Source organism: Pecten maximus, chromosome 3 (assembly GCF_902652985.1).
Source record: "Pecten maximus chromosome 3, xPecMax1.1, whole genome shotgun sequence".
Classification (NCBI taxonomy): Eukaryota; Metazoa; Mollusca; class Bivalvia; order Pectinida; family Pectinidae; genus Pecten; species Pecten maximus.
In genome coordinates, this window is record NC_047017.1 from 28,846,612 (window position 1) to 28,990,790 (window position 144,179).

The following is a 144,179-nucleotide window of genomic DNA, read 5'->3' on the forward strand; positions in this document are numbered from 1 at the left end:
AACATGGGGTGTTATATCAAGGTTTCACTGTACATAAACAAGGGGCGTTATAATGATTTCATTGTATATAAACAAGGGGTGTTATAATGATTTCATTGTATATAAACAAGGGGTGTTATAATGATTTTTTTTACTGTATATAAACAAGGGGTGTTATAATGATTTCACTGTACATAAACAAAGGGTGTTATAATTAATTTTTACTGTACATAAACATAGGGTGTTATATCAAGGTTTCACTGTACATAAAATGGACATGTTGACATAGCACTTTCAGATACCTTCTGTATAACAATATAATAGCATCTAAAAACAGAACCAATCTTCATCACAGTTTAAACACTGCTCCCAGTCACTTAACATTAAAGGATACATGTCATTTTCACATACAGAATATACACTGTAGCAAAAACCTGTACATTTTCCCAAGGAAAATGCCCAATACAACATGATAATGTCCTATGATAAAATTATACCATAAATTATGATCTACGTTGATCAGTTTTAAAGACAGAAAAGTCTGTACAGTTACTGTATTTATCAAACAATAAGCCCATGTTTAGCATAGCATCCACATATATCTATTGCTGTTCAATAAAGTTAACAACAAATTCTATAAGCTTTTCTTCTTTGGGGGGGGGGGGGGGGCGCTGGGATCAGGCTGTAATGTTGCTTGTGATGTGGAGATCTATACAAAATATAAGATTTAAGTATGAATCTTTTGTGAATATCATGTTAGTGATCTGTGAATGGATTGGCTGATCACACTATGGGCTAAAGACAAACAAAACTTTTTATTACCTGACGATATTAATATATACCAATATAACACACTACAATTTGTATTTATATTTTGGTCCTTGTAGAATTTTAGTAAAGATGTGATATATATATATATATATATGTATAATTTATATGAAATGAAAATGTATATTGTTGTAGATATATCTTTATATATATAAATACAAATGGATAATTTGGTTTGTGAAAATTACTATATTAAGTTATATTCAGTATATGAGTCTAATAAATATCATCAATTTAAATCTTCAACATGAGGAGTAATGAAAATACATGTAAATGTACGGTATGAAAAATACATATACAAGGCACATTTACATAATTACCATTCAATATAATGTAAATATGACTGGGTTCCCTACTGAATCAGTAGGGGATGTCTGTTATAAAGCTGCAGTAATATTTGTGGATTAAGGTACTCTTTGTCCATCCAGCCTAGGACCTTCAGCATTCCTTATTTTCCAACATCCCAATACCACAAACTGGTACATCCTGCCTTTGAATTTCAGTATTCCTCATGGCCCTAAACCTGTCACAAACACCTGTTAATTTTAGCGCCAGGCCAAACATATTGCTCACAAATTTCTGAAATAAGTATTTTTAAGAAACTTTCTTTTGAATTTAATCTGCAAACCATATTTGGGCTGTATTTCAACCTTTTTCTTGCTAATTTGCAAATTTGCTATGAGGTAACATATGCCCAGGGATATGAAAATGTAGCACACACAACGAGATGACACTTAGAATATCACTGTAGCACACATGCTTGTGACATGTCTCCATGTCTCCCTGCTGCTTTGGCAAAACAAATTGCCTGCATCCATTCATTCTGAGTGTTTTCATTATCAGCATGAATATAAAATGTTCGCTTAATGTCTTTGGATTTTATTCGGAATGCAAAATTTTTCTTGTCTAAATTGGTCTCCGAGATTTCTGAATTGGTCAGTGGTATTTTCTTAGATGTTTGCTGAAAAGAAAGAAAACATATAATTCAATTAAAAGGTTCCTTGTCGTAAATGGATTGCAATATAGCCTAATTATATTACTACTAAGCATATATATAGCATATGTTCATAGTGAGGCTCTTTGAATGATAAATATATGTGACAAGGCATAATCAGATGATCACAGTATTTCAAACTTTAAAAATTACCAACTATTTTTCAATAGTCTAAATAATTTGAATGTGCTACATTTTTTTACATTGACTTATAATGCCACTGTGAAATTAAGTTGTATGTCAAGTAAAAGTATTACACATTTACACGAGCTCTGTTCAGGTAGAGATATGGTTTCATTTTAGATCAGCATCTTTCTCTAATAAACTTATATGTATCCATCGATCATGTAGTGTGTCAGAACATTAATATTATCACACAGCAGGTTGGGGAAAACCACCAACTTGCTTATTACACACACCTTTTGAATTGAGGCATAGCTTTGTTACTAAATATAGCAGAAATAACTTAAAACTTAATTTTTTAAATGTTTTGTACAAGTCGCATTTTTTTTCATCATGTAAGACATCATACTCAATGAGTCATGGGAAATAAAATCAAAATTATTTCCACATTTGGAAAGTATCAAAAAATTATGCAATACTTCCGGTAAAGTAACATATAGATTACGTTTTTAACTTTTTAGTAAACATCATTTAGTAAAATATTATTTACTTTGTCGTAAACTAATGTGTCTTCAAATAATATAAGTTATTTTGGCTATTTTTAGTAACAAATACTACTTTTAGTAACAAGTTGGCGGTTTCCCAACCCTGTACTGCTGTAGTGTATAGATATTAGGCATGTATGTGGAAATCGTGTTCTTGTTACCATTAATATATCGCTGTTATATTCTAAAAAATGTATGAATAGATATGGCCACTTAATGCGAGTCCCTCGTCGAGCTACAACTACATAATCGTATGTCTGAGCTACCAATGTAACAACTTTATGTTATTGCAAAATAAGCTGTCAAACCTCGGGTGTGTCCCCGTACAAAAGTTCAGTATTTTTAAGCAAAAACCACTGCTTCTTCCATTTCTTCGACATTTTCGATCGCTTCATTAACCATCCTTTCAGTTCTATATGTGTTACGCTGTCATCGTTGTGGCTACTGGTGGTATTCAAACTGTTTGTCCGACTATCAGAGGACTCCGAGGAAGCCATTTCTACCGTCGTCAAATTTTGTTTTGCCGTAAAGCGGCCGGGATGTTTGTCGCTACAATCAGTAATACAATATATTTATTGGATTTTATACATTTATATCACACTATACTAAATAAATAGATATGAACCAGTAAGATGCATTTCTTCTATTAAAAAAATATCTAAAGCGAAAATTCTTTGTACGACATTAAATATAGGTGATGTCACGTGATTGACTAAGTGAGGCGATTTGGGAAAATAAAGTTCCGTTGAGTTGCTGGATTGTGTGTGATCATATATAGCACCTGCTGTCCACGTAATCTATCGGATGGACAGTTACACATATCATCAGTCCGCTAACAGACACAACACGTCTCAGTGATGCTGGCAAGTTAAACTCTACCGGTATTGGCCAAGCTGTACTTTATTTCCGAGGCAGCAGATTCGTTTACCCCGGAAGCTTACAGAATATATTTTGATGTCATCCTGAAGTGGGGACATCGCATAGTTGGAGAGAGAGAATATCGAACACATGGCAAGATGGAAGACGGGAGGAAAAGTTTGACTTTCCAAATGCAAATTGGTCTTACTCGAGACCAAATAAATGTGGATGGGGAATTGACTTTAGCGAGCTTGAAAGACATCGCATGTTCATTTGTGGATAGAAAGGTAAGATGTGTATTGTGATCATTGTCAGTGTGTTGGGGACAGCGGAAGTGTATCATCTTGGCCTACTTAATTTGTTAATCGTGAGACACACCCTCCACCCAAACAATACCTCTCGGGTCAGGTGTTGACTTAATCATCAGGTCCTTGCTATTTTTGAATTTCAATTCAATGAGATCGTGAATTTTGAACGTTGTTGTCATGATGACCTAATAATAAACCATGGCCAGTCCCAAAAGATACTTCTACTGTAAGGTTTGATTGTGAAATTACCATTAAGAGCTGTACGTGTGTTAAAAATCATACTTTGTAGCACTGTATGGTCTTTGATTAGATGATAGTACGCTGCAATGATTTAGACTGAATACCTTCTCTAAATGTTAGTTGATTTGATACATAAAAGTACTTTACCGATGCATGGGGAAAAAGTATTTTGTAGATATTCTGGTCTTTTTTCTTTTTATTTCGTGTGTCATTACTCCAGCAAACTTAAGATAGGCATCATGTAACCTCTAACTTTGCATGTCAACTTCAAACTGTGCTGATTGTCAAATTTTCAAAGTTTTGATATTTAAATGTTGTCATGTTATAACATCAAATTTTCAAAGTTTTGATATTTAAATGTTAAATGGTGTCATGTTATTACCTCTTTTTCGTGAATTCATTAAATCACATATAAAGCAATAAAAGACAAAATCATAATTATTCAAGGAAATACTATTTTCTTCAAACTTTTATTTTTGTTCCACTTGGTACACACAGTCTGAGTGAGACATACATCATATTGTTAACGACAATACCGCCATGTTTGAAAAAGCGATGAAATGATGTAGCAAAATGTTTTGAGGCAAATTATTATTAACTTGAAATTGGTGTGAATTATTGATTGAACTATTTAGATAGGATATATATAGAATACCCAAACTGTAAGTACACACCGTTGCCATTAAGTTTAGAGTTATAAATACTGATATTATTGTTATCTTTCTTTCCACCTTGAAATTTGGGTGAAACTTACTCAGCATCAAATAGGGTTAAACAAAAATTAATTTGCCAGAGACCTTGAGCTAGTTGTGTGTCATTTGATGTTTCTGTTTTCAATGAATTCAAACCACTCAAAGGTTTCTGACTGTCTATAAACCTGTTTTGTTTACTTTTGGTTACTGTTTTGGTTGATAGACTGAGTAAAGTGAGTACATGAGTCTCGATCATCTCCTGCTGTCAGATTCTCCTGTTCTTCTCAGTATTTTCTGTGACAAACAAAATGGCAAAGTAATTTTTACAGTGAACATTTTAGCATGATGCTTTACTTTCTCTTCATGAGGAATCTTTTTAAGTTAAGGGTACCCAGTAGAGATCACCCAAGCAAAGTCCCCCAAAATCTGTTAGAAATCATAAAATGGCATATGACAATGACAAGATTTTATTCTCATAAACATATAAAGTGTAGAGAATTACAAATACATACTTACAAAATTGTACAGGACATATATATATATATATAGTAATAATAATAAAAAAAAAAAAAAAAACAATAAAAAAACACAAACCAGAAATTCACACTAGCGCTTTCAACATGCTTTGAGAGCAAGCTCTTCAGGTGTAATGAAAGGATTTATTGTAAAAACAGTTGTTTTCCATTACATAATTTCTAATTGTGTATCTTTTTTATTTTGACGTCATCAATTTTGTATTTATGTGTACTTTTGATCATTGTCTTTTATGACGTCATCAATCTATGTTGTTTTGACGTAACCATGACACACAGTGATGACGTCACAAATGAATCCTTTCATTACACCTGAAGAGTTTGCTCTCAAAGCATGTTGAAAGCGCTAGTGTGAATTTCTGGTTTGTGTTTTTTTATTATTATTACTATGTATACCCATCACAAGGACATTATATATTTTTAATTATATATATATATATATATATATGTGATATACCGTATTTGACCTAATAAGGGCGCCCCTACCTTTTTTCAAGGAAATGAATATTTGACTGAGTGTCAAAATGGTGTTCAAAAGTAATAATTCATGTGAAATGTTTTGCTACTTTATGTGTTCAATTTTCTTCAGCAAATTAAGTAACTGGAAGACGGTTTTTCGCCACATTTTGTCTATTCCTACAGATGACATGTCAGTGCAAAGAGCACCTGAAACTAAACACACATACAAATAATAACTTACCATCTTTATTTGAAGATAAAGTAAAAGACTTCATTCTTGTTGATAAATAACTTTTGTTCAGAACAGAAAGCTAGTAAAAGACATTGTAAATCAATTATTAGGTCAAAGAAAACGATGTCTGATATGACCTGGGAAATCACCTGTGTCTATAAATAGAACACAAAAGATCTTGAGTTGCATTTGAATATCAATGATGGAACACACATTCTCTGGTCTAAAGATCAGCTGGCATGGTTTACAAGTTTACAGGAATATTCAAGTGATGTTTAAGCTTAATATATGATATATAATGAATAGATATCTTCATCTGGAATATTTTTCTGACTGCATATTTTACTCTTTCCACAGCCTTGGGTATTCTGCTATTTATAAGGTATAGTCTGTCTCATAAAACTTCAGAATAACTAATCTTAATAAGGGCGCCCCCACTGTCAATTACCCGCGCCCTGCGCCCTTATTAGGTCAAATACGGTAATACATGGATGTCCATGAGAAGATTCTCTAATATAATATATAAGGTGGCAGTGATACCAGGGTTACATTATAACATATCATTAATGCTGCTATCTTATAAACAAAAATATCAATATAGATGGAAAAACATGATTTCATTAAACAAAGTATATGGATATCATGATCATATGTGCATCTCAGGGCCCTTAGAATATGTTTTTGACTCCCCAAAATGAGATCATTTCTGACTCTTGAGATTAAAAAGACATATGCCTATATATAGCTACTTGACTACATTTAATTTTGATCATTCATATTTCTGAGAAAATGTGATTTGACTTCTGAAATGTCATTGATCGAGTCAAGAGTCTAGATCATCACGGTATGATATATACATGAAAGTGTAATGTAAAATATACCCTATTGTTAATCATCAGAAGTTGTTCATGATACATTCATTCTCATGATCAGGGGAAGTATTGATAGGAGCCTTTTACTCTCAAACTCTTAACCACCACGTCCTCAAGCCAGTCTGATCCTTTACTACTTCCTCGTCAGGGCTCAAAGTGCATATTTTTACCAGATGGCCTGTTTGGCTACCAAGTCATAAAATCTGGGCGCCAATTGGAAAAGTCAGTCGCCTGGCCATGTTGTCTTTTTTTAAATCTTTAAATTTTTTAGTTCAGTATAACATCTCTGTAACTTTTTCGATTGTGAACATCATTTTAGCATTGATTGCAACTTTAACATTAACCCTTGAAAGATCAACCATGCACTCATGTAGATTACCTTTTAGGTCAATAAATGGTCGCCAATGGTGAATTCATAGACGCCATGACCACTAAAATTGGTGCTACCTTAAGCTTGAGCCCTGCACATGCTTGTATATTACATCATATACATGTATACATGTGATATTTCCACTAGCACTATGAAAGAGCATTTGTCTGCTTATAAAATTATAAATTACTTACGGTAAGTAGTATTTGCTTAGAATTGAGAAAATTTGATATTTTCTCTCTTCATTTTGGGAAAAAACACACATTTTTTGTTTGAGGAAATTGTACAAACCAGTCTATATTGTCATCTGTGAATAACTATAGTGGTAAAAATATCACTGATGTGTGTATCAAATTATATTTAATGAATATAATAGGACTGATTTGTCTTTTTCAAGAATATTTAATTAGCAAAGCTTCTCAAAAAAAAAGGCTGTGAATAGTGTTTCCAAAACTTTTGTCAAAATATCTAATACAGAATCTATTGAAACTGTTTCATAGTCATTAATATAATTTATAATGGAAGTGGGCCAGCTGAATTATACAATGTATGTACATTAATTAGTACAATATATCAGGCAGGTTTACAGCAGAACATGTCTGACAGAAATAGAGAAATGAATTTTTGATGGGATTGACTAGTACTGTTGTGATCAGTAGAAGTTGTACGGTATACATCATACCTATCATTTTATAGCCCTGGGCAAATCGGTCTGCAGGTTTTATAATCTTGCAAGGACATTTAGTCCTGACCACAAACCTAGAAATATACATTGTATAATATACTTGTACGCATCATAATGAATATTTTCATCAATACTGATCATGATCAATGTAAAAAAAAAGTTTTAATGGTTATATAGATTTGTAAGAAGTTTATCATGAATTACGTATATAATTTGTGCATATATACAGATCCATGTACATCTACTCTAGATCTACACAGTTGTTGTAATTGGGGTACCAGGAATGGTTGACAGAACATTAGTGTGATTGATTTATAGTTTTAACACCAAATCTGTGTCCATTTCTAGTTTTACCACCAAATCTGTGTCCATTTCTAGTTTGGGTATATCTGCCATTCTACACCAGTGGGCAGGGAAGATTACATGATGTATATACAGAATGCTGTTTTATGAAAAGTACAGAGTATTATCTGTTATATATACCTACGAAGGAATAATGAATATACATTTGGGGTCAAACTTAGCAACCTCTGATGCTCTTCTACTTAATTTAATAAAAGTGCCATACCATGCACGCATGGTACTGATAATATTTATGTATTGTACTGTATACGTACAGTGTATTTATGTTTTTTTAGTACAGTGTACATGTATTGTATAAATTTATGTATTGTATATATGTGGTACAGTGTATCATATATATTTATGCTATCTACGGTACAGTACTAGTGTAATGTATTTATGTATGGTACGGTAGAGTGTGTTGTATTTATGTATTGTATGATATGTATACAGTTTATAATGTATTTATATGTATGGTACGGTATACGTAGAGTGTGTTGTATTGTATGATACAGTGTAATGTATTTATGTATTGTACTGTACATGTATCATATTTATGTATTGTACTGTATATATATATGTATGGTGTATATCATATTTATGTTTTATACTGTACATGTATGTATGGTGTATCATATATATGTATGTACATACAGTGTATTGTATTTATGTATCTTACGCTACTGTATATTGTTTATTCGTCACATACTAAAGTGTTTATTGATTATATCATTACATCTCTATAATCACATCAATATCATTTTTTCCTTCTTCAATATGATCATCTAAGTGGAACAACATGATTAACACTTGCTATTTGACCTACGAAAAAAAATTAGATTATACTGGATAATCAGTATTATTTATTTTTTGTGCGTCAGTGATGCATGGTGATGTGATGATCATCAGGTAGTTAACAATACATATACCGGTAGTAGTAGTTGACCAGAACACCTGGGGCTACAGTAGAGGGTTGTGTAATGTCAGGTAACTATATACTATATGTACATAATTCCATCATATATACATTAATTTGTATTTACACTTACCCTGTGGCTATCTGCAGGGTCCAGGTAATTTTCATTTAGGACATATATGGACATGTCCCCATGCAATGATGCATATGCCAGTCCACTCCTGTGGGACGTACCATAGGCCTAATTCCATTTTACTTCCCTATAATAGCTAGTAGTTGAGGTTTAACTTGCATGAAATGATCTTGCTATTGAATAAATATGCAGAGAGACTATATACTATAACCTTTCAGAAAGGAGATTGCTTTTCTACTACCCTTCAGAAATAACAAAAAAAAAAATTAAAGCAGTATTCATTTGGAGGGGAAAAAATCCACAATGAACGCCAGGATTTGGCATGTTCTGATTATAAAAGACAACATTTAGCCTGTGAAATCTTCTGAGGTTTTGGGGAAGGGTAGAAAATTCCTCGTGCCATAAATCATGAAATGTTGATCCTTGGGGTTCAGGCTTTTTTTACAGTTTTCAAACCGAAGCTTAATATTTTTTTATAAGAATCCTGTAGAGTAGAATGGGATGTTTTTTCCTTTATATGGATCGGAGACAATTTCACCATGACGCCTCTACGATACTATACTTCTGTGTTCAATCCAATATGGCTGACTTCAAAACATTCGCTTCTAACACGCACTCAGAAATAGATCTACATATAAGTCTGCGATTACTTAAATGTGTAAAATATATTTCGTAGAATGCAACGTTAACATCGTTATCAACATAGTGTCTGTGTAGTTCAGAAATTAAGAGAAATAAATCAATCAAAAACGGCATTCTAGATGATACATTGTATTATTGCAGATTCTGAGGAGTAATATAGTTAGGCTACGTATATGGGAGATATATATTCTGTAGGCTTACAATTACATGTAAGTGCCATTTGTGGTCAGGGTGACTGGTCATGATCGATGTTACCACTAATCTCAAAATACGTACTAAAGGTATCGTTTTCCTTTGACAAAAACGGCCAATAAATCAAACACAAATAATAATTTTTGTTATGTGCATAGGGTTGCACAATTTTGGCATGGCATTGACAATCAAAGTGACAGCTAGGTAACTGTGGCAATATTCAGAAAATATCCACATTTCTACGTATACAGTCCTTCAGATTGACGGGGCACCTGCACCGATCCCGCACAATTTGTTTAAATGACACATGACTGTGTTTTTACATAGTCCCGCCAATTCAATGCTAATATATCCTAAAACAAAAGTAGTTCAGTCCACAAGTTTGGTCCCCATAATTGCGTAAGATCATACAACTGAAAGCACATGTTATGAAAATGACAGTGGAATGACATAATTGTTATAAAAAAAGAGAAGAATTGGTAAGTTGATTCTTTGAATTTAAGAATTATCATGTGCATATTGCTGTTCAATATGTAGACATCAACTGGAATGGTTATTTGTGTTATAGATTTGTTTTGAGTAGAGACGAAGGAATTCCCTTGTCATTTAATGTATAAGATGATGTCTGCATTCTTGCAGATTGAAAGATGGAGCCCCCAGGAGGATAAGATAGAATCTATACCCCGGGATACCCTGTACTCTATTTTGGGTGATTATAAGGAGATGGGCAATAAATGTGGCAGAAATATTGGAATAGTACTCTCTGGGTGTGAGAATGTGAAACGGGGAAATTATAGAATATGTCCTTAATAGGGTAGGTAAGATGAAGATAACAGGTTACCCTCGTAAATTGGACCGAGATGGGGAATACTGGAATATTTTCGCTTGCTTGCATTTGAGGCAAAGATGAAATCTGGAATACGTGTTTGCCATTCCGCTTTTATTATGTGATGGGCAATTGCAACACATGGTAGGAAATTCTTATGTCAAATTTAGTTGTCGTCGTGTTATTGGCAACTTCTTCACTCAAGATTGACTATCTTCCAGAGGGTGTCGTCAAAGATGCTTTTAATCTGAAACCAAGAAAATTGAGTAACCTGTAATTACGGATGAGGACAAATGAAATGAGAGTACATGTTGTGGTACAGTATATGGCCAGAACTGGGGAAGACAAACTTCTACAATTTACTGATGCTGTAGTGAAGTACAGTTGTCATAGTGATATAGTCAATGTCAAACCATTTGTCAGACTCTGGCTCGCATACCTAAGGATAATTTGTCACCTGAGGATTAAATGGTTGTGGTACTGGTTATGTGTTAACATCGTCATCATCATGCTAAGCCTGCAGTATACAGTACTGTATGATATATTATAGTGTCAGCAACGGGAACCTGATCTGTCATCACAGCTTATATCATTATATTAGTAGTTACTTACCAGAAATATAGAAATGTTAAATAGCAATCAATCAGAAAGCTGGAATTGAAAAATACATTGTCCATGATATTAATATTGACATCATAATTGTTTATAAGAACAATGGGTATGCCATAAACAGAAGAATTTTTGACATAGGAAATTGATAGGGAATGTGAATTTCTATGCCCTACCACAAAGCCATTTTTGGTCTGTTGATCACAAATGGTTATGAATTAAGTTCTGCAGTGTCTACCATGCAGTCATTAAAAGTGGTAGGATGCTGATGTTTTGCATGAAAGTTCGATTTTCAGTTTTCACATCATTGCTGTACATGTTCAATTAAATTGGTTATTTTTCTTTGAAATATATGTTGACATATTTATGTTACACATTCCATCAAGCTGGACATGCTTGTCTATTTCAGACTGTAACATTGAACTCTTTTCCTCACTTGTCATTTGGACTAGTGAACACAGAATGTTAATATAGTTCGACTAATTTTACAAGTCCAAATTTATAAATAGACCACTAAAACCCAGAACCAAGTCTAATTAATGTAGACTGCTAAAACCCAGAACCAAGTCTATTAGACTACTAAAACCCGGAACCAAGTCTATTAGACTGCTAAAACCCGGAACCAAGTCTATTAGACTATGAAAACCCAGAAACAAGCTTAAGTCTATTAGACTACTAAAACCCGGAACCAAGTCTATTAGACTGCTTAAACCCGGAACCAAGTCTATTAGACTACTAAAACCCAGAAACAAGTCTATTAGACTACTAAAACCCAGAAACAAGCTTAAGTCTATTAGACTACTAAAACCCGGAACCAAGTCTATTAGACTGCTAAAACCTGGAACCAAGTCTATTAGACTACAAAAACCCAAAACCAAGTCTATTAGACTACTAAAACCCAGAATCAAGTCTGTCAGACTACTAAAACCCAGAACCAAGTCTATTAGACTACTAAAACTGGAACCAAGTCTTGCTCATCAAAATGCTTCAATTTGAATCTTTCGAGGAATTCCTTCATTTCATTTCAACAAGTTTTATTGCACATTTGACAAATGGTACAATAGGATTCGACAACAGGCAAGCCTATTTAAGTCTTTTTCTATATATGAATCTGGTGAATCTTGGAACAATATTGGCACAAATATATACATATCAAGATATAAGTTACACACATTTACACTCACCATTCATTTTTACATACAGTATACTTGCCTCAATACTTCACAACGTTCATTCAGATTATAACACTCGCTCTAATTAACATTCACATTCCAAGCATAAAAATGCTGATTCAGCTTAAAAAAAATGTTCAGGAACAATGATGAGGGTACTTTAATAGAAATTGGGGTTATATCAGATTTTAATTAAATCTAATGGTAGATAAAATGTAATTATGTATGAACTTTGGTTAAGATATATTCATTTTACCAGAGTTATAATTGTAAGTAGTTCTACATTTGAATATACAATCTAGTCAGAAATATCATTTAAGTAGTGTCTATAGGCAGTACAAAGGGGACATGAAGATAAATAATGTTTAGCATTTCCATAGGGCATCCTACAGGAACAAGCTGGATCTAGGATTAGATGATCATTATATTTATCACTATTCAAATCACTGGCATTGTTAATTGACATAATAATATACCTTATATTTAACTTTCTGGGATTACAGGTAATAAAAAGTTCAGTGATATTTCTTGAAGGTATATGAATGCCTTATTTTATGATGGCATTTACATTGTGCAAACTGCAAATAATAATTTCTCCATTATTTTGGAGGAAAATTGCCACTATATATAGTCTTATCAGACTTGGTTAGATGTTTTCAGTATGTACTGACTATTAGTCCAGACTTCAGTTTACTAGTCCTGGCCATCGGCTAGTGCCCAACATCGCAGACTGCTATAATATATCTGTAGGGATATCTGTAGGGATCGAAGACTCCTAATTTCAGATCCTAAAATTAATCTTGAATTATCAGTAAAAACTTTCATTAATTATTCATTAAAATGAATCATATAATCAAGTCCAGTAGAAAGAGCAACTTTTATGTTCTATAATGTATTATCTTTTCAAGAGGCGATCAATAAATGTTGCTTTTAGGGATTTGAAATTTTGAACATTTATATTTCACGGATTCAGTGGAAATTCAAATAATTGAATTTGGCAAGTATTTATGACTGTGTGGAGGCCAGTATATACATGTTTATTTATTTACATGATTATTTTAGTTTTGAATGATCAGAATTATTAACTGTATATGTTGCTTATAATTACATGTTCTACAGCCTGTAACCCCAAATAATGTGAGTTTTATCTGCTTACCTCAATGTTAATGTGCTCTTATATATAATTATGGTTTGATGCTGCACCTTGTGTTTGTATATGTCCACACTATTCCAAGTGACACAATTCATTGTCTGCATCACACATTAATGGATTCTTTTGCATTTTGATAGCTCGCATGTGATAATTGTGTATTACTTTATGATCAATGCATATGTATTTGGCACTTCAATTGAACTCTCTACATGTACAAATCATCTTTGAATGACACTCTATTTGTGACTGCATGGCCATTATACAGATGAATTTTGAGTCGAGTGTGGTCATTCATTTATGATATATATATACAGTCAAACTCTCTGGTAACTCAAATTTATAGTGAGCATTCAGTTCTTATAAAGATAAACATATAATATATCAATAATGATCAAATATTTTATTAAAGTGTCATAATTTATATCAATTCACAATAATTTTAAACATTAGTTACTTCATGATACCTACATATACATTTAAAGAATTAATATCCGGCCAATCATATCGATGTTGACCTACAAAATGTACCATTAAACTATCGTACTAAAAACCAGCATATACATAATTATAATTAAGGTTTGTACCTATCTGGATCCTCATTTTGACTTATATCATAATCTTACTTTCAAACAAGCACCTGTCCTGAAAATATTGAAACTAAAACTGTACACTTCATATATACCTTACCTCTGTATGTTATTTTTTGGGAGAGGAGTTAGCAGTACTATACAGAGATGTACCACGATGTGGTGTATAATTGTAGGTAATTGTTCTGACGGCCTGTCAAAATTACGTGTAATCATTTACATATGTGTGCTGCTGTTATAAGAATTGGTTATTATTTTTACTTTGTTATTTTTGAAAAGAAATCATCACTTTCTATATATAAGCCTGTGGATAATGCACACAACTTCTTGTGTACTCTCTGATAAGTACCAGCCCAGCTGCAGGTTCTCATTGCCAACCCAGAAATGCATGCACGCGCACACATTCTGTACTCTACTCCATTACTACAATGTAAATCTTAAAAAAAAAAGTTAAAAAATTCATGAAAGGTGAAATTGCAGATTTGAGAAAATGGTAGGATGAATAAGATACTTGCTGAATATCATGTAGATTTGGTATATTGAAAGAATGAAATCATAACAACCGGACATAAAATTAATAATCTAGCTATATGTATATACAATGCAGATTTAACGAAAAATGGATGATTTTAACTGGGGATGAAAAAAAGAGATCTTGCCATATATTGGATGAATTTAACTGGCATTGAAAATAGAGATCTAATATAACTATATGTAGATAATGCAGGAAAAATACATTGGAAGGACGAAATGAGCTGGAATTGAAAATAGAGGGATCTAGCTACATTGATGATTCCATTTACACTGCAAACAGTACCAACTCCATTATGGGTAATACACCCCCAAATCATCACGGAAAGTTTCCGGTGTGACCGCGGACAGATGCAGGCTGGCCGGTATGCCTCGTCTTTTCGCCTCCATATAAAAATTCTGTTGTCGTTGCCGATCACGATTTGACTTTCATCAGAAAAAATAACATCTTTCCAATAGTTTTCTACAGTCAGATTTCTTTTCTCAAAACAAAATGACACACGTTTTCTCAGATTGACTTCACGAACAACCATAGTTTTCTTCACTACCCTTCTACGGTATTCCTGATTTTTTAAATTCCGGTCAATTGTTTTACTACTAACCTGTACATCATTTACAATGTTCCTGTAGTCATTTAATTCGGCTGTTACTTCATCCAACGATTTTCTCCTATTTCCACGAACAACTTTCAAGAGCTTTCTCTGGTCGCGATCTGTCAAATATGGCGTCCTTCCACATCGATGTGTATTTTCAGTGTTTCCTCGTCTCACATATCGCTTCCAAATATCAGAAACTGTAGATTTTGGTATTTCTAACCTATCTGCAACAATTGTTTGTTTTATCCCACCTTCTATCATCGCTACCACCGCTTTTCTTAAGCCTGATGTCAATTCTTTACCACGACGACCCATGTTACTTCCGTGAATTCCTGCGATTCCGTCAGCAGACGACGCAATTTATTTTTACCGCCACAACATTCCGCGTGACGTCATCTTTCTTTCCGATGACGTATAGTATTACGCGAACCAAGCCTCCAAACTGGATTTATCCTTATTTTTATGCGCCGCGCGAAATTGAGCGGTAAATATTACGACGCGTTTGTCCGAATACTTCTGTCCGGTCTCTGTATATAGCTATACATGTAGACTTTAAAAAATACGATTGAAGGAAGGATATAAATTAAGATACTGAGTTATGTAAAATTAGTCATCACAGTAGATTAAATAAGATTTAAAACAGAGGGAGATAATTTTAACTGGAGATGAAAGCAGTGATTGTGTGAAAGCAGCGCTGTAATGATATGGCTATTAGATTTGTTTGATATGATTTGATAAATTAATCAATATCAATATCTGCCATCCATCAACACATCCTTTGCAGTCAAAGATAAATGTTTGTCAGCTAGCTATATAGAAAATCCAGTTTTATGAAGGACAGCTAAGTAAAAAGATGCAGTATGTAGCGCTACAGACTTCTGTCAGATTAAAGTGATCCTTATGATATATAACTTGTCAAATTTGGGCAAATCAGGCTTAAAAATTACCAGTTACACTAAATTATAACTTATGTATATCCCATTAGTCATTGGGATAGATTAAGTTTGATGTGTTTTTTTGTGAAGGTAGTGCCCTTTTCATTTGAGAAATAATAGATATAAATTAGATGTACAATTTAGGCCCAATTATTTTTTTCTAGCTAGTTCATTAAACTTGAGTGTGTATGATTTAAAACCAACATAAATTTTTACCAAGCATGAAGTTTCTTAAGCCTGGCAAATCAAGGAGATTTCAAGGCAATGCAAAGTTAACAGGTACCAATTACATTCATATCAGCGTATATAAGAACACTGGCTAATTGTACCATTATCCCTCAAAAACTCAATATTTAAATGTATCTTAAAGTTTTTATGTCTTTCAAAGACAATGCTAAATAAAAGATAAAATAAAAAAATCAGCTGTGACCATATTTCATTAAATTCGCAATCCTTACTCTGACAATTGTTGATGTGATTTAATTTTCCTATGTAAATTCAAGTGCTGTGTATAAGTAGCTACATAACAGCAGAGCTGTGCACAAGAATAGTCTGCAATCATACGTAAATTCTAGACTAGTTCATAACTCCACATAAATCATAATGTTCTATAAAAAGTGTTTTGTTACTGTATGATATTTCCTGTTATGTAAATGGCTGTTTGGCCTTCACCACTATGGTTTATTTATTTGCCAGTTCCCTGAGCATGGTTTTTATGGCCTGGTGGACAAGATTCTTCTCTTCCGCCATGATGTCAGTAGCGCCAATGTTCTCCAGATGATCAACTCTCCAGCCGATGTAAAGGAAGGATGCTTGGTGGAAGTCGTTTTGTCTGGTAGGTGTATATCTCGTAAACATTGACCATTACCCGAGTAAACATACACTGTTGCACACAGTAAAAAGAACACTAGTCACCCCAAGTTAACTGATACTATTTCTGCATCCCCCAACCCCAGTAAACAAACACTATTACCCCGAGTTAACATACACTGTTACCCCCAGTAAACATATACTGTTACCTCCAGTAAACATACACTGTTACCCCCAGTAAACAAACACTGTTACCCCCAGTTAACATACAATGTTACCCCCAGTAAACATACACTGTTACCCCCAGTAAACCTACAATGTTACCCCCAGTAAACATATACTGTTACCCCCAGTAAACCTACAATGTTACCCCCAGTAAACATACACTGTTACCCCCAATAAACATACAGTTTCCCCCAGTAAACATACACTGTTACCCCCAGTAAACATATACTATTACCCCCAGTTAACATACAATGTTACCCCCAGTAAACATACACTGTTACCCCCAGTTAACATACTCTATTACCCCCAGTTGACATACACTGTTACCCCCAGTAAACATACACTTTTACCTCCAGTAAACATACACTGTTACCCCCAATAAACATACACTGTTACCTCCAGTAAACATACACTATTACCCCCAGTAAACATACACTGTTACCCCCGGTTAACATACACTATTACCCCCAGTTAACATACACTATTACCCCAGTTAACACACACTATTACCCCCAGTTAACATACACTATTACCCCAGTAAACATACACTGTTACCCCCAGTTAACATATACTATTACCCCCAGTAAACATACACTATTACCCCCAGTAAACATACACTATTACCCCCAGTAAACATACACTTTTACCTCCAGTAAACACACACTATTACCCCCAGTTAACATATACTATTACCCCCAGTAATCATGCACTGTTACCCCCAATAAACATGCACTGTTACCTCCAGTAAACATACACTGTTACCTCCAGTAAACATACACTGTTACCCCCAGTTAACATACACTATTACCCCAGTAAACATACACTGTTACCCCCAGTTAACATATACTATTACCCCCAGTTAACAAACACTATTACCCCCAGTAAACATACACTATTACCCCCAGTAAACATATACTGTTACCCCCAGTAAACTTACACGGTTACCCCCAGTTAACATACACTATTACCCCCAGTTAACATACACTATTACCCCCAGTTAACATACACTGTTACCCCCAGTAAACATACACTTTTACCCCTAGTAAACATACACTGTTACCCCCAGTTAACATACACTGTTACCCCCAGTTAACATACAATGTTACCCCCAGTTAACATATACTTTTACCCCCAGTTAACATACACTGTTACCCCCAGTTAACATACACTGTTACCCCCAGTTAACATACACTGTTACCCCCAGTTAACATACACTGTTACCCCCAGTAAACATATACTATTACCCCCAGTTAACATACAATGTTACCCCCAGTAAACATACACTGTTACCCCCAGTTAACATACTCTATTACCCCCAGTTGACATACACTGTTACCCCCAGTAAACATACACTTTTACCTCCAGTAAACACACACTATTACCCCCAGTTAACATATACTATTACCCCCAGTAATCATGCACTGTTACCTCCAGTAAACATACACTGTTACCCCAATAAACATACACTGTTACCTCCAGTAAACATACACTATTACCCCCAGTAAACATACACTGTTACCCCCGGTTAACATACACTATTACCCCCAGTTAACATACACTATTACCCCAGTTAACACACACTATTACCCCCAGTTAACATACACTATTACCCCAGTAAACATACACTGTTACCCCCAGTTAACATATACTATTACCCCCAGTTAACATATACTATTACCCCCAGTAAACATACACTATTACCCCCAGTAAACATACACTATTACCCCCAGTTAACATACACTATTACCCCCAGTTAACATATACTATTACCCCCAGTTAACATACACTATTTACCCCAGTAAACATACACTGTCACCCCCAGTTAACATATACTGTTACCCCCAGTTAACATAAACTATTACTCCCAGTTAACATACACTGTTACCCCCAGTTAACATATCCCATTACCCCCAGTTAACATACACTATTTACCCCAGTAAACATACACTGTTACCCCCAGTTAACATATACTATTACCCCCAGTTAACATACACTATTACTCCCAGTTAACATACACTGTTACCCCCAGTTAACATATCCCATTACCCCCAGTTAACATACACTATTACCCCCAGTAAACATACACTATTACCCCCAGTAAACATACACTATTACCCCCAGTTAACATATACTATTACCCCCAGTTAACATACACTATTTACCCCAGTAAACATACACTGTTACCCCCAGTTAACATATACTATTACCCCCAGTTAACATACACTATTACTCCCAGTTAACATACACTGTTACCCCCAGTTAACATATCCCATTACCCCCAGTTAACATACACTGTTACCCCCAGTTAACATATACTATTACCCCCAGTTAACATATACTATTACCCCCAGTAAACATACACTATTACCCCCAGTAAACATACACTATTACCCCCAGTTAACATACACTATTACCCCCAGTTAACATACACTATTTACCCCAGTAAACATACACTGTCACCCCCAGTTAACATATACTGTTACCCCCAGTTAACATACACTATTACTCCCAGTTAACATACACTGTTACCTCCAGTAAACATACACTATTACCCCCAGTAACATACACTGTTACCCCCGGTTAACATACACTATTACCCCCAGTAAACATACACTGTTACCCCCGGTTAACATACACTATTACCCCCAGTTAACATACACTATTACCCCAGTTAACACACACTATTACCCCCAGTTAACATACACTATTACCCCAGTAAACATACACTGTTACCCCCAGTTAACATATACTATTACCCCCAGTTAACATATACTATTACCCCCAGTTAACATACACTATTACCCCCAGTTAACATATACTATTACCCCCAGTTAACATACACTATTTACCCCCAGTAAACATACACTGTCACCCCCAGTTAACATATACTGTTACCCCCAGTTAACATACACTATTACTCCCAGTTAACATACACTGTTACCCCCAGTTAACATATCCCATTACCCCCAGTTAACATACACTATTACCCCCAGTAAACATACACTGTTACCCCCAGTTAACATACACTGTTACCCCCAGTAAACATACACTATTACCCCCAGTTAACATACACTGTTACCCCCAGTAAACATACACTGTTACCCCCAGTAAACATACACTATTACCCCCAGTTAACATACACTATTACCCCCAGTAAACATACACTGTTACCCCCAGTTAACATACACTATTACCCCCAGTAAACATACACTGTTACCCCCAGTTAACATACACTATTACCCCCAGTACACATACACTATTACCCCCAGAAAACATACACTGTTACCCCCAGTTAACATTTACTATTACCCCCAGTAAACATACACTATTACCCCCAGTAAACATACACTGTTACCCTCAGTTAACATACACTATTACCCCCAGTAAATGCATAGTGTCCTCTCAGTTTACTAATACTTGAGTCAACAGTTTTGTACTCTTACGAATGATTGATACCAGAATGATTTTCCAATCTGATGTAATTGAGCAGTACAAATGTACAGATAGTGCCCTGTCTTGGTTAAGTTTAATAACAGGCCTAGCTTTGGCAGACTGTGTTCAATTTGGCATAGGCTAAATCCTGTTTTTCCAGGAAGTAAATGTTGACTTTGAATTGAAATTGCATTCACTGTTTCAGTGGACTAAGTTTCTTGAATTTTAAAGACTCTTTAGCAATTTTGCCAGGAAGATAAAGTATGTTGTGTCTATAAAAACATTTTATTGTCCCTCTGGAAATGCATTTCTCTATGTTATATAGACCATGTTAGAGCAACATCTATTACAAATCAAAAACTCTAATTGAAATTCTAGCATTGATTATCTACAATCAATTATCTTGGCTTGATTTTAAAATTAAATACCATCAACATTACATCTGATTGGAGGAAGTTATTTCATTATTGTGGAATTAACAACAGGATTAAGAAAAAAGTAGGACACAGAAACAACATCAACAATTTCCATGGCCTAATAAAAATGGTTTCTTCAACTCAATGACACCAAAGTGTATCTTTAGAACATTAATTTTTCAAACATCAAACTGAGGCCATATATTATAAAATCATGAACAAAATATTGATAATGTCTCTGATTTCATTCTTTATTTTGAATGAATTTGATACACGTGTACATGAATTAATTGTCACCTATATATCTCACACATTATTCTGTAAATTCTCCAGATTTTGCCCAGAAATATTGTATACATATATATTAAGTGTTTGGAAATATTTTCAGAAGAAGTCTATACTGTAAACGATTATAGCTTTATTGTGTAGATTGTAAACTGTTTTTGAAAGGCCTAATGCCCATGCCTACTTTCTGAGGTTAAAGCCAATGATAGATTGTCTCTGAGGTAAAGTGTATGTTCAACATCGTCAGCCTAGACCATATACCTCTACTGTTAGATAGTTAACCTTAGGTAACAACATGGTGGTGACCATATACCTCTACTGTTAGATAGTTAACCTTAGGTAACAACATGGCGGTGACCATATACCTCTACTGTTAGATAGTTAACCTTAGGTAACAACATGGTGGTGACCATATACCACTACTGTTAGATAGTTAACCTTAGGTAACAACATGGTGGTGACCATATACCACTACTGTTAGATAGTTAACCTTAGGTAACAACATGGCGGTGACCATATACCTCTACTGTTAGATAGTTAACCTTATAAGGTAACAACATGGTGGTGACCATATACCTCTACTGTTAGATAGTTAACCTTAGGTAACAACATGGTGGTGACCATATACCTCTACTGTTAGATAGTTAACCTTAGGTAACAACATGGTGGTGACCATATACCTCTACTGTTAGATAGTTAACCTTAGGTAACAACATGGTGGTGACCATATACCTCTACTGTTAGATAATTAACCTTAGGTAACAACATGGCGGTGACCATATACCTCTACTGTTAGATAGTTAACCTTATAAGGTAACAACATGGTGGTGACCATATACCTCTACTGTTAGATAGTTAACCTTAGGTAACAACATGGCGGTGACCATATACCTCTACTGTTAGATAGTTAACCTTAGGTAACAACATGGTGGTGACCATATACCTCTACTGTTAGATAGTTAACCTTAGGTAACAACATGGTGGTGACCATATACCACTACTGTTAGATAGTTAACCTTAGGTAACAACATGGTGGTGACCATATACCACTACTGTTAGATAGTTAACCTTAGGTAACAACATGGTGGTGACCATATACCTCTACTGTTAGATAGTTAACCTTATAAGGTAACAACATGGCGGTGACCATATACCTCTACTGTTAGATAGTTAACCTTATAAGGTAACAACATGGTGGTGACCATATACCACTACTGTTAGATAGTTAACCTTAGGTAACAACATGGTGGTGACCATATACCTCTACTGTTAGATAGTTAACCTTAGGTAACAACATGGCGGTGACCATATACCTCTACTGTTAGATAATTAACCTTAGGTAACAACATGGCGGTGACCATATACCACTACTAATAGACAGAATTCAGTAATATACATGTATATTGTCAGAGAATAGAGGCAATGATACAGGATACGATATATACATGTACGAATGCAGGATACGATATACATGTATGTAATGTCAAAGGATATTGGCAATAATTCATACAGGATACAATATATACATGTACATATAGTTAGAGGATGTAGGCAATAATACATGACAGGATACAATGTATACATATACGAATACAGGATACAATATACATGGACATGGCTTATTGTCAGAGATTATGTAGGCAATATATATAATACATACAGGATACAATATATTCAAGATATGATGTACATGTTTATGTATACATTATGATTAATATATATGTAGGTATTGTCAGTTGATATAGGCAATATAATACAGGATACAATGTTGGTATTGTCAGAGAGTTTGCTATAAGTAATAATTATGAGTTGTCCAAAGGACATTAATTATTATTGCAATTAGACAATGTGATTTGAGTTTGGGGGTAATAATGACAGGGTACCATATTTCCATGCCAGTTACAATATCTGAACCAATCTGACTGACAAACAGTCAATCATGCATATACTATGCATCATTAATTCGCTACGTTTGGACATATGCAAATTATAGAAAGTTAATTTCTTCTAATGTACCAGCTGGGTGTAATATATGCTCATTTAAGTACGGTTAGATCAAGACTTAATGTATGACATGTAATGAGTGTATTAATAAATTGACATGACCAACAGGTGTATGACGTACATGTCATCGGTGTAAATATGACCAACAGGTTATGACAATTGTAATCAGTGTAAATATGACCAACAGGTGTATGACATATAATCAGTGTACATATGACCAACAGGTGTATGACATGTCATCGGTGTAAACATGACCAACAGGTGTATGACTTGTAATCAGTGTAGATATGACCAACAGGTGTATGACTTGTAATCAGTGTACATATGACCAACAGGTGTATGACATGTCATCGGTGTAAACATGACCAACAGGTGTATGACTTGTAATCAGTGTAGATATGACCAACAGGTGTATGACTTGTAATCAGTGTACATATGACCAACAGGTGTATGACATGTCATCGGTGTAAACATGACCAACAGGTGTATGACTTGTAATCAGTGTAGATATGACCAACAGGTGTATGACATATAATCAGTGTACATATGACCAACAGGTGTGTGACATGTAATCATTGTAGATATGACCAACAGGTGTATGACATGTAATCATTGTAGATATGACCAACAGGTGTATGACTTGTAATCAGTGTACATATGACCAACAGGTGTATGACATGTCATCGGTGTAAACATGACCAACAGGTGTATGACTTGTAATCAGTGTACATATGACCAACAGGTGTATGACATGTCATCGGTGTAAACATGACCAACAGGTGTGTGACATGTAATCAGTGTAAATATGACCAACAGGTGTATGACATGTAATCAGTGTAGATATGACCAACAGGTGTATGACAGGATGTAATTGGAATAAAAATGGCTAGATTGGTGTAAGACATGTTTTCAGTGAAAAGGGCGACCAAATAGTTGGGTAACATTTAGGTATATGAGGTTTATTGAATGATTAGAAGTATATATGTGACTGAAATGTGTGACATTATCCATCTGGAGATTTCTGTCTGTCAGTTAGGTGCGACATTAATTAGTGATAACTATATCTGACAAAAGATGACACATACATAGTTTGAGATATATGACACATGTTCTTAATGAGAGCATTTGGTGTACAGAATATTTTGTAAGTTCATATAATTTTATTTATATGACTGTCTCGAATAGGTTTAATCTGAATTAAATATATAAATGTATTCACATTTAAATATAGGTATCAGATAAGAAATAGGAACTATATGTAACAGTGTATGTCAGTGATAAGGACTCAGTGGAATGAGAACTAGAGTTTTATCATCACAATAATGGATGTTTGTACAGGTAAGTGAATATTTACAAAGACAAATATCTAATTCATTAATGGTGTGGTAGTTTTAAAGTGTATCTATATGTATGATTCACACTGTTATGTTGTATATAACCAGAGGGTCATTGTAAACTCTGACAATGTTATATCTGGATTGTTATATAAATATCCCATTTTGGTAACATTTTGATCTAGATCTGCTATTAATTCACATTCTGGTATCTGGACTGTTATATTTTCACAGCATTATCCGGACTGTCAAATTCTCACAACATTATCTGGACTGTTATATTCTCACAGCATTATCTGGACTGTTATATTCTCACAACATTATCCGGACTGTCATATTCTCACACCATTATCTGGACTGTTATATTCTCACAACATTATCTGGACTGTTATATTCTCACAGCATTATCTGGACTGTCATATTCTCACAACATTATCTGGACTGTTATATTCTCACAGCATTATCTGGACTGTTATATTCTCACAACATTATCCGGACTGTCATATTCTCACACCATTATCTGGACTGTTATATTCTCACAACATTATCTGGACTGTTATATTCTCACAACATTATCATCCGGGCTGTCCAATTCTCACACCATTATCTGGGACTGGTTATATTCTCACACCATTATCTGGACTGTTCATATTTCATCTCAGTACTATCTGGCACTGTTATATTCTCACAGCCATTTATCTTGGACTGTTATATTCCTCACACCATATCTGGACTGTTTATATTCTCTCCGTACTATCTGGACTGTTTATATTCTCACAGCATTATCTGGACTTAGTAGCTCACACCATTATCTGGACTGTTATATTCTCACATCATTATATGGACTGTTATATTCTCACAACATTATCTGGACTGTTATATTCTCACACCATTATCTGGACTGTTATATTCTCACACCATTATCTGGACTGTTATATTCTCATGCTGATATCTGGACTGTTATATTCTCACACCATTATCTGGACTGTTATATTCTCACACCATTATCTGGACTGTTATATTCTCACACCATTATCTGGACTGTTATATTCTCTCAGTACTATCTGGACTGTTATATTCTCACACCATTATCTGGACTGTTATATTCTCACACCATTATCTGGACTGTTATATTCTCTCAGTACTATCTGGACTGTTATATTCTCACAACATTATCTGGACTGTTATATTCTCTCAGTACTATCTGGACTGTTATATTCTCACAGCATTATCTGGACTTATATTCTCACACCATTATCTGGACTGTTATATTCTCACATCATTATATGGACTGTTATATTCTCACACCATTATCTGGACTGTTATATTCTCACACCGTTATCTGGACTGTTATATTCTCACACCATTATCTGGACTGTTCTCACACTAGTATCTGAACTGTTATGCTCCAGCACTGATCTATCAGCTACCCTCTTGTTAAACTCACTCCATACCAATATTACTCCAATCATAAATAACCAACATTACAGTTTCAAATGCAATTTATCTTTTGTTATCCTTTAAGCAGTACAATATTTCTGATAGTAATCTTGGATTCATTGCTATCTATAATGTCACTGAAGTTAATACTGGCTGAAGGTAAGCCCACGAGGTGTAGAGCTGTAGTCTCAGACAAATGTCACATTAATATAAGACACATCCTGTAATGTCCAGTTATAAACAAAGTGTATATTAGATATATCCTGTAATGTCCAGTTATAAACAAAGTGTATATTAGACACACCTGTAATGTCCAGTTATAAACAAAGTGTATATTAGACACATACTGTAATGTCCAGTTATAAACAAAGTGTATATTAGACACACCTGTAATGTCCAGTTATAAACAAAGTGTATATTAGACACACCTGTAATGTCCAGTTATAAACAAAGTGTATATTAGACACATACTGTAATGTCCAGTTATAAACAAAGTGTATATTAGATATATCCTGTAATGTCCAGTAATTATAAACAAAGTGTATATTAAGACACATCCTGTAATGTCCAGTTATAAACAAAGTGTATATTAGACACACCTGTAATGTCCAGTTATAAACAAAGTGTATATTAGACACACCTGTAATGTCCAGTTATAAACAAAGTTTATATTAAGACACATCCTGTAATGTCCAGTTATAAACAAAGTGTATATTAGACACACCTGTAATGTCCAGTTATAAACAAAGTTTATATTAAGACACATCCTGTAATGTCCAGTTATAAACAAAGTGTATATTAGACACACCTGTAATGTCCAGTTATAAACAAAGTGTATATTAGACACATCCTGTAATGTCCAGTTATAAACAAAGTGTATATTAAACACATCCTGTAATGTCCAGTTATAAACAAAGTGTATATTAGACACACCTGTAAGGTCCAGTTATAAACAAAGTGTATATTAAACACATCCTGTAATGTCCAGTTATAAACAAAGTGTATATTAGACACACCTGTAATGTCCAGTTATAAACAAAGTGTATATTAGACACACCTGTAATGTCCAGTTATAAACAAAGTGTATATTAAACACATCCTGTAATGTCCATGTATAAACAAAGTGTATATTAGACACACCTGTAATGTCCAGTTATAAACAAAGTGTATATTAGACACATACTGTAATGTCCAGTTATAAACAAAGTGTATATTAAGAGACAAAAGTAGCATCAGACAGTAAGATGTACATACAGAACATTCCTGTGTAGTCAATCATTGTGGTACAAACATCTTCTGAGTACCTTGTCATTTTATGTCAAGATGACAACAAAGGATACATGAATTAGGATCAGCATTTTGAGCAGGACTATAGATTTTTGTCTCAATGCTATAATAAGCTATTGGTGTGATTGGAGGCTTTATATACACTCAGTTAATTATATAAAATGCCAAATAGAAAAAAAGCTTCTATGAAATTGAAAATGGATATCTATAATCTAGCAATATTGGCAATGTCAATATTTGATTATAACAAATTCTCTATATGTGTAGGTTATTAAGTTTATATGATGACTGTGTATGGTTGTATGATGACAGCGTATGGTTGTATGATGGCAGTGTATGGTTATATGATGACAGTGTATGGTTATATGGTAACAGTATATGGTTGTATGATGACAGTGTATGGTTGTATGATGTCAGTGTATGGTTGTATGATGTCAGTGTATGGCTGTATGATGACAGCTAGTATATGGTTGTATGATGACAGTGTATGGTTGTATGATGGCAGTGTATGGTTGTATGATAGCAGTGTATGGTTGTATGATGACAATGTATGGTTGTATGATGGCAGTGTATGGTTGTATGATGACAATGTATGGTTGTATGATGACAGTGTATGGTTGTATGATGGCAGTGTATGGTTGTATGATGACAGTGTATGGTTGTATGATGACAGTGTATGGTTGTATGATGGCAGTGTATGGTTGAAGATGACAGTGTATGGTTGTATGATGACAGTGTATGGTTGTATGACGACAGTGTATGGTTGTATGATGACAGTGTATGGTTATATGATGACAATGTATGGTTGTATGATGGCAGTGTATGGTTGAAGATGACAGTGTATGGTTGTATGATGACAGTGTTTGGTTGTATGATGACAGTGTATGGTTGTTGACAGTGTATGGTTGTATGATGTCAGTGTATGGCTGTATGATGACAGCTAGTGTATGATGACAGTGTATGGTTGTATGATGGCAGTGTATGGTTGTATGATGACAGCTAGTGTATGATTGTATGATGACAGCTAGTGTATGATGACAGTGTATGGTTGTATGATGACAGTGTATGGTTGTATGATGACAATATTATCCAGTGATGCTGGTTAACATGAGTATTTGTTTTAGATCTTTGTGTCCTTTTGTTATTCAACATGTGTGTATGTTATATGTTGTAGCCCAGACCACGATGGAGGACTTGCAGATTCGGCCCCACCTACTGTTTGTTCACTCTTACAAGTCGCCACACTTCTGTGACTTCTGTGGGGAAATGCTCTTCGGACTTGTTAAACAAGGTCTGAAGTGTGAAGGTATGTTGTCATTTTACTCATTAGCTAGAATCCTTGAAAAAGAAAACTACCAAAGCACTCAGTGATATTTTAGGATGTTAGATATCTCAAAGGATTTTATAAGTGGTTGTTGAAAATTTTCTTAAAAATCATATTCTCTGTCTGACACATATAGCTGATTTATTGAAGGGCTAAAAGTCAATGAATTATATAAGATAAGGCCATTCTTGTGGCCTTTGATCATTTTTTTCTGAAACACTCTGATTCTGGTCAGAATGAGGTCTCAATATCAATACCCCCATCCATAAAGAATATAGGTCAAAAAGTTGAAAGTTTTAATTCATAGAGTAAATATAAAATTATATATATATACAATATGGATTTTATATTTTGATAGGGTGTGGCTTGAACTTCCATAAACGCTGTGCCTTCAAGATTCCCAACAATTGCTCATATGATCGGCAGCGACGACCATCAACCAGTAGTCTATCATACTCAATGAGAGAAAAAGTGGACATGAACACAATGCCAGATGCAGGAAGTCAGGTAAATCTGTCCTGTCATACTTAATACAGAAAGTCAGGTAAATCTGTCCTGTCATACGTAACACAGAAAGTCAGGTAAATCTGTCCTCTCATACGTAACACAGGAAGCCAGGTAAATGTGTCCTCTCATACACGTAACACAGAAAGCCAGGTAAATGTGTCCTCTCATACGTAACACAGGAAGTCAGGTAAATCTGTCCTGTCATACGTAACACAGAAAGTCAGGTAAATCTGTCCTGTCATACGTAACACAGAAAGTCAGGTAAATCTGTCCTGTCATACGTAACACAGAAAGTCAGGTAAATCTGTCCTCTCATACGTAACACAGAAAGTCAGGTAAATCTGTCCTCTCATACATAAAAAAGAAAGTCTAGTAAATCTGCCCCTTTATGATACTTCTCACAGAATGTGGTAAATCTGTCTAAAATGTAATACAGGAAGCCAGGTAAATTTGTCCCTTATACGTAACACAGGAAGCCAGGTAAATCTGTCCTCTCATACGTAACACAGGAAGCCAGGTATATATGTCCTCTCATATGTTACACAGGAAGCCAGGTAAATCTGTCCTCTCATATGTAACACAGGAAGTCAGGTAAATCTGTCCTCTCCTATATAACAGAGGAAGCCATGTAAATCTGTCCTCTCATATATAACACAGCTGGAAGCCAGGTAAATTTGTCCTCTCATATGTAACACAGAAAGTCAGGTAAATCTGTCCTCTCCTATATAACAGAGGAAGCCATGTAAATCTGTCCTCTAATATATAACACAGCTGGAAGCCAGGTAAATCTGTCCTCTCATATGTAACACAGAAAGTCAGGTAAATCTGTCCTCTCATACGTAACACAGAAAGTCAGGTAAATCTGTCCTCTCATATGTAACACAGGAAGTCAGGTAAATCTGTCCTCTCATATGTAACACAGAAAGTCAGGTAAATCTGTCCTCTCATACGTAACACAGAAAGTCAGGTAAATCTGTCCTCTCATATGTAACACAGAAAGTCAGGTAAATCTGTCCTCTCATACGTAACACAGAAAGTCAGGTAAATCTGTCCTCTCATACGTAACACAGAAAGTCAGGTAAATCTGTCCCCTCATATACCGTATTTGACCTAATAAGGGCGCCTACCCTAATAAGGGCGCCCCTACCTTTTTTCAAGGAAATAAATCTATGACTGAGTGTCAAAATGGTGTTAAAAAGTAATAATTCATGTGAAATATTTTACTACTTATGTGTTCAATTTTCTTCAGCAAATTAAGTAACTGGAACACATGTTTTCGCCACATTTTGTGTATTCCTACAGGCTACATATGACATGTCAGTGCAAAGTTCTCAGCACCCAAAACTAAACACACATACAATAATAACTTACCATCTTTATTTGAAGATAAAGTAAAGACTTCATTCTTGTTGATAAATAACTTTTGTTCAGAACAGAAAGCTAGTAAAAGACATTGTAAATCAATTATAGGTCAAAGAAAACGATGTCTGATATGATCTGGGAAATCACCTGTTTCTATAAATAGAACACAAAAGAGTTCCATTTGAACATAAATGGTTATATATGTTACACAAAAAGTCCCAAGATCTGTCCCAATCAAGTTGGTTTGAATTTTTTTTTATTAATGCAGGTCATTTAATATTGGAAGTTTTTAAACATACAAACCTCCTTACAGTACCTAACCTTACAGTACCTAACACAGAAAACACGGAATAAGATTATGATGTTTATAAATATGTTTGTGAAAAAGTTATGGTACGTATACAAACATAAATGTTTAACTATGAATACTTTATTTTCAGACTCTAGCAGTACCAAATCAACAGTCCCTCCCCCTGGTGGGAGAACCACGCAGCAGTCGCTCCAAGTCATTAGGGGGGCGACCGATCTGGATGGAACGAGAATTGTATGGGCGCATTAAACTCAAAGTGCCTCACACATTTAATGTCCACAACTACACCCGCCCGACTATCTGTCAGTGGTGTCGTCGGTTACTCAAGGGACTCTTCAGACAGGGCCTACAGTGTAAAGGTCAGTACTCTATTCTTGTTTTATACAGTGTAAAGGTTGGTGTAAATGACCTTCAAATTGTAATGCAGTAAAATGGTCTGTGTAAATAACATTAAGTGAGGGATGTCAAAGTTCAGCTACAAATAACATGACCATCAGATAAGGATACGTTGTTTGTTTCCTGGGTTGATTGCCCTGTGAGCAGCCAGGATCATTTCAGGTGGAGTCTCCTTGTAGTAGTTGGTGACTACCTCAATGAACATCATACGAATGGCCTTTTGCATGCCACCCAGAGCAATATAGGATAAAGTTTCATGCCCAAGGATACAACCACAACAGTACAGATTTTCTGAGAAACATGAACCGACATGGGTAGGAGCATCAAACAATGCACCTCGAATCTTCACTGTAAGTTACATGGCCAGCGCTCTAACCGACTGAGCTATCACAGCCCCCTTAGATACAGTGCCAAGGTCATTGTGAATGACTTTCAGGGCAGCTAAACGTCCTTGAGATTATTAATGTAAAGGTCAGTGTAAATGACTTTGAGATGACCTAGGGATACAGTATAAATTTCAGTGTAAATGACCTTAAGGCTGTCAAAGTGAAGGTTAGAGTAAATCACCTTGAGGTGACTTAGAGATACAATCTAAAAGTCAATGTATTAAACTTGAATCAGGTTTGAAAGTAATGACATTGAATGAAGGATGTAAAAATCAGTTTTGATTCCATAAACCATATAAAACAGGGCTTATGATCTGGCAAAGTACTATCATGAATGTTTAAATGTGTGTTTAAATAAAATAACTACACAAGGAAAGTCGTAAACATTTTAATGATGACATCATTAATGACAATTTATATGTTGCCTGGTTAACCGGGAAATCATACATGGTGTTTATAAGGGCGTGCTCACTTGTGGGCACCTGTCAGTGAGATACTTTAGCTAACTCTGCACAGGCTTAACTCTGTACTAGTGATTTGACAATTAAAACCTGATACAGACAGGATTAGGGTGGTAGGGATCAATGTTATGGCAGTCACGGTATTGCTGCAGCTCCACGATATACAGGTGTGAATTAGGTCATGTGACCAAAGGTTAATTTGATGTGTGGATGATGTCATTTTGTTGTGAGTCTAGCATCCTATGATCAGATGAGATTGAGTGCAGTGTCTGTCTGTTACACTGTTACAAAAGAGTAATTGATGTGTCTGACCAGTAGAGATATACACATTAACATGTCTGACAAGTAGAGATGTCTGACCAATAGAGATATACACATTAACATGTCTGACCAGTAGAGATATACACATTAACATGTCTGACCAGTAGAGATATACACATTAACATGTCTGACCAGTAGAGATGTACACTTTGACATGTCTAACCAGTAGAGATGTCTGACCAGTAGAGATGTCTGACCAGTAGAGATATACACATTAACATGTCTGACCAGTAGAGATGTACACTTTGACATGTCTGACCAGTAGAGATGTCTGACCAATAGAGATATACACATTAACATGTCTGACCAGTAGAGATGTCTGACCAGTAGAGATGTCTGACCAGTAGAGATGTCTGACCAGTAGAGATATACACATTAACATGTCTGACCAGTAGAGATGTCTGACCAGTAGAGATATACACATTAACATGTCTGACCAGTAGAGATGTCTGACCAGTAGAGATATACACATTAACATGTCTGACCAGTAGAGATGTCTGACCAGTAGAGATGTACACATTGGGCATGACATGTCTCTGACCAATAGAGATGTACACATTGACATGTCTGACCAATAGAGATGTACACTTTGACATGTCTCTGACAAGTAGAGATGTACACATTGACATGTCTCTGACCAGTAGAGATGTATACAGTGAGATGTCTCTGACCAGTAGAGATGTACACATTGACTTGACATGTCTCTGACCAGTAGAGATGTACACATTGACATGTCTGACCAGTAGAGATGTACACATTGACATGTCTGACCAATAGAGATGTACACATTGACATGTCTGACCAGTAGAGATGTACACACTGACATGTCTGACCAGTAGAGATGTACACATTGACATGTCTGACCAGTAGAGATGTACACATTGACATGTCTGACCAATAGAGATGTACACATTGACATGTCTGACCAGTAGAGATGTACACACTGACATGTCTGACCAGTAGAGATGTACACATTGACATGTCTGACCAATAGAGATGTACACATTGACATGTCTGACCAGTAGAGATGTACACATTGACATGTCTGACCAGTAGAGATGTACACATTGACATGTCTGACCAGTAGAGATGTACACATTGACATGTCTGACCAGTAGAGATGTACACATTGACATGTCTGACCAGTAGAGATGTACACATTGACATGTCTGACCAGTAGAGATGTACACATTGACATGTCTGACCAGTAGAGATGTACACATTGACATGTCTGACCAATAGAGATGTACACATTGACATGTCTGACCAGTAGAGATGTACACACTGACATGTCTGACCAGTAGAGATGTACACACTGACATGTCTGACCAGTAGAGATGTACATATTGACATGTCTGACCAGTAGAGATGTACACATTGACATGTCTGACCAGTAGAGATGTACACATTGACATGTAGGTCCTGCAATGCTCCAATCGTATGTAAATATATGTGTACTTCTATTGTCAGTGCTTCTGTCGAATTTGATCAAATTTAATATGCTCAAAGATGACAACACCTGTTTCATTATTTAATGCATTTTAATCAAACTCTGTGTACTGGTCAAATATATACATGTATGAGTATATTTGATTCAGAAGTAGTTGACCTCAGGGATTATTGCGTGATATTTCAGCAGGTACTTGGCATACTTGGCTTGCAAGGAGATTTGTAATGCAGTGCAAATGTTTTGTTTGTTAGAATCTGTTTGAGGTGTAGTTAGTTAGAATCTGTTTGTGTATGTAGTGGTACATTGTATGTTGAAATGTCCATTCTGAATGTTAATCTACATTTCTCTCAATCTTGGAATAACTGAACTTGGACCAGTCTAACATGATAAAACCAAGTTTGGAAACAAGTATCAATATAAAGCTGATAACAATTACAGTGTTCATCCAGTAGACCTGCAACATGTCAGAAAAAATGTAGGACAAGTAAATTCCAATGATGGTTGTTAAAAACTCCTGATTACAGAAGTGTAAATTTGTAGTACATGGGAAGACATGGTAGCGGAGATAGTGTTCTATCAGCTGCTGGTTTCACCAAGCTTGGCACAGCACATATAGATCTAATAGCAGAGCAATTAGGCCTGTTAGTGCAGGCCAAATATAACACACGGAAGGTTAAGTCATCAGTGCCTCCACACAGGTGTAAACCCAACTAAATCATGTAAAGGTGAACTTTCCAATGTGTGGCCCTGTTAATGAAGTTGTAGCTGAGATCTATGGTGGCCTTTGATGCTAAAGTCTTATAGTCGTTTGTCATTCACTTATATATTTTGTGTACAGTGGACATGGTGCTGTTGTTACCATCAGAATGATGTAAATTATCATGTAAGTCTAGATATAGATAATACAGACGAGTGATTCAGGCCTACAGGACCTCTTGCTAACATCTGTTGGACATTCTGGTGATGTCTACAATAAGACCATATACATATATAATGTCCAGAAAATTGATGCAGGCCCTCCGGGCCTCTTGTTCACATCAGTGAGACTTAAGATCCCGGTATAACTGGTCTGTTATACATTTTGACTGCTAGATTTTCAGCCCTGGACTTATACTGAACTTCTGTTCAGATATATCATCTCATTGTGTGATGGCTACATCCTACACAGTTGTGTAGACGACCAGGTCTCATAAATCGCCTGGATTGTTTTTGTAGATATTTGACCATAACGTTTCTGGCATCCCCTAGCTTCGATTCCATTTTTTAGTGTCAACTTAAAATAGATCCTTTAATAGGAAATTCATTGTCAGATCTCGAAAAACAACAATTAAACTTCTCCAGTTTTAACACAGCAAACTTTTTTTTTAAATGTTTATGGCCATTTGGAGACTATGATTGCATATAAATGTATTTTATTTTTTACCAAAATTTATACATGTATATAAATTGATTATGTCTTCTCCAATTCAACCACTGGAATTTAGTTGACCCTTTTTAGGAATCATTTAGATGTCTGATGAGCAGATGTCCAAATCTGTCAGGTCCTATTCATAATACCTGAGATCTATACAATGTATCTAGATATATTATGTTGAATTATTTTTCCTATATTAAAAGCCAATTGTGTATTTATGCCTTATACCAAGTCGTCTTTGTCCATTTTTTGTAGTACATCTAATTCTGTACCAATATATGTTTTTACAGTTGAAATATTAAAACTTAAATTATCAACCTGCACCAACATACCAGGGTGTTGTAGAATATTGATTTCCATGCAGGCACATGTAAGTTGTGAAAGCAGACCTAGCTGACAGGTAGGGATCAGAAATGATGACACTGATTACAGGTGGACCAGACATCATCACTGTTGTACATACCGGAAACCTTTGTATCTCATACATCAAATAACTTTCGCTTAAAGCTTAATGTTTTTCAATCTGCTCGTGTGACACATCCAAACATACAACTAATGCAATCCGCTTACTGAAACCGCTTACTGAAACCTTCTCAGATAAACTAGTTTAGGAAACAAAGTAACTTTATAGCTGATATTTCCTCTTTTGGCTTTAGCTGTCACGTTTTCATTCCTAAAAAGTTGCAACTTAAGGTCATATATGTATACACTGTATACCTGTACTGTTGTACTTTAGGGTTAACTGTACATGTATACCTGTACTGTTGTAACTTAGGGTCATACTGTATACCTGTACTGTTGTAACTTAGGGCCATACTGTATACCTGTACTGTTGTAACTTAGGGTCATACTGTATACCTGTACTGTTGTAACTTAGGGCCATACTGTATACCTGTACTGTTGTAACTTAGGGCGATACTGTATACCTGTACTGTTGTAACTTAGGGCCATACTGTATACCTGTACTGTTGTAACTTAGGGCGATACTGTATACCTGTACTGTTGTAACTTAGGGCCATACTGTATACCTGTACTGTTGTAACTTAGGGCGATACTGTATACCTGTACTGTTGTAACTTAGGGCCATACTGTATACCTGTACTGTTGTAACTTAGGGCCATACTGTATACCTGTACTGTTGTAACTTAGGGCCATACTGTTTACCTGTACTGTTGTAACTTAGGGTCATACTGTATACCTGTACTGTTGTAACTTAGGGCCATACTGTATACCTGTACTGTTGTAACTTAGGGTCATACTGTATACCTGTACTGTTGTAACTTAGGGCCATACTGTATACCTGTACTGTTGTAACTTAGGGCGATACTGTATACCTGTACTGTTGTAACTTAGGGCGATACTGTATACCTGTACTGTTGTAACTTAGTGTCATACTGTATACCTGTACTGTTGTAACTTAGGGCCATACTGTATACCTGTACTGTTGTAACTTAGTGTCATACTGTATACCTGTACTGTTGTAACTTAGGGCCATACTGTATACCAGCTGTACTGTTGTAACTTAGGGCCATACTGTATACCTGTACTGTTGTAACTTAGGGTCATACTGTATACCTGTGCTGTTGTAACTTAGGGCCATACTGTATACCTGTACTGTTGTAACTTAGGGCGATACTGTATACCTGTACTGTTGTAACTTAGTGTCATACTGTATACCTGTACTGTTGTAACTTAGGGTCATACTGTATACCTGTACTGTTGTAACTTGGGTCATACTGTATACCTGTACTGTTGTAACTTAGGGTCATACTGTATACCTGTACTGTTGTAACTTAGGGCCATACTGTTTACCTGTACTGTTGTAACTTAGGGCCATACTGTATACCTGTACTGTTGTAACTTAGGGTCATACTGTATACCTGTACTGTTGTAACTTAGGGTCATACTGTATACCTGTACTGTTGTAACTTAGTGTCATACTGTATACCTGTACTGTTGTAACTTAGTGTCATACTGTATACATGTACTGTTGTAACTTAGGGTCATACTGTATACCTGTACTGTTGTAACTTAGGGCCATACTGTATACCTGTACTGTTGTACTTTAGGGTTAACTGTACATGTATACCTGTACTGTTGTAACTTAGGGCCATACTGTTTACCTGTACTGTTGTAACTTAGGGCCATACTGTTTACCTGTACTGTTGTAACTTAGGGCCATACTGTATACCTGTACTGTTGTAACTTAGGGCCATACTGTATATATACCTGTACTGTTGTAACTTAGTGTCATACTGTATACCTGTACTGTTGTAACTTAGGGTCATACTGTATACCTGTACTGTTGTAACTTAGGGCCATACTGTATACCTGTACTGTTGTAACTTAGGGCCATACTGTTTACCTGTACTGTTGTAACTTAGGGCCATACTGTTTACCTGTACTGTTGTAACTTAGGGCCATACTGTATACCTGTACTGTTGTAACTTAGGGCCATACTGTATACCTGTACTGTTGTAACTTAGTGTCATACTGTATACCTGTACTGTTGTAACTTAGTGTCATACTGTATACCTGTACTGTTGTAACTTAGGGTGATACTGTATACCTGTACTGTTGTAACTTAGGGTCATACTGTATACCTGTACTGTTGTAACTTAGGGCCATACTGTATACCTGTACTGTTGTAACTTAGTGTCATACTGTATACCTGTACTGTTGTAACTTAGTGTCATACTGTATACCTGTACTGTTGTAACTTAGGGCCATACTGTATACCTGTACTGTTGTAACTTAGGGCCATACTGTATACATGTACTTTTGTAACTTAGTGTCATACTGTATACCTGTGCTGTTGTAACTTAGGGCCATACTGTATACCTGTACTGTTGTAACTTAGGGCCATACTGTATACCTGTACTGTTGTAACTTAGTGTCATACTGTATACCTGTACTGTTGTAACTTAGGGCCATACTGTATACCTGTACTGTTGTAACTTAGTGTCATACTGTATACCTGTACTGTTGTAACTTAGGGCCATACTGTATACATGTACTTTTGTAACTTAGTGTCATACTGTATACCTGTGCTGTTGTAACTTAGGGCCATACTGTATACCTGTACTGTTGTAACTTAGGGCGATACTGTATACCTGTACTGTTGTAACTTAGGGTCATACTGTATACCTGTACTGTTGTAACTTAGGGTCATACTGTATACCTGTACTGTTGTAACTTAGGGCCATACTGTATACCTGTACTGTTGTAACTTAGGGTCATACTGTATACATGTACTTTTGTAACTTAGTGTCATACTGTATACCTGTGCTGTTGTAACTTAGTGTCATACTGTATACCTGTGCTGTTGTAACTTAGGGCCATACTGTATACCTGTACTGTTGTAACTTAGTGTCATACTGTATACCTGTACTGTTGTAACTTAGTGTCATACTGTATACCTGTGCTGTTGTAACTTAGGGCCATACTGTATACCTGTACTGTTGTAACTTAGTGTCATACTGTATACCTGTACTGTTGTAACTTAGGGCCATACTGTATACCTGTACTGTTGTAACTTAGGGCGATACTGTATACCTGTACTGTTGTAACTTAGGGTCATACTGTATACCTGTACTGTTGTAACTTAGGGTCATACTGTTTACCTGTACTGTTGTAACTTAGGGCCATACTGTATACCTGTACTGTTGTAACTTAGTGTCATACTGTATACCTGTACTGTTGTAACTTAGTGTCATACTGTATACATGTACTGTTGTAACTTAGGGCCATACTGTATACCTGTACTGTTGTAACTTAGTGTCATACTGTATACCTGTACTGTTGTAACTTAGGGTGATACTGTATACCTGTACTGTTGTAACTTAGGGTCATACTGTATACATGTACTTTTGTAACTTAGTGTCATACTGTATACCTGTGCTGTTGTAACTTAGGGCCATACTGTATACCTGTACTGTTGTAACTTAGGGCCATACTGTATACCTGTACTGTTGTAACTTAGGGTCATACTGTATACCTGTACTGTTGTAACTTAGGGTCATACTGTATACCTGTACTGTTGTAACTTAGGGCCATACTGTATACCTGTACTGTTGTAACTTAGTGTCATACTGTATACATGAACTGTTGTAACTTAGGGTCATACTGTATACCTGTACTGTTGTAACTTAGGGCCATACTGTATACCTGTACTGTTGTAACTTAGTGTCATACTGTATACATGAACTGTTGTAACTAAGGGTCATACTGTAGGCCTGTACCATTGTACTTTAGGGTTAACTGTACATGTATACCTGTACAGTATACCTGTAACATATATTTTGTGTTACTTAGCTATGTGTTATGTGAGACGTAGAGGATGGTGTGTGTTACTTATGTGTTGTGACACATATAGAGAATGTTTTGTCATTACCTATGTGTTGTGACACATATAGAGAATGTTTTTGTCATTACCTATGTGTTGTGACACATATAGAGAATGTTTTTGTCATTACCTATGTGTTGTGACACATATAGAGAATGTTTTGTCATTACCTATGTGTTGTGACACATATAGAGAATGTTTTGTCATTACCTATGTGTTGTGACACATATAGAGAATGTTTTTGTCATTACCTATGAGTTGTGACACATATAGAGAATGTTTTTGTCATTACCTATGTGTTGTGATGTGTACAGAGGAGTTAAGGCAGCAATAGAGTGTCACCTTATCAACATGGAACACTGAACAAGGTCAGGCAGGAAATTAATTAAAAGACTGTACAGCTGTATCTCCCAACAAAGGGCAATTGTTTTCAAGCAGCAATTAAATTGATATTATGACTGCATGCTTTCTTGTCATTTCATCAAAGACCCCATCCTGCACTAGATTACGTTGTCAATCATTTTCCTTACTGTAACTTTTGTATTATTTATATTATTCAGTATTGATCAGTAGCTTGTATGTCAGTGCGTCAATACTCGGTATGTCAGTGCGTCAATACTTGGTATGTCAGTGCGTCAATACTTGGTATGTCAGTGTGTCAATACTCGGTATGTCATTGCGTCAATACTTGGTATATCAGTGCATCAATACTTGGTAAGTCGTTGTGTCAATACTTGGTATGTCAGTATGTCAATACTTGGTATGTCAGTGTGTCAATACTTGGTATATCAGTGCATCAATACTTGGTATATCAGTGCGTCAATACTTGGTATGTCATTGTGTCAATACTTGGTATGTCAGTGCATCAATTCTTGGTATGTCAGTGCATTGATACATGATATGTCAGTGCGTCAATACTCGATATGTCAGTGTGTCAATACTCGGTATGTCAGTGCGTCAATACTTGGTATGTCAGTGCGTCAATACTTGGTATGTCATTGTGTCAATACTTGGTATGTCAGTGTGTCAATACTTGGTATGTCAGTGCATTGATACTTGGTATGTCAGTCCTTTAATACATGATATGTCAGTATGTCAATACTTGGTATATCAGTGTGTCAATACTTGGTATGTCATTGTGTCAATACTTGGTATATATCAGTGTGTTAATACTTGGTATGTCATTGTGTCAATACTTAGTATGTCAGTGTGTCAATACTTGGTATATCAGTGTGTCAATACTTAGTATGTCATTGTGTCAATACTTGGTATGTCATTGTGTCAATACTTGATATGTCAGTGTGTCAATACTTGGTATGTCATTGTGTCAATACTTGGTATGTCAGTATATCAATACTTGGTATGTCAGTGTGTCAATACTTGGTATATCTGTATGGCAATACTTGGTTTGTCAGTGTATCAATACTTGGTATGTCAGTGTGTCAATACTTGGTATATCAGTAGGTCAATACTTGGTATGTCAGTGTGTCAATACTTGGTATATCTGTGCGTCAATACTTGGTTTGTCAGTGTGTCAATACTTGGTATGTCAGTGTGTCAATACTTGGTATGTCAGTGTGTCAATACTTGGTTTGTCAGTGTGTCAATACTTGGTATGTCTGTGTGTAAACATTTGTTATGTCAGTGTATCAATTCTAAATGATATGATGGTTTGTCATTTGTTCTTTTTGTATCTTCTCCTCAGCTTTGTTAATGTTTAGGGAAGTGGTACCCCTATAGTAATCATGCTGTATGGTTTAATTTGCTCAGTCTGGGGTCTGTAAGACTTCACTATGAGGGTATTACTATTGCTAACTCCTCAGCATAAATTGCTGATTGAGAGCAGGATGTATCCTGTTCGAAGAATTTCACATTCATTGTGAAATCAATTCTAAATCAAGAAGGGATACTCTGAGGAAAACACAGAGTATTGATTCCTGGAGCAGTAAGTTTACTCCAGGACTTCATTATATTCGCGGCTCGTATATACATGTACATAGGCTCAAATTCAGTGAAAGTCTGTGAGTGATAAGTGATGATGGTAATGTATAAGTGAAGCTGCCTAATGTTAGTTCAATGTTACTCACATAAATTTCTAAACAAATGACAACCAGAAAGATTAATCTGAAACATGGAAGAGAAAGATGTACATGTACCAATACAAGAATAGCAAAATTAAAATATCAGTTATCTGTGAGTGATCAGAAGTTATAGGTGAACGTACAAATGTATCATCTCACTTACATTGTTTAAATAATATTTGACCATTCTCTGTATGAGGAAATATCTTGTACCTGGCTGTTACAGAGTATCCCATGTCTGTGTACTGTACTAATACATGGGGCAAATCACAAGCCAACTTCTCTTATTATTTTCAAACGTGTTAAAAAAGACACAACTGCCAGGTAACAGCTAGTTTTGTTACCTTACCCTCTAGTACAGTCAAATCTGGATTATTATGCACTTGTAAATAAAACATCAAGATATTGAATTTATTATGGCCGACCTTTCCTCTGTTATAGTAAGCAATGGAATAGCTTATGTACATATACTTAGTTTTAAATCTCAGTCAAAACCTATTTCTCAGATGTTGATTATTACCAATCTTCAAATAGTGTACATATTATTATTTAAGTAAATAAAATAATGGACATGGAAATAATTAGGTCCAGTTATTACTGGACATTAATATTTTTATTGTATAAAAAATCAATTTGATACTATAATGGCCCTTTAAATATAAAACAAAAATGGTCATGGAAATCAGTAATTTCAATTGTTTAATGGTGGACATGCATTGAAAATGATAATGATTTTATACTGCATTTATGGTTTGTAAAGGAATTTATGATGCTCCTTGAATAAAAATGCATGCAAGAAATAATGGTCATTTTTAATTGGATTATAATTAAATATAATAGCTATATGTAGGTTTTTAGCCCACCATTATCAGATTGTGGGCTATTCAAATCGCCCTGCGTCTGTGGTCCGTCGTCCGTAAACAATTCTTGTTATCGCTATTTCTGAGAAAGTACTGAAGGGATCTTTCTCAAATTTCATATGTAGGTTCCCCTTGGTGCCTAGTTATGCATATTACATTTTGGGACCGATCGGAAAACAACATGGCCGACAGGCAGCCATCTTGAATTTTGACAATTAAAGTTTGTTATCGCTATTTCTGAGAAAGTACTGAAGGGATCTTTCACAAATTTCATATGTAGGTTTCCCTTGGTGCCAAGCTATGCATATTACATTTTGGGACAGATCGGAAAACAACATGGCCGACAGGCAGCCATCTTGGATTTTGACAATTGAAGTTTGTTATCGCTATTTCTGAGAATGTACTGAAGGGATCTTTCTCAAATTACATATGTAGGTTCCCCCTGGTGCCTTGTTATGCATATTGTATTTTGGAACCGATCGGAAAACAACATGGCCGAAAGGCAGCCATCTTGGATTTTTAGGTCACCTGAGACGAAGTCTCAGTTGACCTATTGCAATCGCCTTTTGTCCGGCGTCGTGCGTCATGGCCGACAGGTAGTCATCTTGGATTTTGTCAATTGAAGTTTGTTATCACTATTTCTAAGAAAGTACTGAAGGAATGCTTCTCAAATTTCATGTTTAGGTTCTCCTTGGTGCGTCGTGCGTCGTCCGTCGTGCGTCGTAAACAATTTACATTTTCAACTTCTTCTTAAAAACTGCTGAACTAAATTCAATGAAATTTTACAGGAAGCTTCCATGGCTGATGGTGAACCAAAATTGTGAATTATATGGTCCCCACCCCCCAGGGGCCTGAGGGGCGGGGCCAAAAAGGGTCAAATTGACTAAAACTTCAAAAATCTTCTTCTCTACTCTCAGATAAGGTGGAATCAAATACTCTTCATAGATGGAAGGGTCTTAAGGTGCTTTACCAAAATTGTGAATTTCATGACCCTAGGGTCTCATGTTTGCCCCTGGGGAGGGAGTAAACTTTACTATAGTTTATATAGGGAAATCACATTTTTGACTATTATTTGTTGGATTTGTATTGGAATTCATTCTAACTTGTATCAAATTATCAGCATGGGATGACACTTTGATGGTATGTACATGTTGGCCCTAGTTGACCCCCAGGGGCTGGTGGGCGGGGCCAAAAAGGGTAAAATTTACAAAAATTTCAATAATCTTCTTCTCTACTCTTAGATATGGTAGAATCAAATACTCTTCATAGATGGAAGGATCTTAAGGTGCTTTACCAAAATTGTGAATTTCATGACCCTGGGGTCTCATGTTTGCCCCTGGGGAGGGGGTAAACTTTACTATAGTTTATATAGGGAAATCACATTTTTAACTATTATTTGTTGGATTTGTATTGGAATTCATTCTAACTTGTATCAAATTATCAGCATGGGATGACACTTTGATGGTATGTACAGGTTGGCCCCAGTTGACCCCCAGGGGCTGATGGGCGGGGCCAAAAAGGGTCAAATTGACTAAAATTTCAAAAATCTTCTTCTCTACTCTCAGATATGGTAGAATCAAATACTCTACATAGATGGAAGGATCTTATGGTGCTTTACCAAAATTGTGAATTTCATGACCCTAGGGTCTCATGTTTGCCCCTGGGGAGGGGGTAAACTTTACTATAGTTTATATAGGGAAATCACATTTTTGACTATTATTTGTTGAATTTTTATTGGAATTCATTCTAACTTCGTTAACATTATCAGCTTGGGATGACAGTTTGATGGTATGTACATGTTGGCCCTGACTGACCCCCAGGGGCTGATGGGCGGGGCCAAAAAGGGTCAAATTAACAGAAATTTTAAAAATCTTCTTCTTACAGCCCAAATAAGGTAGAATTAAATACTCTTCACAGATCGAAGGGTCTTAAGGTGCTTTACCATAATTGTGAATTTCCTAGCCCTGGGGTCTTGCGTTTGCCCCATGGGAGGGGATAAACTTTACTATAGTTATAGGGAAATCACATTTTTGACTATCATTTGTTTTATTTGTATTGAAATTCATTCTTTCATTCAAATTTACTGAAATATTTCAAAAATCAGGTGACCGTTAAGGCCCATGGGCCTCTTGTTACCATTAAAGTTTGTTATCGCTATTTCTGAGAAAGTACTGAAGGGATCTTTCTCAAATTTCATATGTTGGTTCCCCTTGGTGCTTTGTTATGCATATTGCATTTTGGGATTGATCGGAAAACAACATGGCCGACAGGTAGTCATCTTGGATTTTGTCAGTTGAAGTTTGTTATCACTATTTCTAAGAAAGTACTGAAGGAATGCTTCTCAAATTTCATGTTTAGGTTCTCCTTGGTGCCTAGTTATGCATATTGCATTTTGGGACTAATCGGATAACAACATGGCTGACAGGCAGCCATCTTTGATTTTGACAATTGAAGTTTGTTATCAAGATTTCTCAGAAAGAACTGAAGGGATCTTTCTCAATTTTCATATGAAGGTTCTCCTTGGTCCGTCGTATTGCATTTTTGGACTAATCTGAAAACATTGTTGACAGACAACCATTATCGCCAAATCTCAAATTTCATATATAAGTTTCCCTTGTTTAAAAAGCACTGGAGGGATGTTTCTCAATTTATACAGATTAGTAAGAGGAAGGGAAAAAAAGGGAAAAGATCAATCTGACATGGAACCTATGAAGATCATTCAATGGTGGGCACCAAGATCCCTCTGGTATCTCTTGTTAATGGTTCAGCTTGATCGGTAGTATAGTGTTAATTAACCGAATACCTGTGTAAACTGGCCAAATATTCTTGTCCCTGTGATATTCCGTTTAGACTGGTTAAACTATTCCTTTGTGATAGTTTATATATATATATGAACCACATTTAGCTTACTATGGGGCTTATTTGTGGGCATTAGGGCTTATATTTGTGGTTAAATATATGATATATGTGTGACTGGTGCACAGTTGTTAGATTATCTTTAGGATTTTTTTTTTTTTTTTGGTGATAAAAATGTGACATTGTTGTTTACGATGTAAATTACAAGTCCTATAGACGAATTATGTCTTTGTATATCTGAGTGGTGTTGACCATGCCAATTTGATTTGGTGTCGAGTTCTGAGAGGATGACATATACAAATATGACATTGTAAAGGATGTAAATTGCAGTCTTAAAGATGAATTATGTCGTTGTGTCAATCTGAGAGGGGTTGAAAATGCAAAGTGAATTTGTATCATTGATATATCATCTGGTTACAAGTGGGATGGTACACCATGATATTCAATCTAGGAGGTCATTTTGGCCTTCACCAAGATGTACATGTCAACTTTACCTAATGCATCAGCAATGTATATAGAGGTTCAGTATGTCTGACCACATTCCCCCTGGGCTTCTCTGGGCACAGCAACTTTCTATCTTATTAAATTAGATAACACTGCTTTCATCTGTGCCAATAAGAGTGATGCATTTATCAAATTAATGAATTTCTTACAGAAATGTTTTAAATTTAATGAATTGTTACAATGATTTTTGTACTACCATGTTATGACGGTGGTTGTCTCTGTTTGAAATGTTAACCATGAACATGACAATTATATAACGATATACAACTGGAAACAATTGTGATTCTTTTGTCTTTCTAGATTGCAAGTTTAACTGCCACAAAAAGTGTGCACAATATGTTCCTAAAGACTGCACCGGAGAAATGCTACAGTATGATGGGGGTAAGTAACAATCGTGTAATGGTCTATAGGCTCCTTGGTGTGACGATTCTGAAGTTACATTGTACCTTATTGTTGAAGACCTTGTATACATAGCTTTATCACAGTCATGCTGGCATTCTGCCTTCTTGTTCTGACTCAGAGTAGATGTCAGCATGGTCACCTGAGCAAAATACTCTTGGTGACCTATTGCAATTGCCTTTTGTCTGCCATGGAGCGTCATTGTTGTACGCACGATAACTCATGTAAAATGAACGGATTTTGATGAAACTTGGTATGCATGCAACCTTATACCAATAAGATCTGAGACTCACAGTCAAGCCAATTCAATTGTAACTTACAGCCTTATAGGCCTTTGTAGTTTTATTACCATTGGACATTGTGAGCGCCGTAACTTCTGTTAATATGAACAGATTTTCATTAGACTTGATATGTCGCCTTATATTATTAAGATCCAGGACGAGTTCAACATTGGGGAGATTCATTTGTATCTTACAGAGTTATAGCCCTTTGCACTTTTCTTTCCATTGGATGTTGTGAACATGATGACTTGGGTAATTTGAATGGATTTTGCTACTATTTGGTATGCAGCCTTATATGAATTCAGTCTCAGTTGAGATTAACAGTGGGACAGATTAGAGTGTTAGTGTTAGGCCCTCTGTAGTTTAATTACAACTGGACAATTGTGAGCATAGCTTGAGTAAATATGATTGGATTTTGATAAATATTAATTAATAATTAATTTATACATGTAGTGCTTTTTTGTTTTGTGAATAGTTTTTGCTAATACCTAGACTATCTATAAGGACTAATAAATATTTTGTAACATTTTGTCAGCCCCTGAACCTAGTGAGATGGGAGACACAAATTGCACTATTGATACAGACAACACAGATACTCTTTCTTTCTCATATGAGGAGGGATCTCCACCAGAGGAGGAAGAGGAGTCAGACCCAAAACCTCCTCTCAGGTGAGTGTACATTAAACCTTCCCCAGGTGAGTGTACATACAACCTTTTCTCAGGTGAGTGTACATCAAACCTTCCCCCAGGTGAGTGTACATCAAACCTTCCCCCAGGTGAGTGTACATACAACCTTTTCTCAGGTGAGTGTACATCAAACCTTCCCCCAGGTGAGTGTACATCAAACCTTCCCCAGGTGAGTGTACATCAAACCTTCCCCAGGTGAGTGTACATCAAACCTTTCCCCAGGTGAGTGTACATCAAACCTCTCCCCAGGTGAGTGTACATCAAACCTTCCCCCAGGTGAGTGTACATCAAACCTTCCCCAGGTGAGTGTACATCAAACCTTCCCCAGGTGAGTGTACATCAAACCTTTCCCCAGGTGAGTGTACATCAAACCTTCCCCAGGTGAGTGTACATCAAACCTTCCCCAGGTGAGTGTACATCAAACCTTCCCCCAGGTAAGTGTACATCAAACCTTCCCCCAGGTAAGTGTACATCAATCCTCTCCCCAGGTGAGTGTACATCAAACCTCTCCCCAGGTATCAAACCTTCCCCCAGGTGAGTGTACATCAAACCATCCCCCAGGTGAGTGTACCGGTGAGTGTACATCAAACCTCTCCCCAGGTGAGTGTACATCAAACCTTCCCCCAGGTGAGTGTTCATCAAACCTTCCCCTAGGTGAGTGTACATCAATCCTCTCCCCAGGTGAGTGTACATCAAACCTTCCCCAGGTGAGTGTACATTAAACCTTCCCCAGGTGAGTGTACATTAAACCTTCCCCAGGTGAGTGTACATCAAACCTTCCCCCAGGTAAGTGTACATCAAACCTTCCCCAGGTGAGTGTACATCAAACCTTCCCCAGGTGAGTGTTCATCAAACCTCTCCCCAGGTGAGTGTACATCAAACCTTCCCCAGGTGAGTGTACATCAAACCTTTCCCCAGGTGAGTGTACATCAAACCTCTCCCCAGGTAAGTGTACATCAAACCTCTCCCCAGGTGAGTGTACATCAAACCTTCCCCCAGGTGAGTGTACACCAAACCTTCCCCAGGTGAGTGTACATCAAACCTTCCCCAGGTGAGTGTACACCAAACCTTCCCCCAGGTAAGTGTATATCAAATCTTTCCCATGTGAGTGTACATAAACCCACCCACCCCCATGCTCCCCCAGTTGGACTCCATCCTCTCTGGTATGTGAAGACAGGAGACAGGCATTTTTCAAGTTTTGTAATGAAGACTTCCACTTGTACAGATATGAATTAGAAGACATTTTGTCTTTGATTGACAATAAAAACCATGTCTGCTGCCTTTATCAAGAGTTATTGAAATGGCATGTTTTTGTTTGTTTCAGCCCAACTGGTAGTAACATTCCACTACAGAGAATTGTGCAATCAATTAAACACACAAAGAGGACTGGGTCCAAAATAATCAAGGAAGGATGGATGGTTCACTATTCAGACCGCAACGCACAGGTATTACAGACACCATAATCACTCACTTTACTACACAGACACCAAAGTCACACTTCATGACACAGAAACCAAAGTCACACTTAACTACCCTAATACCATAGTCACTTTTTAGATCACCTGAGACTAAGTTGACCTTTTGCGATCACCTTTTGTCCGGTGTCCGGCGTCGTCCGTCATAAACAATTTACATTTTCAACTTCTTCTCAATTACCAACAGGCCCAGAGACCTGATATTTGGTCTGTAGCCTGCTGGGATGGAGGGCTATCAAGTTTGTTCAAATGGATGACTTTGACCTTCATTCAAGGTCACAGGGGTCAAATATACTGTACTATAATCTTTAGCCACTTCTTGATAACTAAAAGGCCATGAGACTCAATATTAGGTCTGTAGCATGCTGGGATGAAGGGTTACCAAGTTTGTTCAAATGGATGACCTTGACTTTCATTCAAGGTCACGGGTACCTTAAAGCATATTCACAACATTTTCTCCATTTTCAATGGTGTCTGATTTTGAAGATGTTTCCCTTTCTTTTTAGGTCACCTGAGACAAAGTCTCAAGTGACCTTTTCTAATCGCCTTTTGTCCGTCATCGTTTGTCCATAAACAATTTACATTTTCGACTTCTTCTCCAAATCTGCTTAATCAAATTCAATGAAATTTTGCAGAAAGCTTCTATGGCTGAAAGTCAACCAAAATTGTGAATTATATGGTCCCCACCCCCCAGGGGCCTGAGGGGTGGGGCCAAAAAGGATCAAATTGACTAAAACTTCAAAAAATTTCTTCTCTACTCTCAGATATGGTTGGATCAAACACTCTTCATAGATGGAAGGGTCTTATGGTGCTTTGTCAAAATTGTGAATTTCATGACCCTGGGGTCTCACGTTTGCCCCTGGGGAGGGGGTAAACTTTACTGTAGTTTATATAGGGAAATCACATTTTTGACTATTATTTGTTGGATTTGTATTGGAACTCATTCTAACTTGGTTAACATTATCAGCATAGGATAACAGTTTGATGGTTTACACATGTTGGCCCTGACTGACCCCCAGGGGCTGATGGACGGGGTTAAACATTGTCAAATTGACTGAAATTTCAAAAATCTTCTTCTCAATACCCATATAAGATAGAATCAAATACTTTTCATAGATGGAAGGGTCTTATGGTGCTTTACTTAAATTGTGAATTTCATGACCCTAGGGTCTCACGTTTGCCCCTGGGGAGAGGGTATGGCCTCTTGTCATGTTTTATCATTATTTGATCATCGATCGCATAAGTGATTACAATGATTGATTATGAATTTTAAAGTAATTTCCAACACTTCCGACTCTGTAGTTATACTTCACTATACTCATAAGTCATAATCAAACTTCTCTACACACACCAGTCACACTTCACACACCAGACACACTTCAATACACACACAAGTCACACTTCAAAACACACACACCAGACACACTTCAATACACACCCTAGTCACACTTCACTACACACACACCAGTCACACATCACTACACACACTTTATTTGGGGAATTCCTTGAGTAAGTTGATGTTGAGAATGGTTTCTTTCATTTCAATTAAAATAAACACTAAAATGATCCTCATACACTTAAATGGTTTTCAGAAATTGCATAGACTATAACCAGTAGTGTAGAGTGCATGGCATTACGGCTATTACCTAGACATGCCCAGGAGCATCATAGTGTAGTACTTGTCAGTGGTTAGAAGTATGAATGGCCGCTGACCACTGATGACTGGACAGAATACCTGCAGGCCAATACTCACAACCTATCATTGCATTGTGCTTAGGCTTAATCGTTGTAATACTGACATTAGTTTAAGACGGACCTCAATGTTGAGTACTGCTCGGCAACCCCACCCCAACTACATACTGAAAGGTGTGGATTGTCTAGGTCCCTACCCCCTAAATCAAGGTGTGGACTGGCCAGGTCCCTACCCCTTACATCAAGGTGTGGGCTGTCTAGGTCCCTACCCCCTACATCAAGGTGTGGACTGTCCAAGTCCCTACCCCCTACATCAAGGTGTGGGCTGGCTAGGTCCCTACCTCCTACATCAAGGTGTGGACTGTCTAGGTCCCTACCCCTTACATCAAGGTGTGGGCTGTCTAGGTCCCTACCCCCTACATCAAGGTGTGGATTGTCTAGGTCCCTACCCCCTACATCAAGGTGTGGACTGTCTAGGTCCCTGACCCCCTACATAAAGGTGTGAGCTGGCTAGGTCCCTACCCCCTACATCAAGGTGTGGATTGTCTAGGTCCCTACCCCTACATCAAGGTGTCGACTGTCCAAGTCCCTACCCCCTACATCAAGGTGTGGACTGGCCAGGTCCCTACCCCTTACATCAAGGTGTGGGCTGTCTAGGTCCCTACCCCCTACATCAAGGTGTGGATTGTCTAGGTCCCTACCCCCTACATCAAGGTGTGGACTGTCTAGGTCCCTGACCCCCTACATAAAGGTGTGAGCTGGCTAGGTCCCTACCCCCTACATCAAGGTGTGGATTGTCTAGGTCCCTACCCCTACATCAAGGTGTGGACTGTCCAAGTCCCTACCCCCTACATCAAGGTGTGGGCTGGCCAGGTCCCTACCCCCTACATCAAGGTGTGGACTGTCTAGGTCCCTACCTCCTACATCAAGGTGTGGACTGTCTAGGTCCCTACCCCCTACATCAAGGTGTGGGCTGTCTAGGTCCCTACCTCCTACATCAAGGTGTGGGCTGTCAAGGTCCCTACCCCCTACGTCAAGGTGTGGACTGTCTAGGTCCCTACCCCTTACATCAAGGTGTGGACTGTCTAGGTCCCTACCCCTTACATCAAGGTGTGGACTGTCTAGGTCCCTACCCCCTACATCAAGGTGTGGGCTGTCTAGGTCCCTACCCCCTACATCAAGGTGTGGACTGTCTAGGTCCCTACCCCCTACATCAAGGTGTGAGCTGGCTAGGTCCCTACCCCCTACATCAAGGTGTGGACTGGCCAGGTCCCTACCCCTTACATCAAGGTGTGGACTGTCTAGGTCCCTACCCCCTACATCAAGGTGTGGACTGGCTAGGTCCCTACCCCCTACATCAAGGTGTGGACTGTCTAGGTCCCTACCCCCTACGTCAAGGTGTGGACTGTCTAGGTCCCTGACCCCCTACATCAAGGTGTGGACTGTCTAGGTCCCTACCTCCTACATCAAGGTGTGGACTGTCTAGGTCCCTACCCCCTACATCAAGGTGTGGACTGTCTAGGTCCCTACCCCCTACATCAAGGTGTGGACTGTCTAGGTCCCTACCCCTACATCAAGGTGTGGACTGTCTAGGTCCCTACCCCCTACATCAAGGTGTGGACTGGCCAGGTCCCTACCCCCTACATCAAGGTGTGGGACTGTCTAGGTCCCTACCCCCTACATCAAGGTGTGGACATCTAGGTCCCTACCCCCTACATCAAGGTGTGGACTGTCTAGGTCCCTACCCCCTACATAAAGGTGTGGAGCTGGCTAGGTCCCTACCCCCTACATCAAGGTGTGGATTGTCTAGGTCCCTACCCCTACATCAAGGTGTGGACTGTCCAGGTCCCTACCCCCTACATCAAGGTGTGGGACTGGCCTAGGTCCCTACCCCCTACATCAAGGTGTGGACTGTCTAGGTCCCTACCTCCTACATCAAGGTGTGGACTGTCTAGGTCCCTACCCCCTACATCAAGGTGTGGACTGTCTAGGTCCCTACCTCCTACATCAAGGTGTGGACTGTCTAGGTCCCTACCCCCTACATCAAGGTGTGGGCTGTCTAGGTCCCTACCTCCTACATCAAGGTGTGGACTGTCTAGGTCCCTACCCCCTTACATCAAGGTGTGGACTGTCTAGGTCCCTACCCCTTACATCAAGGTGTGGACTGTCTAGGTCCCTACCCCCTACATCAAGGTGTGGGCTGTCTAGGTCCCTACCCCCTACATCAAGGTGTGGACTGTCTAGGTCCCTACCCCCTACATCAAGGTGTGAGCTGGCTAGGTCCCTACCCCCTACATCAAGGTGTGGACTGGCTAGGTCCCTACCCCCTACATCAAGGTGTGGACTGTCTAGGTCCCTACCCCCTACATCAAGGTGTGGACTGGCTAGGTCCCTACCCCTACATCAAGGTGTGGACTGTCTAGGTCCCTACCCCCTACGTCAAGGTGTGGACTGTCTAGGTCCCTACCCCCTACATCAAGGTGTGGACTGTCTAGGTCCCTACTCCCTACATCAAGGTGTGAGCTGTCTAGGTCCCTACCCCCTACATCAAGGTGTGAGCTGTCTAGGTCCCTACCCCCTACATCAAGGTGTGGACTGTCTAGGTCCCTAACCTCTACATCAAGGTGTGGACTGTCTAGGTACCTACCCCCTACATCAAGGTGTGGACTGTCTAGGTCCCTACCCCTACATCAAGGTGTGGACTGTCTAGGTCCCTACCCCCTACATCAAGGTGTGGACTGTCTAGGTCCCTACCCCTACATCAAGGTGTGGACTGTCTAGGTCCCTACCCCTACATCAAGGTGTGGGACTGTCTAGGTCCCTACCCCCTACATCAAGGTGTGGACTGTCTAGGTCCCTACCCCCTACATCAAGGTGTGGGCTGTCTAGGTCCCTACCCCCTACATCAAGGTGTGGGACTGTCTAGGTCCCTACCCCCTACATCAAGGTGTGGACATCTAGGTCCCTACCCCCTACATCAAGGTGTGGACTGTCCAGGTCCCTACCCCCTACATCAAAGTGTGGACTGTCTAGGTCCCTACCCCCTACATCAAAGTGTGGGCTGTCTAGGTCCCTACCCCCTACATCAAGGTGTGGACTGTCTAGGTCCCTACCCCCTACGTCAAGGTGTGGGCTGTCTAGGTCCCTACCCCCTACATCAAGGTGTGGGCAGTCTAGGTCCCTAAACCCTACATCAAGGTGTGGACTGTCTAGGTCCCTACCCCTTACATCAAGGTGTGAGCTGTCTAGGTCCCTACCCCCTACATCAAGGTGTGGGCAGTCTAGGTCCCTAAACCCTACATCAAGGTGTGGACTGTCTAGGTCCCTACCTCCTACATCAAGGTGTGGACTGGCTAGGTCCCTACCCCCTACATCAAGGTGTGAGCTGGCTAGGTCCCTACCCCCTACATCAAGGTGTGGACTGGCTAGGTCCCTACCCCCTACATCAAGGTGTGAGCTGTCTTCCAACATAGGTGTGAGCTGGCCAGGTCCCTATACTCCTTACAAAGGTGTGAGCTGGTTATCAAGTTACTAACTAACTAAAGGAAGACGGAGCAGGTTACTGATCTTTCAATAAAGCAAATGTTCAGCACGTATAAAGATTTAATAAAAATAGTGAACTAATGTACAGATGATATCTTTTCTGATAGCATAAATTTCATCATCCAAGAAGTCCTTGAAGTAGGACATTGTAAAACTAGATATTCCTTTTGTTTAGATTATATATATTATTTAGAACTTTTTATAGAGTAGGTCAATGTGTTGACCCCTGCTCATATTGAGCAAAGCATCATCGGTTACAGGTATGATAATTTTACTCTATAGATATTACAGGTAAGATATAGATACACTATAGAGATTGCAGGCTAATTACAGGTAAGATATAGTTACTCTATAGAGATTACAGGTAAGATATAGTTACTCTATTGTGATTACAGTTAAGATATAGTTATCTATAGAGATTACAGGTAGATTACAGGTAAGATAAAGTTACTCTTTAGAGATTACAAGAAAGAATGTGATATTTTCTTTGTGTGTCATAAAAAACAATTGATTGAAACTGCAGGAATAAGGATTTCACTGTACACTGACTGAACCATATGACTACATGTATTTACTCTCAAATTAATATTTCTAATCCTGTTAGCTTTTCCAGACATCCTCCACCTGTTTACATTGAAATGGAAATTTGATCTTTTGTTGTTTCATTACATTTCATGTTAAAATCATTGTTTTCTTGATATATATGTGGGATGAAAATAAAAAACTTTATCTCAAATAACAATCCTGTATATTACAATCTCCTTTACAGAGAAAGAGGCATTACTGGAAGTTGGACTCCAAGTCTATAACTCTGTACCAGTCAGAAAATACCAGTAAATACTACAAGGTATGTATTCTACAGGAAGAAGCTTATTTACTTCTATATATTATATGTAAGTAGTACATTTTAAGCGCACCATCTTATGATGGTAGGCTGTCAAATCACCCGACAGTCATGGTCTCTGTCATCTGTCCATAAACAATCATTGTTGACACTGTTTCTTTAGAGATATTTCTTGACCTTCACATGTAGGTTCACCTTGCTTCCTTGTTGTGCTCATTTGATTTTGAGTTTGATCTGGAAAATGAAATTGCCCCTACATGCGGCCATCTTGGAGTTGACAGTTGAAAACCTCCCAGAGAAATGTACATAACAGTATTTGTGAAAATATTGTGTGAAATGACAGAGGATGAAAATTTGGTAAAAACATCACATTATGTAGTAAACCTACCTGTTAGCATTTTCCATGTTACTGCATGTTAAGTCTGTTTTTGTTTGGTTTTAGGAAATACAACTGGCAGACATATTGTGTATAGAGCAAGCCAAAGTGAAGCAGCATGTAGATATGACCAAGGCTCCTAATGTGTTTGAGATCCGACTCCAGTCTGCAACTTATTTTGTCGGGGAGGATCCGACCTTCAACGGTCGTGAGGGAAACATTGTGGTGTCGTCAGAAAGTGGAAGTGGACTAGAGCAGGCGCGGTATTGGGAACATGCTATTCGTCAGGCCCTCATGCCGGTCACTCCCACAACCAGTGTAGTAGGAGGTTAGTCTGACTTGTCTGTGTCTCACTAGAACATACATATTTAATAGTACTGAAATATTCAACAAAAATGATGTAATATTACAACAAAATATTAAATGTAAATCTAATATCCTGAAGTTCTGATTATATAATTTCCTATGATGAAATCATGAGAATGTGTAGAGTCATAGATTGAGCTGTGCATGGAGTTATGAATCGAAATGTGTTGAATTATGTAATGAGTTGTGTGTTTAGATGCCTGTTTAGTTGCGTATTGAGTAATGTGATGAGTTATTAGCTGTGTGTTGAGTCATGTATTGAGTTATTTGTTGTAGGGTTTTTATGTATTGTTTTTTATCTGTGTGTTGTGTTGCGTATTGAGTTGTGCATTCATTGTTTGACCTATAATATTTCAGAAAAACCAGGTCAGCAGGGCTCTGGGACAGATGAACAACAGGTAAGCATGCTGACAACAGACAAGTAGATATACTGACTGTTTTTTTTTTCAGGTTATATATTTACACCAGAGGTAAGGCCTGATAAAGACGTCAGTCCTAGTTAATGTAGTACGTCCTGTTGAATAAGTTACCTGTATGCATTGTGAGATCCATCTCAACGGCTATAATACTACTTCTGTAATCAAGTTTCCATTTTCTGCTTCCAACAATGTCTGCACTCTATTTGCAACAGAGATGGATTAATCTCCAACACTTACAACTGATAGATTCTTTTATTTCTTAAATAGTTTTGTCGAAATTGCATTAAAACTATGTAAACTAGGATTATTTACATATTTTTTTTCTATTTGATTATTTTCCCTTGTGAGCTATTACAAATGGATATGATCACTTTAGCTATGACATCACTTTTCACCAAATGTTACATTGAGGTATGTACCTGCTGACTGACTGGATGATATTAAAAGACTTTTAAGTGTATGAAATTTCCCCTTATTTTGTATAAGGAAATGATAGGATGTCACTATTGACAACTGGAATATCTACCCTGGACATCATCCTTCATGGCAACATTTGATATCTTCATATCATAGCCTTGTATTCAATTGCCCAGCGTTAATACAAATTAAATTATACTAAGAGAATCCTAGAAAGGGTCTGGTGTATGTGTTTGCTGAATATGATAAACGAAATACAATTTAATGTTATTATGATTTGGCTCCGGAGTCTGACCATCTTGGACCCTTGATTTCCTATATTATCTTTGATGTTGTTATTAGTCAATGATACTGAAATATCCTATAAAGCAATACAGGCCCCTTATAGGCTTCTTGTACAGATTGTTGGAGACTTTAGATGTATATTTTGTTCAGTATTTTGTTGGAGATTTTAGATGTATATTTTGTTCAGTATTTCGTTGGAGATTTTAGATGTATATTCTGTGCAGTATTTTGTTGTGCAGGACATTAGCCAACTCTACCAGATCTACCCGGATGATGTTCTCGGCTCAGGACAGTTTGGTATTGTCTATGGAGGTATGTCATGTCAAAACGCTTCTTCACAACCAAACATGGTACCCAGCCAAAATACCTAAACTGTTTTAAATGTCTTTTTTTTCAAAATAACAGTAAAGACTCCTGATAATCTGTATGTTGTTAACATTTACTATTAATCAATATCTAATTTTGATTATATATTATGTTATTAAGTATTTATTAAGTGATATGATTGAAGTAAATTGTTCTGGAGTTTGTATCTGTTTGGCTCAGGTTTAATTATCTGATCAAATTACATTGTATTTTATAATATATATTAAGTACGTGTTAATTTTTATTCAGAACATGTATTCCAACCAATATGATTTGTTTATGCAGGGAAACACAGAAAAACCAACCGGGAAGTGGCCATCAAAGTGATAGATAAATTACGATTCCCTACAAAACAGGAGGCTCAACTTAAAAACGAAGTGTCAATTTTACAGGTAAGAAGAATATCATATAAAACTATCTTAAAATACAAGTTGATTTTAAAAAAAAAGATATTAATTTTGTGGAGCTGTTATCAAACAAGGATATAAGTTACAGAATATACAGAATATTTTTTTAAATCAAGAATTTTTACAATGGTGGTGAAAACAATGGCACACTTTGTACCCTGCCCAGAATGACATCTAGATAGCTGAGTATCTTCGGCATTTCCTACGGGCCCATTAATTTGTTTGATTCTGGTTTTACATATGTCTGTTTACATTCTTCAGAACCTACACCATCCAGGGGTAGTCAACTTGGAGAAGATGTTTGAAACTCCAGAACGGGTAAGGTTTCACAAATATCTTCTATTTTCCTGTACTGTATATTAGTAAAAGTTTTCACAGATTTTAAAGGGAGGTAGCCTAATACAGTAGCTTAGTGCCTACAAGGCTGTGTTCTTATACATGTATTTAATGGTAAGATTTTTGGAATTGCTAACAGAAAATGTTCACTCACAAAATTAACATATAAATTAACTTATGATCAGGAAGTAAACATTCATCACAACAATCTCCACTTTAAATGTTCTTGTAAGTAATCAAACATGATGTATACCTGTTTTCTTGTATTTCAGATATTTGTTGTGATGGAAAAGCAGAAGGGTGATATGTTAGAAATGATTCTGTCTAGTCCTAAAGGTCGACTCAGTGAAAGGGTTACCAAGTACCTTATATCTCAGGTAGGTACACCTAGAATTATCTTAATTAGGATACTTATTCATTTTCTCAGTCACTTTTCCATATCCAGTTTTTGAAACCTTGAAAGTTTGTTCCTATGTGATATAACTTCCATCTGGCCATCAACAGTGATTAATATGAATTGTTATTATAGCTTGTTTCTAAATCATATGACTTCTGTCTGGTCAACAACATTGATTACTATGACCTGTTATAGCTTGTTTCACAATTGTTATTAATACATTGCATGTACATATTTTATCTCCAATTTCAGATTTTGGTTGCCCTTAAACACCTACACTCCAAACATATAGTACATTGTGATCTGAAACCTGAGAATGTTCTGTTGTCATCAGAGACTGCCTTCCCTCAGGTAAGTTATTGTTGTCATCAGATACTGCCTTCTCTCAGGTAAGTTACTGTTGTCATCAGAGGCTGCCTTCCCTCAGGTAAGTTATTGTTGTCATCAGAGACTGCCTTCCCTCAGGTAAGTTATTGTTGTCATCAGAGACTGCCTTCTCTCAGGTAAGTTATTGTTGTCATCAGATACTGCCTTCTCTCAGGTAAGTTACTGTTGTCATCAGAGACTGCCTTCCCTCAGGTAAGTTATTGTTGTCATCAGATACTGCCTTCCCTCAGGTAAGTTACTGTTGTCATCATAAAAGGGATTACATGACTAAAAGGCAATGTCATCAGATCAAATATGAAAATCATTGTCAAGTGGAAAATATAGATAATAACTTCACAGTTATTGTAAATTCTGAGTCACAAATATTGTTCACAAGGTCAGATATAATATTAGTGTTATTATATTTAACAACGCATAATATGATTCTGAAATAGTTACCTTAAGTTTAAAGTTGGCTATCCCCTTATAATAACATTTTGACAAGACAGATTGCAATATCATATTATTCATTTCACACAGATTCCTAACAACATACCTTCTGAATAAGTAGCTACAATTTTGTATTTACATATTTTAAAAGAATTAGGATATTTCATGAATTCATTTGGATTTGGATTGATTTTCAGGTGAAATTATGTGATTTTGGTTTTGCACGTATCATTGGTGAAAAGTCTTTCCGAAGATCTGTAGTAGGCACCCCAGCCTACCTAGGTAAGTATACTGTGATTATATCAGATATTGGCTTACTTCGAGCGTCTACTATATAATAGTGACTATGGTATTACTATTGTAGAAGTGAACTCACTTTGGTAACATGTAATGAAATGTGTAGAGAGACAAGAAGTTACAATGTGTATCAGATAGTATTGTACAGTATTACAGGGTAGTGTCCCAGTATTAAACCATGGGCATATTGTTTTAGGATCCTCAGTTTTGACATCATAGCTCGTTAAGGATCTAAGCTTATAAGATCAAGTAATTATGACTGTAATCTTAGATTTTTCCTCTCTCTAACTTTCTGCCAAGTTAGATGTACAATGTATTATGCTAAATCCAGCCTGCTAAATCAATTTACTTTTGAAGATAAATAATGATTTTTAACTATTTCAGCTTCTTAAATCTATACTAAACACTTTAAATTGTTTTAATGATACACAATTAATGATAACTCACATCTACACTATTTGCACTATTTATCACAGTCTTCTCTTCTTAACAGCTCCAGAAGTGCTCAAGAGTAAAGGCTATAATCGCTCTCTAGACATGTGGTCAGTAGGAGTGGTCATCTACGTCAGGTAAGGCTATAATCGCTCTCTAGACATGTGGTCAGTGGGAGTGGTCATCTACGTCAGGTAAGGCTATAATCGCTCTCTAGACATGTGGTCAGTGGGAGTGGTCATCTACGTCAGGTAAGGCTATAATCGCTCTCTAGACATGTGGTCAGTAGGAGTGGTCATCTATGTCAGGTACTTTTTTTTTTGTATGGCTATAATCGCTCTCTGGACATGTGGTCAGGAGAGGTCATCAAGTAAGGCTTCCTTCGGTCATCTACGTCAAGTTAGGCTAAAATTTGTCATTTATGTAAAGCAAGGGCTAAATTGGTCATTTATGTTAAGTAAGGTTTCACTCGTTCATCTACATCAAGTAAGGCTTCTATCAGTCATTTACACCGGTAAGGCTACAATCGGGTCATCTACATCAGTAAGGCTACAATCGGTCATCTACATCAGTAAGGCTATAATTGGTCATTTACATCGGTAAGGCTTCAATCAGTTATCTACGTCAGTAAGGCTACAATCGGTCACTTACATCGGTAAGGCTGCAATCTTAAAATCTATTGCTTTATTTATTATTTTCCTAAAATAATGAAAGGAAAAGTGACATCATCTAACATAAAAGTACCAGTAATATTAGATATCAGAATATGTTCATGTTTGCTATGAGTACTCTGCATCAAGTGCATCAAGCCTTAAGTCAAAGGATAATCCTAAACTCCTCTGTAAAATGTTCTGCTTTCAGTTTGGACCAGGCGTAGTATTAACATATATAGTGTGAGGGGAGATTAAGGTGTTAAGATCAGAAGTCTTGTGTATAGTGTGGTTTGTTTTATTACAGTATTAGTGGAACATTCCCTTTCAATGAGGATGAGGAAGTGAGTGATCAGATACAGAATGCCTCGTTCATGTACCCTCCCAACCCCTGGAAGGACATCTCCCAGGAAGGTATGGCCACAACACTCACACATAACACACATATTGTACCAGAGCTTTAGCTCACCTGGTCCAACAGTGATTTGTGCCAAGGTGTAGCATCTGTTATTAAACTGTTCTTTAAAATACTATTACTCCATAATGTCTGTGTGCATGGACCAAGTTGATGAAACAGCTGTAAATCTTAAAAATCCTTCTCTTTCGATACATGTCGAGGGATTTTAGACCAAATTGAATTAGAACATTAATGAGTAGAGGGAGACTTTGGAACGAGGGCAATAGGGGATGATAGAGGGGCAGTGAAGGATATTTTCTAAAATTCCTATGATTAAATTAATGATAAATGTTGTCCCCATGGTTCTGGTCTATACAAAACAAATGGGAAACATTTGTATTCATTTGATTAGATATCCAAGGGAGTGATGCAGACCACTGGGTCCCTTCTTGTCTGTTTATTTCATAAGATATGATTTTATCATTATTTAGTTGCCAAGATATCAAATGCCAGTGTTTAATTTGTTCAGAAACAACTAGAGATCTTATTTTGATATGGAAAGTATCTGAATTTGGTTTCCTTTACCAAGTAAAATCTAAAGATCTAGTCTACTCCTACTTATATAAGCATGTTTTGAGGCAGTCTGGAGAATCAGTAGAGGGGAGATAACTCCTGCATGTCAACACATTGACATTCTATATAGCTAATACACTTGTGTTTTTTGTTATTCTTATACTGAAATAAATGTTGTGGATTCAGTATCTTTAAAAGAAAGCATGAATCTATGTGTAGCTTGCTTTTTGAATGATAGAGGACCTTTTATACATGTTATGGTGTCCAACAATTTATCAAAGCACTTTGATGCTTTTACAACAGAAAATCATTATCAGAATTCAAACATTATATAAAAGTGCCGATTTAGTTTTGCATACTGTACATGTCAACTTCACCTTTTATGTCAGACTCTCAAAACTGATAATCTTAATGTAGAAATTCAGTATAATTATACTGGTATTTTGCATGGAGGTTCATCAGGTTTGTATATTGTTACAGGAGTACAAACAATATGTATTTTTCAGTATTCTTTCGATAGGCAAGCTACACTGTTCTCCACGTGATAGAAGAAATCTTGTCCCTAGGTCGTGTCTTAGAAGGCATCTAAAATAGTTATAACAGAATCATTTGCTGATCTCTGTAAACATATTCAAGATAACGTCATATCTTTTTAAAAAGAAGAAAAAATCTTTCTAAGTTTATATAATTTTTATGTCAGTTGATATTTTGAAACATTCCTTAAAACATTGTGAGAAGTTGACAGATTATCTGTAGTTTTGTGTATTTTCTAGGTGTCTGACTCTTACAGCATGCACCTTAATTCCTAAATTTGTTACAGGGAAAGTCTCATTATGTAATTGAAGATATGTAGACTTCAATAGCAATCTTGTATCAATGACTTTAGGGTTAACTTTACTCTCGTGTTTGTTTTACTTTCAGCTAAAAGTTTTATCAAGCAAATATTTGTTACAAATTTGCAAAAGCGACCTCCAGTATACCAGATAATGACACATCCGTGGCTCGTACAGGTTAATTCCCATGTGACCTTGTGCTGTGTTCTACTATCTAGTTTTCACTTTATCAACTTCAGAAATACAAATCATTTATCATAAGTATCTGATGTTTCAGTATAGTATTATAATTGGCTATTTAAATAAACTGTGGTGTCTTAATTATTTCTCAATTTTTATTCAGTCTTTATAAATTTCTAATGTTAAAGGAGTTTTGTATACTGATAAATAACAGGATAAATGATTTGTATTTGGGATCAGCTGTTCAGCTTCCATCAGCTCATTGTTTCAACATCTCTGTAATTACCGTAAATTCTTACCAATCAGAGAACATTATGAATTCCAGAAGAATACTTTTGTTTTGTCATTATTTTTTAAAAGAATTCACAATATAAATGTTGAAATTGATTTGTTGATGCATTATGTAGCTTGTGGCTTTGAACAGCTGTATCTGTAGGTGAACACGTGATATTGTCGCCTCAACATGATATCACAGCTTACTACTCACGCTTCACTAATGTTTCTTTTGCAGCTGTGAATACTCACAGAATCCGTACGTAGTGAACACCTATCTATAGACTGTTACTTAATATCGTATACAAGACCAATACATAAAAATAGAAGCCAAAGATAATTAGTTTTTATTATTTGATGATTTGATAACTGCCACTGAAATACATACTTAGGTAACCTGTGTAGTAAACATTTCAATAGATGTAAAACAAAAGTTCCTGGAGTATGTGATATTTCTAGAAACTCTCAGACTTAAGCATGAGACATTTTTTAAAGTATTAAAGAAATATCACTCATGAAGGCTAGCCTTTTTTTTTCAGATTATTTTCCCTTTTGAAAATGTTCTTTTTAAAATATTTCATTTATTTGCAAAAGTTATTTTGGTAAATAAATTGATATAATTCCAAAATATCACAAGGGGCAGACAACCTAATACAGAAACAGTTCTCAGTTCAGTCAGTCCAGTAATAGTGTGATCAGATAATAACTAACTGGTGTGTAGAGTGTTGTATAATCCTGACTAATATTCTGATATTTATCAACAAAATGCGGTAGTACTACACCAGCTTAATTGACTGTGGACGCAACATTTGTCTCCCTTGAGTCACAAAATAAATAAAAGAGAATTGATATAATTTTCTATGAAAATGGATATAGCTATTCCCTAAACAAAAAGATGAAAACAGTGATAGGATTCTAGGTCCACCGAGAGAATTTTGATGTTCGATGTTAACAGACATCCTTTGAGATGGGATTCTTGGTCCACAAAGAGAGAAGTATGATATTCGGCGGTAACCAATGTCCTAGTATCAGGTGGAATAGAGGCGTCTAATTGTATGGATACTACCGGCTGTTGTGGTAAAGTTGGAGGACATTGTTGTGTGACTGACTTGACCTTTAATACTCTTCCTCCTTGTGTTACAGCTATAGACCTCATCACAAACCTCCTCCAGGTCAAAATGCGCAAACGATTCAGTGTGGAAAAATCTCTCGTTCATCTCTGGCTGCAGGTGATCACACTTTCTTATTACAACAACAGTTTTATCACATGATCAAACTCATTTCTTTTAAACACTGTTTTTAAAATCAAATTTTCTGAGTAAAGCATGCACCATTATCTGTGTGTCTGTTAGTCAGTAATAGGACCAACAAAACCCATTTTACATTAAAAAACAATTAAGCAGCCGATGTTTCAAAGAATGTTAAAAAAATGACCTGAAGTTTCTGAATGTTCACTGCCATGTCAGTAATAAGTTTATGCCCTGATCTAGATAACTAGCTACAGACCTCACTCAAGCTTCCTACCATGCACATTCTTTTTGGTTGAATTTGAAGACATTATTTTGTTGCAGGTTTTTTATATGTTCTGTGCATAGTTCCAAGAGATTGACCCAGCACTATTTCTAGATGTGGATTCTAATTTTTTTTCTATCATTAAATATTCTGCTGAAATTTCACTTAACCTGCCTGTAGTTTTCTTTTATCAATGTGATTTTTGTCCTTAACTGAGTGATTTGTTCATTAAACCTTCCATTAGAATATTTCTGTGGATTTCTACAAAACTGTTATAATATTGGCTTTCAGGAATACGTTTTTTTGAAATAATGAAATAGGATATAGATTCACAGCACTAACAATGTAGCGTGTACAAAGAGTAGTGTATCAGTAAAACCTCCTTATACTGACAGTAGTTTGTAAGCTATAGTAAAACCTCCTTATACTGACAGTAGTTGTGTAAGCTACAGTAAAACCTCCTTATACCGACAGCAATTGTGTAAGCTACGGTAAAACCTCCTTATACCGACGGTAGTTGTGTAAGCTACGGTAAAACCTCCTTATACCGACAGTAGTCATGTCAGCTACAGTGAAATCCTCCTTATACCGACAGTAGTTGTGTAAGTTACAGTAAAACCTCCTTATACAGATAGTATTTGTGTAAACTACAATAAAACTTTTTATTCCGACAGTAGTTGTGTAAGCTATCGTAAAACCTCCTTATACCGACGGTAGTTGTGTAAGCTACAGTAAAACCTCCTTATACCGACAGTAGTTGTCTGTATTCTAATCAGTGTTTACTTTTGTATATTAATAATAAACATAATAAAAAATTATGTATACAAAAGAGGGACATATGTAATAAATAAATAAATATATAAATGTACATGTATATATATAGGTTTAACTTGTATATACCTTTTGTATATTGTGATTTTGCTGTATATTAATGTCACTTTATATCAAGAAATTACTATCAAAAAAAGAGGAGCATTATATCAAGCTTTTAGTGTGTATTGGGCTTTATATTGAGGTTTTACTGTATACAAATGAGGGACATTTTATCAAGGTTTTAGTTTGTATGGGGATTTATATTGAGGCTTTAGTGTATACAAATGAGGGACATTTTATCAAGGTTTTAGTTTGTATGGGGATTTATATTGAGGTTTTACTGTATACAAATGAGGGGCATTTTATCAAGGTTTTAGTTTGTATGGGGATTTATATTGAGGCTTTAGTGTATACAAATGAGGGACATTTTATCAAGGTTTTAGTTTGTATGGGGATTTATATTGAGGCTTTAGTGTATACAAATGAGGGACATTTTATCAAGGTTTTAGTGTGTATTGGGCTTTATATTGAGGTTTTACTATAAACAAATGAGGGACATTTTATCAAGGTTTTAGTTTGTATGGGGCTTTATATTGAGGTTTTACTGTTTACAAATGAGGGGCTTTATTACGTTATATCAAGGCCTTACTATACGGAATTATATTACTGTTTTACTGCATATGCCGATTAAGTAAGGGGCCTTACCATATCAATGTTTTATTATATAGATTTAATGTCAAGTTTCGTTAAATATTTTGATAAGTTGATAAAATGTGATATTTTTTACTAATAAAGTTAAAGAATTGATGAGATACTCTATGATTATGATAATTAACTGATGTAAAGATATATCTCTTGATAATCTCTGTCATCATACCATGATTAGTTGATATATTTGTGTGTAAATAACATTCCCCATTATAGGATTACCAGACTTGGTGTGACCTACGGAAGCTAGAGGAAATGGTAGGCCAGCGTTACCTAACACATGAGTCCGATGATGACCGTTGGGAACAATACCGAAAGGAGCGCTCCCTCAAAGTTTGGAAGGACATTGGGATGAAAGGTGTGAATGAGACATATAATCTGAGTAAATCTCGCAGTGAACGTGTCAGTACTGGTGGTGCTTCTTGATGTGGTGCTCTTCATCTTGATATTGTAATACTGTTCCCTCCAGTCACCCACAGGGCCACGCCCACTCGGTTACTCGCCTGACCACGCCCATATGACCAAGCCTACGACAAACACAGCATTTACTCCATCCAGCCACCTTGTCCTGTTTTCTACAGCTATTTGTAATGCAACTATTTTTCTCAGTATGGATTTTTTTCTCTATTTGCATGCTTATTGAAATACCCCCCGAAGATGATGGATTTTAAAGGTGCTGTACCCACCCTATACAAGATAAATGTCAATTTGAGCTTCCTTTTTTGTATGCAGACGTTCTCCAGAAAGGATTTACTTCTGAATCAGTTTGTAAATTTTATTGCTAAAAAACGATAGCAGTACTAAGTTTTAGGGAAACGTTTACCATGATGTTACAGGAATCAAAAGTAATTTTTAGACGACAACCTTATGAAACAGGTCTTTTTACATAAGTAGGCAGCAAGCAGTGTTTATATACTTCCACAATTATGTAATGAGCTCCGTTTACAGAAGCTACAAGACAGGTCATGTTTAGAATTTGGTAAAGAACTTGTAATGAGCATTGTTTTCAGAAGCTACTTGACAGGTCATGTTTAGAATTTGGTAGAGAACCTTTTTGAAGAATTCAATAGTTACAAGCTCTATTGACAGAAGTTATAAGAGCTCATTATGCAGAAGCTTGTAGGAAGCTCTGCTGAAGTTGGCAGCAAGCTGTACTTACTGAGCTAGCAGTAGGGACAGCTGAATGGCTATGGCAATGACAATTTCATTAAAAGAAATTGAGATAAATTAATCAATTATTATTGAAATTTTAGGGATGAAATTATATTTTATTTCATTGTTATTTGCATGAAAAATTATCTTTTAGCATGCCTTTCAAATAAGAATACCTCAACTATTTTGTCTCAGACTTCTTAATGAATATTGTGTGGATGGAAGATGTATTTTTTAATTTAGCATGTCTTTCCTATATATTAAGAAAATATTGTTATATTTCTCTTGTTGCCTACCTTACAAAGTTATATTTTTAAGTGATTACCAATTTGAAAGTAAATGTTTTATTGTATTGATTTAATCAGACAAGCAAATTTTACAGACAATTGTTTAGACACCATCCTGGTTGTGGAGGATGGTACCATGGCCTGGCACATCAATGTCACATAATTCAGCAGTCCAGAAAGTAGCTAATTAAAACCCCCTGTCTAATCTCTACAGCTGAAGTTGATGTACCCCCTTATCTTAACATTTATTACATTATTAACAGACTGGTATTGTCCTCAATCTTAAACCTGCCTGTGTGTCGGGGTAGATGTGTCTGGCTGTGTTGATATAAAGTTATTTGTTACACAGTAAGACCACACAACCTGGTTTCCCTTCAGTGGTTTTATTATAGTTCTGTTATGACAAACTTTTAACTTCATCTGTGATAGCTTCAGTCTTTTTTTTATTAATTTTCTAATTGGATGGAAAGATCTTTAATAGAACACATTTTTATAGCTGGGGAGAAGTGTTAGCCTACAATAAAGCTGTCAATCTCCATATTAGACATCTTCTCCAGCATTATCAAGGACTTTTCAGATTAGACAGCCTGGCAGGAGACTAAAGGCCTTTACTACATAGGCTAGGCGAGGTGTGAGGCAGCCTGGCAGGACAATAAAGGCCTTTACTACATAGGCTAGGCGAGGTGTGAGACAGCCTGGCAGGACACTAAAGGCCTTTACTACATAGGCTAGGCGAGGTGTGAGGCAGCCTGGCAGGACAATAAAGGCCTTTACTACATAGGCTAGGCGAGGTGTGAGGCAGCCTGGCAGGACACTAAAGGCCTTTACTACATAGGCTAGGCGAGGTGTGAGGCAGCCTGGCAGGACACTAAAGGCCTTTACTACATAGGCTAGGCGAGGTGTGAGGCAGCCTGGCAGGACACTAAAGGCCTTTACTACATAGGCTAGGCGAGGTGTGAGGCAGCCTGGCAGGACACTAAAGGCCTTTACTACATAGGCTAGGCGAGGTGGTGACTAACACTATGTGGCCTACATGCAATTAATATTTTGTACTGTTTTACCCTCTGTTGACACTCAATGTTATATATTTATATGTTTTGTGGTATATTGATATAACTTATTTGTATGTTAAATTTTTAGGGGGTAGGGGACAATTTTGTTTTAAATATATGTTTGTCAAATCAAAACTCATCATTTTTTATACAGTTTTACAGTTTATCCTCATTACATGTGCTATAAGTCGCCCATAGGCCAACCGTCAATTGTCTGTAAACAAATCTACAGGGGCCCCAACCCTCAAATATCTGTATACAACAGACGAACCCCGACCCTCAAATGTCTGTAAAGAACAGACGAACCACCACCTCAAATGTCTGTAAACAATAGACAAACCCCCACCCTCAAATATCTGTAAACATCAGATGGACCCCGATCTTCAAAAGTCTGTAAACAATAGACGAACCACCACCCTCAGATGTCTGTACAGACAAACAAACCCCCACCCTAAAATATCTGTTAACAACAGATGGATCTGAACCCTCAAATGTATGTAAACAACAGTCAAATCCCAATCCTCAAATGTGTGTTAACAACAGACATACCCCCATCCTCTAGCTGACAAACCCCTACCCTCCGATGTCTGTAAACAACAGATGAGCCCAATCTTCAAATGTCTGTTAACAACAAACAGACTACTGGACTTCAATCCTCATGTCTGTTAACACCAAACAGACTACTGCCCTCAGATGTCAGAACAGACGGAAGTTGGTGAATCTTAAGTCTATTGATTTTAAAGAATTGTACTGTATGGTGCCGGATGGTTGACTTTACAGCTATAAAGGTCGATCTGCCATCACTCTATCACTGGTGTAAATACTAATTACATCTTGATAAATAGCTCCAGTGTGAATCAGTACTTCTCCAAAATCACTGGATTCTCTTCTGATGATGAATTTCAATATTATGTTGCAATAGGGTGCTCATAGAATTAGGTTTTCATAGTCATATCATTAAATGATTGACTGTAGGTGACCAGAGTTTTCTGGAGTTCAGCTACATGTGGCTGACCTTTCCTGTGTAAAAGTCAGTCTGGGCTGACTGAGCTATAGTTTAGTATAGCCAGGGTATTCTGAAGTAAAATTTATTGTAAATGGATCTGATCAACAGCATAATAAATGGACCAATGGATGTTTCTCACTCACCAGGTATTCACCTAAATCCCTACTGTGGGAGGGATGTATTACACTGTGACAGAGAATGTCGTTAAGATGCTGGTACAGTAGTGTAGATAATGATCTGATGACAAAGTGCTGAAATTTTACAGTTTAATGTCCACACACTTGTTAGACTCAGTGCCTCTACAAATAGGGCCAGTATTTTCTCCTGTTTCCACAAGTATATTAAGGAGCAGTTAGTTACTGATTTCCACAAGTATGGCATATTTTTATACACAAAAAACTTGATCCCAGTTTAGGTAGTGATTCATGTTGAATATCCTGGTGTTTTACCTGTGATTGTGATTTTATAACTTGGCTGATCAATGTTGAGCTATAAATTGTAAAAATGTTCCTGTTGGATGTCAATGTTTATATCAACTGTAACAGATGTATAATTTACTACAGTGTTACAGATTTTATAATTCTATGATAACTAAAACACCATTACATTGTGGTTTGCTGAGAGATTGAGAAGTGTTAGATACAGAGGCTGAATCGCAGTGCAAGTTATTATTACTGTTTTGATATTAATTTTTTCCCATTTGTTTGTATAATACACAGGCAATATATTGATACCTAATTTAGGTGATAGTGCATTTATACATTATACTGTTGTTTAGGATTTACACTGGTATTTAACTGTTATGGGAAATAAGACAAATTTCCCTAGCCGTGTTTCGTCTCTAGCAACAGGGCTAATTCATCTCTTTAACAAAAGGGCTAACCTCTCAAAGCTAATATCAACTGATGAACATGTCAGAAATCTAATACACATCATTATAAACACCCATGTTTCATTATCGTTCAAATGAGCCATTCTATATATTATATGCAACACTGTGAAACAGTTCGTAGCCAATAGCTGCCTTATGGTTAGACCACGATCTCTCATGTTGTACAGACTATACAATGGTGTCAGCTCCTACAGTAATACAATCCCCACCCAGAACTCTGTACAGGGTCCAAGATTGTATAGACAACAACAATGAAAGGTGTAACACTAGTCTATAGGGCTGGGACATTAAGTCTTCAGACTACAGGGGGTGGAACCTAGGTCGCTAGGCTACAGGGGGTGGGGCATCAGGTCGCTAGGCTACAGGGGGTGGGGCATTAGGTCTTCAGACCACAGGGGTGGGGCATCAGGTCGCTAGGCTACATGGGGTGGGACTAGGTCTTTAGGCTACATGGGGTGGGACTAGGTCTTTAGGTTACAGGGGGTGGGGCATCAGGTCTTTAGACTTCAGGGGGTGGGGCATCAGTTCTTCAGGCAACAGGGGGTGGGGCATTAGGTCTTCAGGCTACAGGGGATGGGGCATCAGGTCGCTAGGCTACAGGGGGTGGGGCATTAGATATTTAAGATACAGGGGGTGGGGCATTAGGTCTTCAGACTACAGGGGATGGGGCATCAGGTCTTCAGACTACAGGAGATAGGGCATTAGATATTTAAGCTACAGGGGGTGGGGCATTAGGTCTTCAGACTACAGGGGATGGGGCATCAGGTCTTCAGACTACAGGAGATAGGGCATTAGGTATTTAGGCTACAGGGGGTGGGGCATCAGGTATTTAAGCTACAGGGGGTGGGGCATAAGGTCTTCAGACTACAAGAGATAGGGCATTAGGTATTTAGGGCACAGGGGGTGGGGCATTAGGTATTTAAGCTACAGGGGATGGGGCATTAGGTCTTCAGGCTACAGGGGGTGGGGCATCAGGTCTTCAGACTACAGGGGGTGGGGCATTAGGTCTTCAGACTACAGGGGGTGGGGCATTAGGTATTTAGGCTACAGGGGGTGGGGCATTAGGTCTTCAGACTACAGGGGGTTGGGCATTAGGTCTTCAGACTACAGTAGGTGGGGCATTAGGTCTTCAGACTACAGTAGGTGGGGCATTAGGTATTTAGGCCACATGGGGTGGGGCATTAGGTATTTAGGCTACAGGGGGTGGGGCATCAGGTCTTACTACAGGGGGTGGGGTATAAGTTCTTTATATTACAGGGGGGATCAGGTCTTCAAACTGCATTGAATAGGTAGAGCATTATGCTCCAAACTACAGGGGGTGGGGCATTAGTGTTCTGTAAAATTCTAGGACTCAAAGCTATATTTGCCTGTAAGCTCCATGAGGGTATGAGTTGTTTGGAAGACAGAGGACAGGCCTTTAGATATGAACTTAGAGGATAGTTGTAACTGCCCTGAAACAAGGGGGAAGAAGGTAGGAAATAGGTTTCCATGGTGAACAGAATCTGTAGGGGGTTTGTATTTCTGTAAACTGATGCTGTGTTATACATGTGATTCAAGTAATATTGTAAGCATTATGTTATTGTGTACATACCAAGAAGATTACACGTGTCGGAAATAGTTCACAACAAATAGCCTGCCCATGTCCAGTTATGTACCATACATATTTAGATGGAGATATATGTATATAGTAGGTCTTTTTAAAACAATCATGTGAATTACTTTCCTCCTTATGCAAGTGGATACAAAATACTTATCTCACCTGGCAGTAGGGCGTGAGCTTGTGGCATGGTGTGGTGTCTGTCCGTCAATTAGACCAGAAGGCATAGAATTGGCGTATTTTACTTGTTGTTTTCTTCGATGAATCCCAACAGAAGAAAGGACCTGACCCTTAGTCAAGCTCAAAGGGAGGCTTGACTAATGGACTTCCAAATAAGCCCTGGATTATGAGATTTTATATGCATCATACTTGAAAATGTGGTAGATCAATGATCTAATGCAGCCTTTAAAGTTATAAATAAAAGTCTCTTCATAAGCTACAGAACAGGTGAGCTATACAGGCCGATTGGGCCTCTTGTTACTGTTTGTTAACACTTAAGTCACTGTGAAAGAATAACACCAATCGGGTACAAGTCCTCTAATAACACCCAGTGGGTAACCTTCTCTGTTTTAACTCTATACGGTACAAATTACATGGAAATAAAATGTATGATCAGCTCAAATATTTCAATAAGAAAAAATTATCAGAACATATACAGACTTGATACTTTTGAGTCGAGGTTCTGTTACAGGAAAGGAACACACTAGTTGCGTAGTCCGTATCAGGAACTGTTTGTAACACTGGCTGTGTTCCTTCACCCACTAGTAGTACTGTCCCGGGACCATAGTGATGGAACAGCGTACTAACTTGTATGGGACAGTGTGAACATTGTGATAGGTCCTTTGTAGTAGTATCACATATATGTTGGTATGAATAAAGATGGTTTCAGGCATTATTGTTTTATCCTTCTTGTTTCCATTGATCTTCCCACCCTTTTCTCCCCACACAAACCACATAAAATCCTTGTCTTCTTCGTTGTTTGTTTAGATATTGTTGGGTCATATATTTTGTCCTTCATCTTACACTTTCTCACTTCCCCATTGTACACTTGACATTACAAAATACTTCCAGTATTACCATTATTAGCAAATTTCATTCAAAACTCAAAACGTCTCTGTACAACAGACATTTATCCACGTTTTCCTGTTAACTCCCCCCCCCCCCCCCCCCCCCCCCCCTCGACCTATTTACCAAAGAAACACGACTTCCCCCTGAGCTATTTACCAAACAAACACGACTTCCCCCGACCTATTTACCAAACAAACACGACTTCCCCTGACCTACAGTTGAGTGTAAGCTAACCTTTACACCTAGTGCACTACGTTTAAACTAGTAGTGCACTATACCCTAAGAGGCGATGAACAGCAAAACCCCCATACAGGTAATGGGCAGTACCCAAGGCTACCTGTGATTTTTACCTGTACTGTATATATAAGGCTATCTAGCAGTTACATCGAACATCTGGAAGTTTAGTTTGATGTTATATTTCAACCTTTCTATTCTTGTTTATTATACACTGTTACAAAGTTAAGACAAATTTACTTTATAAATCCTTTAACTAAGTTAAATTGTTCAAGCCAGAGTCTCTGTTCAAGCCAAGTTTCATTTATCTTTTGGTACTTTATATTTTGAAATGATTAATCAGTTATACATTTCACATGTATAATTCCAGTAATTTTGTTTTCATCACATGAAATATATAATAAAACATTTGAAAACAATTATCGTTACTTGAACATTTTCAATTTGATACATTTAATTTTTATTGTAGTTTTAATTTCAAATTAAATTATGCAGCATATTCATAATTTTTGATGTGATATTATGCTTATTAAAACCTTATTCAGCCCATAATATATGTTGTACATTCTATGCGTATACATCCAATGCTTAAAGTCAGAAACGTGAACACATACAGAAATTGATTAAACATTGATTTAACATGTAAAGAAAAAGATTCTTTGAATCTACTGGTAATTAAGTGATCATAACAGTTCTACATCTCAAAATTTAAAGTTTATCAAAGGTATATGTTACTTGTAATACACCTTCCATCTTCCTTTACTGAAAAAGTTTAAATTTCTGTACATATACCCGTGTGCAGGTACATTGTATCTAATGCTTTGAAGATCTAACATATTGGATCTGATTCCAGGTACATGTTTCAGGTACAGGTAACACAGAATGAGATAATGGCCTGAGGGAACAATTAATGTCATTTTTGTTATGAAATACTTGCAAACTTGGGCAGGGGGAGGGCAACAGTTTTAGGCTTATATAACACACATACATGTTCATGTATCTGGAGCTGTACTTGTCATACAACACTTGAATAAAGCAACACTTGTATTTGTAATTTTATAATTTTCTTCTATAAGGTTACCTGCTAACAAATATATTATAACACATGTGGATCATGTGGACCTTTAGTTTTTTTTACAGTTCATGCAAACATGTTTTTTTGCAATATTGTTTAAAAACAAAATTTTGGGATACATTTTGATCAGCATTTAAGTGTGTCCCTATTGCATTAAGAAAATTATTCATTGTGCTTTACCTTAAAATGTATAACTGATGGGGATTTTACCTCTTCTTGTAATTAAAGAAAATCAGCCTATAAACTATATTTATTGAATATCTTTATTGTGAAGAAAAATGTATATAAAAATTGGTTATTTTTTTGGATGATTCACAAAAAAAAAACCAAAAAAAAAACTATAATTTTTTTTTAAAAACATCCACCAGGTAGATATTATATATGGGTAGTGTTAGATGCTAATTACAAGTTCAAGCTCAAGTTTTATTTTATTTGAGTGTCATATATCAATACAATACTTGATTAAAAAATGTACATAAGAACAATAAAATACATATTGACATCCAGCCATTATTGGCTTATGAGACACTAATTACGATTAAAATCTATTAAAAGCTATCTATTATGCTATCCGTTATTGTTAAATTATACAATGATTAAAATGTATAGATTATCAATGTCACATACTTATTTTTTTGGAGTTCAGAGACTAACACTAGTCTGTAATAGTTATGATATTATCAGGCTACACATGAGCCTTGAATTAATTAGTAAATAATTGTACTTCATATTAATGAGCAAATTGCTCATCTTAATAATTAATTAAATTTCACACTGGATATATGAAAGTTACAACTGTACCACCCTATAGTGTAGAACATGGTTAGTCTCCAGCCCTCATATATACAAAATACAACATATTACTTTCAGGCGAATTAAACATACTATAACAATGCTGTTGGTATATATTTCCTGCATTTGTACGTATTAAAAATGGTAGCTGCTAATATAAGCTATCAGAAATGCTATCCATTATCATTGATATCTACAATGATTAATAATTACAGGTAGGTAAGGCAGAGGAGCCTGGCACAGCATGCTATAAATGGTCCCCTGGGGGGTAATTGGGGACTTGACAAAACTAGCCAGGTGTTAAAACAGGCACACCTTAAGACTGATCCTCATCTGATAATATATATAGGTTAGGTGTTATGGAGGTCCATAAGGTGGTGGTGAGGTGGGGTTTGGGCCCTGGGGCCCAGGTGGCCATGACAACAAGCATGTCCTGAGAGTACCAATTATACATACAGGTACATGTACATGTTCATGTTCATAACTTGTTGTGTAGATAGTATATGTCTTTTGCAGTACATAAATGGGAATATATATTCAAAACTTAAGATTCTTGATTATGTACTATGAAATGATTTCATGTTTGAATTAACAGATGTTAGTGAAGTAACAATACATTGAATTTTAAAATATTGTTGTCTGATAAAACAATAAATATTAAAATATACATACATATACAGTGTACCTGAGAGAAAAAAAATCTAGTCATCAAGGCCTAAGGTAGAATTAATCATTAATATAAAATGTATATTAACTACATCTAAAAAGATAAATGAAAAGCATCAATATTTTTGAAATCAGGAAGATAAACCTTAATTTTACACTATAATGAAATCTTTTCAAAAAAGATAATGATAAAAAAAAACACTACAACTCCAATTGATAAAGTTTTAATTCCTCTTGTGCAATATATGATATAAGAACAGCAACCAATTTTATTTTCAGTTAATTTTACATAAAATTTTATCAACATTTAAATATACCTGGTAAAGTCAGGATGACAGAAATAAGGCAGTCAATTTACACAGGGCTGTATATGTAACAACTACAGGTATCTAACACAGGTGTCCAGTGGCACTGTCCATTACCTGTATAGGGGGATTTGTGGTCACACCTGACTGAACGTAGTGCACTACTAGTTTACCTGTAGCTTAAATGTAGTGCATTACTAGTTTAAACGTAGTGCATTAGGAGTGCACTAGGGTGTAAAGGTTAGCTTACACTCAACTGTATTTACCAAACAAACACGACTTCCCTCTGACCTATTTACCAAAGAAACACGACTTCCCCTGACCTATTTACCAAACAAACACGACTTCCCTCTGACCTATTTACCAAACAAACACGACTTCCCCCGACCCATTTACCATACAAACACTGCTTCCCCCTGACCTATTTACCAAACAAACACGACTTCTCCTTGACCTATTTACCAAACACACACGACTTCTTCTGACCCATTTACCATACAAACACGACTTCCCCCTGACCTATTTACCAAACAAACACGACTTCCCTCTGACCTATTTACCAAACAAACACGACTTCCCTCTGACCTAATTACCAAAGAAACACGACTTCCCTCTGACCTATTCACCAAAGAAACACGACTTACCCCTGACCTATTTACCAAACAAACACGACTTCCCCCCGACCCATTTACCATACAAACACGACTTCCCCCTTACCCATTTACCATACAAACACGACTCCCCCCCCCCCTGACCCATTTACCATACAAACACGACTCCACCCTGACCTATTTACCAAACAAACACGACTTCCCTCTGACCCATTTACCATACAAACACGACTTCCCCCTGACCTATTTACCAAACAAACACGACTTCCCTCTGACCTATTTACCAAACAAACACGACTTCCCTCTGACCTAATTACCAAACAAACACGACTTCCCCCTGACCTATTTACCAAACAAACACGATTTCTCCTTGACCTATTTACCAAACAAACACGACTCCCCCCTGACCTATTTACCAAAGAAACACGACTTCCCCCTGACCTATTTACCAAACAAACACGACTTCCCCCGACCCATTTAGACTTCCCCCTGACCTATTTACCAAACAAACACGACTTCCCCTGACCTATTTACCAAACAAACACGACTTTCCCCTGACCTATTTACCAAACAAACACGACTCCCCCCTGACCTATTTACCAAAGAAACACGACTTCCCTCTGACCTAATTACCAAACAAACACGACTTCCCCCCGACCCATTTACCATACAAACACGACTTCCCCCTTACCCATTAACCATACAAACACGACTCCCCCCCCCCCCTGACCCATTTACCATACAAACACGACTCCACCCTGACCTATTTACCAAACAAACACGACTTCCCTCTGACCCATTTACCATACAAACACGACTTCCCCCTGACCTATTTACCAAACAAACACGACTTCCCTCTGACCTATTTACCAAACAAACACGACTTCCCTCTGACCTAATTACCAAACAAACACGACTTCCCCCTGACCTATTTACCAAACAAACACGATTTCTCCTTGACCTATTTACCAAACAAACACGACTCCCCCCTGACCTATTTACCAAAGAAACACGACTTCCCCCTGACCTATTTACCAAACAAACACGACTTCCCCCGACCCATTTACCATACAAACACGACTTCCCCCTGACCTATTTACCAAACAAACACGACTTCCCCTGACCTATTTACCAAACAAACACGACTTTCCCCTGACCTATTTACCAAACAAACACGACTCCCCCCTGACCTAATTACCAAACAAACACGACTTCCCCCTGACCTATTTACCAAACAAACACGACTTTCCCCTGACCTATTTACCAAAGAAACACGACTTCCCCCTGACCTATTTACCAAACAAACACGACTTCTCCTTGACCTATTTACCAAACAAACACGACTCCCCCCTGACCTATTTACCAAACAAACACGACTTCCCTCTGACCCATTTACCAAAGAAACACGACTTCCCCTGACCTATTTACCAAACAAACCCGACTTCCCCCGACCCATTTACCATACAAACACGACTTCTCCCTGACCCATTTACCATACAAACACGACCCCCCCCCCCCTGACCTATTTACCAAACAAACACGACTTCCCTCTGACCTATTTACCAAACAAACACGACTTCCCCCTGACCTATTTACCAAACAAACACGATTCTTCCTTGACCTATTTACCAAACAAACACGACTCCCCCCTGACCTATTTACCAAAGAAACACGACTTCCCCTGACCTATTTACCAAACAAACACGACTTCCCCTGACCTATTTACCAAACAAACACGACTTTCCCCTGACCTATTTACCAAACAAACACGACTCCCCCCTGACCTATTTACCAAAGAAACACGACTTCCCTCTGACCTAATTACCAAACAAACACGACTTCCCCCTGACCTATTTACCAAACAAACACGACTTCCCCCTGACCTATTTACCAAACAAACACGACTTTCCCCTGACCTATTTACCAAACAAACACGACTCCCCCCTGACCTATTTACCAAACAAACACGACTTTCCCCTGACCTATTTACCAAACAAACACGACTTCCCCCTTGACCCATATGACATACAATCTTGGGCATGGCTTCTTCTGACCCATTTACCATTCAAACACGTCTTCCCCTTTACCAATTACCCATACAAACACGACTTTACCCTTACCAATTACCCATACAAAAACGACTTTACCCTGACCCATTTACCATACAAACATTACCTCCCCTAGCCCGAGTTTCCTCTGGCCCTGACAATGTCTAGTGTAGGGCCAGATCGAGCTCACAACAATATGAAAACGTTTGGTGTCCATAAGATTTTGACGAAAACAAAATACATATGGCATGACAGAAAACTTGCACTCACTTTCAAGTTCAATACAAAAGCTACTTTCCTCAACTGTTATGTCCCATGATCGACTTCACAATATAAACCATGCTTCGTCACTTCGTTGGTTTGGCCCGAATTTACATAAAAAAAATACCAAAAGAATTCCATTCCCGTTCTTTGTTGAACCTTACAAACTAGACTAGCACAGCCATGTTTCCCAAGTCGTTACCATGGTTACGTTCCAGCATATGCCGGAGACAGAGACGCACTGAATACATTTACCTGTTCTTTGTTTCACCAATACATTTTTGTCTGTCCGTACATAGCACCACTTTCTGTATTCCTAAACCCGTTACGATCAAAGACGAGAACATGGGCCATGAGTCAAAACAAGGTATGTATAGATGGTATATTGTGTGTGCAAAGTCGCCCGCCCACCTTTCCGAGCATGCATGCCATTTACAGCGAGTCACAAACTTTCTCCTCCCTTCGCCCCAGGACATCCACAATGTGTTAAAACTGTGACATACGAACATCCAACGAGTCACTGCAGCTTGCATGTTAAATAACAAAGCTACATTTATTATGAACGGCGAGCTAGTATATGCTCCATCATGTAGAATACGCCGTCGACCGGGATATACGGCATGGAAATTTACAACTGACTTGGACTGCATTCAGTATACTTGTCGATTCTCATAACGTGGATATAGACGTATCAAAATCATATGTTTAGTAAAATCTGCAGTTTAATGTTTTGGTTAACGTGCATCTCAAGTTAGAAATAGAATATATGGGGTTAAATGAATGATGGGACATCTAAATATGTTTGTTCCGTAATGAAATTCAATACTATTTGGTTGTAATTTGTAACTAATGAAAAACACATACTTTGTTAAAATCCAGTATTTTCATCTATGAAGCAGAATATGCTTACCCTTCCTAAACGCATGGTCCAGTTTTACTCCTAGTTTTAAATGTCCTTTCCCATCTATATTGTTTTGTAATTACTTTACCATGGCTTAACTAATTTATTAGTTTCGTTTCAACGTCGATATTCTCTTGGTTATGTACCGTTTTAGTTAGTTATGCTGGTTGACAGCTTTATCCTCGAGATCACTCTCCACCCATTAGTTTAATGGTGGACAGCTTTATCCTCGATATCTCTCTTCTCTCATTAGTTTAATGGTGGACAGCTTTATCCTCGAGATCTCTCTCCTCCCATTAGTTTAATGGTGGACAGCTTTGTCCCCGAGATCACTCTCCACCCATTAGTTTAATGGTGGACAGCTTTGTCCCCGAGATCACTCTCCACCCATTAGTTTAATGGTGGACAGCTTTATCCTCGAGATCTCTCTTCTCTCATTAGTTTAATGGTGGACAGCTTTATCCTCGAGATCTCTCTCCTCCCATTAGTTTAATGGTGGACAGCTTTATCCTCGAGATCACTCTCCTCCCATTAGTTTAATGGTGGACAGCTTTGTCCTCGAGATCACTCTTCTCTCATTAGTTTAATGGTGGACAGCTTTATCACCGAGATCTCTCTTCTCTCATTAGTTTAATGGTGGACAGCTTTGTCCCCGAGATTACCCTCCTCCCATTAGTTTAATGGTGGACAGCTTTGTCCTCGAGATCACTCATCTCCAATTAGTTTAATGGTGGACAGCTTTGTCCCCGAGATCTCTCTTCTCCCATTAGTTTAATGGTGGACAGCTTTGTCCTCGAGATTTCTATCCTCCCATTAGTTTAATGGTGGACAGCTTTATCCTCGAGATCACTCTCCTCCCATTAGTTTAATGGTGGACAGCTTTGTCCTCGAGATCACTCTTCTCTCATTAGTTTAATGGTGGACAGCTTTGTCCCCGAGATCTCTCTTCTCTCATTAGTTTAATGGTGGACAGCTTTATCCTCGAGATCACTCTCCACCCATTAGTTTAATGGTGGACAGCTTTATCCTCGAGATCACTCTCCTCCCATCAGTTTAATGGTGGACAGCTTTGTCCTCGAGATCACTCCCCTCCCATTAGTTGAATGGTGGACAGCTTTGTCCCCGAGATCACTCCTCTCCCATTAGTTTAATGGTGGGCAGCTTTGTCCTCGAGATCACATTCCTCCCATTAGTTTAATGGTGGACGGGCTTTATCATCGAGACCACTCTCCTCCCATTAGTTTAATGTCGGACAGCTTTGTCTCCGAGATCACTCATCTCCAATTAGTTTAATGGTGGACAGCTTTATCCTCGAGATCTCTCTTCTCTCATTAGTTTAATGGTGGACAGCTTTATCCTCGAGATCTCTCTCCTCCCATTAGTTTAATGGTGGACAGCTTTGTCCCCGAGATTTCTCTTCTCTCATTAGTTTAATGGTGGACAGCTTTGTCCTCGAGATCTCTCTCCTCCCATTAGTTTAATGGTGGACAGCTTTGTCCCCGAGATATCTCTTCTCTCATTAGTTTAATGGTGGACAGCTTTGTCCTCGAGATCTCTCTCCTCCCATTAGTTTAATGGTGGACAGCTTTATCCTCGAGATCTCTCTTCTCTCATTAGTTTAATGGTGGACAGCTTTGTCCTCGAGATCTCTCTCCTCCCATTAGTTTAATGGTGGACAGCTTTGTTCCCGAGATCTCTCCTCTCTTATTAGTTTAATGGTGGACAGCTTTATCCCCGAGATCACTCCTCTCCCATTAGTTTAATGGTGGACAGCTTTGTCCTCGAGATATCTCTCCTCCCATTAGTTTAATGGTGGACAGCTTTGTCCTCGAGATATCTCTTCTCCCTTTTGTTTCATGCGTAAAGAGTGATGCGTACTATTCTGGCTGAATTATTGGATCGTTTGATTATAGATCGTTGGATGCTGTGATTACGGATCGTTGGATGATGTGATTACGGATCGTTGGATGATGTGATTACGGATCGTTGTGTCGTGTGATTACGGGATTCATTAATACAGGATACTTCTTCGTAGGGACTAGAAGACTGGAACGGGGTGTGATTGAGTCCTACTGAGGATCACACCGCCAGACCTATATTTACTTCCACGCACGTATCACGCACCTTGGGCGCAAGTAGCCTACTGTTCCCGTTAAATTGCCTGTGCGTAACGATATGACGGGCCATTTATAGACAAAAAAATATATGATTTCTGGTATCTACAGTAATAGATTTAATTGTTGAATGATTGATATCAAGCTTGCACAAGATTGATGTTTCCTCCCAGGAATTGTCATGCTAGGGCCCAACAGTATATGGAATCCAGAAGGGATCACCAGGAAATCTTAAATACCAAGACACTCCAACAGCAGAGCTTACCATCCAGAATTCTCAAAGGATTGTACAAACTTAGTCCATCAGTAGAGTTTACCACCCAGAAATCACAAAGGATTTTATAGAGCATGCTCGGATAAAGAACTACTATGTTTATCCAAAGCAATGTCCTTGACGTAATTTCAAGGTGACAGGGTAGAAATATGATGAAATCTTTAAACGGCTATTTCCTCGATAAATCAAGAGGTACAGGGTCAGGATTTTTTTGTTACTTTTAACTGATAAACATTTTGACATGATATCAAAATTGGTTCGGAACCAAACAAGGAGTATGCTGCCCTAAGGTTAAAGTTAATCAGTTAAATTCAAGGACACTAAGTCAAAATTAAAGGTCAAATCATATACCTTTTCACTATATATTTACTACAATATTTTGGTTTTTTTTTTTTTTCGTTCACAAACATTTTATTCCCCAGAACATGTAAACATTGGAAGGCTGCCAAGGTTGGGGCCTTGGGGTCAGCCTTCGAAATATAAACAATGTCGCTCTCACTCGCCACACAACTGACACATGATACACATCTCATTTTCTCACCACACGACAATAACACAGACCAATAAATTATAACTAGCAGAAGTTTTTTCTAAATAATATATACTTCTTTTTTTTAATACTATCAGATTTAAATTAAATTTAATTTAAATCCAATTGTTATTGAGCTAAGTTTGAATAAAGTATATTGTAGTAAGACATACATATGACGTATTTCCATTAAATACAACTTTTGATTCCATTTCTTCGAATGAGTTTGTATAAAATTCACTAATTTGAAATGAAATTAAAAAATTAGATAGTTTGAGTTTTGTTAGATATGAACTTTTCATAATACAACATTCATAAGAAGACAAGTAGCATAATTAATGCACTGATAGTGATTCGGAAAAAATAAGGAAATAAACAAATATATATTTAGAAATTAAAAAAAACAAAAACAAAAAAATATCCGGCTTGGGTGAGTCCGGTCGGTTCATTGTTTATCACCGGCCATACGTTTCCGCTGTTTCCGTGTGATGGCAATGTGTTTTGCTTGCGATTAAAATGTTATGACATTATGAAGTTAGTCAGAATCAAACAAGTACTCAACTGAATCAAGATCATGATCACTGGCTCAAATTTAAAGGTTAAAATTTGTATCTTTACATGAATATTTTGTTCTGACATTATGCAGCAAAGCTCAAAATTATGGAAGTCAATTTATTAAAGGACACTGGGTCAAAGGTTGAGGTCAAAGTTTGTATTATGTCACTGATTAACGATGTATGACATTATGAAGCAAATTTGGTCGGAATTAAACAGAGACAACTGACTAAAGGTCAAGGTCAATTTTTGTACATTTTTCTGATAAACATTTTACTATGATATTAAAAGGCACTTTTTTAATTTAACAAGGCCTTAGTTGACATTAGATCAAGGTCAGATGGCTTCTAGATGGTTATGGAGGATATGTATCCACACAATGAGACCATTGCTGACATGTCCGTGTGTTAGTTCAAATTAATAATTTAATTTAATTTTGGAGGGGGTACCAAATTTATAATTTAAAAAAGGTCACCAAAGGGTGGATCTTTTTAAAATTTTACTTTTGGTTTAAACATTTTATTTTTCCACCCCTTTTTTTTCCCCCCCAAAGGACCCTAAAGGTAAAAACCCCGAAGGGGGGGCCCGGGGGACCTTGGAAAATAAAATATTAATTTTTGGGCTTACATTTTGGGCCCCGTTAAAAAATAAATTTACTGGGAAAAATTAAAGGGAAAAGTTGAATAATTTTTTTCCAAGGGAAACCAATTTTTCGGGTAGGGGGGAAGAACTTAAAATTTTAATTTTTTTAACCCGCCAAAAATTAAAAATTTTAAAAAAATTAAAACCCCAAAAGGGGGTTTTCATTTCCCCATGCAAAAAAATTTTGAAATAAAAAATATATGAACCATATTCCCATTTTGTTTTTTTGGAGGAAAGGACCAAAGCTGCCCCGGTTGAAAAATTCGGGCCCCTTTTGGGTTTGTTTTTTTTCGGGTTTGAAGGGGGGGGGTTTTTAAAAATTTTTTTGGCCCTTTGGGAAATTTTTTAAAACCCAATAAAATTGGGCCCCCCAAGGTACAAGCAAAAAAACCTTTTTAAGGGGTTTTAAGCATTTCCCAATTGTAATTTTTTCTTGGAAAGGTTTTGAATAATCTTGTGCCCCTTTTGGATGTTTTCCCCTCGGGAATTTGGGTGGTTAAGGCATTAAAAAATTATTTCAGGTTTAATTTTAAAACGGTCCTTGAGCGGTTTTTTCAAAAAACAACCAATACCCGCTTTTGGTTGTTTGGTTTATATTGGTTGGCTCCTAGTTCTTCCTTCCCTTGCCCTAACCTTTTTCCCAAAATTTTTCATTAAAATAAAAAATTTTGGGGTTCTTATTCTGTGCTGAAAAAGCATTTTAAAGGGAACGGGCGCCCCCGGTTTGGGTAGGGACCTTTTCAGGAAAAAATTTCCCCCTTCTAAGGGGCCTCGGAGGGAGGTTTGTGCTCTTATTTTTAAAAACCCCCTTTTGGGGGCCCCCGGGGGGTTTTTTTTTTTTTTTTTTTAATTCTGGGGGGAAAAATTGGAAAATTTGGGGGCCAGGACCAGCCTTTTAATCTAGGGCATTAAAAAAATTTCCCGGGGGGTTTTAAAGATATTTAAAAAACCCCCTTTTTTCCCTTTTTTTTTTTTCATCTTTCGTCCTTATTTTGAAAGACCATTGTTTTAAATTTTGGGTCCCCGGGTTTTGGTCCCAATCCCCAAGCGTGGGGGGCCGGGTTGGTCCTTTTTTTGGCCAAGGGGGCCTTTTTCGGCCTGGAAAACCTTGGCCCCATTCCCGGTTTACGGTTTTTTTGAGGTTTTTTTCTTTGGTTTTTTTCCTTTTGGGGGGTTCCTTTTTTTGTTCCCACCCCTTTTTTTCCAAAATATGATTTCTTTCTTTTTTACCCTTTCCTTATTGTTTGGGGGGGGGGGTTTTGGGGGGGGGGGGGGGGGCAAGGTTTTTTTCCCGCTTACCCCTTTTGTCCCTTTCTTATCCCTTTCCTCCCCCCTTTTTTCCTTTTCTTGGTTGTTCAGAAAGTCATCCAAAGCATGTATATGACTTCATCATCAGACTGAAAGTGGGTGCCTGAAATAGCTGTTTTCAGTTTTGGAAATAGATGAAAGTCTGATGGAGCGAGATCAGGTGAATAAGGCGGATGCTCAATCAATGCAAAGCAACAGTCGTGAATGGCAGCCATGACAATGACAGACTTGTGAACAGGAGCATTGTCCTGATAGAATAACACACCTTGAGTGAGCTTTCCGCGGCGCTGAAGTTTGATATTTTCCCGTTATTGATTTAGAAGTGAAGCATAGTAGGTGTCATTGATTGTTTGTCCCTTTTGTAGATAATTTATCACCAGAACACCATTGACATCCCACAAAATTGAGGCCATAATCATTCCAGCTAATGGAACAGTCTTTGCCTTCTTTGGCGGGGGAGAGCCAGGGTGTTTCCATTGTTTCGATTGTTGTTTGGCCTCTGGGATAAAATGATGGACCCATGTTTCACCTATATCGACAAATCTCTGAAGAAAGTTGACAGGATATTCCTCAAAAAGGTTAAAATTAGCACGCGATAATGTGCGCCTGGTGTGCTTCTGATCAACTGTCAGAAGTATTGGTACACATCGTGCAGATAGCATCGTCATTGCAAGATCCTCGATCAGAATGGGATGTACTCTTTTCTGTGAAATGCTAACTCTATTGGCTTTATATCTTCCTGTGACTAGTCTGTCAGTCATAACAATATCATGAGCTTTATTGACCATTTCTGGGATTGCAACATAACTTCCAGGACGGGGTCATCCTCAAGGCTCTGTCGGTCGCGCTAAAATTCCGCCTCCCACCTTTATATTGTAGCATATTACGGGACATCTTTCCCTAGTGTTGCTACCATATCATTATGGATAGCTTAAGGTGTTAAATCCTTTTTATGAAAATATTGGAGCTCTTTCACCGGTTTGTCCATTTTGTAAAAGCCGCTTGTCTTGTTAACTTTAGAGTGCTACCTCGTCGATATAAACTAACCAAATGAGACCAGTCCTTGGGTACACGGCCCTATATAGTCAGAGAATAGTATAACTTAAAAAGAACACGAGTACCTCCTTCAATACGAGCCTTGCAACATATCATCACCCCCCCCCCCCCCCCCCCCCTAAGTATCCTCGATTAACTAATATATATCACCTCGTAAATGTCCGTATGACATCATGACCTACATATCACACCTCGTGAATGTCCGTATGACATTACCTATACATATTACACCTCGTCAATGTCCGTATGACACCATGACCTACATATCACACCTCGTCAATATCTGTATGACATCATGACCTATATATATTACACCTCGTCAATGTCCGTATGACATCATGACCTACATATCACACCTCGTCAATGTCCGTATGACATCATGACCTACATATCACAACTCGTCAATGTCCGTATGACATCATGACCTACATATCACACCTCGTCTATGTCAGTATCACATCAAGACCTACAAATCACACCTCGTCAATGTCCCTTTGACATCATGACCTATATATATTACACCTCGTCAATTTCCGTATGACATCATGACCTACATATCACACCTCATCAATGTCTGTATGACATCATGACCTATATATATTACACCTCGTCAATGTCCGTATGACATCATGACCTACATATCACACCTCGTCAATGTCCGTATGACATCATGACCTATATATATAACACCTCGTCAATGTCCGTATGACATCGTGATCTACATATCACACCTCGTCAATGTCCATATGACATCATGACCTATATATATTACACCTCGTCAATGTACGTATGACATCATGACCTACATATCACACCTCGCCAATGTCCGTATGACATCATGACTTATATATATTACACCTCGTCAATGTCCGTTTGACACCATGGCCTATATATATTACACCTCGTCAATGTCTGTATGACATCATGACCTATATATATTACACCTCGTCAATGTCTGTATGACATCATGACCTACATATCACACCTCGTCAATGTCCGTATGACATCATGAGCTACATATCACACCTCGTCAATGTCTGTATGACATCATGACCTACATATCATACCTCGTCAATGTCTGTATGACATCATGACCTATATATATTACACCTCGTCAATGTACGCATGACATCATGACCTACATATCACAACTCGTCAGTGTCCGTATGACATCATGACCTACATATTCCACCTCGGCAATGTTCGTAGGAAATCATGACCAATATATATATCACCTCGTCAATGTCCGTATGACAACATGACCTACATATCACACCTCGTCAATGTCCGTATGACATCATGACCTACATATCACACCTCGTCAATGTCTGTATGACATCATGACCTATATATCACACCTCGTCAATGTACGTATGACATCATGACCTACATATCACAACTCGTCAATGTCCGTATGACATCATGACCTGCATATCACACCTCGTCAATGTCTGTATGACATCATGACCTATATATATTACACCTCGTCAATGTACGTATGACATCATGACCTACACATCACAACTCGTCAATTTCCGTATGACATCATGACCTACATATCACACCTCGTCAATGTCTGTATGACATCATGACCTATATATATCACACCTCGTCAATGTCCGTATGATATTCAAGACCTACATATTACACCTCGTCAATGTCCGTATGACATCATGACCTACATATTACAAATGACCTACATATCACACCTCGTCTATGTCAGTATGACATCATGACCTACATATCACACCTCGTCAATGTCCGTATGACATCATGACCTACATATCACACCTCGTCAATGTCCGTATGACATCATGACCTACATATCACACCTCGTCAATGTCCGTATGACATCATGACCTACATATCACACCTCGTCAATGTCCGTATGACATCATGACCTACATATTACACCTCGTCAATGTGCGTATGACATCATGACCTACATATTAGACCTCGGCAATGTCCGTATGACATCATGACCTATATATATTACACCTCGGCAATATACGTATGACAACATGACCTACATATCACAACTCGTCAATGTCCGTATCACATGACCTATATATATTACACCTCGTCAATGTCCGTATGAAATCATGACCTACATATATTACACCTCGTCAATGTCTGTATGACATCATGACCTACATATCACACCTCGCCAATGTCCGTATGACATCATGACTTATATATATTACACCTCGTCAATGTCCGTTTGACACAATGACCTATATATATTACACCTCGTCAATGTCCGTATGAAATCATGATCTACATATCACACCTCGTCAATGTCCGTATGACATCATGACCTACATATCACACCTCGTCAATGTCAGTATGACATCATGACCTATATATATTACACCTCGGCAATTTCCGTTTGACATCATGATTTACATATCACACCTCGTCAATGTCCGTATGACACAATGACCTATATATCACACCTCGCCAATGTCCGTATCACATGACCTATATATATTACACCTCGTCAATGTCCGTATGACATCATGATCTACATATCACACCTCGTCAATGTCCGTATGACATCATGACCTACATATCACACCTCGTCAATGTCCGTATGACATCATGACCTATATATATTACACCTCGTCAATGTCCGTATGACATCATGATCTACATATCACACCTAGTCAATGTCCATATGACATCATGACCTATATATATTACACCTCGTCAATGTCCGTATGACATCATGACCTACATATCACACCTCGCCAATGTCCGTATGACATCATGGCCTATATATATTACACCTCGTCAATGTCTGTATGACATCATAACCAACATATCACACCTCGTCAATGTCTGTATGACATCATAACCAACATATCACACCTCGTCAATGTCCGTATGACATCATGACCTACATATCACAACTCGTCAATGTCCGTATGACAACATGACCTACATATCACAACTCGTCAATGTCTGTATGACATCATGACCTACATATCACAACTCGTCAATGTCCGTATGACATCATGACCTACATATTACAACTCGGCAATGTCTGTATGACATCATGACCTACATATCACACCTCGTCAATGTCTGTATGACATCATGACCTATATATATTACACCTCGTCAATGTACGTATGACATCATGACCTACATATCACAACTCGTCAATGTCCGTATGACATCATGACATACATATCACACCTCGTCAATGTGCGTATGACATCATGACCTATATATATTACACCTCGTCAATGTACGTATGACATCATGACCTACATATCACAACTCGTCAATGTCCGTATGACATCATGACATACATATCACACCTCGTCAATGTGCGTATGACATCATGACCTACATATTACACCTCGGCAATGTTCGTATGACATCATGACCTATATATATTACACCTCGTCAATGTCCGTATGAAATCATGACCTACATATATTACACCTCGTCAATGTCTGTATGACATCATGACCTACATATCACACCTCGCCAATGTCCGTATGACATCATGACTTATATATATTACACCTCGTCAATGTCCGTTTGACACAATGACCTATATATATTACACCTCGTCAATGTCCGTATGACATCATGACCTACATATCACACCTCGCCAATGTCCGTATCACATGACCTATATATATTACACCTCGTCAATGTCCGTATGACATCATGATCTACATATCACACCTCGTCAATGTCCGTATGACATCATGACCTATATATATTACACCTCGTCAATGTCCGTATGACATCATGATCTACATATCACACCTCGTCAATGTCCATATGACATCATGACCTATATATATTACACCTCGTCAATGTCCGTATGACATCATGACCTACATATCACACCTCGCCAATGTCCGTATGACATCATGACTTATATATATTACACATCGTCAATGTCCGTTTGACACCATGGCCTATATATATTACACCTCGTCAATGTCTGTATGACATCATGACCTACATATCACACCTCGCCAATGTCCGTATGACATCATGACCTACATATCACACCTCGCCAATGTCCGTATCACATGACCTATATATATTACACCTCGTCAATGTCCGTATGACATCATGATCTACATATCACACCTCGTCAATGTTCGTATGACATCATGACCTATATATATTACACCTCGTCAATGTCCGTATGACATCATGATCTACATATCACACCTCGTCAATGTCCATATGACATCATGACCTATATATATTACACCTCGTCAATGTCCGTATGACATCATGACCTACATATCACACCTCGCCAATGTCCGTATGACATCATGACTTATATATATTACACATCGTCAATGTCCGTTTGACACCATGGCCTATATATATTACACCTCGTCAATGTCCGTATGACATCATGACCTATATATATTACACCTCGTCAATGTCTGTATGACATCATAACTAACATATCACACCTCGTCAATGTCTGTATGACATCATGACCTACATATCACAACTCGTCAATGTCCGTATGACATCATGACCTACATATTACAACTCGGTAATGTCTGTATGACATCATGACCTACATATCACACCTCGTCAATGTCTGTATGACATCATGACATATATATATTACACCTCGTCAATGTCCGTATGACATCATGACCTACATATCACAACTCGTCAGTGTCCGTATGACATCATGACCTACATATTCCACCTCGGCAATGTTCGTATGAAATCATGACCTATATATATATCACCTCGTCAATGTCCGTATGACAACATGACCTACATATCACACCTCGTCAATGTCTGTATGACATCATGACCTATATATCACACCTCGTCAATGTACGTATGACATCATGATCTACATATCACACCTCGTCAATGTCCATATGACATCATGACCTATATATATTACACCTCGTCAATGTCCGTATGACATCATGACCTACATATCACACCTCGCCAATGTCCGTATGACATCATGACTTATATATATTACACATCGTCAATGTCCGTTTGACACCATGGCCTATATATATTACACCTCGTCAATGTCCGTATGACATCATGACCTATATATATTACACCTCGTCAATGTCTGTATGACATCATAACTAACATATCACACCTCGTCAATGTCTGTATGACATCATGACCTACATATCACAACTCGTCAATGTCCGTATGACATCATGACCTACATATTACAACTCGGTAATGTCTGTATGACATCATGACCTACATATCACACCTCGTCAATGTCTGTATGACATCATGACATATATATATTACACCTCGTCAATGTCCGTATGACATCATGACCTACATATCACAACTCGTCAGTGTCCGTATGACATCATGACCTACATATTCCACCTCGGCAATGTTCGTATGAAATCATGACCTATATATATATCACCTCGTCAATGTCCGTATGACAACATGACCTACATATCACACCTCGTCAATGTCCGTATGACATCATGACCTACATATCACACCTCGTCACTGTACGTATGACATCATGACCTACATATCACACCTCGTCAATGTCTGTATGACATCATGACCTATATATCACACCTCGTCAATGTACGTATGACATCATGACCTACATATCACACCTCGTCAATGTCCGTATGACATCATGACCTGCATATCACACCTCGTCAATGTCTGTATGACATCATGACCTATATATATTACACCTCGTCAATGTACGTATGACATCATGACCTACACATCACAACTCGTCAATTTCCGTATGACATCATGACCTACATATCACACCTCGTCAATGTCTGTATGACATCATGACCTATATATCACAACTCGTCTATGTCAGTATGACATCATGACCTACATATCACACCTCGTCAATGTCCGTATGACATCATGACCTACATATCACACCTCGTCAATGTCCGTATGACATCATGACCTACATATCACACCTCGTCAATGTCCGTATGACATCATGACCTACATATCACACCTCGTCAATGTCCGAATGACATCATGACCTACATATTACACCTCGTCAATGTGCGTATGACATCATGACCTACATATTAGACCTCGGCAATGTCCGTATGACATCATGACCTATATATATTACACCTCGGCAATATACGTATGCCAACATGACCTACATATCACAACTCGTCAATGTCCGTATGACATGACCTATATATATTACACCTCGTCAATGTCCGTATGAAATCATGATCTACATATCACACCTCGTCAATGTCCGTATGACATCATGACCTACATATCACACCTCGTCAATGTCAGTATGACATCATGACCTATATATATTACACCTCGTCAATTTCCGTTTGACATCATGATTTACATATCACACCTCGTCAATGTCCGTATGACATCATGACCTACATATCACACCTCGCCAATGTCCGTACGACATCATGACTTATATATATTACACCTCGTCAATGTCCGTTTGACACAATGACCTATATATATTACACCTCGTCAATGTCCGTATGACATCATGACCTACATATCACACCTCGCCAATGTCCGTATCACATGACCTATATATATTACACCTCGTCAATGTCCGTATGACATCATGATCTACATATCACACCTCGTCAATGTCCGTATGACATCATGACCTACATATCACACCTCGTCAATGTCCGTATGACATCATGACCTATATATATTACACCTCGTCAATGTCCGTATGACATCATGACCTATATATATTACCCCTCGTCAATGTCTGTATGACATCATGACCTACATATTACACCTCGTCAATGTCCGTATGACAACTTGACCTACATATTACACCTCGTCAATGTCCGTATGACATCATGACCTACAGATCACACCTTGTCAATGTACGTATGACAACATGACCTACATATCACAACTCGTCAATGTCCGTATGACATCATGACCAACATATTAAACCTCGTCAATGTCCGTATTACACAACAACAACAACAACAAAAACCACACGATGTTTAATATCGGTATTTTCTGTTGTTTTAAAACCCGTGTCTCTACTTGGTTTTTAGTTAATACAGTCATTAGATGTCTCTTCCCACCGTTATAGAAGGAATCCACATTCCTTAGAGTAGATACACGTATCTCCCATGTTCTAAGTGTTTAACGACAGGCAAACATATCCTCAGTCAGGTAATGACGTAATAATTATCCACAGTGTTTAAGTTATAAGAGCTATTCCAGAATGGTCTAAAATATGGATACACCTGAATTACATGTGATTTGTAGTAAAAAAATGGATGCCGTTGAATGCTATACCAGACAATAAGCTTGTTACATCGGATCTGCAAAAATGGTTAAAACCCAGTCTGTTATTCGGAAGGATATATCTCATATCTGAGAGTACATACTTTGGTCATACCGTATATAATACCGTGATATTGTATACATTTTCGTTATATAGTATATGTTTGTGAGATATTATAAATTTTGAACTCTCGTTTCGTCGATGTTAACTTTTATTATGTGGGTTTTTTTATTATTATTTTCAGCTGAATATTGATATGTGGTCACATAGATCTGAAACAGTCAGTGATGTCACACCCTGCCAACAGAGTTCCCGCCAATACTCATCATCTCATCCATCGTTTTTGTGGACAATTAAACTTTTACTCTTGAAGAGCTAATCTTCGAGCTGTGTGGAGATGTGTTGTTGACTGAAATGAAGACTAGATGTAAAAGAATAATCAGTCTTGGGCAACCGACTGGTGAACGTAGTCATACGGTTACATAATAAATATAAAGTCACACATGACACACACCCTGTCACACAGTCACATGTAACACACGCATACAGTCACGCAGCCCCGTGCAATACACACATTGAGTCGAACAGCCAAACATGATACACGTAACACACGTGTACACTCTCATCCTCATACGTAAAACACAAATGTAATCACACGTAACACACCCAAACGCCGTCATTCGTAACAAACAAATGTAATCACACGTAACACATACATGTAGTCACACGTAACACACACATGTAGTCACACGTTACACATACATGTAGTCACACGTAACACATACATATAAAAAACGTAACACACACATGATCACACATAACACACACATGGTCACACATAACACACACATGCAGTCACACGTAACACACACATGTAGTCACACGTAACACACACATGTAGTCACACATAACACACACATGTAGTCACACGTAACACACACATGTAGTAACACGTAACAAACACATGTAGTCACACATAACACATACATGTAGTAACACGTAACACACACATGTAGTCACAAATAAAAACACACATGTAGTCACACGTAACACACACATGTAGTCACAAATAAAAACACACATGTAATCACACGTAACACACACATGTAGTCGCACGTATCACATACATGTAGTTACACGTAACACATACATGTAGTCACACGTAACACATAAATGTAGTCACACATAACACACATATGGAGCCATACATAACACACACATGTAATTACACATAACACACACATGTTCACACGTAACACACACATGTAGTCACACGTATCACATACATGTAGTCACAAGTATCACATACATGTAGTCACACGTAACACATACATGTAGTCACACGTAACACACACATGTAGTCACACTTAACATACACATGGAGTCATACATAAATATTTACATTTGCTCCGCATTTCCCCATTGACACAATGATAAGAGGCAGTTGCCACCATACGCCTATAACACCCAGTGCTTCAGGCTATAACACCCAGTGGGTCATGTGTCATTAAAAAAGGCGGGATTTTTGTTTTGTTGGTTCAGTTTTTTTTTCAGAGTTGGCGGAAATAATAAGACAATGTAGATATAAGTATTGAACAGTGGTTTTAATGTTGTTGAAGTCAATACGGCAGCAAGATGTATGGTTGGTTAATGGAGCACGGGAACCCTAACGGGTTCCCATGCCATTTGCCCACCATACATCTTGCTGCCATATCGACAATAACAACATTAGAACCACTGTTCATTGCATACCACACACACGAAGTCATACATAACACACACATGTAGTCATACATAACACACACACGAAGTCATACATAACACACACACGAAGTCATACATAACACACACACGAAGTCATATATAACACACACATGTAGTCATACATAACACATACACGAAGTCATACATAACACACACACGAAGTCATACATAACACACACACGAAGTCATACATAACACACACACGAAGTCATACATAACACACACACGAAGTCATACATAACACACACACAAAGTCATACATAACACACACATGGAGCCTTACATAACACACACACGAAGTCATACATAACACACACATGTAGTCATACATAACACACACACAAAGTCATACATAACACACACATGGAGCCTTACATAACACACACATGTAGTCATACATAACACACACACGAAGTCATACATAACACACACATGTAGTCATACATAACACATACACGAAGTCATATATAACACACACATGTAGTCATACATAACACATACACGAAGTCATACATAACACATACACGAAGTCATACATAACACACACACGAAGTCATACATAACACACACACGAAGTCATACATAACACACACACGAAGTCATACATAACACACACACGAAGTCATACATAACACACACACAAAGTCATACATAACACACACATGGAGCCTTACATAACACACACACGAAGTCATACATAACACACACATGTAGTCATACATAACACACACACGAAGTCATACATAACACACACACGAAGTCATACATAACACACACACGAAGTCATACATAACACACACATGTAGTCATACATAACACACACACAAAGTCATACATAACACACACATGGAGCCTTACATAACACACACGAAGTCATACATAACACACACATGTAGTCATACATAACACACACATGGAGCCTTACATAACACACACGAAGTCATACATAACACACACACGAAGTCATACATAACACACACACGAAGTCATATATAACACACACATGTAGTCATACATAACACACACACGAAGTCATACATAACACACACACGAAGTCATACATAACACACACATGTAGTCATACATAACACACACACACGAAGTCATACATAACACACACGAAGTCATACATAACACACACGAAGTCATACATAACACACACATGTAGTCATACATAACACACACACGAAGTCATACATAACACACACACGAAGTCATACATAACACACACATGTAGTCATACATAACACACACACGAAGTCATACATAACACACACACGAAGTCATACATAACACACACATGAAGTCATACATAACACACACACGAAGTCATACATAACACACACACGAAGTCATACATAACACACACACGAAGTCATACATAACACACACATGAAGTCATACATAACACACACATGTAGTCATACATAACACACACACGAAGTCATACATAACACACACATGTAGTCATACATAACACACACACGAAGTCATACATAACACACACATGTAGTCATACATAACACACACACGAAGTCATACATAACACACACATGAAGTCATACATAACACACACACGAAGTCATACATAACACACACATGAAGTCATACATAACACACACATGTAGTCATACATAACACACACATGTAGTCATACATAACACACACACGAAGTCATACATAACACACACACGAAGTCATACATAACACACACATGAAGTCATACATAACACACACATGGAGCCTTACATAACACACACGAAGTCATACATAACACACACACGAAGTCATACATAACACACACACGAAGTCATACCTAACACACACATGTAGTCATACATAACACACACATGTAGTCATAAGTAACACACACATGTAGTCATACATAACACACACACGAAGTCATACATAACACACACACGAAGTCATACATAACACACACATGAAGTCATACATAACACACACATGTAGTCATACATAACACACACACGAAGTCATACATAACACACACACGAAGTCATACATAACACACACATGTAGTCATAAGTAACACACACATGGAGTCATACATAACACACACACGAAGTCATACATAACACACACACGAAGTCATACATAACACACACATGTAGTCATACCTAACACACACATGTAGTCATACATAACACACACACGAAGTCATACATAACACACACACGAAGTCATACATAACACACACGAAGTCATACATAGCACACACACGAAGTCATACATAACACACACACGAAGTCATACATAACACACACGAAGTCATATATAACACACACACGAAGTCATACATAACACACACACGAAGTCATACATAACACACACATGTAGTCATACATAACACACACATGTAGTCATAAGTAACACACACACGAAGTCATACCTAACACACACATGTAGTCATACATAACACACACATGTAGTCATACATAACACACACACGAAGTCATACATAACACACACATGTAGTCATAAGTAACACACACATGGAGCCTTACATAACACACATGAAGTCACACGTAACACACACACACAGTCATACGCAACACACACATGCTAATCACACGCGTGTTGAGTAATATTGTATATATGTTATCATAGACGTTCGCACACCTTTGTTGTACCCGACGGTCACCCCTCGATCTGCACGTTAGATGTAATCAGAAATTTTGATGTTTTTTTTTACTGTTAAATTGTTATATTGTAACTCAATCATTTTGGAGTTCTTGTGATCAAGCATTGGTGTCTTTCTTATAAAATGTGATGTATAAATACAAATTGGACTATAATGAATTCTGACCTGGTGAGGACATAGAAATCCATTCCTGAGTACCATGTCAACCTTCACATGTATCTCTGTATCTAGTATAGACTCGTTTACACACTCTCCTAGTATTAAGTCTATAATGACTCACACCTCCTAGTATCATACCAATACTATTGACACACACACCTCCTAGTATTAAGTGACCACACCTCTAGATCTAGTATAGACTCTACACACACTCTCCAGTATTAGTGACTACACTCTGATCTAGTCACGTAACACACTCTAGAAGTAACCCTAACGAAGTCATACATAACACACACATGTAGTCATACATAACACACACACGAAGTCATACATAACACACACATGGAGCCTTACATAACACACACATGAAGTCACACGTAACACACACACACAGTCATACGCAACACACACATGCTAATCACACGCGTGTTGAGTAATATTGTATATATGTTATCATAGACGTTCGCACACATTTTGTTAAATCTGGTTGATTTATATTATCTTTGTTGTACCCGACGGTCACCCCTCGATCTGCACGTTAGATGTAATCAGAAATTTTGATGTTTTTTTACTGTTAAATTGTTATATTGTAACTCAATCATTTTTGGAGTTCTTGTGATCAGCATTGTCTTTCTTTAAAATGTGTGTTAAATACAATGGACTATTAATGAATTTTGACATGGTGAGGACATAGAAATCCATTCCTGGTACCATGTCAACCTTCACATTGTACCTCTAGTATCTAGTATAGACTCATTACACACTCTCCTAGTATTAAGTGACTCACACCTCTAGTATCTAGTATAGACTCGTTACACACTCTCCTAGTATTAAGTGACTCACACCTCTAGTACCTAGTATAGACTCGTAACACACTTCTAGTATTAAGTGACATACACCTCTAGTATCTAGTATAGACTCGTAACACACTCTCCTAGTATTAAGTGACTCACACCTCTATTATCTAGTATAGACTCGTTACACACTCCTAGTATTAAGTGACTCACACCTCTAGTATCTAGTATAGACTCGTTACACACTCTCCTAGTATTACGTGACTCACACCTCTAGTATGTAGTATAGACTCGTAACACACTCTCCTAGTATTAAGTGACTTACACCTCTAGTATCTAGTATAGACTCGTTACAAACTCCTAGTATTAAGTGACTCACACCTCTAGTATCTAGTATAGACTCGTTACACACTTTTAGTATTAAGTGACTCACACCTCTGGTATCTAGTATAGACTCGTTACACACTCTCCTAGTATTAAGTGACTCACACCTCTAGTATCTAGTATAGACTCGTAACACACTCTCCTAGTATTAAGTGACTCACACCTCTAGTATGTAGTATAGACTCGTAACACACTCTCCTAGTATTAAGTGACTCACACCTCTAGTATATAGTATAGACTCGTTACACACTCCTAGTATTACGTGACTCACACCTCTAGTATCTAGTATAGACTCGTTACACACTCCTAGTATTAAGTGACTCACACCTCTAGTATCTAGTATAGACTCGTAACACACTCTCCTAGTATCAAGTGACTCACACCTCTAGTATCTAGTATAGACTCGTTACACACTCCTAGTATCAAGTGACTTACACCTCTAGTATCTAGTATAGACTCGTAACACACTCTTCCAGTATTAAGTGACTCACACCTCTAGTATCTATAGTATAGACTCGTAACACACTCTCCTAGTATTAAGTGACTCACACCTCTAGTATCTAGTATAGACTCGTTACACACTCTCCTAGTATTAAGTGACTCACACCTCTAGTATCTAGTATAGACTCGTAACACACTCTCCTAGTATCAAGTGACTCACACCTCTAGTATCTAGTATAGACTCGTTACAAACTCTCCTAGTATTAAGTGACTCACACCTCTAGTATCTAGTATAGACTCGTAACACACTCTCCTAGTATCAAGTGACTCACACCTCTAGTATCTAGTATAGACTCGTTACAAACTCTCCTAGTATTAAGTGACTCACACCTCTAGTATCTAGTATAGACTCGTTACACACTCTCCTAGTATTAAGTGACTCACACCTCTAGTATCTAGTATAGACTCGTTACACACTCTCCTAGTATTAAGTGACTCACACCTCTAGTATCTAGTATAGACTCGTAACACACTCTCCTAGTATTAAGTGACTCACACCTCTAGTATCTAGTATAGACTCGTTACACACTCTCCTAGTATTAAGTGACTCACACCTCTGGTATTTAGTATAGACTCGTTACACACTCTCCTAGTATTAAGTGACTCACACCTCTAGTATCTAGTGTAGACCCGTTACACACTCTCCTAGTATCAAGTGACTCACACCTCTGGTATCTAGTATAGACCCGTTACACACTCTCCTAGTATTAAGTGACTCACACCTCTAGTATCTAGTATAGACTCGTTACACACTCTCCTAGTATCAAGTGACTCACACCTCTAGTATGTAGTATAGACTCGTTACACACTCTCCTAGTATTAAGTGACTCACACCTCTAGTATCTAGTATAGACTCGTTACACACTCTCCTAGTATTAAGTGACTCACACCTCTAGTATCTAGTATAGACTCGTTACACACTCTCCTAGTATTAAGTGACTCACACCTCTAGTATCTAGTATAGACTCGTTACACACTCTCCTAGCTAGTATCAAGTGACTCACACCTCTAATATATATATAGTATAGGTTCGTCACACACTACTAGTTTCAAGTGACTCACACCTCCAGTATCTATAGTTTAAAACGAGGATTCAGTTCTTGTTTTCTACTTACACTTTCTCACGACAGTAATGCTATTTTAATAAGCGACTCATATCTCTAATATTTCCCGGGAAACAGTACGCTTATGCAAAGGTATTCTATGCCACTTTCTATGCATTCCAATAGAACTAGTAAGGTTGTCGGCAGATCTTCAAATAGGATACTTTATTAACTACACCGAAGTTTAATATTGATGTAAGATTGTCAAACAGTTGTATATGTTAGTTTCTTGTTGTAGTGAAAATATTTATTTTATTTGAAAATCTATATTTTTTTTCCCGCGAGAATAAAATATCATGATGTATTACATTTTGTAAGAGTGTCCGGTAAGAGTGTGCGTGACAGTTTTCTTTCGTCTGTGATTGATCATGAGCTATTGTTTTGATATTGATTACCTGGCTGTTCAGAAGGTGTCTTTATTTACACGCTGACTGTGTCCAACTGGCCCTGTATTATACGGAGATATGATCCATTTATATGTATTATTTACTGGGTGTGTAAAATTTAGATATTTTTAGATATTTAAACTGTTTATCTTGTTTGCCGCGGCTGTTTACCTGATTCAGTGACGAAACAGTAAGGGTGTACAACATGTAATGACGTAACATACTTGGTCATAGCATCCGGATTATTTCTCTCAGATCGGTATTTTACGTGATATGACGTCATCAAAAAGTGTTTTGTCGTATACGTATCCTTCAAGTAAAGCTATTTACCTTGCATTGTTGTGCTGTTGTCTTTACCACCACAGACAAGATTGCCTACGTCATCACTTTCTATTTCGGATTTTCCCCACCTTGACTACCGAAGATGTTAAAACATGCGTGTGCTAGCTGATACTTGACGCTGATTTAGAGATATTTTGTGTTTTGTCTTAATAAACAAATTACCACGGTAAATAAAGCTGAAAGTCGCAAGTGTTGGAATGTCTTTAATTAAGCGGTGTTAATAGTATCGTTATTATTCTCTTTATTTCCTCGATTATGAAGATTGTATAAACAGTAAAAAATTCTATTAGATTATAAATGGATAAACAGACGTCAACAATCATACACATGTACAGAGTTTTTTTACAAGTGAAAAGAATTGAATAATAATCATGCAAAACGTAGAATATGTAATAACTAAGCTTACGCTGGACTCATTTACTTCTAAATTTAACCTGAATAAGACATACGCCAAATTCTTACATATCATTTTATGCGATCTCGCAAATAAACTACATTTTGTTGCTTTTTATTTAAAAAAAAAATATATAAATTTTCATGGTTAACACTTTAAGGGGGTATCGTAGCTGAGAGACAATGACGTCACACTATCGATAATGCATATTTGACATTCCACCGCCAGTACTAATAAAGATATACATTTATATACATAATATAAATGTTTTAAAAACAAAAGTACACACTCATATTTTATAGTACATTATGGTTTATTTAGAAAATATAAATGTTTTTTTTTATAAATATTATCACAAGTATTACATTGTAACACGTGTAGGACTTTAGATGATGCAGAAACAGTAAGCTCGTGATCTCCTACATCCTCCACACAGTATTACAATACCACTATGGGGGGGAGCTCAAACTCGGGTACTATATCACACTTTCATGTATATGAGGAACGATGTCGACAAACGTCTTTAAATATAAACACTCTATGCTGTGTAGTATTAGGAAACACAGTTTTAGTTCAGTCGTTGTATCTAATACGTTTATTTAATTATTTAACGCTCTACATGCACACCAGGTTGATCAGCCGGAAGGTGAGGTTCCTTTCCCTAGTCCGTTCACCAGCATGAAAACTCCCGCCACGATTTCCAGTATACTGGCAACAATAGCTAGTCCGAATGAGTAAGATAGTTTGTGTTTAATCGTTGGAAATTGGTCGATGTAGCGATCATCAAACTTTACACCGAATACAATACACCCAATCAGCAGCAGGACGCCTGGAAAGGAAGAAAAAGAACGATTTTTACAGGGACATATATTAATCAAACAACAAAACATCAAAAAACATAACATCTTGGATATATTACACGTAAATCCGTTACATTAACTGGGGTATATACACACAAACTCGTTACAGTAACCGGGGTATCAACACACAAACCCGTTTCATTAACCGGGGTACATACGCATAAACCCATTACATTAACCGGGGTATATACTCATAAACCCATTACATTAACCGGGCTACATACGCATAAACCCATTACATTAACCGGGGTATATACTCATAAACCCATTACATTAACCGGGGTATATACACATAAACCCATTACATTAACCGGGGTATATACACATAGACCCGTTACATTAACCGGGGTATATACACATAAACCTATTATATTAACCGGCGTATATACACATCAACCCATTACATTAACCAGGCTACATACGCATAAAACCATTACATTAACCGGGCTACATACGCATTAACCCATTACATTAACCGGGGTATATACACATACACCATTACATTAACCGGGGTACATACACATAAACCCGTTACATACACCGGGGTATATACACATAGATCCATTACATTAACCGGGGTATATACACATAAACCTGTTACATTAACCGGGGTATATACACACAAACCCGTTACATTAGCCGGGGTATATACACATAAACCTGTCACAATAACCGGGGTATATACACACAAACCCGTTACATTAGCCGGGGTATATACACACAAACCCGTTACATTAACCGGGGTATATACACACAAACCCGTTACATTAACCGGGGTATATACACACAAACCCGTTACATTAACCGGGGTATATATACATAAACCCGTTACATTAACCGGGGTATATACACATAAACCTGTCACAATAACCGGGGTATATACACATAAACCTACCACAATAACCGGGGTATATACACATAAACCCGTTACATTAACCGGGGTATATACACACAAACCTGTCACAATAACCGGGGTATATACACACAAACCCGTTACATTAACCGGGGTATATACACATAAACCCGTTACATTAACCGGGGTATATACACACAAACCTGTCACAATAACCGGGGTATATACACACAAACCCGTTACATTAACCGGGGTATATACACATAAACCTGTCACAATAACCGGGGTATATACACATAAACCCGTTACATTAACCGGGGTATATACACACAAACCCGTTACATTAACCGGGATATATACACATAAACCCGTTACATTAACCGGGGTATATACACATAAACCTGTCACAATAACTGGGGTATATACACATAAACCCGTTACATTAACCGGGGTATATACACACAAACCCGTTACATTAACCGGGGTATATACACACAAACCCGTTACATTAACCGGGGTATATACACATAAACCTGTCACAATAACCGGGGTATATACACACAAACCCGTTACATTAACCGGGGTATATACACATAAACCTGTCACAATAACCGGGGTATATACACACACACCCGTTACATTAACCGGGGTATATACACATAAACCTGTCACAATAACCGGGGTATATACACATAAACCTGTCACAATAACCGGGGTATATACACATAAACCTACCACAATAACCGGGGTATATACACATAGACCCGTTACATTAACCGGGGTATATACACACAAACCTGTCACAATAACCGGGGTATATACACATAAACCCATTATATTAACCGGGGTATATACACATAAACCTGTCACAATAACCGGGGTATATACACATAAACCCGTTACATTAACCGGGGTATATACACATAAACCCGTTACATTAACCGGGGTATATACACGTAAACCCATTACATTAACCGGGGTATATACACGTAAACCCGTTACATTAACCGGGGTATATACACACAAACCTGTCACAATAACCGGGGTATATACACACAAACCCGTTACATTAACCGGGGTATATACACACAAACCTGTCACAATAACCGGGGTATATACACATAAACCTGTCACAATAACCGGGGTATATACACATAAACCCGTTACATTAACCGGGGTATATACACATAAACCCGTTACATTAACCGGGGTATATACACATAAACCTGTCACAATAACCGGGGTATATACACATAGACCCGTTACATTAACCGGGGTATATACACATAAACCCGTTACATTAACCGGGGTATATACACATAAACCTGTCACAATAACCGGGGTATATACACATAAACCCGTTACATTAACCGGGGTATATACACATAAACCCGTTACATTAACCGGGGTATATACACATAAACCTGTCACAATAACCGGGGTATATACACATAGACCCGTTACATTAACCGGGGTATATACACATAAACCCGTTACATTAACCGGGGTATATACACACAAACTTGTCACAATAACCGGGGTATATACACACAAACCCGTTACATTAACTGGGGTATATACACATAAACCTGTCACAATAACCGGGGTATATACACATAAACCCATTACATTAACCGGGGTATATACACATAAACCCGTTACATTAACCGGGGTATATACACGTAAACCCATTACATTAACCGGGGTATATACACATAAACCCATTACATTAACCGGGGTATATACACATAGACCCGTTACATTAACCGGGGTATATACACATAGACCCGTTACATTAACCGGGGTATATACACACAAACCCGTTACATTAACCGGGGTATATACACATAAACCTGCCACATTAACCGGGGTATATACACATAAACCTGTTACATTAACCGGGGTATATACACATAAACCCATTACATTAACCGGGGTATATACACACAAACCCGTTACATTAACCGGGGTATATACACATAAAACTGCCACATTAACCGGTACATCACTACTACATGTATTTCCTATCGGTATAGTACATATAATAACATTATCGACATATAATACTATAATAAAACTCTTTCTTCATCTTCGATTGATATTTGATACACATCGGTTTATTGTGGTGTTCCGTTATATAAGGTCCAAATTTCCAATATCGCTCCTTCGACCTCAACGCGAAGGAGGAAAGGAGTGACGATGCGAAGAAGCGAAGTAGCTATGGCGAAGGAGCAATGCTCTACTTCGCTTCTTCGCTCCTCCGCTATCCTGTTTTCGCTCCTTCGCTCCTTCGCGTTTAGGTCGATGGAGCGATATTTTTTAGCCCTAACGCAACTCTATAGTTTAGTCGCTCGACATGTGTTGTCAAATAAAAGATACGTTCCGAGACCAACTCGCCATAAAGCTGTATGAACTACATCTCCAATCATTATTACCAATACTACTATTCCAAGGTTTCAGGCATTGACATTCAAGTCGGCGTGGTTTTGTTGAAAAGGCTCATATTCTATGACGGAGCAATGTATAGAAGAATTGATTTTTACGGGTCAGTAAGTGACTTTAGGGGTTTTGAATAAATACCTGAGTAAAAATGAAATCATTCACACACGTTACGGAATTTCCATTCCAGTTAACTGGATGCCGTGAGAATAATTCTCATTTTGGTGTATAACGCCAGTATATATTACACGAAGATGGAAAAATTAACCAGACTTTAACTATCAGAAATAAAACCCGCCAGGTCCGTACTCGTCTGTACTACAGTACATATAGGTACACACGAACACCTACAGAGTATAAGGTCCGTACTCGTCTGTACTACAGTACATATAGGTACACACGAACACATACAGAGTATAAGGTCCGTACTCGTCTGTTCTACAGTACATATAGGTACACACGAACACCTACAGAGTATAAGGTCCGTACGTACTCGTCTGTACTACAGTACATATAGGTACACACGAACAGCTACAGAGTATCATGTCCGTACTCGTCTGTACTAAAGTACATATAGGTACACACGAACACCTACAGAGAATAAGGTCCGTACTCGTCTGTACTACAGTACATATAGGTACACACGAACACCTACAGAGTATAAGGTCCGTACTCGTCTGTACTACAGTACATATAGGTACACACGAACAGCTACAGAGTATCATGTCCGTACTCGTCTGTACTAAAGTACATATAGGTACACACGAACACCTACAGAGTATCAGGTCGGTACTCGTCTGTCCTACAGTATATATAGGTACACACCTACACTTACAGAGTATAAGGTCCGTACTCGTCTGTCCTACAGTACATATAGGTACACACGTACACCTACAGGGTATAAGGTCCGTACTCGTCTGTACTACAGTATATATAGGTACACACGAACACCGACAGAGTATAAGGTCGGTACTCGTCTGTACTACAGTATATATAGGTACACACGAACACCTACAGAGTAGAAGGTCCGTACTCGTCTGTACTACAGTACATATAGGTACACACCTACACTTACAGAGTATAAGGTCCGTACTCGTCTGTACTACAGTACATATAGGTACACACGTACAACTACAGAGTATAAGGTCCGTAGTCGTCTGTCCTACAGTACATATAGGTACACACTTACACCTAACGGGTATAAGGTCCGTACTCGTCTGTACTACAGTACATATACATGTAGGTACACACGAACACCTACAGAGTATAAGGTCCGTACTCGTATATGCTACAGTATATATAGGTACACACGAACACCTACAGAGTATAAGGTCCGTACTCGTCTGTACTACAGTACAAATAGGTACACACGAACACCTACAGAGTATAAGGTCCGTACTCGTCAGTACTACAGTACATATAGGTACACACGAACACCTACAGGGTATAAGGTCCGTACTCGTCTGTACTAAAGTACATATAGGTACACACGTACAACTACAGAGTATCATGTCCGTACTCGTCTGTACTACAGTACATATAGGTACACACGTACAACTTCAGAGTATAAGGTCCGTACTCGTCTGTCCTACAGTACATATAGGTACACACGTACATGTACACCTGCAGAGTATAAGGTCCGTACTCGTCTGTACTACAGTACATATAGGTACACACGAACACCTACCGGGTATAAGGTCCGTACTCGTCTGTACTACAGTACATATAGGTACACACCTACACCTACAGAGTATAAGGTTCGTACTCGTCTGTACTACAGTACATATAGGTACACACGAACACCTACAGGGTATTAGGTCCGTACTCGATCGTCTGTTCTACGGTACATATAGGTACACACGTACATGTACACCTGCAGAGTATAAGGTCCGTACTCGTCTGTACTACAGTACATATAGGTACACACGAACACCTACCGGGTATAAGGTCCGTACTCGTCTGTACTACAGTACATATAGGTACACACCTACACCTACAGAGTATAAGGTCCGTACTCGTCTGTACTACAGTACATATAGGTACACACGAACACCTACAGAGTATAAGGTCCGTACTCGTCTGTACTACGGGATACATACCTGTGATGAGGCAGATGATTGCGGCGCCCATGCCGACCTCTTTGTTGCCCCCACATTGAGACGTGAAGAGAAGAAGGCATACCAACAAGAAGGCGACGTTGATTCCCACGAAGCCGAATATAGCCAAAGCTTGGGTGGCTACGTACCAATCTACAACGTCGAAAACAAGTACCGTATAATAACGATGACGTTATTGTTAGGATTTTATCATGTAATATTTACATTTGTATGGCATTGTCACTATAAAGCCTTTTTGAGAGTTGTGTCGTTGATGTTTGTTTAAGTGCCATGCATCACGCGACAGTATCAGCGTAGTAATACAACACAGACCTGCGCAATATTTTGTTCCGGGCCAATATACTGAAAGCATTGTTATAGATAAATTTGAGCAAAAATACATATTTTTGTCAAATAATTTATTATGAGAAAACATGCCATATACTTTGTTTGTAATAAATGTTGAATATAATAAATTGTTGGGTTTTTTTTTCAAGCACTATTTTGTTGCCGATTTTGTTTGCCAATCTGCACGAGACATGAAGGCTGTTCCAGTTAACGACTAAAATTTGTGTTGCCTGTCGGTAACGCGGGAATTATGAATTTTTTAAATATGATCTGTCAATGGAAAAAAAATCAAATCGTTGGAAAATGTAAATATAAGCGTTGAACTGTTTTTGTATGGTATTTATGATCTATTTGAACGACAGAGCTTTGCAAGCAAACATATCATAATGCGCTACCATACAAAAACAGTTCAATGCTTAAGTGTTAACGCAGATTATAATAACTTTGATCTTACTTTATATAACGTTGACGTTTTCATTGTAGTGGTACTATTTATATCATAACGCTGACCATTGTTGTACTATTTATTACGTTGACCATTGTTGTACTGTTTATTACGTTGACCATTGTTGTACTATTTATTACGTTGACCATTGTTGTAATATGTATTACGTTGACCATTGTTGTACTGTTTATTACGTTGACCATTGCTGTACTGTTTATTACGTTGACCATTGTTGGACTATTTATTACGTTGACCATTGTTGTACTATGTATTACGTTGACCATTGTTGGACTATTTATTACGTTGACCATTGTTGTACTATGTATTACGTTGACCGTTGTTGTACTGTTTATCACGTTGACCATTGTTGTACTGTTTATTACGTTGACCATTGTTATACTATTTATTAACTTAACTATTATTGTACTATTTATTAACTTAACAATTAATAAACTATATATTAACTTAGCTATTATTGTACTATTTATAACACCGACATTTGATGGCTCTATTTATAACAGTGACTTTTGTTGGAACTAATAACAACGTTGGCCCTATTGATGGTACTATTTTGATAACATCGACCCTATTGATGGTACGATTTACAACGGTGAACACTAAGGGAGCTATCATGTACTTTGACCTGTGGCTGACTTTTCCTTTGTTGTAGTAAGCAATTGAAAAGCTGGGTGTATATTTTCTTTGTTTTAAATTAAAAGTCAAAACCCATTTCTCAGATGTTGATTATTGCCGATCCTATAAACCGGATACCTGTGTAAACCGGTCAACTTGAATGGTCCAAGCGACATCCGGTTAAGACAGGTTACACTGTACTATTGATAACAGTAACTTTTGGTGGTACTATTAAACCTTTTGATGGTTCTTTTAATAACGTTGACCTTTGTTGGTACTATTTATAACGTTGACCTTTGATGGTTATTTATAACGTTGACCTTTGATGGTACTATTTATAACGTTGACCTTGGATGGAACTATTTATAATGTTGACCTTGGATGGTACTATTTATAACGTTGACCTTTGTTGGTACTATTTATAACGTTGACCTTTGATGGTACTATGTATAACGTTGACATTTGATGGTATTTTGATTGTTACCTTGGTCTTGAAATGACAATTGATCTGTTGTCTTTTTAAGTCTTATCTTAATTGTAATATTGATACGGGATATTGATCGGTTTCCTGACGAGTATCAAGTAGCAGATATTAATTGGTTGATGATCAACAAACAATAATTCAATTTACCATTTAGAAAAAAATGTAACGAGTCAAGAAATTGTTGCTAAACCCAATATTGCTGTTGTTACCAGGTAAGATTGTTATGAGAAGTATATTGCTGAGGTAGAGCAAAATAATCACTGATTTACAGTCGCTTCATTTGTATTTCAACCCGAATATCGTCAATACAGTGAATAGAAAAACATCATTCTTATTGGTCAAAATAAAAAAAAATAAAAAATGACTAGTAACGACTACCAGTAGTTGTCTTGTCCTGTAGAATGATATAAGCTGTCTTACTGGTAATAAATGTTTTACGACAGCGCAATTCATATTTCTTGGACCTCGAGTCGAGTTTAGAAATACACATACCTGAGATTAGAATGACCCTTGACCTTAAGACATTGTAATAACTGTTCCTTAGACCTTGTAATGTAATGTTACGCGGAACTACATGTACAGCATGCATTCACTGTTTGATGGCACAGACATTGACATGAACATGATGTCAAGCCGAGTTCACGTCGGTCCCAACCCACCCCTATCATCTAGATATCATACTAACCGAATACGTATATCGAATAAAGTTTTAACTGACGATATGACCGTAAATGATTTTATTATTATAGTTATAAACTTTTGTAATATATAATCGTGATCAACCATTAAAATAAAATTCAATGCAAACTAACACTCTTTCAACAGCAAATGACAACTATGAATATGAAAAGTGATGTCTTATATTAGATAATGTCTGGTCGTAGAGCATGCTTACCTAGAGCCCATCCGTCGACTGGGGTACACCCAGGGCTGTACTCGTTGTTGCCACATATTCGCCATAACCCCCAATGCTTCCCCGAAGCATTTTCTCCCCACCCTGTCGTGGCGAATGCGATATAGACAATCAGCAAAGCTACAGCCAACAAAAAGAATGCTAACTTTCCAAAGAGGGAAGCCGATTTGATGCCGTCTACAACACCCATCACTACAGTTAGGTAATTTAACTGTCAACAATATTAAGCAATACAACAACAAACAGTTCTGTAAACAAATGTTTATAGGTGTCGACGTCGGTCTGGGTAGCTATAGATACCCCCGGTGTGGGAAGGGCGGAGCTTTCTGTAGGACAAGGTTCCGGAGGAGAGCGAGGGAAAGCGACAGTGATGACGTGTTCCTTTTATCGCCCCGCCTCCTATGCCAATGAGCCTCGGAGAATTTAACGTGCGTAGGTCATACTTGATGGCCAATGGAAACTTCAGAAGATACTGGAATGCATAATTAATATTACCGGAGGCACAGCAACAACGATCTCGACATGATAGCGATGTTTATAAAACCTGTTTCCCCGTGTATACGGAACAATGGACAAGATTATTGAATCTACTGTATACCGCACATTAGGTATATTGAATTTGGAGACAACGTAACTATGAAATGAATGATATGTTAAGAGGAAACTTTCGCTGTATTGGTAATAAATGTACAGATGCTATTCCTGAGGTCATTGTCCCAACAACAGTAGCTGAACGACAGGACCATAGCTCTATAACGACACGAGATGGGTGTCTATATAAACCATACATACTGGGTGTCTATACAAACCATACATACTGGGTATCTGTATAAACCATACATACTGGGTGTCTATATAACCCATACATACTGGGTGTCTATATAAACCATACATACTGGGTGTCTATACAAACCATACATACTGGGTATCTGTATAAACCATACATACTGGGTGTCTATACAAACCATACATACTGGGTGTCTATATAAACCATACATACTGGGTGTCTATACAAACCATACATACAGGGTGTCTATACAAACCATACATACAGGGTGTCTATATAAACCATACATACTGGGTGTCTATATAAACCATACATACTGGGTATCTGTATAAACCATACATACTGGGTGTCTATATAACCCATAAATACTCGGTGTCTATATGAACCATACATACTGGGTGTCTGTATAAACCATGCATACAGGGTGTTTATATCAACCATACATACTGGGTGTCTATATAAACCATACATACTGGGTGTCTATATAAACCATACATACCTCTGTCTATATAAACCATACATACTGGGTGTCTATATAAACCATACATACAGGGTGTCTGTATAAACCATGCATACAGGGTGTTTATATCAACCATACATACTGGGTGTCTATATAAACCATACATACTGGGTGTCTATATAAACCATACATACCTCTGTCTATATAAACCATACATACCTCTGTCTATATAAACCATACATACTGGGTGTCTATATAAACCATACATACTGGGTGTCTATATAAACCATACATACCTCTGTCTATATAAACCATACATACCTCTGTCTATATAAACCATACATACTGGGTGTCTATATAAACCATACATACCTCTGTCTATATAAACCATACATACCTCTGTCTATATAAACCATACATACTGGGTGTCTATATAAACCATACATACCTCTGTCTATATAAACCATACATACTGGGTGTCTATATAAACCATACATACTGGATGTCTATATAAACCATACATACAGGGTGTCTATATAAACCATACATACTGGGTGTCTATATAAACCATACATACAGGGTGTCTATATAAACCATACATACTGGGTGTCTATATAAACCATACATACTGGGTATCTGTATAAACCATACATACTGGGTGTCTATATAACCCATAAATACTCGGTGTCTATATGAACCATACATACTGGGTGTCTATATAAACCATACATACAGGGTGTCTATATAAACCATACATACTGGGTGTCTATATAAACCATACATACTGGGTGTCTATATAAACCATACATACTGGGTGTCTATATAAACCATACATACCTCTGTCTATATAAACCATACATACTGGGTGTCTATATAAACCATACATACTTGGTGTCTATATAAAACATACATACTGGGTGTCTATATAAACCATACATACTGGGTGTCTATATAAACCATACATACTGGGTGTCTATATAAACCATACATACTGGGTGTCTATATAAACCATACATACTGGGTGTCTATATAAACCATACATACTGGGTGTCTGTATAAACCATACATACTGGGTGTCTGTATAACCATACATACTGGGTGTCTACATAAACCATACATACTGGGTGTCTATATAAACCATACATACTGGGTGTCTATATAAACCATACATACAGGGTGTCTATACAAACCATACATACAGGGTGTCTATATAAACCATACATACTGGGTGTCTATATAAACCATACATACTGGGTATCTGTATAAACCATACATACTGGGTGTCTATATAACCCATAAATACTCGGTGTCTATATGAACCATACATACTGGGTGTCTATATAAACCATACATACTGGGTGTCTACATAAACCATACATACTGGGTGTCTATATAAACCATACATACTGGGTGTCTATATAAAACATACATACTGGGTGTCTATATAAACCATACATACTGGGTGTCTATATAAACCATACATACTGGGTGTCTATATAAAACATACATACTGGGTGTCTATATAAACCATACATACTGGGTGTCTATATAAACCATACATACTGGGTGTCTATATAAACCATACATACTGGGTGTCTATATAAACCATACATACTGGGTGTCTACATAAACCATACATACTGGGTGTCTATATAACCATACATACTGGGTGTCTATATAAACCATACATACTGGGTGTCTATATAAACCATACATACTGGGTGTCTATATAAACCATACATACTGGGTGTCTATATAAACCATACATACTGGGTGTCTATATAAACCATACATACTGGGTGTCTATATAAACCATACATACTGGGTGTCTATATAAACCATACATACTGGGTGTCTATATAAACCATACATACTGGGTGTCTATATAAACCATACATACTGGGTGTCTACATTAACCATACATACTGGGTGTCTATATAAACCATACATACTGGGTGTCTATATAAACCATACATACTGGGTGTCTATATAAACCATACATACTGGGTGTCTATATAAACCATACATACTGGGTGTCTATATAAACCATACATACTGGGTGTCTATATAAACCATACATACTGGGTGTCTATATAAACCATACATACTGGGTGTCTATATAAACCATACATACTGGGTGTCTATATAAACCATACATACTGGGTGTCTATATAAACCATACATACTGGGTGTCTATATAAACCATACATACTGGGTGTCTATATAAACCATACATACTGGGTGTCTATATAAACCATACATACTGGGTGTCTATATAAACCATACATACTGGGTGTCTATATAAACCATACATACTGGGTGTCTATATAAACCATACATACTGGGTGTCTATATAAACCATACATACTGGGTGTCTATATAAACCATACATACTGGGTGTCTATATAAACCATACATACTGGGTGTCTATATAAACCATACATACTGGGTGTCTATATAAACCATACATACTGGGTGTCTATATAAACCATACATACTGGGTGTCTATATAAACCATACATACTGGGTGTCTATATAAACCATACATACTGGGTGTCTATATAAACCATACATACAGGGTGTCTATATAAACCATACATACTGGGTGTCTTTATAAACCATACATACTGGGTGTCTATATAAACCATACATACTGGGTGTCTATACAAACCATACATACTGGGTGTCTATATAAACCATACATACTGGGTGTCTACATAAACCATACATACTGGGTGTCTACATTAACCATACATACTGGGTGTCTATATAAACCATACATACTGGGTGTCTATATAAACCATACATACTGGGTGTCTACATAAACCATACATACTGGGTGTCTACATTAACCATACATACTGGGCTTCTATATAAACCATACATACCGGGTGTCTATGTAAACCATACATACCGTGTGTCTATATAAACCATACATACTGGGTGTCTATATAAACCATACATACCGTGTGTCTATATAAACCATACATACTGGGTGTCTATATAAACCATACATACTGGGTGTTTATATAAACCATACATACCTCTGTCTATATAAACCATACATACTGGGTGTCTACATAAACCATACATACTGGGTGTCTATATAAACCATACATACTGGGTGTCTATATAAACCATACATACTGGGTGTCTATATACACCATACATACCAGTGTCTATATACACCATACATACTGGGTGTCTGTATAAACCATACATACTGGGTGTCTATATAAAACATACATACTGGGTGTCTATATACACCATACATACCAGTGTCTATATACACCATACATACTGGGTGTTATACAACAATATATAAACATACTACGGGTGTCTATATAAACCATACATACTGAGTGTCTTATAAACCATACATACTGGTGTCTATATAAACCATACATACTGGGTGTCTATAACGTAAAACATACATACTGGGTGTATATATAAACCATACATACTGGGTGTCTATATGAACCATACATAGTGAGTGTCTATATAAACCATACATACTGGGTGTCTATATAAACTATACATAGTGAGTGTCTATAAAATACAGCTTTGTCCCGATATTCTCCTCATCCATTAGTGTAATGTGGACACTTTCCCTACGATACTGATGTCATTAGTTATTGGACACGTTGTTCCGAGATCACTCCCTCCCAATCTTTAATGGTAACAGCTTTTTCCTCGAGAGCACTCCCACTCCATTACTTTAATGGTGGACAGCTTTGTTCCCGAGATCCCTCCCCTCCCATTAGTTTAATGGTGGACAGCTTTTTCCCCGAGATCACTCCCCTCCCATTACTTTAATGGTGGACAGCTTTGTCCCCGAGATCCCTCCCCTCCCATTAGTTTAATGGTTGAAAGCTTTGTCCCCGAGATCACTCCCCTCCCAGTAGTTAAATGGTGGACAGCTTTGTTCCCGAGATCAATCCCCTCTCATTAGTTTAATGGTGGACAGCTTTATCCCCGAGATCACTCCTCTCCCATTAGTTTAATGGTGGACAGCTTTGTCCCCGAGATCACTCCCCTCCCATTAGTTTAATGGTGGACAGCTTTGTCCCCGAGATTTCTCTTCTCTCATTAGTTTAATGGTGGACAGCTTTGTCCTCGAGATCTCTCTCCTCCCATTAGTTTAATGGTGGACAGCTTTGTCCCCGAGATATCTCTTCTCTCATTAGTTTAATGGTGGACAGCTTTGTCCTCGAGATCTCTCTCCTCCCATTAGTTTAATGGTGGACAGCTTTATCCTCGAGATCTCTCTTCTCTCATTAGTTTAATGGTGGACAGCTTTGTCCTCGAGATCTCTCTCCTCCCATTAGTTTAATGGTGGACAGCTTTGTCCCCGAGATCACTCATCTCCAATTAGTTTAATGGTGGACAGCTTTATCCCCGAGATCCCTCCTCTCCCATTAGTTTAATGGTGGACAGCTTTGTCCTCGAGATATCTCTCCTCCCATTAGTTTAATGGTGGAAAGCTTTGTCCTCGAGATATCTCTTCTCCCTTTTGTTTCATGCGTAAAGAGTGATGCGTACTATTCTGGCTGAATTATTGGATCGTTTGATTATAGATCGTTGGATGCTGTGATTACGGATCGTTGGATGATGTGATTACGGATCGTTGGATGATGTGATTACGGATCGTTGTGTCGTGTGATTACGGGATTCATTAATACAGGATACTTCTTCGTAGGGACTAGAAGACTGGAACGGGGTGTGATTGAGTCCTACTGAGGATCACACCGCCAGACCTATATTTACTTCCACGCACGTATCACGCACCTTGGGCGCAAGTAGCCTACTGTTCCCGTTAAATTGCCTGTGCGTAACGATATGACGGGCCATTTATAGACAAAAAAGATATATGATTTCTGGTATCTACAGTAATAGATTTAATTGCTGAATGATTGATATCAAGCTTGCACAAGATTGATGTTTCCACCCAGGAATTGTCATGCTAGGGCCCAACAGTAAATGGAATCCAGAAAAAATCACCAGGAAATCTTAAATACCAAGACACTCCAACAGCAGAGCTTACCATCCAGAATTCTCAAAGGATTGTACAAACTTAGTCCATCAGTAGAGTTTACCACCCAGAAATCACAAAGGATTTTATAGAGCATGCTCGGATAAAGAACTACTATGTTTATCCAAAGCAATGTCCTTGACGTAATTTCATGGTGACAGGGGGGGAGATATGATGAAATCTTTAAACGGCTATTTCCTCGATAAATCAAGAGGTACAGGGTCAGGATTTTTTTGTTACTTTTAACTGATAAACATTTTGACATGATATCAAAATTGGTTCGGAACCAAACAAGGAGTATGCTGCCCTAATCAGTTAAATTCAAGGACACTAAGTCAAAATTAAAGGTCAAATCATATATCTTTTCACTATATATTTCCTACAATATTTTGTTGGGTTTTTTTCGTTCACAAACATTTTATTCCCCAGAACATGTAAACATTGGAAGGCTGCCAAGGTTGGGGCCTTGGGGTCAGCCTTCGAAATATAAACAATGTCCCCACACAGGGGGCTCTCACTCGCCACACAACTGACACATGATACACATCTCATTTTCTCACCACACGACAATAACACAGACCAATAAATTATAACTAGCAGAAGTTTTTCTAAAAAATATATCTTTTTTTTAATACTATCAGATTTAAATTAAATTTAAATTGAATTGCTATTGAGCTAAGTTTGAATAAAGTATATTGTAGTAAGACATACATATGACGTAGTTCCATTAAATACAACTTTTGATTCCATTTCTTCGAATGAGTTTGTATAAAATTCACTTATTTGACATGAAATTAAAAAATTAGATAGTTTGAGTTTTGTTAGATATGGATTTTTCATAATACAACATTCATAAGAAGACAAGTAGCGTAATAAGTGCACTGATAGTGATTCGGAAAAAATAAGGAAATAAACAAATATATATATAGAAATTAAAACAACAAAAAAACAAAAAACTTAAAATTTCCGGCTTGGGTGAGTCCGGTCGGTTCATTGTTTATCACCGGCCATACGTTTCCGCTGTTTCCGTGTGATGGCAATGTGTTTTGCTCGCGATCAAAATGTTATGACATTATGAAGTTAGTCAGAATCAAACAAGTAGTCAACTGAATCAAGATCATGAACACTGGCTCAAATTGAAAGGTTAAAATTTGTGTATTTACATGAATATTTTGTTCTGACATTATGCAGCAAAGCTCAAAATTATGGAAGTCGATTTTTTAAAGGACACTGGGTCAAATGTTAAGGTCAAAGTTTGTATTATTTCACTGATTAACGATGCATGACATTATGAAGCAAATTTGGTCGGAATTAAACAGAGACAACTAACTAAAGGACAAGGTCATTTTTTGTACATTTTTCTGATAAACATTTTACTATGATATTAAAAGGCAAATTTTTAATTAAACAAGGCGTTAGTTGATATTAGATCAAGGTCAGATGGCTTCTAGAAGGTTATGGAGGATATGTATCCACACAATGAGACCATTGCTGACATGTCAGTGTGTTAGTTCAAATTAATAAACTTTGATGTACATATACTTTCAAGGTCACAAGGGTGAGATCTGTTCAATACATATCGGACCTCAGGTGACCGATAAGGCCCGTGGACCTCTTGTTTAGTAAATATAATGCTACATGTTGGAGTTATAATTACTCATATCTAAGGAGTGAATACTATTCAGGACTACAATATCAGGTACGAGACAATTAAACTAATTTTTTTAACCGCCATTATTGACTTTACTCAATGTTTACATTTCCATGCACACTGAAATGATGATAAAAATCATATGAACCATATTTAACCAATAGTATCTAATGGAGAAGAGAGATCTCGGGGACAAAGCTGTCCAGTATCGAAAATATTCAGTCCTGCGCGATCTGGTTTGTTCGTTAGGTTTCATTATTGGCCCCTTTGAATTAACACAATACCATGACAGGTTACTAGCACCGACTAATTAATGTATAATGCGTTCGTACATTGATAGATTTTTCTTGGCAAGGTGAATATCTTGTGCCTGAGATGGGATGTTGTCAGCCTACAGTGCATGTATTGTCGGTTCCAAGGCATAAAATTGATTAATCAGGTTTAATTTCATACGATGTCTAGAGTAGAGTTATTTGGTCTAGAAAACAACAATGATAGCAGCTAATAGTAATTATAGAAATATATTAAGGTCCGGCTCACAGAGTGGAAGAATTGCTTAACTTACGTGTTGCCTCGACGTGTCAAAATTATTTCAATATAAATAATAGATGTATTATACTTACTACTGCTGCATGTGAAAATAGCATCTTTAAGACTTGGCTGTCCGGTTTGATAGAGAGCCTTCAGGATAGGTTCCTTCTAGGGTCTTCGGTATTTTAGGGTTGATGATAACTATATAATTTTATACACCTTTTAGAGTTCTAGTAATTCGTAAGGTGTAAGACATTAAAGTGATAAATATGCCAGGACCAGCTGTATTTATAGACATATAAATACCAATATTTACACGGTATTTATAGACATATAAATACCAATATTTACACTGTATTTGTTCATCATTATCGTCCTTCATTTATGAAGACATTGATACAAATATTGATACTGTATGTACCCAACTACAGTCGTGCGGCTGTGTACCTTACTCCGGCCAACATAATCCTAATTCGACTGGACACTTGACCCATTCAGAGTAAATGGGCTGTTTGTATATCGAGTTATTAAGGGAATGATAAGAACCAGGTCATGGACGGGATCACTTTGAGAAATAATTACGTTCCCATCATTAAGATAGCGAAAGCTAGTGATGTCGGATTCGAGGCTGATTGATATGTTGTGAGCCTCTTATTAAAGGATTTGAATTTTGCCGGACAAATTGTATTATTTTTCGACATACTCCCTTTCATTAGCTATATACGTTTGCCAGCCGTGTTTAAGAGCATCAATGCCTCTTTTATAAAACTCCTTTTCTTGGCTGTTCAGAAAGTCATCCAAAGCATGTATATGACTTCATCATCAGACTGAAAGTGGGTGCCTGAAATAGCGGTTTTCAGTTTTGGAAATAGATGAAAGTCTGATGGAGCGAGATCAGGTGAATAAGGCGGATGCTCAATTAATGCAAAGCAACAGTCGTGAATGGCAGCCATGGCAATGACAGACTTGTGAACAGGAGGGTTGTCCTGATAGAATAACACACCTTGAGTGAGCTTTCCGCGGCGCTGAAGTTTGATATTTTCCCTTTATTGCTTTAGAAGTGAAGCATAGTATGTGTCATTGATTGTTTGTCCCTTTTGTAGATAATTTATCACCAGAACACCATTGACATCCCACAAAATTGAGGCCATAATCATTCCAGCTAATGGAACAGTCTTTGCCTTCTTTGGCGGGGGAGAGCCAGGGTGTTTCCATTGTTTCGATTGTTGTTTGGCCTCTGGGATAAAATGATGGACCCATGTTTCACCTATATCGACAAATCTCTGAAGAAAGTTGACAGGATATTCCTCAAAAAGGTTAAAATTAGCACGCGATAATGTGCGCCTGGTGTGCTTCTGATCAACTGTCAGAAGTATTGGTACACATCGTGCAGATAGCATCGTCATTGCAAGATCCTCGATCAGAATGGGATGTACTCTTTTCTGTGAAATGCTAACTCTATTGGCTTTATATCTTCCTGTGACTAGTCTGTCAGTCATAACAATATCATGAGCTTTATTGACCATTTCTGGGATTGCAACATAACTTCCAGGACGGGGTCATCCTCAAGGCTCTGTCGGTCGCGCTAAAATTCCGCCTCCCACCTTTATATTGTAGCATATTACGGGACATCTTTCCCTAGTGTTGCTACCATATCATTATGGATAGCTTAAGGTGTTAAATCCTTTTTATGAAAATATTGGAGCTCTTTCACCGGTTTGTCCATTTTGTAAAAGCCGCTTGTCTTGTTAACTTTAGAGTGCTACCTCGTCGATATAAACTAACCAAATGAGACCAGTCCTTGGGTACACGGCCCTATATAGTCAGAGAATAGTATAACTTAAAAAGAACACGAGTACCTCCTTCAATACGAGCCTTGCAACATATCAATCAACCCCCCCCCCCCCCCCCCCCCCTAAGTATCCTCGATTAACTAATATATATCACCTCGTCAATGTCCGTATGACATCATGACCTACATATCACACCTCGTGAATGTCCGTATGACATTACCTATACATATTACACCTCGTCAATGTCCGTATGACATCATGACCTACATATCACACCTCGTCAATATCTGTATGACATCATGACCTATATATATTACACCTCGTCAATGTCCGTATGACATCATGACCTACATATCACACCTCGTCAATGTCCGTATGACATCATGACCTACATATCACAACTCGTCAATGTCCGTATGACATCATGACCTACATATCACACCTCGTCTATGTCAGTATCACATCAAGACCTACAAATCACACCTCGTCAATGTCCCTTTGACATCATGACCTATATATATTACACCTCGTCAATTTCCGTATGACATCATGACCTACATATCACACCTCATCAATGTCTGTATGACATCATGACCTATATATATTACACCTCGTCAATGTCCGTATGACATCATGACCTACATATCACACCTCGTCAATGTCCGTATGACATCATGACCTATATATATCACACCTCGTCAATGTCCGTATGACATCGTGATCTACATATCACACCTCGTCAATGTCCATATGACATCATGACCTATATATATTACACCTCGTCAATGTCCGTATGACATCATGACCTACATATCACACCTCGTCTATGTCAGTATGACATCAAGACCTACATATCACACCTCGTCAATGTCCCTTTGACATCATGACCTATATATATTACACCTCGTCAATTTCCGTATGACATCATGACCTACATATCACACCTCATCAATGTCCCTATGACATCATGACCTATATATATCACACCTCGTCAATGTCTGTATGACATCATGACCTACATATCACAACTCGTTAATGTGCGTATGACATCATGACCTACATATCACACCTCGTAAATGTCCGTATGACATCATGACCTACATATTACACCTCGTGAATGTCCGTATGACATCATGACTTACATATTACACCTCGTCAATGTGCGTATGACATCATGACCTACATATCACAACTCGTCAATGTCCGTATGACATCATGACCAACATATTACACCTCGTCAATGTCTGTATGACATCATGACCTACATATCACAACTCGTCAATGTCCGTATGACATCATGACCTACATATCACACCACGTCTATGTCAGTATGACATCAAGACCTACATATCACACCTCGTCAATGTCCCTTTGACATTATGACCTATATATATTACACCTCGTCAATTTCCGTATGACATCATGACCTACATATCACACCTCACCAATGTCCCTATGACATCATGACCTATATATATCACACCTCGTCAATGTCTGTATGACATCATGACCTACATATCACAACTCGTTAATGTGCGTATGACATCATGACCTACATATCACACCTCGTAAATGTCCGTATGACATCATGACCTACATATTACACCTCGTGAATGTCCGTATGACATCATGACTTACATATTACACCTCGTCAATGTGCGTATGACATCATGACCTACATATCACACCTCGTCTATGTCAGTATCACATCAAGACCTACAAATCACACCTCGTCAATGTCCCTTTGACATCATGACCTATATATATTACACCTCGTCAATTTCCGTATGACATCATGACCTACATATCACACCTCATCAATGTATGTATGACATCATGACCTATATATATTACACCTCGTCAATGTACGTATGACATCATGACCTACATATCACAACTCGTCAATGTCCGTATGACATCATGACCTACATATCACACCTCGTCAATGTCTGTATGACATCATGACCTATATATATTACACCTCGTCAATGTCCGTATGACATCATGACCTACATATCACAACTCGTCAATGTCCGTATGACATCATGACCTACATATTACACCTCGGCATTGTTCGTATGACATCGTGACCTATATATATACACCTCGTCAATGTCCGTATGATATTCAAGACCTACATATTACACCTCGTCAATGTCCGTATGACATCATGACCTACATATCACACCTCGTCAATATCTGTATGACATCATGACCTATATATATTACACCTCGTCAATGTCCGTATGACATCATGACCTACATATCACACCTCGTCAATGTCCGTATGACATCATGACCTACATATCACAACTCGTCAATGTCCGTATGACATCATGACCTACATATCACACCTCGTCTATGTCAGTATGACATCATGACCTACATATCACACCTCGTCAATGTCCCGTATGACATCATGACCTATATATATCACACCTCGTCAATGTCTGTATGACATCATGACCTACATATCACACCTCGTCAATGTCCCTTTGACATTATGACCTATATATATTACACCTCGTCAATTTCCGTATGACATCATGACCTACATATCACACCTCGTTAATGTGCCGTATGACATCATGACCTATATATATCACACCTCGTCAATGTCTGTATGACATCATGACCTACATATCACAACTCGTTAATGTGCCGTATGACATCATGACCTACATATCACACCTCGTCAATGTGCGTATGACATCATGACCTACATATCACAACTCGTCAATGTCCGTATGACATCATGACCTACATATTACACCTCGTCAATGTCTGTATGACATCATGACCTACATATCACAACTCGTCAATGTCCGTATGACATCATGACCAACATATTACACCTCGTCAATGTCTGTATGACATCATGACCTACATATCACACCTCGTCAATGTCTGTATGACATCATGACCTACATATCACACCTCATCAATGTCTGTATGGCATCATGACCTATATATATTACACCTCGTCATTGTCCGTATGACATCATGACCTACATATTACACCTCGGCATTGTTCGTATGACATCGTGACCTATATATATACACCTCGTCAATGTCCGTATGATATTCAAGACCTACATATTACACCTCGTCAATGTCCGTATGACATCATGACCTACATATCACACCTCGTCAATATCTGTATGACATCATGACCTATATATATTACACCTCGTCAATGTCCGTATGACATCATGACCTACATATCACACCTCGTCAATGTCCGTATGACATCATGACCTACATATCACAACTCGTCAATGTCCGTATGACATCAAGACCTACATATCACACCTCGTCAATGTCCCTTTGACATCATGACCTATATATATTACACCTCGTCAATTTCCGTATGACATCATGACCTACACCACACCTCATCAATGTCCCTATGACATCATGACCTATATATATCACACCTCGTCAATGTCTGTATGACATCATGACCTACATATTACAACTCGTCAATGTGCGTATGACATCATGACCTACATATCACACCTCGTAAATGTCCGTATGACATCATGACCTACATATTACACCTCGGCAATGTCCGTATGACATCATGACCTATATATATTACACCTCGTCAATGTCCGTATGACAACATGACCTACATATCACAACTCGTCAATGTCCGTATGACATCATGACCAACATATCAAACCTCGTCAATGTCCGTATGACATCATGACCAACATATCAAACCTCGTCAATGTCCATATTACACAACAACAACAACAAAAACCACACGATGTTTAATATCGGTATTTTCTGTTGTTTTAAAACCCGTGTCACCACTTGGTTTTTAGTTGATACAGTCAGTAGATGTCTCTTCCCACCGTTATAGAAGGAACCCACATTCCTTAGAGTAGATACATGTATCTCCCATGTTCTAAGTGTTTAACGACAGGCAAACATATCCTCAGTCTGGTAATGACGTAATAATTATCCACAGTGTTTAAGTTATAAGAGCTATTCCAGAATGGTCTAAAATATGGATACACCTGAATTACATGTGATTTGTAGTAAAAAAAATGGATGCCGTTGAGTGCTATACCAGACAATAAGCTTGTTACATAGGATCTACATAAATGGTAAAAACCCAGTCTGTTATTCGGAAGGAATCAGTTAATTAAAATCAAACACAGACATCATGCTTCTTGACTCTAATGTTCAAACCGATAAGAAGAATGGTCTTGGATTTTACCGGAAGTAGGGCTTTTTGGCGATGGGTCCATATCTGAAATGTTTTGTTTGGACATTAACTTTGTTCACACCAAGTTTCATGCTTTTACCACAAAATGCAGTATTTTTATCTTATCTGCTGTACTAGTACAACAGCTAACTAGCGATTTTCTGAGGAATACTGCATTTTATGGTAAAAGCATGAATCTTTGCTTGAACATAGTTTATGACCTAACAAAACATTTCAGATATGGACCCATCGCCAAAATGTCCTACTTCCGGTAAAAATCCAAGATGGCGGACACATATCCCTAAAACCATTGAAATCAAAACAACATAATTTGCTTCGATCTTATATTTTCAATTCTATGATATTTTTTTAATGTAAAATATGTAAGCACCATTTTCCATTTCATTAGAACATGTTCCAGATACTACTTCCGGTTCAAATCTAATATGGCGGTCACCTATCGCAGTAAAATACATATAGCTAACCTTTCAAGAGGCGAACGTGCAACTCAAAGGCCAAAAGGGTGGTGCTCTCAAGGGAGACATTAGAACAGAAGTGAAAGACAGGATTCCAAATTCAGTCGCATTTTACTATCATGTAATTGGGGCAGCAAGTGCAATTCTGCATTACCTGCAGAAGAGGTGCCTAAATGTAAACTAGTAGTAATACAACATTTTTTTCTAGAATTTGTTCGAAAACATTTAAGATTTGTTGGCATTTTTTTTTTTTTTTTTTTATGCTCAGATATAGGCTCATAGATATATATCTTAATATTATATGTATATAGTCCAACTTCTCATTCATATTTCATTACCATACTTTTACATTTCTCGTTATAAAAATCATACAAACGTGGTGTTCATAATTTCATCCTCGAAAGTAATAATCTGTCTCTCTCTCTCTGTCTCTCTCTCTGTCTCTCTCTGTGTGTCTCTCTCTCTCTCTCTCTCTCTCTCTCTCTCTCTCTCTCTCTCTCTCTCTCTCTCTCTCTCTCTCTCTCTCTCTCTCCAAACACACACACACACACACACACCCTTGCACACACGTACCCTTAAAACAGAAGCAGAAACTCTATACTTACGGCAGCATACTTGCATATACGTGCTGGTTTATACACAGACCCACACAAAAATAGAGAATACTCACAGTAAAAACACCATCACCATCAGTACACACGCAGCGTATATATCACCAATACGCCCTTTTCATGTAAACATAATACTTTCATTTACCCATCTTTACACATAGATCATAACTTTCTATTTTAGTACATTTTAAGAGCTAATAAGCTCCCAGAGCCATGTTTATCATCATTGCACATTCTCTATTGATTTTTTTATTCATTCTTTTTTTATTCGTTTTTACATGTTACTCGTTTAAATACATTGCTATGCTTTTCAATAATTTTATAACTCTATATCGTTGTAGGAGTAATTTTCTCTCAAGAAAATGTTTGAATAAAGACACAATTGAACAACTGTCTACCCTTCTATTAGAGATGTGGTAGTGTTTATATATTGTATAACCAATCAGGGACATAAGAATGTTAAATTCTTTGTACTTCTTATCAACAATCTTATATCCTATCACGATGTAATACATATTTCTTAGCTGAACATTGTAATTATGTTTTTGTAAAAGATCATGTATCAAATTCCACAATGGGTCTACACATTGACATTCAATAAAATAGTGTTTATAATCATCCTTAACTTTACATATACAACATTCATCATTATCAATAATATTCCATCTTTTAAGTAAGATTCCATTTGGAAGAATATTATAGAATAGCTTCCATTTGAAAATTTTTTCGTTATTCTCTATTAAGATATCATTGATAAATTCAAATAATTCATGAAAAATCAAACCACTGCTTTCTAACTGAAACAAATCTTCTCACATACCTCTGCAGTATGACTCTGATTTCTTTTTTCTTATAAATGCTAAGTAAAGAAACTTATTATTTACCTGATCAAGTTTTACACCCACTCCTTTATCAAAGACATTTTCTAATGATAGAAATAAGGTACTTTGGAGTTAAGGAACACTTCTATAAATCTGATATGAATAAAGCTACCAATTCCATTCAACAAAGTTCCTGAAATTGATAACATTAGTTTAACCTTATTCTTTATGGATCTGAAGCGATGCATTATCTGTCAGCAAGAAACTGAAGAAGCACTACAGTGTCCAGCCACTTTAAAATGAAAGGTTGCGGGTGCAGGTTACAATTTCATGAAGATAGAGGAACTTGGTTACCTGAAAAGTGAAATTGACATCAGTGCTTTGGATGATGGAAGTGGACTTGCAAACTCACTACATACGAAGCAAGCGAAGTGACACAATCATTGCAGTTTACAATATAACAATGAAGAAGTAGACAGAGCTGAAAAGCGCCATCATTAAGCTGACAACGAAAACGAATCCCTCCGAGGATGTCGAAAACACACGAGACAAAGCTTATCCTGCCGAACCACAATGCATGATAATATCTGTTTTTCTTGTATTACGTGAAACACCTCTACCTGTATATGTAGGTATTATTATGCATTGCCAATCTCGAAGTCGTTCATTTATTGACAGATTGCTTCATCTTGGAATATGCATTTCATACGACAGAGTACTATCTATGCCAACAAAGATAACAAACTTCCTATACCAGAACTATCAGGAGGATGATATGGTTTGCCCTCCTAGTTTGAAAAGTGACGTTTTTACCACAGCCGTGGTTGAAAACATCGACCACAATCCGAGTGCAACAACAGCTGATGATTCTTCTCTAGGGACAGGGATATCACTTTTCCAGCACACATCTGAGGCCAGATCAGGGCACGGCAGGTTATCTGTTCCCGATGCTGGCATATCTGTTCGCATCACCTCAAGTCTTCCTCAGTCTTATTCAAATGTTCCACCCGTATTCTTAGAGACGAATTCCCGGCTGTACCTCCAATAGACGACCTCAGGACGGATATTGCCAACATTTCTACTCCATTGCAAGACAAGTACAGGTGGCTTCAGAAAGTACCAGAAGCAACTAAAGATTTTGGAAAATCACCATCTGTGTCATGGAGAGCTTTCCATGCAACACATGAAACTTCATCCAATAGTAAACCGGATATGCCAGTGCTTCTGTCGTTATTTGAGGAAGACTCGAAGTCTGTGGCCATGATAAACACTCAATGACGACCATCCGGAAATATGTGCAATCCTTTAATCCAGGACAAACTCTGTTTAACGCACTTGGTCAACCGCTCTATTCGCTTGCGAAACAGATACAGTGGATTTGGCCCGATTCATATGGCGTCAACCAGTTCGTTTTAATGTTTGGCGGCCTGCATATTGAGATGGGCCTGTTCAAATACATTGTAAGTAGGTGACTGGTTGGATGGATCGGGATGGACATTTGCATTAGCACAAGCGAACATAGCCTCTTCTGGTACAGCATATTCCTTTCCTAAAGCTTCCCATGTAACGTGGACAAGAAGAGCACACTAGCTAACTGTAATTGCTTTGTATAAACTGATGACCTCAGCCTATGACAACTATTCAGAATCTTTCGAAGTTGTCAAAGAGTGGCAAACGAAAGACCACAATCTAAGTACTGGCTATCAACGTTTAAACTTGAAATTACCATCCGAGAAGGTAATTTTTAATTAAACATAGATGTGTTGACAAGGTCAATCGATCGAAGTATTGAATCGATCCCTCCTAGAAACGATGCTTTGATACAACACGCTAAACATGCAACCCTCCACCCTAGTTGGGTGTTGTGTGAGCGAATTCCCTACATTCTAAACATATAGTTCCTAAGCCGGAAATCCTTGGATGGTTACAGAATACATGTTACAGCCATTCTGGATTTCATTGCCTGAATACTCATCATTGACTAAAGAACTGATACACTGTGGCTGCAAGAAAGGTTGCAGACGAGCATGTAAATGTGCAAAATCCTCACTTCAGTGCACAGCTCTTAGTACCTGTAATGATCAATGTAACTAATGTTGAAAGAGATTGTAAAATGAAACGGAAATTAAGCAGAACAGGATGGACGTAAATATATTTTGAAGTCAAATTGATAATGTCGAAGTTGACATTTACTCTGGGTTTTAACTACAAAAAATAGTAATAATAATAATAATAAAACAAAACCGGAAGTTGAATGGCAATTTTCCATATTAGCTTATTGGAACTGGAAATCCAAATGAAAACAAGTCATGTGCATCGTCTGGCCACAAAAACAACAGTAAAAATTTTGGTAGGTAACTATTGATGTATGGTACAAATCATGTTATAGTAGTATGTAAGGAAAATGTGAAGTTTTTTTAATCTGTAAATGTATTCGCCCTGAAACACGAAAGTAGAAATGCATTTAGTTTCACAAAATGTGGCTTGTTTATAAGATTAAAGATTGCTTCAAAGCAATAAATTCCACGTTATTAGTACAAACAATGTCCATTCTAAATTGATTATAATTTGTATTCCAATAAAAGAGAAAATTGCGACAATTTTATAAGAAACCGGAAGTTCTGGTTTTGAAAGAAAAAACTAAACATAATGAAGTATAAGTTTATTCGTTTGCACACCTAATAGATTGTTAATAAACAGTATTTTATTACAAATACAACATATCCATCCATTGTTTTTTGCCTAAAATCTAGTTTTTGTGATACCGGAGCGGCCATCTTGGATTTTACCGGAAGTAGGGCTTTTTGGCGATGGGTCCATATCTGAAATGTTTTGTTTGGTTATTAATTTTGTTCACACCAAGTTTCATGCTTTTACCACAAAATGCAGTATTTTTCTCTTATCTGCTGTACTACTCGTGACCTTTACCGATTGTCTGAGAGACGAGCTAGCCATGCTTTGCTTTGATGAACAATATTTCAGATTGCTGGTCAAAAATTATTACAGCATTTTACTCACCTAGGTATTCGTCAAACGTTTTACTAGCATTTTTAGTGATATGGTATCGGATTTAATGATACAGTATAGATTTTGGTAATATAGCATTTTGGTGATGCAGTGTAAATTTCGGGGATTTAGTGTACATTTTGGTGGTTTAGTGTAAAGTTTTGGGCTATAGTTCAGAATTTGGTGATATCTGAGAGTACATAATTTGGTCATACCGTATATAATGCAGTGATAATTGTATACATTTTGTTTATATAGTATATATATTTGTGAGATAGTATAGATTTTGTTGATATAGTATAGATTTTGGTGATATAGTATAAATTGTGTACTTTGTTGATCTCTCGTTTCGTCGATGTTAACTTTTATTCTTTCTTTTTTTTTTGAGCTGAATATTGATATGTGGTCACATAGATCTGAAACAGTCAGTGACGTCACACCATGCCTACAGAGTTCCCGCCAATACTGATCATCTCATCATTATCGTTTTTTTTTTTTGGACAATCAAACTTGTATTACTATTGTTACTATTGAAGGGCTAATCCCCTCTGAGTGGAGTATTACTATTGTTACTATTGAAGGGCTAATCCCCTCTGAGTGGAGAAGCACGCCGAGTTGACGACAATGATCGGAACACTGTATTTGTGTCGTTGACTGAAATTAAGACTAGATGTAAAAAGAATAATCAGTCTTGGGCAACCGACTCGTGAACGTAGTCACACGGTCACATAATAAATATAGAGTCACACATGGCACACACACATGCACAGTCATACGTATCACACACATATAGCCACATGTACCACACACACACAGTCATACGTATCACACACATATAGCCACATGTACCACACACACATACACACAGTCATACACACACATACACACAGTCATACGCAACACACACATGAAGTCACACGTAACACACACACACACACAGTCATACGCAACACACACATGCTAATCACACGCGTGTTGAGTAATATTGTATATATGTTATCATAGACGTTCGCACACCTTTTGTTAAATCTGGTTGATTTATATTATCTTTGTTGTACCCGACGGTCACCCCTCGATCTGCACGTTAGATGTAATCAGAAATTTTGATGTTTTTTACTGTTAAATTGTTATATTGTTATTCAATCATTTTCGGAGTTCTTGTGATCAATATTGTCTTTCTATAAGATGTGTGTTAAATAAAATGGACTAGGATAATTTTGACATGGTGAGGAAATAAAAATCTATTCCTGGTACCATGTCAACCTTCACATTGTACCTCTGGTATCTAGTATAGACTCGTTACACACTCTCCAAGTATCAAGTGACTCACACCTCTGTTATCTAGTATAGACTCGTTACAAACTCTTCTAGTATTAAGTGACTCACACCTCTAGTATCTAGTATAGACTCGTTACACACTCCTAGTATTAAGTGACTCACACCTCTAGTATCTAGTATAGACTCGTTACACACTCTACCAGTATTAAGTGACATACACCTCTAGTATCTAGTATAGACTCGTTACACACTCTCCTAGTATTAAGTGACGCACACCTCTATTATCTAGTATAGACTCGTTACACACTCTCCTAGTATTAAGTGACTCACACCTCTAGTATCTAGTGTAGACCCGTTACACACTCTCCTAGTATTAAGTGACTTACACCTCTGGTATCTAGTATAGACTCGTAACACACTCTCCTAGTATTAAGTGACTTACACCTCTAGTATATAGTATAGACTCGTTACACACTCTCCTAGTATTAAGTGACGCACACCTCTAGTATCTAGTGTAGACCCGTTACACACTCTCCTAGTATTAAGTGACTTACACCTCTAGTATCTAGTATAGACTCGTTACACACTCCTAGTATCAAGTGACTCACACCTCTAGTATCTAGTATAGGCTCGTTACACACTCTACCAGTATTAAGTGACATACACCTCTAGTATATAGTATAGACTCGTTACACACTCTCCTAGTATTAAGTGACTCACACCTCTGGTATTTAGTATAGACTCGTTACACACTCTCCTAGTATTAAGTGACTCACACCTCTATTATATAGTATAGACTCGTTACACACTCTCCTAGTATTAAGTGACTTACACCTCTAGTATCTAGTATAGACTCGTTACACACTCCTAGTATCAAGTGACTCACACCTCTAGTATCTAGTGTAGACCCGTTACACACTCTACCAGTATCAAGTGACTCACACCTCTAGTATCTAGTATAGACTCGTTACACACTCTCCTAGTATCAAGTGACTCACACCTCTAGTATCTAGTATAGACTCGTTACACACTCTCCTAGTATTAAGTGACTCACACCTCTAGTATCTAGTATAGACTCGTAACACACTCTCCTAGTATTAAGTGACTCACACCTCTGGTATCTAGTATAGACTCGTTACACACTCTCCTAGTATTAAGTGACTCACACCTCTAGTATCTAGTATAGACTCGTAACACACTCTCCTAGTATTAAGTGACTCACACCTCTAGTATCTAGTATAGGCTCGTTACACTCTCCAAGTATTAAGTGACTTACACCTCTAGTATCTAGTATAGACTCGTTACACACTCTCCAAGTATTAAGTGCCTGACATCTCTAGTATCTAGTATAGACTCGTAACACACTCTCCTAGTATTAAGTGACTCACACCTCTGGTATTTAGTATATAGAGGTTACACAACGAGTGGTTGTTGGATATGGAATTTATTTCACACGAGTAAGTTATTTTTTAAAAGTTACAAAAGACACGAGCTTTAGCGAGTGTTTTTTGCAACTTTTAAAAAATAACTTACGAGTGTGAAATAAATTCCATATCCAACAATTTCGAGTCGTGTGACCTGTTTCTACCACAATAATATCGGCTTGAATCAAAGGGAAACGTGGCCAAGTATAATTTCGCGTATGCAAATAAAGTGTACCGGTGACGTCCGGGACCCGATGATGTGACGTCATTAGATTATTGATGACGTCAATAACAATTGCAGCTTGGGTCAAAGTTCACCGTGTTAGCCAATCAAAATGCGTACAGAGTTTATACCACGTGTGGTATAAACAGATTGTTAATCAACGGCTGTAAAGATTAACTGATGGTCTGAGAGTTGAATAACACAGGGTATTGTGGTAGAAAGACTCGTTACACAATCTCCAAGTATTAAGTGACTCACACCTCTGGTATTTAGTATAGACTCGTTACACACTCCTAGTATTAAGTGACTTACACCTCTAGTATCTAGTATAGACTCGTAACACACTCTCCTAGTATTAAGTGACTCACACCTCTGGTATTTAGTATAGACTCGTAACACACTCTCCTAGTATTAAGTGACTCACACCTCTAGTATCTAGTATAGACTCGTTACACACTCCTAGTATTAAGTGACTTACACCTCTAGTATCTAGTATAGACTCGTAACACACTCTCCTAGTATTAAGTGACTCACACCTCTGGTATCTAGTGTAGACTCATTACACACTCTCCTCGTATTAAGTGACTCACACCTCTGGTATTTAGTATAGACTCGTTACACAATCTCCTAGTATCAAGTGACTCACACCTCTGGTATCTATATTTTAAAACGAGGATTTAGTTATAGTTTTTATTCACACTACTCACGATAGTAATGGTATTTTAATAAGCGACTCATATCTCTAATATTTCCCGGGAAACAGTACGCTTATGCAAAGTTATTCTATGCCACTTTCTATGCATTCCAATAGAACTAGTAAGGTTGTCGGCAGATCTTCAAGTAGGATACTATATTAACTACACCGAAGTTTAATATCAATATTATTTAATATTTTAGATTTTCAAACAGTTGTATATGTTAGTGTCTTGTTGTTGTGAAAATATTTATTTTATTTGAAAATCTATAATTTTTCCCGCGAGAATAAAATTTCATGATGTATGACATTTTGTAAGAGTGTCCGGTAAGAGTGTGCGCGACAGTTTTCTTTCGTCTGTAATTGATAATGAGATATTGTTTTGATATTGATTACCTGGATGTTCAGAAGGTGTCTTTATTAACACGCTGACCGTGTCCGACTGGCCCTGTATCATACGGAGATATGATCCATTTACATGTATTATTTACTGGGTGTATAAAATTTAGACATTTTTAGATATTTAAACAGTTTATCTTGTGTGCTGCTCTTGTTTACTTGATTCAGTGACGAAACAGTTAGGGTGTACAAAATGTGATGACGGAACATACTTGGTCATAGCATCCGGATTTTTTCTCTCAGATCGGTATTTTACGTGATATGACGTCATCAAAAAGTGTTTTGTCGTATACGTATCCTTCAAGTAAAGCTATTTACCTTGCATTGTTGTGTTGTTGTCTTTACCACCACAGACAGGATTTGCCTATGTCATCAATTTTTCCATCTTCACTAGCCAGGGGTTTATTTCGGCTTTTTCCCACCTTGACTACCGCAGATATTAAAACATGTGTGATAGCTAATACTTGACGCTGATTTAGAGATATTTTGTGTTCTGACTAAATAAACAAATTACCACGGTAAATAAAGCTGAAAGTCTCTACTTTTGAATGTCTTTAATTAAGCGGTGTTAATAGAATTGTTATTATTCTCTTTATTTCCTCAATTATGAAGATTGTTTAAACAGTAAAAATTTCTATTAGATTACAAATGGACAAAAAGACGTCAATAATCATACACATGTACAGAGTTGTTTTACAAGTGAAAAGAATTGAATAATTATCATGCAAAATGTAGTCTAAGTGTGGAATATGTAACAACTAAGCTTACGCTTGGCTCATTTACTTCTAAATTTAACCTGAATAAGACATACGCCAAATTCTTACATATCATTTTATGCGATCTCACAAATAAACTACATTTTGTTACTTTGTATTTAAAAAAAAAGCAACAACTAAAAGAATATATACTTTCATGGTTGACACATTAAGGGGGTATCATAGCTGAGAGACAATGACGTCACACTATCGATAATGCATATTTGACATTCCACCGCCAGTACTAATAAATATATACATTTATATACATAATATAAATGTTCTGTGCTTATTTAAAAACAGAAGTATACACTCATATTTTATAGCACATTATGATTTATTTAGAAAATATAAATATTTTTTTATAAATATTATCACAAGTGTTACATTGTAACACGTGTAGGATTCTAGATGATGCACAAACAGCAAGCACATGATATCCTACATCCTCCACACAGTATTACAATGCCACTATGGGGAGGAGCTCAAACTCGGGTACTATATCACACTTTCATGTACATGAGGACGGATGTCGACAAACGTCTTTGAATAAACACTCTATGCTGTTTAGTATTAGGAAACACAGTTTTAGTTCAGTCGTTGTATCTAACACGTTTATTTAATTATTTAACGTTCTACATGCACACCAGGTTGATTAGCCGGAAGGTGAGGTTCCTTTCCCTAGTCCGTCCACCAGCATGAAAACTCCCGCCACGATTTCCAGTATACTGGCAACAAGAGCTAGTCCGAATGAGTAAGATAGTTTGTGTTTATTCGTTGGAAATTGGTCGATGTAGCGATCGTCAAACTTTGCACCGAATACAATACACCCAATCAGCAGCAGGACGCCTGGAAAGGGAGAAAAGGGACGATTTTTACAGGGACATATATTAATCAAACAACGAAACATAATCAAAGTACTGAAAGTACTGAAGACACAAACGAAAACAAATTATTTTAACTGCTTTTGTTTAGTGGGGACATGGTCAACTTTGTATGGAACATCACCAATACCTGATTAGGACTAGGACAAAATATTGGAAAGAAAAGAAATTCATATCTCCTTTTGATTGCAAGTGCGTCTTGGCAGCTAATTGTCAGAATAGGTACTCGGGTAATCTTATTTGACATCTTCAATGGGTTAATGTATACGTAGTTGTAGATGTAATATGAAGGTCCTAGATTACCTGTAAAATTAATGAGGCCTTTCTTTTCAAACTTTTGAGGATCCCATGCCTATAAGCGCTTCACAAATTATCATCATCATTAGCATTTGAAAAAATATTTATACATTTGATGTAGCGCCCCATCTAGCTACCAGCTTTTAGATAAGAGAGAGCTCAGGTTAAAAACATTTGTGTGATTGTTTTAGGATTTTATCGTGTGTGTGAGCCCTGGTTTGAATGATGTTATTTCAAGGTTTTGAATGATATTTTGTGGCAGATTGTTCTATCCCTTCAGTACCTTCTGTAAAATAGCGATAACAAACTTCAATTGTCAAAATACAATATGGCTGCCTGTCGGCCATGTTGTTTTCCGATTAGTCTCAAAATGCAATATCCATAACTAGGCACCGAGGGGAGCCTACAAATAAAATTTGAGAAAGATCCCTTCAGCACTTTCTGAGAAATAGTGATAACAAACTTCAATTGTCCAAATCCAAGATGGCTGCCTGTCGGCCATATTGTTTTCCGATTGGTCTCAAAATGCAATATACATAACTAATGTAAGCACCAAGAGGAACCTACATATGAAATTTGAGAAAGATCAATTCAGTGCTTTCTGAGAAATAGCAATAACAAACTTCAATTGTCAAAACCTAAGATGGCTGCCTGTCGGCCATATTGTTCTCCGATTGGTCTCAAAATGCAATATGCATAACCACCCACCAAGGGGAACCTACATATCAAATTTGAGAAAGATCCCTTCAGCACTTTTTGAGAAATATCGATAACAAACTTCCATTGTCCAAATCCAAGATGGCTGCCTGTCGGCCATGTTGTTTTCCGATCAGTCTCAAAACGCAATATGCATAACTAGGCACCGAGGGGAACCTACTTTTGAAATTTGAAAAAGATCCCGTCAACACTTTCTGAGAAATAGTGATAACAAACTTCAATTGACAAAATCCAAGATGGCTGCCTGTCGGCCTTATTGTTTTCCGATTGGTCTCAAAATGCAATATGCATAACTAATGTTAGCACCAAGAGGAACCTACATATGAAATTTGAGAAAGATCAATTCAGTGCTTTCTGAGAAATAGCAATAACAAACTTCAATTGTCAAAACCTAAAATGGCTGCCTGTCGGCCATATTGTTTTCCGATTGGTCTCAAAATGCAATATGCATAACTAGAAACCAAGAGAAACCTATGAAATTTTAGAAGATCCCTTCAGTACTTTGAGAAATAGCGTTAACAAGAATTGTTTACGGATGGAGGGACGGACGGACCAGTGACGCAGGGCGATTTGAATAGCCCACCATCTGATGATGGTGGGTTAAAAACACCTGGGTCTGATAAACAGACTCTGGAGGCATAGAATGCGGATGTAGACAGGGCAGGGTATACCATCACGACGGGCACATTAAACTAAGCACTATATTCAAAACTTAGAATTACATGCTCATATCAGCTCAGACTTGAGACAGTTTCTTAATCGCTCATTAGAGTGAACATGATTTTCATATAGCACTCTACGTTATATGTTTACACTCCATACTGTGTAGCTAAAAATAATCTATACAACAAAAACACATTCATTCACATGTACAGTTCAAATCAATTTGAAGTGGAATTTTGTTTTTCACTTATGTACATTGCATCAAATATTCTCCGCAATAGTATATGTACCATATACATAACTGTAACTGCATGATACATATATATATGTATGTATGGTATATATATCATGTTAATTAATGTTAGTGAGATGTGAATGTAGCTATATGTATTGATATCATCGATTTCAAAATCAGAGGTTTTTTTTTAATCTGCAGCATCGGTCAGATGAAAATGTAGTTCGAATGCCCAAACTGGATGAACTGTACATGTAGTAGCATTCTTCAAAGTCCATTATGAATGCTTTTCATACAAATGTATTTCTTTCAATTGTTCATGTGTTTAAATTATTAGAACACTGAAGTAATTTTTATTTTCATAAAAATGGAAGTACTGCTTATCTTTAAAACTAAATTGGATATTGATAAGATAAATTTGCCAAAATGTTAAAAATCAAACCTTATTAAGTAGAATCTAAACAGTTGTAAATGGCTAAGCCCACTATTCTTAACAACAAAATTACTTATTTTGATTCTCTGTCAAATATAATCAGGTTACTTGAAGACTTTGTCAGAAAAGTTAACACATATATACATTATTAATAGTTGCTTTAATTAAATAATCTGAATTTGAACATTAAACCGACTTAACAATTTAAATGAAAAAAATGTGTTTTCACCATTTACCATAATTGACAAGAAGAAAATAATTATTTAACTCAACCTATGATATAGTATGTAACAGCCATCAAGACAATACTATTATCTTTAGTCATGCCAAGTTATTTCACAATAGGATATATGCACAACACAAAAAAGTTTTACAAATTTTTGTTGTTTAGAAGAATAATGAACTTAGTAATTTTTGCTGTTCTTCTCAAATAATATGTACTAGTGTTGTAAAGAAAAAAAGATTAAATAATAATAATAAATCTAAGTTAGAATAAATTATTTGCATTGATTTATCAATACTATACTGTGCATTAGTTTAAAGGTTAATTTAATTCAGAAGCTGAAATGATTTAAGACAGAAAAAACCGCAGATGTAGGAATATAACATTTCCACTGCCTTTAAATATTTCTGGTTAAATTTAGCAATCAGTATATTTCCATGAAAAATGGTGTTTTCTAAAGAGTTACTGCCCTTTAACCGTCCCTGAAGCGTTCAAAACTCCACCAAACATAATAAAGGTCTATGTAGATGTACATCGTAGACCCCTTTCTTTTTTATAATATGCTTCGACTGTTATGTAATATTTCAAATGATAATGATAGATCATTTTCTATTTTTTTTAAACCATCACGAATATTAGAAAAAAAGAATCAGTCGCTATAATTAGAGATGAAATTTTCAGTGACGTCTACATCTGCATGCAGACAGCCACGTTAATGCGGTACGCGTTCTGTAAACGAAAAACTTCATGTGCATTACGTAGGATATAATCAATAGATCCGAAGTCAATATTAATATTCACAAGTCCATTTGACATTTCGAAACCCTATTCAGTGAGAATTTATTTAACTTTTTATTTGCAAACATGCGTATGGTACTCGACTGCCGTTGTTGTGATATTGTCATGATGAATAGACAACTTTTTTTCTTTCGTAAAAAAACATCTATATAATCTAACCATCTGCAGACTACATCAATCACATGCAAGTTAATATTTCAGTGAGAAAATGACATTCAAAGTTGGGTTTGATCACCTACTCTTTCTTTTATTATTGTTTACATTACTGAAAGATGGCGGACAAAATCGGATGCTGGATGAGTGATTTTTCAATGTACAAAATAACAACGATATTCCGACGAAACTTTATCAATATTATAACCCATTCAGTAACATGCCACCAAAGAAAAAAAAACACATAGATGTCGATGATGAAAATTCAGCGTGATGTTAGTAGATTTTTCTTCCGGGTCACAGGTAAGCAGCAATATGGCGCCAGCGAAAAGTCGATTGTATCATTCCGCGTGAAATCTAATGCGTTCAACGCGGAAAAATGTTCTTACGTATCATCGACAGAACATACTTAAATTAAATACTTTGAAACCTATCTATTTGTGAGGTTCTGTTGTTTTGTCATATATCTAACGAAACTGCAGTGTTGCATTTGACTCCGTAAGTCACGGGACTATTTTTTTTGCGATAGAATATGATTGTGAAGTGGCAGTGGAAGTTGTGTCAGAGCGAACGAAGATGCCAAAAAAAACACATTGTCCTGTCAGCTTCTAAAATACAACAAAACAAAAGGTGATTTTTTTTAATAGCTGAACTTCACTGTATGTCATTTTTTATCGTGAAGTTAAACAAATATTTACTGCATAACATTACGGAGTTACTGTAAAGCAACGTTTAGATTGGCCAACAGCAGTATCCGCCAGAGCCCTCAAAAGCGCTGACATAGACTCAAACTTACGTTTGTGTCTACGTTTGTGTCAACAAAACAAAAGGTAATTTTTTTATAGCTGAACTTTACTATATGTCATTTTTTATCGTGAATATTTACGATATTTACAAATATTTACTGCATAGCATTACGGAGTTACTGTAAAGCAACGGTTAGATTGGCCAAGGCAGTATCCGCCAGAGGGCATCGTAGATTTTGTCAGCTACACCTCAAAAGCGCTGACATAGACTCAAACTTACGTTTGTGTCAAAAAAACATAACATCTTGGATATATTACACATAAACCCATTACATTAACGGGGGTATATACACGTAAACCCATTACATTAACCGGGGTATATACACGTAAACCCATTACATTAACCGGGGTATATACACACGAACCCGTTACATTAACCGGGGTATATACACATAAATCCGTTACATTAACCGGGGTATATACACATAAACCCATTACATTAACCGGGGTATATACACATAAACCCGTTACATTAACCGGGGTATATACACGTAAACCCATTACATTAACCGGGGTATATACACATAAACCCATTACATTAACCGGGGTATATACACATAGACCCGTTACATTAACCGGGGTATATACACATAAACCCATTACATTAACCGGGGTATATACACATAAACCCGTTACATTAACCGGGGTATATACACGTAAACCCGTTACATTAACCGGGGTATATACACGTAAATCCGTTACATTAACTGGGGTATATACACATAAACCCATTACATTAACCGGGGTATATACACGTAAACCCGTTACATTAACCGGGGTATATACACGTAAATCCGTTACATTAACCGGGGTATATACACGTAAATCCGTTACATTAACCGGGGTATATACACATAAACCCATTACATTAACCGGGGTATATACACGTAAATCCGTTACATTAACCGGGGTATATACACATAAACCCATTACATTAATCGGGGTATATACACGTAAATCCGTTACATTAACCGGGGTATATACACATAGACCCGTTACATTAACCGGGGTATATACACATAAACCTGCCACAATAACCGGGGTATATACACATAAACCTGCCACATTAACCGGTACATCACTGCTATTTCCTATCGGTATAGTACATATAATAACATTATCGACATAAAATTCTATAATAAAACTCTTTCTTCATCTTCGATTAATATTTGATACACATCGGTTTATTGTGGTGTTCCGTTATATAAGGTCCAAATTTCCAATATCGCTCCTTCGACCTCAACGCGAAGGAGCGAAGGAGTGAAGATGCGAAGAAGCGAAGTAGCGAAAATACGATAGCGAAGGAGCAATGCTCTACTTCGCTTCTTCGCTCCTTCGCTATCCTGTTTTCGCTCCTTCGCGTTTAGGTCGATGGAGTTATATTTTTGGCCCTAACGGAACACCATAGTTTATACCTGGACACTTAATGTCGCTCGACATGTGTTGTCAAATAAAAGATACGTTCCGAGACCAACTCGCCATAAAGCTGTATGAACTATATCTCCAATAATTATTACCAATACTACTATTCCAAGGTTTCAGGCATTGACATTCAAGTGGGCGTGGTTTTGTTGAAAAGGCTCATATTCTATGACGGAGCAATGTATAGAAGAATTTATTTTTACGGGTCAGTAAGTGACTATAGAGTTTTGAATAAATACCGGAGTTAAAATTGAAATCATTCACACAACATTACGGAATTTCCATTCCAGTTAACTGGATTCCGTGAGTAGAATTCTCATTTTGGTGTATAACGCATAGTATATATTACACGAAGATGGAAAAAATATACCGACTTTAACTATCAGAAATAAAACCCGCCAGGTCCGTACTCGTCTGTACTACAGTACATATAGGTACACACGAACACCTACAGAGTAGAAGGTCCGTACTCGTCTGTACTACAGTACATATAGGTACACACGAACATCTACAGAGTATAAGGTCCGTACTCGTCTGTACTACAGTACATATAGGTACACACGAACACCTACAGAGTATAAGGTCCGTACTCGTCTGTACTACAGTACATATAGGTACACACGTACACCTACAGAGTATAAGGTCCGTACTCGTCTGTACTACAGTACATATAGGTACACACGAACACCTACAGGGTATACGGTCCGTACTCGTCTGTACTACGGGATACATACCTGTGATGAGGCAGATGATGGCGGCGCCCATGCCGACCTCTTTGTTGCCCCCACATTGAGACGTGAAGAGAAGAAGGCATACCAACAAGAAGGCGACGTTGATTCCCACGAAGCCGAATATAGCCAAAGCTTGGGTGGCGGCGTACCAATCTACAACGTCGAAAACAAGTACCGTATAATAACAATGACGTTATTGTTAGGATTTTATCGTGTATTGTTACCGCAGATTTTACCTGCTACATTATAGTTATAACCTTAAAATGATATAATATAAGATTAATTATAACTTTGATATTTTTGTCGTCTTATACTTTATACAACGTTGACGTTTTGATTGTAGTGCTACTATTTACATCATAACGCTGACCATTGTTGTACTGTAGTGTTTATTACGCTGACCATTGTTGTACTATGTATTACGTTGACCATTGTTGGACTATTTCTTAGACTGACCATTGTTGTACTCTTTATTACGTTGACCATTGTTGTACTATATATTACGTTGACCATTGTTGTGGTATTTATTTATTAAGTTGACCATTGTTGTACTATATATTACGTTGACCATTGTTGTACTATATATTACGATGACCATTGTTGTGCTATTTATTTATTAAGTTGACCATTGTTGTACTATATATTACGTTGACCATTGTTGTACTATATATTAAGTTGACCATGGTTGTACTATATATTAACTTGACTATTGTTGTACTATATATTAAGTTGACCATTGTTGTGCTATTTATTTATTAAGTTGACCATTGTTGTACTATATATTAAGTTGACCATTGTTGTACTATATATTAAGTTGACCATTGTTGTACTATATATTAAGTTGACAATTGTTGGACTATTTATTACGTTGACCATTGTTGTACTATATATTAAGTTGACCATTGTTGTACTATATATTACGTTGACCATTGTTGTGCTATTTATTTATTACGTTGACCATTGTTGTGCTATTTATTTATTAAGTTGACCATTGTTGTACTATATATTAAGTTGACCATTGTTGTACTATATATTACGTTGACCATTGTTGTACTATATATTACGTTGACCATTGTTGTGCTATTTATTTATTACGTTGACCATTGTTGTACTATATATTAAGTTGACCATTGTTGTACTATATATTACGTTGACCATTGCTGTACTATATATTACTTTGACCATTGTTGTACTATTTATTTATTAAGTTGACCATTGTTGTACTATATATTAAGTTGACTATTGCTGTACTATATATTACGTTGACCATTGTTGTACTATTTATTACGTTGACCATTTTGTACTATATATTACGTTGACCATTGTTGTGCTATTTATTTATTACGTTGACCATTGTTGTACTATATATAAAGATGACCATTGTTGTACTGTTTATTACGTTGACCATTGTTGGACTATTTATTACGTTGACAATTGTTATACTTTTTATTA

The 144,179-nt window shown here is 37.3% G+C and overlaps 4 protein-coding genes across 9 annotated transcripts in view; 1 reads left to right on the forward strand and 3 right to left on the reverse strand.

Moving 5' to 3' along the window:
- Window positions 1–640: 640 nt before the first annotated feature.
- Window positions 641–2,995, reverse strand: LOC117323831 (PH domain-containing protein DDB_G0274775-like). The gene is made up of 2 exons (XM_033879308.1): window positions 2,778–2,995; window positions 641–1,768 (listed from the first exon to the last, which is right to left on the reverse strand). The coding sequence occupies exons 1-2, from the start codon at window positions 2,964–2,966 to the stop codon at window positions 1,550–1,552; spliced, it is 408 nt and encodes a 135-aa protein (XP_033735199.1). The 5' UTR covers window positions 2,967–2,995; the 3' UTR covers window positions 641–1,549.
- A 184-nt stretch (window positions 2,996–3,179) lies between these two features.
- Window positions 3,180–68,255, forward strand: LOC117323833 (serine/threonine-protein kinase D3-like). 6 transcript variants are annotated; one of them, XM_033879309.1, is made up of 22 exons: window positions 3,180–3,614; window positions 13,670–13,687; window positions 17,049–17,187; window positions 28,760–28,891; window positions 29,268–29,416; window positions 31,219–31,447; window positions 46,463–46,543; window positions 47,378–47,510; window positions 48,853–48,973; window positions 55,008–55,085; window positions 55,525–55,786; window positions 56,182–56,222; window positions 57,170–57,257; window positions 57,597–57,703; window positions 57,980–58,036; window positions 58,327–58,431; window positions 58,704–58,802; window positions 59,465–59,549; window positions 60,058–60,133; window positions 60,954–61,060; window positions 62,538–62,626; window positions 66,152–68,255. In XM_033879309.1, the coding sequence occupies exons 1-22, from the start codon at window positions 3,486–3,488 to the stop codon at window positions 66,359–66,361; spliced, it is 2,535 nt and encodes an 844-aa protein (XP_033735200.1). In that variant the 5' UTR covers window positions 3,180–3,485; the 3' UTR covers window positions 66,362–68,255. The 6 variants fall into 6 exon arrangements, with proteins under 6 accessions (XP_033735200.1, XP_033735201.1, XP_033735203.1 ...); XM_033879310.1 differs by lacking the exon at window positions 62,538–62,626 and adding an exon at window positions 64,046–64,131; XM_033879312.1 differs by having other exon boundaries at window positions 57,185–57,257.
- Window positions 68,256–102,429: 34,174 nt separating this feature from the next.
- On the reverse strand, window positions 102,430–111,982 carry LOC117323834. Its single transcript, XM_033879316.1, has 3 exons — window positions 111,191–111,982; window positions 108,389–108,538; window positions 102,430–102,966 (listed from the first exon to the last, which is right to left on the reverse strand). Exons 1-3 carry the CDS (start codon window positions 111,396–111,398, stop codon window positions 102,773–102,775), a joined length of 552 nt encoding a protein of 183 aa, XP_033735207.1. The 5' UTR covers window positions 111,399–111,982; the 3' UTR covers window positions 102,430–102,772.
- A 23,202-nt stretch (window positions 111,983–135,184) lies between these two features.
- The window catches only part of LOC117323836, a 13,478-nt gene continuing 4,483 nt past the window's right edge, over window positions 135,185–144,179 (reverse strand). Inside the window, exons 2-3 of the mRNA XM_033879317.1 lie at window positions 142,731–142,880; window positions 135,185–136,214 (exon numbers count right to left, since the gene is read on the reverse strand). Coding sequence (XP_033735208.1) covers window positions 136,021–136,214; window positions 142,731–142,880 — 344 coding nt within the window. The 3' untranslated portion in view covers window positions 135,185–136,020. The remainder of the gene's footprint in view (window positions 136,215–142,730; window positions 142,881–144,179) is intronic.

Excerpts from the sequence above, each read along its gene's own strand:
- LOC117323831 (XM_033879308.1), bottom strand. The coding sequence starts at position 2,966 with ATGGCTTCCTCGGAGTCCTCTGATAGTCGGACAAACAGTTTGAATACC. Across the intron at positions 1,769-2,777 it reads TGTACGGGGACACACCCGAG|CAAACATCTAAGAAAATACC; the intron begins GTTTGACAGCTT and ends CTTTCTTTTCAG.
- LOC117323833 (XM_033879309.1), top strand. The coding sequence starts at position 3,486 with ATGGAAGACGGGAGGAAAAGTTTGACTTTCCAAATGCAAATTGGTCTT. Across the intron at positions 17,188-28,759 it reads GGTGGAAGTCGTTTTGTCTG|CCCAGACCACGATGGAGGAC; the intron begins GTAGGTGTATAT and ends TATATGTTGTAG. Across the intron at positions 46,544-47,377 it reads AATGCTACAGTATGATGGGG|CCCCTGAACCTAGTGAGATG; the intron begins GTAAGTAACAAT and ends ACATTTTGTCAG.
- LOC117323834 (XM_033879316.1), bottom strand. The coding sequence starts at position 111,398 with ATGGGTGTTGTAGACGGCATCAAATCGGCTTCCCTCTTTGGAAAGTTA. Across the intron at positions 108,539-111,190 it reads AGTCGACGGATGGGCTCTAG|ATTGGTACGTAGCCACCCAA; the intron begins GTAAGCATGCTC and ends TCGACGTTGTAG. Across the intron at positions 102,967-108,388 it reads AATCATCTGCCTCATCACAG|GCGTCCTGCTGCTGATTGGG; the intron begins GTATGTATCCCG and ends CTTCCTTTCCAG.